Source organism: Solea solea, chromosome 10, assembly GCF_958295425.1.
Source record: "Solea solea chromosome 10, fSolSol10.1, whole genome shotgun sequence".
NCBI lineage: Eukaryota > Metazoa > Chordata > Actinopteri > Pleuronectiformes > Soleidae > Solea > Solea solea.
Window position 1 is genome coordinate 4830225 of NC_081143.1, and position 113354 is coordinate 4943578.

At 42.8% G+C, this 113354-nt stretch overlaps 2 protein-coding genes and 1 long non-coding RNA gene across 7 annotated transcripts; 2 read left to right on the forward strand and 1 right to left on the reverse strand.

The window, feature by feature from the left end:
* Positions 1-218: 218 nt before the first annotated feature.
* npnta (nephronectin a) lies at positions 219-55416 on the forward strand. 4 transcript variants are annotated; one of them, XM_058640452.1, is made up of 14 exons: positions 219-760; positions 12308-12408; positions 18931-18981; positions 21967-22059; positions 29970-30065; positions 36428-36547; positions 38080-38199; positions 40436-40570; positions 41784-41906; positions 43164-43583; positions 49706-49795; positions 50628-50726; positions 52940-53199; positions 53768-55416. In XM_058640452.1, exons 1-14 carry the CDS (start codon positions 690-692, stop codon positions 53876-53878), a joined length of 1890 nt encoding a protein of 629 aa, XP_058496435.1. In that variant the 5' UTR covers positions 219-689; the 3' UTR covers positions 53879-55416. The 4 variants fall into 4 exon arrangements, with proteins under 4 accessions (XP_058496435.1, XP_058496436.1, XP_058496438.1 ...); XM_058640453.1 differs by lacking the exon at positions 18931-18981 and having other exon boundaries at positions 231-760; XM_058640455.1 differs by lacking the exon at positions 29970-30065 and having other exon boundaries at positions 237-760.
* A 12634-nt stretch (positions 55417-68050) lies between these two features.
* On the forward strand, positions 68051-69226 carry LOC131467471 (uncharacterized). 2 transcript variants are annotated; one of them, XR_009241502.1, is made up of 4 exons: positions 68051-68120; positions 68208-68279; positions 68356-68445; positions 68539-69226. It is a non-coding gene; the product is annotated as an uncharacterized LOC131467471 (long non-coding RNA). The 2 variants fall into 2 exon arrangements; XR_009241501.1 differs by having other exon boundaries at positions 68356-69226.
* Positions 69227-78093: 8867 nt separating this feature from the next.
* LOC131466339 (polyunsaturated fatty acid lipoxygenase ALOX15B-like) lies at positions 78094-84310 on the reverse strand. The gene is made up of 14 exons (XM_058639511.1): positions 84133-84310; positions 83797-84001; positions 83561-83642; positions 82886-83008; positions 82701-82801; positions 81571-81731; positions 81303-81446; positions 80884-81087; positions 80204-80290; positions 79920-80092; positions 79539-79660; positions 79343-79443; positions 78878-79048; positions 78094-78785 (listed from the first exon to the last, which is right to left on the reverse strand). The coding sequence occupies exons 1-14, from the start codon at positions 84283-84285 to the stop codon at positions 78606-78608; spliced, it is 2007 nt and encodes a 668-aa protein (XP_058495494.1). The 5' UTR covers positions 84286-84310; the 3' UTR covers positions 78094-78605.
* Positions 84311-113354: the final 29044 nt, after the last annotated feature.

Genomic DNA, 113354 nt, shown 5'->3' on the forward strand with positions numbered 1-113354 from the left:
ACCACGACAACTCTCACCAAACCCTTTCCCATGAATGGACTTCCAAGTGTGATGTTTATCTCTTTTGCCCTCTGCAAATTCATCCCCAGTCATTTCCATTGCGTTGTCTTTACTCGCGGAGCAGCAGCATCTACCTGGGTGGCCGGGTGCACCTGCGTACGTGCCTCAGCAGGCTGCGCAATTAATGAAAGCACTTCCAAAGTATTTACGCGTCACGGAAGCTTCCTCGCAGCTGTGGAGGGTTGTGGAGTTTAAACACTAAAAGTTCTCGCAGTACTGATGCTGGCTGGACCGCCGCTGCTCACTGAAGAGACGCGGGATCAACTCTGACTGTAGTGGGTGCTGTTAGTGTGAGAGTCCACAGGCTGAACTTGCGTGGAAAGGAGAGAGAGAGAGAGAGAGAGAGAGAGAGAGAAGCTGTGCGTGCAATCTCTCCCCGGCAGAGAGCGACCCGCTCCACACACACACACACACTCATACTGGGGTCACTCTGCTTCCAGGCTGCGTGGAGTGTTTTGTCCCGCACCCCCGTGCACACCGCACATGAACAGTCTGCGGGACGCGAGCGGACCTTTCCTACCTGTGCGCCTTGAGCGTGCGTCAAAGCAAAACTCTGCCGTGTAATTGTTTCCTCCTCCGCGTGTGTCCGGTGCTGTCGGATTACGGGGAATCGCGTCCCTCTCGCGGTCATGGATTTATGGATAAAGTTGATGCTGTTGTGCAGCTGCTGCTTCGGAGCAAGTGCGGACTTTGATGGCAGGTAAATGGCACATGGTTCACTGGCTGCGAAAGCGATGCCTTTTTTTGTGTGAAACGACACTGGAGTTTATTCATCACGTCCAGTGGTGGATTGTGTCATTTAAATGATGGGTGTTTGTTTAAAGGGCAGCACTTTGCTGAAATGGTTGTAAACTAAATCATAAATATTGCTTTCTGAACCATTTCTGCTCCATTTAGACGCGACATTATTGCCCCGTTATGTGCGTTGTGGGCACTGATTAGTGTCTCCGCTCAATCCTTTTATCTTGTCTTATTTTATCTCGTCTTATCATAACTTTGCGATGACAACTAACCCGTGTGAATCCAAATGTGTCTTTTGCGCCTCAGAGCGCACGACACACGCGGTGTTTATTTGCAGAAAACGCACCATGCGCGCTCCAAATGTCCTCTTCAAACATCAGGCTTCTTATTAAATGATGTGACAGGACTTTTGCTCACTCGCTCTCTGGTTCATGTTCAAACACGAACCCGGGGAAGTATGTGAAGACAGAGGCGTGGAGACGCGCCAGACCCCAAAGAATGCATGTGTCCGAGATTTTCATCTGCCTACAGGCTGTATCTAACTTTAACGTGATGGATGATGGGTGTCTTTTTTTCTTTTTTTCTTTTTTTTGTTAATAACCACACGTAATAAAACCAAGTTGTATTTTAAGTCTCAGTAATTAAAAAGCATAGATTTGAAGTGCTTGTGTTTTGTCAGGATGCTGATTTATATTTTGACCAGGAGTATTTCTGTGGACATTTGCAGCTATAAATCAAAACTACATTCCTCCTCTTATTGTGTTTTACACTGAGATGGATTAGAACTCAGAGTCAAAACTGGACCAAAAATCCATCCAAATATGCGAGTCCTCCAACAGAGAATGCAGCCCAGCATTGTGCTGTATCTTATTCTCCCTCGTGTATCTCTGTCAGACAGACTGAGCCTCACAGCCAAATCTGCTGTCATGTTCAACAGTCTTCAAATAAAACTTTGAAGATTATGGTGGTAATTGTTAGTGAGAAAGTGTGCATGCATTTAAAAAAAGAAAGAAAAGAAAGAAAAGAAAGCCCCCTCAGACTCACTGACGTTCCACTTGCTTGTTGATAGACTTTGACATTTTCCCTCCGCGGCTCTTTCAATTCAGCTTCCTGCTGTGATGTGAAGCATTTAAAAAGATATTATTTTGGAAGCAAAGGTTTCAGCGAGGACTTAACACGTGTCTCTGACTCTGTGTGAGAGAGATTATGTGAAGGAGACAATTACACAGAGCAGAACATTAACGTTAAGCGTTTGCCAGCACACCTTCTGTACTGCAAGTAATTGTTATTTTTCAAACCATGTAACTGATGAGATGTGGAGGCCTTGAACCTTTACTTCACACATTGCCTTTGTGTAATGACCGTTTACTTCACCCGAGCAGCAGCGTATTGTACATTATTAACATCCCCGCTGATGGAGTGGCTTGTCACCGTGGCCATAATTTGCCAATTTTTATGGGTATAAACTTGCCCGGCCCCGAGACCTGGTTTCAATATTAATTCATTGGCAGAATATCCCTCGAGACCAAGCACAACCAAAAAGCTATTTATTACCCAGTCTCCCCCACTTATTGCCTTTTAGAGAGCGTTCCTAACAGGCTTATCCATCTAACTCTGAAGGGTCCTTCACGGGCATCATTGGCAGAATGATTTTGTTCTCCCACAGCTTTAGATGATTTCCTGTGACTAAAAGTGTTGTACTGTTGTTGTTGTTGCCAGTATTTTTTTTTATTTTTATTTCAACCGTTCACTGAAGGACAACTGATGTCCTATCGTGTAGCACCAAAGACTTTTCCAAAACAAAAGGCAAAACACTAACAGTAGAGGATTTGCTTCCCTGGTGATGTCACTGAATTGTTAAGTCCATCGCAGCCAAGCGGCACATACCAGACCTCCTCGGTAATAATCCACAGCCGTGGACGTCTGCCAGCTCATGTTGGCATTGTAATATCAGACCCACATTTGATCCATTGAGAAAAAGCACGAAAACAAAGTGTGGGTAACACACAGGATGAAGAAAATACGATACATGTATACTTATAACGATATGTCTTTTGTAGTAAGGAGTGTTTCGATATCAGATTGAATCTTTTCTGCAAAAGTCAAGTCTAAAAAAAAACCCATTCACCACTTAATAAGACACGTTGACATAAAAAAATTGCCCGGCTCCAACTAAAACTGTGTCGTGTAGCATTTGAATTTCAAACTCAACATACTGTAAGCGCTCCTGTGATGTTGTTGTCATTTCCAATGAACGAGCAGGACACTGAAGGAGTGGAAATCAACAGCGAGACTCTCAGGGTTGTTGCGTTGCCGAGAACAGCCACTGGCTCCGAGCACATAGAGAAGATCTCAGTCATGATAAATGAAGTGTGTACGTGTCACTAATTTATACAGGCGTAGACACGTTACATCTATACAAAGGAAGAGAGAATAACAAGAGTTACGAGAGTCTGATCCGGTTCTAGCGGAGACTGCTGCACGCGTGTGTGATCTGACAATTCAACAATATGCTTAAGCACAATTCAGTATTAATTGTTGATTATGTGCCACAGATACGTCCATGGTAACTTGTATCAAAGCTGTAGCTGGTGGTGTTATTAGAATAAGCCTATGCTTAGAGTCAGAGCAGGAAAAAACTGCACTAATCCATGTTCATCAGAGCAATTAACTATTATATTCATTATTGTTTTTCTTATTGTTAAGATAGTCTTATTTCTCTAAGGCCACATCTTGTGTCCTTTGTTTTAGCAGACTTCAGAGCCTAAAGGTATTCAGTTTAATCCCCTTATAATCTATGTGACGGAGAAAGGAAGTGGGTCCTCAAATCTGCGAAGCTGAAATGACTGAAAACAATTAATCAAATGAGTTTTGTGAATCAACTAACTGGCTATTTGAGGAATTCATGAGCTGCATAGGCAGTCGTTTCTTTTTTTTTTATAGCACTGAACATGCTGTTCGCTGATGGAGCGTGTTGTTTGTGGACAAAAGTGCATTTCATGAATAAAACATAATGTGAATTATATTCATTGCAGAGCATTATGGTGTTATATAGTATTTCAAAGATTTCACTCAAAGACTGTATATAAAAGTGGTCGTAGTCTGAGTAATAGTTGAAAAGTGAAGCCCGGGAAGGACAGAAGTAGCAGTAACCCACCAGGAGGCGACTGAAAGGAACGTCTGAATGAGGAAATTAACCTATTTCTCACTTGATTTACTACATCAATAAACTTTTTTTCCTCACACATTAATGAGCTCAGTCACTCGTTGCAAGTCTCTTTCAATACAAATTTGTAAATAACGTTCCCATTCGAGAAAAATAAACAATAAAACCTGGTGCTGAATGACAGCTATTATCATCCAGTATGTGCCAGGTTGCAAGTGATGAAATTGCCAGTCAAACTGCAAACATTGCAACATCCAATCTGTTTAGTTTAGCAACCACATGCCTGTCAGTCTTTATATACAGTTGTATATGATTTTGTGTAGTGGTCAGCACTCGTGCCTTTGCAGCAAGACTGTTTCCTCCCACAGTCTAAAAACGTGCAGATTTGGGGATTAGGCAAATTAGACACTCTAAATTGACCGTAGGTGTGAGAGTGAGAGTGCATGGTTGGTTTGTCTCTGTGTCCCTGGGATGGACTGGCGACCTGTCCAGGGTGTCAGCTGGGATTGGCACCAGCGCCCCCTCTCGTGTGGAGGATGGACATGTATGTTATTGAGGTGGATATTTAAATGTGATCTAGCATGTCAATGTATATATTAGCAACTAATTAGCAGTGTTGTTTTTCAAAGCTGGAGCGTTGCATTACATTACATCACACAAGTGATATTGTTGTAACTGTCTGCCTGTGTCTCCTCACTGAATAACTTTCATAATGTTTCAAAATGACAGCTACTTTCTCACTTTTGGTCTATAGCGCTGATATATGTCAATATCCCACATGGTGGTGTTTATGTATTTATGTATGCAGTGTTGGAAGGCGGTATGCAGATGTGGCAGTGCGTGCAGCCAAGGTGGTTCATTAAGACAGCAGACACCTCATGACTCCAGAAGCTCATGCCTTCAGCTGAGCTCTGCAGGTCTGAGCTTGTCTCTCACCCAAGATGCGACGGCAATGAAAATCAATGAGTGTCTGTGAGAAACCTCCGTGCAGCAGTCATGCTTTGCATGCCTCGATATGGGTCCATGGATGGATGATAGATTGATAGATTAAATTATCATCGCTGTGAATGAGGACTAAACCATCACAGTTGTGATTATCATGCCAAACCCCACACTGTGAGGAATGAGCCCACTACTCCTCACTGTCAGAGGGGAAAAGATGGGCCAGCTCTGCATCTGTGGTAAAAACAATGGAAGAAAGATGGTGCACGCATTGTGGATACATATCAATCTCTCAGGTTCTCCCGGAAGAACCCGGGCTATGCTCGAGAAGAGCTGTCACACTGCATGCATGAAGGGTAATAATTATCTGCTTGAGTTCCTTCATGCTTATGTGCAATTTTAGATCATTTATCTGAGCTTCCATCCCATATGTCGGATTTCCGTTCACAGGGAAACTCTGGTACTCTGTCACTGTAACTTCCACTGCTGATCCGCTGGTATTAGTTGACATTTTTAAATCCCTGGATGTGTGAAGAGTGGTTTAAATATGTATTTGACATCACTGCACTGTTGATGAGATAAAGGTGTGATCTGAGAAGCTGTATTTAGTTCCCAGCATGTTTTGGCGCACAATTGCTGGAAGCTATATTCAGCATGAAGAGAGGACAGAAATAAGCAGAAAGAACACGAAACGCTCCATATTCACTCAGCATCTCTGTGTTTGTGTAATTATATGAGTTTTGTTTGAGGAAGCATTAAAGCAAAAGGTTTAATTAAACATTCAAGGACCTGTTGCATCTCATGAGGTTCAGACAACCCTCACCTGCCGGTCACAGGAGCTCAAACTCCACAACCTCATTCTCCATAACGTCATGTGCTCAGAGTTTCATGTCACGTCCTTTTGAATCCTGAGAAATATGCATGTGTTTATTTTTTTGTTAAAATCCTCTGGGCAAAAAAAGAAACATCAGCTACCACATTATTGTTTCCTGTTGCTGGAAGACCATCTTAAAATCTTAGCTTGAATTGCCAAGATAGGGCACTGACATTTTGTTGAATGCTTCATGAGGCTGCCTGGTCTGTCTTTTTGCATTTGGATAATAGTTTTACATTTCAATGACTTCCATACCTTTGGGGCATTCAGAGAAATAAGGTTGTCAGTAATAGTTTGTCTCACTCTTGTTCAGAGTTCTTACTCTACTAATACTACAAACTGTCAGAAGTGATGGAGTTTGGTTTTTAATGATTAAGTCCACAAAACCAAAAAGTAATTCACTATCTTAGAGGACCAAGAAAGCAATCAGTCAGAAAAATACTTTACTTTAATAGAGTTTTAGGGACAGCATTTATTATTAGGGAGAAAAATTGAAAGAAAGAAAAAAAAAACTTGTCTCAGAATTCTGACTCATTTACTTTTTTCTCAGTATTCTGAATTTAATCTCAGAATTCATGCTTTTCAAGTTTTATTAGGGCCCAAGCCATGAATGGCAAATGCCAAAACGGTTCCTGGCACAAATTTGTATGAGGAGCCTATTGTTATCCTTCAGATTATGATTATATCCGTGGCTTTCCGGTAACTTTTCAGGGGGTTAACGTGCATGGAGGTCAGATCTGGCGAAAAATGCGATTTTGTCATAGTCCCCGGACCCGTTAGCGCCCCCTAAGGTGAAAACGGAGGCAAAATTCTTGAATTTCCTGAAACTTGGTGGAAAGATGTCATAGACCAAGACGAACAGAAAAGTCAACTGCCACCATGGCCTCAACTCAACAGGAAGGTTTTGACTAGTACAAATGGGCGTGTTTATAGGTAGGGCCCTCTCATGACTGTGTTCAGTCCTAGTTTTTTTTTTACATGTACTTATACTCTTCTGCACTTTAACAATGAATCAGCTGTACTTGAGAAATTATCTACAAATCAAACCCCAGCTGTTTGATTCATTAACAAATGGATGGACAAAATAACTCACTTTAAAATTATAGATTTAATTGTTTCCTAGAACGTAACTCTGCAAAAACAAAACTCTGTCTAATTGTATGACATTTATGCTAATTAGCTTCATACAGTGACACTAAACAACATCTGGCAAACACCACTGTCAGGCGGGATTCTAAAAGCAACTCATGGCTTCAGAAAGACACCAAGATGAGAATAGAAAAGAAGAGGTTGCAGAACAACAAGCCTGTTTATTGTTTCTTCTTTTCTTTTTTTTTGAACGTTGCACAAAGAAAAGAAAAGCAATTTCTAGATGGAGGGATAAAAGGAACGAGATGTACCAAACACTAGATCACTGTCTCAGAAAAAGAGTTTGATTATTGATACATCTACAAGGTGGTGTGAATGGATGTTGAATTATGATTATGTGTTTTGTAATAGCATGGGAAGCTTTTCTCTGGTTATACATACATATATCTATATTTTTTTTGTGTGTGCATATGATTATGAGGCCGTTAGGTTGAATAGGAGCAGATGCACTCACCAGGTTCCAGAGCATGACTCCGTGTTCTAAGATGATAATTACCTTATGCACCGATTGCCCTCAAAAGCGTGTGGAAGTCTGCTTCACCAAACTGACAGATTTGAATGTCACCAAACATGCAGATGTTCTTGAAGGCGTCGCCGCCGCCAAAGGAAGTGGATTTTGTGACAGTAACTTTGAGACTTTCTTTTGGTGTTGTTGGACATAACAAGTGTTTCTGTGCGTATGTATCAAAGGTAGTCTAAACGTGGCTGCCATCCAGGTTTTCCTCTTTTCTTTTCTTTTCTTTTCTTTTCTTTTCTTTTCTTTTCTTTTCTTTTCTTGCCCCGCTGAGCGTTTGTCTGCTGCCTGACTGCCTCCCAGCTTGCCAGGCAGCAGACAAACATTTTCCCTGGATCTGCCACTCTCACTTAGCATCCATCCTCTTTTTTTCCCCAGTGAGGTGATTGGCAGCGGGGGCACCAGCATTAGCATTTCCTCATCTTGGCATAGAGACACTAACTAGGCAGGGGTAGCCAGCATAGTATGTGCCTTGGATACTGAGCGACAGCCGCACACTCACCCTCACGAGGTTTCCAAAGAGACCTTTTTTGTTTTTACGTTTCAGAAGTGGAGTACAGTGTTTCCAGCGCCTGTACAGCTTGAAATCTGTATAAGCCAGTTCATGTCTTTCAATTTTCACACATTGAATGTATTTGATGGTCTCTGTGAAATGCTCATGTCCTCGAGACCCTATTAGTGATAAGAAGTAAAGAGGAGTCTCAGCTCTTAAGGGAGATAGATATTTTTTTTCCCCTTATTGTATGCAGCTTGGATTTTCATCAGTATCCTTATATGGACTCATTCCATCGCCCCTCTCTCGTGTGGTGAGCCTCGGTAGAGATAAAAAGGTAATCCACATGCAGTGTCTGCCAAGAAGCTATTTCTTTCTCTGAGCAGAAGAGAACACGGTGTAAAGAAAAACACCCAGCTGCAGTTTTCCATGTAGGGATCACAATGTTTAGGAAATAACTTATATATGTATGAGAATACTTTCTGCAGCAGGGACAATGTTATCTTCCTCTTTCTTGTAATTGGGTGATGCATGGCAACACATACTTTGCCATATGCTACTGTAATACACACTGTATTCCTAAGGGCAGCAGTCAGTGAGTGACTCCTCATCTGTTCCCTAAGCCTCATAATGAACCACAACAGTAATCTGGGCTTCTCCGGTTTGAGAGCCACACTGTAACAAATTTCTGTAATTTCTACAGTAAAAAATTACAGAAGCTTGTTGTCCTATCCTTTTACAAGGTGTAACTGTAAATTGCAATGTATTATGGGTAAAAAATAATTACAGTAATTTAAAGCTGTAACACATTTTAAAATTACAGCATGGTTATGTTTTCACTTGGTTCTGACTGTAAATGATACATTTACAGTTAAACACTGTTAGACTAATATTGGCAGTTTGCAAGAGACTAGGCATTTGATGGCGGGAGGAGGAGAGCGAACCCAGCATTCATCCACTCAATAAAGAGTAAGTATTATGTTATTAGTCTAAACTATTAAAGAGAAACTAGGCAAGATTGTATGCATGGTTATGTTACATTTTACCCGAATTAAACAGTAATTATTTTAGTTTTTAACAATATGACTTTAGTAACCTTTTTTGAGGCTATGCCTTTCACCTGGCATATCATGGCTGGAAACCAACCTTGCTAGTTTCTCTTCAAAATGTGATTCAAGTAATAACATGAAATATGATTTAATCGTGTGTCAGCCTGGTTTGCACAACTAAAAATAAAGTTAGCTCAAGAATATTTTTCAAACGAGTGTAATCCCAGGCTCTGCAGTTTAATGGAAGGCTAAAATGTTAGGCTAACATGCCGCTAGCTAAGGTAGTTAGGTGCTACTGTATGTTGTCTAAACTCGGTGTGAGAAAGTTACGTGTGTCGCCGACAGGATCGAATCAACCTTGAAGTGAGGTAAGGAGAGAAAGCTGCAAAAACAACATTTTGGTAAGAATAATGTTTCCTTATTTATTTGTGTGACTAACAGCATTTGGCATCATTTTATTCGCCTTAGTTGGAATATACGGGGTGTGGGACTCAAAACTGCACTGTTTTTTGAAGATGTTAACCAGCAAAAACCACAGAACAGCAAGATACACTAGAGTGTTGTAACTGCTGGATTGTATTATGAAGATTTGTGTGGTACAATTTAGTATTATGGGAATTATTATTACGATTCTTTGTCGCGAACTAGTTCTCCTCGTTCAGTTCATTAAAAGGACTTGCGAATCACGAATGAGCCATTCTCTGACTGCTTCGTCTGGTTCACTTCTGTAACTACTTTCAGACCAAGAATACATCAGATGTTTCAGTGCAGTAGGCTTTGGAGCAGTGTGTTATGTGCACAAAACATTTTTTTTTCACAGTAATATCGACCACTATCATCATTTATCTGGTGAAGGTAGTTAGTCAGAAACTTCCTATCGTTCACGAATCGTCCATGAACTCAGGGTGGCCGCAGGTCCTTAAAAAGTCGTAAATCAATTTTCCTAAAAATAAGGCCTTAAAAAGTATTAAATTGTCTTAAATTCAGATGGCATGGGTCTTAAATATTTGTGTGTCATGTCACCGCGAAAATGCAGTCAATCTGTTCTGCTATTTCGATTTTTTTTTTTCCGGTAGCCGCTGCGTTGTCTATGGGCTGGTTCAGAGGCTGTAATGCTACGCACCGTTGGGTGACAAGTGAAAGACGAGACCCAATCACTACCGCTGATAGAGTCTGGGTCTCGTCTTAAACTCGTCACTAGCCTAGCCTGCACAGCTTTTGATGACTTAAGCTAAAGCGGTGGTCGGGGAACGCAGGGGAGATCTATGGGTTTTGTCTTTTGTAAACAATGTATTTCATTAAGTGTCTTTTTCCTGATTTTGTGACTTCAGATGCTTCCTGGGGATCAACCCAACGTCTGGCACAAAGGCCACAAAGTGGATCAGTCCAAGAAGTGGGAAGGTGCAAGAGAAGTGGAACAGCAATGTCAACCTTCATGTCTCTGCACTTCTAAAAAGGTTAATGGACTTTGAATGGCTTTGAGCCCGTTTGCAAAAGAAACAATAATGGCACACTGTTTTGTATAAAAAAAACAAAAAAACAATGGTTCCAAGATGTGGTTATTTTTTACACATTTGACTTTGTTGCTGCAAATTACAGTAGTTAATTTAAAGTTACACTGTGTGGCTGCAAGTCTTGTGCAGTCTGGTGTATGTTTATGTGAGTTTGTTCATGTCTGTGTGAGTTTGAAAATATACACATCGGGTATTGAGTGTTAATAAATGTTTTGTATTGTTGCAGCACTGACTCTTGTTTTATTATTATTGTTAATAGCTGAAAATAATTACAATTACAAAAAATGACAGTGCTTAATTTGCAAAACATGACAAGCAAACCTATATTAGCTGTAAAAACATTCTACAATAAAATAATGAATTATGAACAAGTAACAGCTATTTCGTGGCAAAAAATAGTTGGCAGGTAACTCATGTAATTTGAATGGGATACAAGATAATATTGTAAATTAAAATACAATAAATGGTTGTTTATCATATAAAACAATACGTTGTTGTGTTTTATATACGGCAAAAACCTGTAAAACGTATCCAGTAATATGTTGTAATTAATGTTTACAGTAATTAACAACACTTTTACAGCACTTTATTGGCAACTTTTTTGCCTGTTCTTTACTGTAAATTCTACAGGAAATTTGTTACAGTGCACTGTTGCTCTGATGAACGCTGAAGGCTAGGAATTCAAATGTGGCAGGCTTTCAACACAGGTCTCCAGATCAATGTGACAACACCAACATGGTCTGAGGTATTATCAGTTGTATTCCTGTAATACAGACATAATCCTCCAAAAGTGAAGCAGTGAAAAGTCAGTCTCCAGCACCCTGAGGAAATATAGTGCCAGTTTGATTTTTCATAGTTTGTTTTCATGTTTTTATTTCATAATTCCGCGTCGTTTCAGTTCACTAATAAATAACTGGCTGATTGAGAGAATATAAATAGGCCAACATGTCATTTAAGTCAACAATACCAGCTACAGCTCATTTTCTGCCAAGATGAAATAAATACCTTTGTGCTTTTTGCCTACATGGAAACTTTCTCTGACATTTACAAGCAAGCTGTTTCTGTACAATGCTGTTGTAGCAGTTTTTTCTTGCATGCGTGATGTGGTATTTGCTGTATTTGTGACAGAGTGAGGGCTCTGTTGAAGAACATTACAATCTGTACAACTTACCAGTCACTGGCCACTTTATTAGGTACATGGGTCTGGCCTTTTATTTCTCATCGTACCAATAACAGGGCCAGAAAATGTCCTGTGAGTAATTGCTTTTGCCCATTTTTACAGAGCACTTACAATTTCCCGCATATTTAAAGAGTGTATTAACAGTTTAAAGTCAAGAAAGACAAAACATTTAATTTGATTTTAGAGTTTTATTTAGGAAAAAAAAACACTCATGAAAGGAAAAAGAAATGTGAACAGTATAAAACATATAGATAGCTTTGAGTGTGTGTGTGTGTGTGTGTGGGGGGGGGGGGGCAAAGGCGCTGCAACTTCTTGTTGCTGTTGGAAACTGTTGGAATTTTTCTGATAGCACATTAATAACGGTAATGTAAACATGTCCAAACATGTTGTTGGCGAAAAATATTGACTATTTTAATGAAATGACATATACTAGACAATTCGAGATAAAGTGGCAATTTCTCAACATTTAAAGTGACTTTGTGATTGAAAAAGAAAAAACTGTCTGTTCTCTCTGCAAACGGGAAATTAATTGATTCAAGCGTCTCTTCCGACAACATTGAAAAGGACCCCTGCTTTGCGCTGACATTTTAATTGCCTGTGAACTAATTATGTCATTCCCTCACAGGTGGCCACGGCAGATGGCCTCGTCCAATGGCCTGTGTCGATATGGAGGCCGGGTGGACTGCTGCTGGGGATGGACACGCCGCTCCTGGGGTCACTGCCAGCGTGAGTGCCACCATGCCTGCTACTGCTGCTGTCGGGGGCAAACAGGGCTAACAAGGTTGCCAGGTTTCAAGCTTGGGTCAGCGATGCCATTACAGAGAGGAGACAATGCAACACTGCCATATCCAAACGCTTGAGGCACACACACACACACACACACAAGTAGCCCATACAGTACACGCTAATAGGCCGTCACACCTGGACCGGTCCTTGACTGAAGATTGATGATAATGGTCGGTTTAATGGCAGAGCAGCTTTATATTCACACTGTGTGTGTGTGTGTGTGTGGGGCCATAATGAGGGTGAGAGAGGCTGTAGCTGCAGGTGGACACGTTCAAGGGTAGATATGAGACTGATTATAGATTACAAGAACAAATAGTAACCTTTATCTGCACACAATTCATACTGGATATTCTGCAGTGTCACACTCAGAGGATGTGTCCCGTCACAGCATCACCTGTAACAGATTAACCGTGTGAAACATTAACGTGTGACATTTTCAACATATTTACGTTGCGTAAAAAGACACTCTGCTCTCCTGTAATTGTATTCCGCGAGGTGTGAATATATTAACAGGTTTTTTTCTGGCCCGGTTGCCTCACAAACGCCACGTCCCCTGCATGGCTTGGTGCTTGTGACGGTGTTGCTGCTGCTTTGCTGGGGAGGGGAATGCACAGATATCTGCTGCGCGAGTTTCGCGGCCTGCAACTTGAAGGAATTGACGGACATTTTGGGACATTGTTGTTTCCTTGCCAAGAGCTACACGAGAAAATCAATACCACTCCCATTCGTTTTGTCAAATACGAACCGTACAGATAAAGAACCACAAATTCAACAAACAGGATATTAGTGAGCAAACATTCTGCTTGGCAAATGTTTTGTTTGCCAGATTAGCTGTTCCCCTCTATTTTCTCCAAATGTATGTTAAGCTGAGCTGCTTCATATGCTGTGTCGTACACACAGCAAGACAGCAAACTATCACAATGCAGACCAAACAAACCACTGGTTGTGCTCCTGTTTCCATTGAACGGCGGAGTATTAGGTCCAAATCTTTCAAGATTAAAGTCGTAATTATTATTCACGCAACATCCTGCGTCAAGATGAGAAACGCGGAGCGTTTGTGATTTTTCTTCACAAATAAAGAAACCCTTAATATTTGTTGTCACATCAGCACCACATTATCTTTAGCGTCAGGACTTAGAAAAGAGTGTGCAAGAAACTGAGAATCACACACACTTGGAGAAAATCATCTCTTTCGTGGACTGAAGGAGGAAATGGCTTTTACTGGTCGACTGCATCGCTGCTATCGCTGGTTACAGCTGCGTTCTGTTGCTATTTATTAATAATAACAATAATAATAATAATAATAGTAATAATACATTAGATTGATTCATTCTCGTAATATTACGACTTTATTCTTGTAATATTACGACTTTATTCTCTTAAAATTACGACTTTATTCTTGTAATGTTACGACTTTATTCTCTTAAAATTACGACTTTATTATCATAATATTACAACTTCATTCTCATAAAATGACGACTTATTCTCGTAATATTACAACTTCATTCTCATAAAATTATGACTTTATTCTCAAAGGATTAAATATTTGTTTGGCCCTAATACTCTGACTTATATGTATATACAGTATATATATATATCTATATATATATAGATATATATATATATATTGAGGAGGTGATGCTGAAATCTGAGTTCCCGGCACACAGCTCTCAGTAAAAGTAAATGTTCATAATGTTTAATTAAGCTGATACTGAGTGCAAAGTAAGGCGACAACAAACACAAGATCACGTTGAACACTGTGCTCCCACAGTTTCAATCTTCTTTCTGTGTTTGTCTTTCATTTTTACAAGATTCAGGAAAAAGGTTTAGCTTTTTTATGTCATTCAACCACTGCCCATGGCCGTGTTTTCTCCGGGTTCTGCAGTTTCCTCCCACAGTCTAAAAACATGCAGATTTTGGGGATTAGGCAAATTGGACACTCTAAACTGACCATAGATGTGACTGTAAGAGTGGATGGTTTGTCTCTATATGTGACTCAACCACACCCAACTACCAGGCAGCTTATAGCAGTTCAAAGTGGACAAAATATCCCCTTTTTTAAAAGACACTGGAAACAAATGGCAAAACTCACAAATTCTTAAAAGTTCAGGTTGTTTGAAGCTCCAGGTTTTGTGTTTTTAAAGTTCCTCTCCCGGCCTAACAAGGTTCAAAGGAGTGCATGCTGGTTTCAGCGTCATATTATAACAAAATTCTCATGAATGTTTTCCATCTCCATAATGACACTTTTTGTTGATGTTTGTGTTGAAGCCTATCATTGAACTCATGCTGTAACTCATATTTTGTGTATTTTTCATGTGCAAAAAGATGTCACACGCAGCTTGTTGGGTCCAAAGGTTTGTGCTGCTGCATGTAAAAGATTTGCTGAGTTGAGGAGCTATTTTTCCTCTCCACGTTGGCAGAATGCCATCTTTTCACTTTATATTACCGAGCGCTGCACAATTTCTTATTTTATCACGGAGAATGCAAACAGTATAACTCGAGTTCATGGCCCCAGTGCTTTGTTTCTCTTTAAGCGCAGCCAGATTACCGTCGGCTACATGCGAGGCAAATCTGTGTTTTATCCCCAGTTTGCCTCATGTCTGTTTGACACAGATTATGATAATTTTATTCTAACATAAGCACTTTAGGTCAAAAACTATTTATGCTAATATTTACACGACAGATCCTTGAGGTGGGTTGATTTAATGGCTGGAAATTAGAGCTGCTTGTGTGTGTGTGTGTGGCTTTGACACTTGGGACTACACAATCTGAGGAATAATTTAGAAGAGGGCATCTCTGCTTTCCTCTGACAGCTCAATTGCATCATTTGATACTGTTTGTTTGAACATTGGGCCAGATTCAGCAGTAATCTTTGCAAGAGTCAACCATCTCGAAGCCCATTACCTCCCAGTGAATCTGCACTGGTCTGCCTGCAAAAATACACAAAGACGATTATCACAGAAGCGTATGTGGCAGGATTGTGATTCATGTGCTCATATCTCGCTCTCTTAAAAACCTAAACACTAATAAATAAAAACGTGCTACAAGACTGAACATATACTGTAGCCTAGTTACACAACTAGGACACAACAATGAGTGTTTTGCCTGAAGAAATCGAGAGTGATAACACCTCACAGATGGTGTTTGTTTAATAACAGATTACACACAGTTGCATTAAATAAAAAAAGTCAGCATCAATTACTCGACCACCCAAAAAGCAGTGTGTGAACATGTTTTCTTTACTGTTCTGGAGTCTCACATGTACCACGTTGAATGAAATACAAAAATATGTATATATTTGGTATATTCTGTATATACAGAAAACCACAAGATCAAGCTGCTTCTCTTTTTTTTCCCCCCTAACAAAGGTTTAGTTGCGTCACTTGGCGGGAGTCGGCTGCTTAATGTTTGTAATGCTCCTGACTGCATGTGCAGCTTAAGTCTGTTCACTTGAGACTACCCTCAGTATTTCATCAAGTCAGTGAGGTGCTGATTTAAACCTTAGAGGAAGGAGGTGGATTGTAATCATGGGAAAATGTGTGTGTGCGTGCGTGTGTGTTCCTGGTATTACTCATGTTGTCGGGACCTAAATCAGTCATTATGCGGACAGAAAGCAAGTCCACATATTGTAAATTGTTACATCTTAAGGTGAGGACATGTATTGTTAGGATTAAGCTTAATAAGTATCTAAAAAAAAAATTTAAGGTCCTCTGAAGTCATGGAAACCAGACACTGTGTGTGTGTGTGTGTGTGTGTGTGTGTATTTCAGGCAGGTCATGGTACATTTTTGCGACGAAAGAAGAGATTAGATCGGCACTATATAGCATTGTGACTTTCTCCCCCATGGACCTCAGCGATAAGTTTGTGCTACTCTCAAAGAATGAGAAATGGATCAACCTTGACTTTTTTCTTCTTCTATTTTTTTTAAAGGCTCCCAGAACTGAAAGAGTGAAGGGGGGAAAGGAAGGAAAAAGCTAAACGCTGGAGAAAGTAGGAATCCAGGGGTGTAAGGGAAGTGGTTTAGAGGGAAGATGATTGGAGAAAGGGGGAAAAAAAAGTAGGGCTTTAGATTTATAGTCGACTGAAGCCAGGCTTATAATGTTCAGACAGGCCGTCAGGCAGCAGAACAACACTTGCTGCTACTTATTCTAACCTGCTGCCATCATGAACGTTTTACGCTCTCTGTAGAACTGCGTGGTTTCACTAGGGTCTGTCAAGTGCCAGTCAGGTCATCTTAAAATAAAGGCTGAACATGGATGACTGCCATCCTGTATGCAAGAAGAACATGTGTGAACACCACAACAACAAAAGTTCCAGCTGAGAATGTCCTTAGAAACTCAGACATTCACATGTGTCATGATGGAGGGAGAGAGGGAGAGAGAGAGAGTCCAAATAGAAGTCTCCGGGCAGCTGCCAGCATATTACGGGCACTATCTGTGCAGGGAGTGGTTAGTTTGCCACTTACTTTCCACTCGTTGGCGATGTGGAGGAATTCATCTACGCAGGTCTCAGCAATTAGTCGCGCCTATTTTGACAGTAAGGCAAAGGATCCCAACTTCCAGTCATAGTCAATACATTGTGCCGTGACACCCACGTAGTTGTCATATTGCATATTATCGATGGTTCTTCATTCAGCTTCTTAAAATGAAAGCTTCTCTCACCTCTCTCCATCTTAAGCTACTATCTCGCTGTCTCTGCTCTGACTCACTGCAAACAAGTGACATTCATGTCGGAGGTCAGCGCACACCACAAGTAAACAAACTTACTCAGTTGTTGTCAATCATCCAGGTCAAAGTCATCTTCAGGAGTTAGTTCAATAGGCAACATGACTTGCTTGAGTCAAGTTTATTATCTTGATGAATTGATAACTTGTTCAATCAACAAGTTGCTACCAATGTGATTAATGGGCCACTCTTATATTGGACTAACAATCTGAATACTGACTTCATTTTATTGGCACATTTGCACAAGTTGCTAAAAACAAAGTCCACAGAAGAGGCCATCATAGAAGACAGACAGCATGCATAATGTATTAATCTGATTATTGAGTATCCTGAGAATCAGAGTGTCTTATTATGGTGAAGGTCATCAGGAAATGCTGTTTACATGACAGTGTCTCTTCAGACTTAATTGCTATTGACCTCATTTGGTTTAAACAGGAATATTACTATGCATTTGTCAGTGATAGCGGCAGATTAGATCATTTATTGATGTCAGGTCAAACAACCTTTGAAGATGTGAACAGACTAAATGTACAAACCACATTCCCGGGAAAAACTGGGACACTTTCTAAAAATGGAATAAATGCTAAAAAAAAAAAATCTGTATTGTTCAAAAAAATCCGGATTTTATTATAGATTTTATTGGATTTGGAGAAAACCTTTCTGGAAATGGGGTTTGTAGTTTCACGATTGTTCACTTCCATGTTAATTAATACTTGGAAAGGGAATTATTTTTAGGGTTTTGCCTCAAAAGTCAAGCAGACCAGTGTTAGTGTCTCGAAGGATACGAATCTTGTTTCACTTAAAAAACTTCAAGCTTCTTGAAATACTTAAACAGGTAGAAAGACCCACAGTGATTTATCTTCATTGTTACAGAAGTGGGTTGAATATCAGCTCAATATTAAATAGTATAGACAGTATTATTTCTTTTCATAGGCTCCATTCAGACCAGGGTTTAGTGTGATTGTGTGGAGTCTTTGTTTCCGTGGGCAGGATTAAGACAGGACTTCTGAATTGGTAATGTGAGCTAACAAGTGAGCGATACAAGCAGAAAAGTGATCCCTCAGTTTAAGTTATTCACTTTATCACGATTTTCTCTGCAATTTCCTCGTCTCCTCTACTTTCTTTCATGGTCACTGGGCCGTAAAGTTCCACCTGAAGCGTGCCTTTTGATCTGTCTTGAGATTTTTGCTTATAAAAACACACACATGCGATGTTCGCAGGAATGTTTGGAATAATGATAACACTCTTCTGGCTTAAAGGACTCTGTTGATTTAGATGAAAGCAGTTTCTGTGCAGTCAGCAGCGAGATGCATTTATTTATATGTGTTAGAAACCATGATGTCACTGAAGAATCATTCTCATCTCTCACTGCGGCGATGGCATTTTTACTGTTTCCCAGTGTGTGCATAGGTAATGACTTTTTTAATCCCATTTAGACGTGAGTGATGGGGAATATTAGCATTTTCAAGAATATAAGAGAGCGCCCCCAGAGACAGTGGCTTTATTTTATGTACAGTAAATTATTATGCACAGGCAAAGGGGAACATGTGTGACTCCAGAACTCCAGACTGTGAGAGTGTGTGTGTTTTTTTTTCTTTTTGCAGGAATGTTTGCTTGTCAAAATGACCATAATGCTGTCCTCTAACATCATGTTCATGTTCTTTCTTTTTCTTTTTTTATCCCTTTAAAGACTAAACAGCACCTGCAACCTTTGTTTGTTTGGCTATTTGTTTTGCAGCTCTCTTCGCCTTAACTCACAGAGTAGTCGGGATAAGGTGCCAGCCCCAAGGTTAGCTCCACATGTTTCTTGAAATAATCTTGCCAGACATGTAATGCTGGGGGGCACATCCTCTGAATCCTGGGCTCACTCACTTATTTATAGAGCCAAACCCACTCCACCCCCCCCCCCCCCCCCCCTGCACACCACCCCACCCCAGCCAACACCTCACACCTCCTGGTAGCAACCACCTCCTTGCCTGTGGTCACAGTTCTATATGCAAACAGATTACTCTCTGCAGACCTGATTTCACCTAAAGTCATGTCTAACATGAATTATGCCGAGGTTCTTTAGTGGCTTATTAAGATTCAGCTTCCCCTCTCGACCTCTCGCGGTGCTAATGAAGCCCTTGGAGCCAAATTCCATACTGTTTTTTAGATAATGCATCAATACATAATCGGTCTATCTATGCAATGAATTAAACGCAGTGTGTTTAATGGGGTCAAAGAGAATCTACACGCAATCATGTTGAGAATGCCAATGTTGCCATGATTCACTTAATTAAATAAAATATTCACGCTGACGCCACCCGGTCGATCCATAACATCCAGCACAAACTAATTAAAATGTTTCAGATAGTAGGAGATTTGTTATTTGTGTACTTACAGGGATAAGATTAGTGAAATTAAGTGATTAATCAACGGAAGTCGCAAATAAGTTGAATGCAGTGTCAGATTTGCTCAGTTTTGTGTAGCTGTAAAATTATTAATTTCCCATAGGGACTGTTAATATAATAAATAAGTCATTTTAAGGTCTTACTTTGATCTCTGGGGGTCTTGTTTCGTATTTACATGATGGAAATTTAATTTAAAAAAGCCGCCTTGGGTGATAAATTAGTGTGGTGTAAATAAATGCGAATTGAAATGATTATGTATGTAATCATTTTCCCATTTAACGTTGATGAATCTATGCAGAAACGCAGTATAAAGATTGTGACAAGCCAGTGACTTTAGTATTTAAATCTGCGTCAGTTCCAGGCATCTGATGTAAACCCGGGTAAAAGTGTGTCATCACTCGGCATGTTTTGATGCTGTTCTTGGAGCAGGGGGTCGTACTGTACGTGCTATGTTTGGCCTTCCAGCTGCTACGGCCATTTTTAGTTCTCCCTGTTCTTTGGTGTGGTTAATGAACACTAGCCGCTTTTTCCCCTGCGCCGTCTGCCAGGCCAGAGGCTCAAAAAGACCCCCAGAGACACAGCCTGTTGTTGGATGCCTCTGACCCTGCTAATCAAATCCTCCCCATGTAGGAGGAAAAGACGTGCTCCACTAAACGACCCTCCGTCTCACAACGTCGGCTTACATATTTCCTAAAAAAAAATTTGCTGACCAGAATAAAGTCTGACAATCTTCTACCTCCAGACAAGTAGAACTCTCTTTCAATCTTCCAACAAGTTGGGCCACTTTCAATCTCTTTGTGTTACATATCTGCGACTTCACCCACTAGGCAAAGAGCACTTGTTTCCTATTTGATTACATATCCAAATAAAGTGAAATGAGTCTGGAGATGTAATCTGCTCCAGTTAATGGATTTATCTCATACATGAATTCAGTTTGATCCGTGTTCCAGACTGAAACATGAGGAGGTGATTTTTTTTATTTTTTCCCCGCCTGCACAGCCTTGCTGCCTCACGAGCTCTGTGTGTATGAATGGAAATATCCGAGGATGTAACTTGATTCTTAATGTGTTTATTTCACATTCACGCATAAAAATGTTGGTGTCTTAACAAAACTGAATATACAGTTTGTTAATGTGTCACGGTTTTAAAGCAGCCTTCACCTCAGTATTTATTCGGAACATTAATCCCAAATATGAAGCCTTTACTAGATGAGTGATATCTCCAACAAGGCTGCGCAAATGCAACGTGAGAAGAATATTTGCCACCTATAATTAAGATGAAAAAGCGCGAGTATATCAGTTTACACATTAAGCTTTTATGACAAAAGACAGCTTTTCAGAAAACATCCATGCTAACACAGCCCATTACATTTTATCAGTCATATTTGGTGTCTTATTATTCACTAATCTGTTCTACTTTTGCCCTATGAACCAACTTTAACTTAAATCCATTTAGTGTTCTTTGCCACTGTAAGTCACACTGACAAACGTGAGGCTTCACAATCAACACCTCCTTCTTGGAGGTCATTTACTAATGAACTTTTTGCTTGTTATATATTGTAAGGCATCGCTGACGCAACAGTAAAGTAAACGCTGCTGATTTATCACTCACAAATCAAACTTGCTGATAAAAGTTCACAGAAAAAACCGTGCCGCTGTAATAAGCTCCCGCAACAGAATCACTCTGTTTCCCAAACACGCACACACACACGCACACGCACACACACACACACACACACACACACAGACACTCTTCCACCACAGTGATAATTAAGTCCTCTGATTGCACTATATTATGACAGACTTAATGAAGCCTTTAATGGAAATTAGTAACACTTGGCTGAGGCCTCATGTATCAGGCATGCTTAGCAGAAAACTGCAGTAAGCACAGTCAGATAAGCAGGGCACGCCTCCAGCTCACCGAGTCAGAACACAGAGTCGCACATACTCAAAAACATCCCCATCTATGCTCAGTGTACAAAGTGCACGGTAGCTCTTTACGCTGATTATAATCTCCTATTTTGGTGCTCCAATTGTTTCAGCCTCAGAGGATATTAACTGCCTAGGTAATTGTTGTTGGTGGCATGCCAGTGCAAATATTAGTGCTACAGTTTAAAACTAAAACTTAAAATATTCTCATTTTTAAAAGGTCAAACGTCTCATTCTCAGATGAAAATGACTGGTCAAGGAGGGAGAAACAAACAAACACATTCCATTATTGCTGTAATGTGGGATATTATATTGATCATTTACGGCCAAAGACTTTGTGGAGGTCAAAAAACGTCAGAATTGAGTGTTTTGTCATCCTGCTCTGGCACACGTCTGCCAGGGTTCTGCACTGATCTGTCTCTTCTTCTTCTTCTTTGAATCCTCCCTGAACAGCTGTGTGCCAGCCTGGCTGTAAACACGGAGACTGCGTGGGACCCAATAAGTGCAAATGCCACCCTGGCTTCACTGGCAAGACTTGCAATCAAGGTGAGCTTTTACCCTAAAGTTGGTCAAGTGTTCAAAAGTGAAACAGGGAGAGGACAGAGTGTATGTGGTCCTCTGTGAGCAGCACACACGGTGCCTGCTGACATGTATAATTTTCATGTGATAACTCAGTGAAGGAGAACCCCTGCTCTGTGCAGCGGCGGGGAAATCATTGTTTATTGTGGTCAGCTCTACACCGCAGAACAGCCGTGTATTTAATTTGACAGTTACTCATCGAGCGGAAGCGGGTGCCACCAGCCGAGAGTAGCGAGCTTCTTTAATCATGGGGGGAGGAGGAGGAGGAGGAGGAGGGGGAGGAGGGGGGGTTGGTGGAGGGGTGGGGGGAATGCTGATTCAGCTCAAACTGGAAATGAGTGGTGAGGATGCGTTGAGTGATGCTGGGAGTGCATCCTCTCCTGTGAAGATAACATCTCAGTAACTGACCTGAGTGCAGCCACTCCTATTGAAATAGTGTGTTTGTGTGTGTGTGTGTGTGTTTTCCATTATTGACAGATCGGACATGTTGAAAAGCATTAAAGCCTCCCATTTAGCAGCAAGTTGACGTGCTTCCAAGCGGGTTAAGAATACTTGTGGAATTCACGCCCTAAGACAGGAATAGGATAGTGTGTAATTAACACAGGGGGGGGAGGAGAGGGAGTGCGAGGGGTGTTGAAATCCTTTCCGGAATGTTCCAAATGACTCATCCTGCATTTCTAGGCTATAGGTGGCTCCTGTCTGCCTGGCCAGACAGCTCTACTTTGTCTTAGTCCACAACAAAGGGAAAGAGGAAAAAGGATCCGCGTCTCATATCCAACGACAATAGACTTTGTTGCCAACCATTCAGACAGACCTCTCTGACAAATGTGATTCAAAGACCTTTTTAAGATGAAACTGTACTTTCAAGTGTCCGTCGAATGCCCATCTTGGTCATTAAGCACTTGACATTCGTCAGAGCTTCCCATTTTACTCCTAGACTTGCCCTTTCAGCATATTTAGACTGCAGATAACCTTGGGTTCTGGTTTTGAGCCACTGCATGCTATAGAAGACAATTTAATTATTCAGGAGCCATAGATTAGATTTTCTCATTTAAATGCAGCCTCTATTAAACATTGATTTGAGGTTTACTATTGATGTGCCAGGTGGCCAATGTTTTGAAGCGCTCCAATACCGTGTCCCTCTGGAGCCGCACATTCATCACGACGGTTCTACAGGAAGAATGAAATCTGTTGCCCGGAACGGCTTCTCTGACCTCAGTGTTGCCTAAAGGTCAAGTCGTAGCAATGATACAGTGTGAAAAACATAGCACAGAAAGGTCATTTCAGCTTTGAGGAGGCTGTACTTACAAGTACAAAAATACATTTCCCATTATCGTTACATAATTATCGACTGCAAATGTCATTTCTAAAGAAACATCACATTACCAGACTTTCCCAGCGTGCTCTTTAGGGACCGTCTTTCATGTAGTGTGGGGAAAAAAAGAGGACATAACAGTAAGTTGTGGTGTCTTGAATGTCTGTAAAGTCATAGTTCGATCATGTTAATGAAAACCAAGATGAATGTGCTGTAGATGCACAAAACAGAATGTTTTCAGGGCTGTTGGACTGTCTCTGCCTCAGTCTTTTTTTTCCAGCTTTATACAAACACGACTGACCACATTTTCTTGAGACCAGGTGGGAGGGTGCGGTATGAGCCAAAATCAAACCCATTAGCGTAACAAGTAAGGGGGTGGATAAAGGAATGTCTTCCACTTCCTTTAACAGTGGGAACATTTTTGAATGTCTTGAGAAACAATATGCAGAGATACAGTACAGAGTGTTAATATAATATTTATGAACCGGTTGGTTGCAATGACGCTGTAGTTAATTTAAAGATATGGTATATAATCTGTCGTAGTGTATGTGCTTCAGCCAAAAAAAATTTCCATCACTCTTTAACTCCATGTACTGGAGACTGTTTGATTTGTGTCACGTTTTATTGACGTCGTCCTGCTATCACTCCCTCTGAAACATCCAAGTGTGCAAGAAAATGTTCTGCACTAGTTCTAAGCTCTTCCCTAAAGTGCAAACACACGGGGAGAACCGAACGAGACACAAAGACATGAACCCACGCTCCTTCCCAACATCATCAATCTGCCTCTTTTGTTTGTTTGTTTGTTTTGACCAAGAGACCAAAGCTGTGTTCTTGGGTTGACCCAACTGAAAAAGTGTCACTTTTGATCGTATAAAGTTGTTTTGTTTACGGTGCTGCCTCCTTAGGATGATAATGAATAAGTTAAAGGAGTCATTGAGTCATTAAGTTATCGTAACGTATATACACACAATAATAGTGGACGCACATTCCTTTTCCCTGAGTGGGAGGTGTGGACAGACACGTGACCCTGGAGGCACTGTGGGTGTTAAACACCTGAGGAAACCAGTTGCATGGATTCAAAACAACTCCCAGAGGAAACTTAAGAGTGTGAACCGTCAACAACCACATCAGATACTCTATTGATTTCATGCCATTCAGTAAAAAAATCATGTTTTTTCTCTGTTATATAAAGTGGAACTATAATAGAAATGGTCTGTATTTATATAGCGCTTTTCTAGTCTTGATGACCACTTAAAGCTGCCACTTAAAACTGCTTCGAACTACAGTTTCACCAGTCACCCACACGATCATACAGCATGTCTGAGCCATGTCTGTTATTCTGTCATTCGCCCATTTACCCAGGAGCAACGTGGGGGTGACATCGTCATGAACCCACAACCTTCAAGTTTAAAGACAATTCGCTCTACCACAGAGCTACTGTCGACCATGTGCTGTCTCTTTACACTTGTTTTCATCCTTAACCCTTTAACACCTACAGTAAGCCTTAAAGTGTCTGTCTGGACTTTTGTTTTTTGCTTATTTTAATCATAAAAATGCCAGAAAATGTCCTGTAACTAAGTGCTTTTGCCCATTTTCCCAGAATAACCTTCAGTATTTAGCAGTTATTTACAATTTACTGCATGTTAAAATAATGTTTTGACAATTTAAAATGAAGACAAACAAAAAGTTTTGATTTGAAAAGAAACCCCGCCCCCAAAAAAACACTGTAGTTGTACATGAACCTAACATTTTGCGTGTTCAATTTGAAATTTGAACAGTATAAAAACTTAAAACATCATCTGTTCGAGTTTTTGTCTCAATGTCCAAAAACAGGACAAAAACTGTAAACTATGTACAGGCGTTTTTTCAAACTCTTTCCTCTCTGGTTACTAAGACTCTGATTCACCGGCTTCCTGAAACAGTGCGAGTACAGTTACCATAATAACCATATGTCGGCGTTGATGTGCAACTTCTCAGCTTTTAGAAACCGTTGGAATTTTCCCGATAGCACAAACCGTTGCATAATTACGGTGGTGGCAAAGTGCGCTTGTGCAAATGTGTCGTCTGCGATAAATGAACTCAGCAGTTGGGATTAAAAAAGCACTTTATGTGTATATATATATATATATATATATATATATATAGTAAAAAAAAAGGAGAAAGCGCTTCACCTTGTTACTGACGAGAATCGTATCTGTCGTGTGGCGTGCTGAGGACAGATGAATGCGCTCTGACTGCATAAATAAAGTAATTATAGGGATAATCTGTTTAACAATTTGGCGGCACACTTCCCCCACTGATCCAATCATTTTAATAAGATGATTATTCTGTGCAGGTGGATATAATTAGGTGTAGTTGACCTGCTGTTAAGACATTATTAAAATATTTCGCTGGAGGAATAATGTCAAAGGCATCAGGAGCAATAGAGCTACGGTGCTCCCACATGCTGCTGTCTTCTTCTCACCTTGTTTGTCAGCCAACTTTATAATTAATACCATTTATAATAGTCTTGCACTGCGGTTTGAGTTTGTTACTATATCGTTTAGAGCTTGATTATGTAACTTACATTCACCAATCTTCTCATGAATTGATTTCAGTCTGCTTGTGGACAGATCCTTCAGAGATGTTGGTTTAGAAACTGATCTCGCTCCATGTCTGTTTGCGTTCCTGGCCGTGCTGTTAACAGTCAAGCAGCTGCAAGTGTTTTAAAGCATAACATGCGTGTCATCGCTCTGTGTATTTTCCTTTAATTATCATCTAATTGCTCTAAATTGTGTTTGTTTTATCTATGTTCTGTTGAAGAGCGAGGTCATTACAGCCGTATGAAGTCATATTTGACCTTTACCACCTGTGGTATGTGCAGAAATGGAACAATTGGAATCAATTTGACAGAGAAGATTTCATCCTTACCTTCTCCCTACAGATGTGATATGTAAAGAAATGTCAAAATGTCTCTGTTAGACGTCCAGGACCCTTTAGCAGTCGCATCAGGGGACAACAGTGGCCTTTCCAAGCACGTCCAGTTGTCCATCTTTATTTAGTGAAACTTTAGGTTATAGTCATTGAAGATAGTGAGCCATGTCTTTGACTTTGTATAGTAAGCTTCCACTTCCATTCCTGCTGCTGAAAAAAACAATGTGGTGCAAGATGGTGGACTTCATTTGATGTCACGACTGCTTATAGAAATGGACATGGTCTTATAGTTTGAAAAGTGAAGCTCAGGAGGTAGAGTGGAAGTAGCATTTAGCCACAGGGGGTGAAAAAAAAAAAAAAAAGAACAGTTGATTTATAACCACACTGAGAAGTTAATGGTCTAGTTTCAGAACAGCACATTATGTAAACTTCAATGCCATTTATGTTCCCATTTAGAGGAAAATGGATGATAAATCATGGCACATGAGTGGACACCAGTGTGATTGACCAGTAGGTGCAGGTGATGTCTCTGTACCTCTGGCTGTGGATGGGATGGATGGACTTTATTGACCCCAGACTGCAACATTGTTCTGTTACAGCACCAATAGACAGCATAGAACATATGAATATACTATGCATTAAAAATAAAAATTCAAAAACTATATGTAGTGGCAAATGTAAACTAAATTCCAAAGCCACTCAAAGCAGGTTCCTATGGGCTTGACCCGTAGGCACCAAAGGCAAGGAAGAGTCATGTAAAGGGTTTACACATTTATTTCCACTTGCCGTACATCCAGGTTACACTTCCATCCACATACATCCAAGCCTCTCTGGGATCAAAAACACATAGAAATATTCCCTTGATGTTCCAGGTTGTGAATGACGATCTATTGATTTAACATCAAACCTAGCAGACCACATCCACCTGTCCTATGCTAGACATTTTCTAGTACATATCTACCTATCCCTCTAGCCATCATAGCTGTCAAAGGTATCAAAGGGTCCATGGTACTCTTTATCTAAAATAACATCAAAGAATATTTACTCAAAGGCTTAAAGCCAACGGTTAACTACGTCAACTATTCACAAATCACACTGTAATAAGTAATCCGGCATTAATCATTTAAACTAAGGCTAAACTAAATTAACTCAATACTGGCTTCTACACTTTATATATATAAACATATGACGGTCATGGTGCAGGTCAAATTTCAACTTTTGAAACAGGATTTCATATTACAAATGGACGACTTTGACTTAACTTTGTTACTAAAAGTAAACATTTTACTCTAAGGCGATTATACACTTAATATATTCAATTTCTGCCAATAAACCATCGTAAATGTTACACACTGGACCTTTAAGGCACAACACATGTCTTGGAGTAGGGAAGTGATAAAACACAATAGCAGATGTTGTTGCTTGGACGTTTCCGTAAACCAGGTGAGGTTACCAGGAGGCAGATGCAGCCCAGTGTGCGAACATTAACACATCTTGCACTAAATGGCTAATTGATCATAAAAAAAACATCATCAAACTGCGGCAGGTTCTGTGAAGTTTTTCCTGCCTTATAGTGAGCTCCATTAAATTAACTACTCAACACAAATAACTTCCCCCCCATGTCTCGCTAATTCCACTAACAATAGCTGCACAACAGTCTATTTCAGCAGCCTTATTAATCGAGTCATTTGATGCACTTTGTTTAGTATTTCACTTAATACCCTTGAGTCCCACAGATCTCACATCAGATCACCACATAATCGAGCAGAATTAGTTTCTGGGGAAGTCCCAAAATAGCTGCTCTGTTCTTCTCTTTCATGGGATAATTTGTCCAAACAAGATATAAGCATTTGTGTTGTCCACCAAAAAAACCTTAAATCCTTGAATTAGTAACATTTATGTCCTACATCCTTTGTATGTGCTGCCTCCCTACCTAACAACATCAAAAGTCCATATCTAGCACAACTATTAATCATGTATTATAGTTTGAAAGGAAACCACTATACATTTGTACATTTGATGCTTGAACAACTGGGTTAAAGGCAATTGTGTAATCAACACTGCTGCAGTAGAGTGATGATTCTGCCACTGAATATTTATTCTTAGCTACTGAAACATCTTTATTCCAGCACCAACTGTGATTTTCTACGACACTCCTTTCATTAATGAGTAATAACTTCTCAGTATAAATTCCTGCATACCTCAGTAGCTGCATCATTTTTCTGGCACTTAACAATAGGAGTTGTTACTTTGCTGCTCGAGGAAAAGGTTGCCGAATGGACAGATGGGTAGACAGAGAGAGAGAGAGGAGGAATTGAATGTTTGGAATCGAGCAGTGATTCACCTTTTTAAACCTTTGAACCTTCCAGATACACATTTTCATCCCTGTGACATAAAAAGGAAGACAGAAGAGAAGAAAGGGCACAAGGAGACGAGTCGTTCTCAAAAACACTTTTCACTTTCTCCTTTGTGTCCTCAATTTTTTCCCCCTGATACTCGGCTCGTGTCCACTTCCCACAAGTGTAATCCTCCTTGATGCGTAATGTTCCTCTCTACTTTGACGATGTGTGGTCAGAGGTGTTTCTAATCCATTCTCACTACATCTCCCTCTCTCTGTTTTTGCCTTTTCCTTTTACTATTTATTTCCTACTCAAAGGGGTATGTAAGCGTGGGGTATGTATGTAAGATTATTCTTGCTTTAATCGCTGTTTTTTTACGCCAATGAATAAAGAGATCAATCTTGTAAGAGAAAAACTTTAAATTAGGAACTCATATTCCTTAAAGCACAAACCTAACAAACTCAGGACAAGGCCAGCTGCAACTCTGTGTAACCCTGGCACTCATAATTTGTCTAGTGTGCCTGATTATATCTTTGTTGAACCTGACCTAACTGGGGCAGAGGACTCATCACTGACTCCAGAATCTATGTCCTTGGTCGTCTCACCTGATCATCAATTCTCCACAACAACTCTTCCAATGGAGTTTCTTAATATTTTTTATTTAATCTTTCTTTTACCAGGATAATCCCATTGACATTGTGATTCTCTTTAGACAATAACAGACATTACAGAGACTAATGACAGAAATCTAAACACACACAGTAACACCCGACTGATTTAGATTCTAAGTCCTTCAGAATGATTTTAAAATGATCCAGAGAAACCAGATTTTGGAGTCTGAGGGTTTGTTCTGTAGATTGTTCCAGTGTGAAGGAGCACAACACTGGAAGGGCTTTATCCCTCATTCTGTTCACACACTGGGGATGGAGCGTGTGTAAAAGTCCTGGGAGCACAATGAGAGCACAATCACCCAATTTTTGGGTGAAAATACGCACATGGAGAAGCAGACTGATAAGACCCTTATTAACAAAGTGTCGTCTCTCAGCACAACGCCAACAGAAATCCCACAAAAGAATAATAAGCTTATAGAAAGTTTTAACAAGCACACAGTAACTTGGAAATTGACTGATTGACCAACACAAAATTCAGACTAGAGCGTTTAGTTACCTCATCAGCGTGCATCTTGTCACTGTGTAAAATACTTTTCGGGGTTTCACAGTTCAGTGTTGCTATTAAGAGCTGTTTTTAATCTCAAACTTAATACTCCACTTCCAATCTCCTCTTCTAACCCATTTTCCTTTTGCCTAAAGAAGAAGAGTTGGACTATTTAACACCTCCAGTGTGGGACAGTCACTTCCCCCTCTTTCTTCCCGTGGACCATCAGCCAGCGACAGTAGTGATGGAGGGTGAGACTCGTCGCAGCTTCTCTTCCTACCCATCGTGGCAACATGCATGTTGCTGCACTGTGCAAACCAGAGAGTGAACGTCACTCTTAAGCTGTTTTCTCACATGCTTTCTGACGTCTGATGGCAGAGGAGACACCACCAAGAACACCTTTCCAGTAGGCAATGCCAGCATGAACGCCAAGCATGAACCACTCTACCTCCACCCCGCTCTTTTTTTTACTCTCTACCTTCACGGTCCCAGACAGCCGTCACAGATTTATTTTACTGTTCTGCTCTCTTTCTTTTCCCTGACTTTTTTTCTTCAATAGAACAAGGCCTTGAGTTCGTTTTCGAGACAATCGTGTCCCAAAGACACCAGACACCGCTGCTAATCTCTCTGTCAGTGATAGAGGCGTGTCAGGAATGTGGCACAGCATACCTCGGTGGAGCTGACCCAATAAATCACTCCACTTTGCATCACTTCAGATGTGTCTTAGCTGTTCATTTATCATACAGTGAAACGCACGGAGGGGCTCTCACCTCTGCTCTCACACAGGCTTCTGCAGTCCTGAGGCCATGTCCAACCATCAGCTGGTTGTCATATCTGTCCATTGTCTCTCACTTTTTCAATTCCCCTGTGCTCTATCCCTTCTGTCCTGTGTGTCGTTGTTTTTTCTACATAGACGAGTCCCTGGCTGATCCTTGCTGGCTGGCATGTGCTGATGCTCATGGAGATGCCTCTGTCTGAGAATGTGACCATTTCAATAATCCCTAATTTACATTTTTAGGCTGTTTTTCAGAGCAACGGGCAAGTGGAGACTTGTGTCTCTGCCGCAATGACAATGGACTGTGTTGTGTTGGTTTTCTGTAATCACAGTAAATGAGAATGCCAGTTGTTTACTTTGAACTTCAAGGATGAAAACATAGGTTATACCTCTAATTAAAGAGCAGTGTGTGTGTGTGTGTGTGCGTGTGCGTGCTCTGGTGTTAGTGTTTTGGACATTCTGGGAGAAGAAAACAATTATAAGTCTTGTGAAAATGTACTTGTCAGACAAGGACAAATCATTTTGTTTTTTTGTTGATTAAATAAAGATAAAGCATCACTTTTACCCCAGGAATAGATCATCCTCATTTGAACAGCTCTTACATTTAATAGCTCTGACATTATGAAAAAAGGTAACAGTTACCACACAGTACATTCAAATGAGAATTTGCATTAGGAAAAAAACTAATTTTTGTGTTATTCTGACTAAAAATTGGGCATTGAACTACTACTGAATGTAGACAATGAAGATATGAAGACATAGGAAAATCCAGGCTGGTCATTTTTTGGACCGGAGGAGACAGATTTTATGCTCTGTCAGCTTAAAGAATTTAATATTTCTAAGTTCACGAGTGGTACGAAGACTCAGAATGATGTAAATATACTCAGATATACCATAAACTGCTAAACACTAACAAGCTGAAAGGGGGCATATCGCCTCTTAGTGAAGTGGAGGCGGACACATTTGATTCAGTAAATTGATTCCCCACGAGTGCTTTTATGCTCGGGCAAGGGCAGCAGTCCAACTGAAGGGCGACTTAACTCTGCATGGAAATGCACCGACAGTTAGTGATGTGTGTGTGTGTGTGTGTGTGTGTGTGTGTGTGCGGATCGTGCAATTTCAGTGTTCATTTTGTCACGACTTTGCACCTGAGGTGCCTTGAAAAGACAAACACACACACATCCTAAAGCTCTAACACATGTTTTAATTCACTTATTGTACATCGTGATATCAAACTTGTCTGACCAACATACTTGTCTTTGTCCAATAGCAATAGAATAGAAATGTTTGTATAACACTCTGCTGCTTACAGAAGAGGATCAGGGCGACATATGAATTTAAAAAAATAAAAGGCAGTTTTTCTATTTTTTCCCTCCTCCGTAGTTCCTTATTATCCTTCCTTTTTTTTTTCCTTTGGATGCTTCGTAAAGCTTTATAGGTGCGGTGGGTAAAGTAGATGATCCTGCTGGCTGCATTCACCATATGCTGCAGGGTCTTCCTGTTGTGTGCAGAGCAGCTTTCACACCATACAGTGATGCAGCCAGTCAGGATACTCTCAATTCCTTTTCAGTTCAACTAAAGCTATGCAGTGCTTTGTGATCATGGCACCTCATGTAGCAGTAGCACTCATAAACTCACCTCTTGTTATCCAGGAGAATTTATAGTTGTGGAACGTGACTTTAAGCCTGATGGTGCTTTGTGGGACTTGACAAGCAGATGGTCAGACAAAATCAAATTCCAGCTAAAATCCACTCTCCCAGCCAACATGGCTTTATTATAGGCCAGAAGCGACCATTAATAGAAGGTGGGGTCCAGTGACATACAAACTGGGCAACTGCTCCGTCATTCATCCATATTAAAACGTGGGTATTCGATAAATGTAGGTATGTGGCACTCAAAGAATGCACCCTGCATATGTCCATGGTGCTAAACATGGCACCATTTACAATGCAGCCTGCCAAGATGAAAATGACCCCACAAGTGCTGTACAGTGAGAAGCAGTCTATTTATGTTGTTTCTACAGCATCCCAGAACCACCGGGTGGTGTTCACAGATTATTTTTATTTCACGGAAAGTCTTTCATCTTTCCACCGACTTGGATTCCCGTGCACTTTTTTCAAGTGAGAGTTTTTTGCCTTTTTAGCCTCGTACTCCTAACAGACCCCGCATTTAATTAAGGATCAGAAGAAATATGTTCTTCAGACGTTCACTTTTCACATAAACCATTGTCTCCATCAACATCCATAAATTATTATTCCCTACCCTCTCACTCATGCTACAATATGCATGAAAAGACATGAACTCTCTGTATGAAAGGCATTGGAATTGAGCCAGAAGCAGTTGGCTGGGTTAAATCATTTCCCTGAAAGTGAACCTTGATTTAAAGTTTTTGTGTTGGTGACTTTCATGTCACTGGAATTACAAAATAGCATTACGTACGCCTGATTGTTTCACGGCATCTGTTGTTTTAATCACGAATCATTACAATACCATTTGGCTTGTTTTTTTTTCCCCTCAGTGCCACTAAATGTTGTTCCATAACTATTACCAAGCACTGTGTTTGGACATGTTGCAAGAATTTCCAACAAAACATGAAGTACTGTTAAGATAAGATGTACTTTAATTGATCCCCCATTGGGGAAATTCAACTTACAGGATGTTACAGTACAGTAAATGTAAAAAAAAAAATACATTTTTGGAAACTTCTCAAGAGATGTTCTCCTTTAAATCGCTGTGAGCAGAGCTGGGGTCATGAAAATAATTATAACCATTTCAGTATGAACATGCCCAATTCCCCTTCAATTCAGGAACGCTCTGCAAGAGACGTACTGCCACTCGTGAGAAAACTTCGTCTTGAAATTGCCTCAGAAGGAAAAAAATAGGACCCTGGGAGCAAAGTGTAATGAAAAATCTTCTCGAGTTAAATTAATCAAGAATGTTAAATAAATTATTGACTTCTGGGTCAATTATATAAACGCACAACAAAGATCCACAATTACAATAATGAGAGTAATTATTTTGATTATTCATTATCTGTGCCACAACTAATGCCGACACGATCATTATTCTTTAAGGAGGAATGTTCATCTGGAAAACATTCTTTCTTTTCAGCAGATATTTGTAGCAGGGCGGCCGTGGTGCTGGCCTTCACCGGTGCAATTCATCCGTTTATTATATTATCAGTTACATGACAAAAACAAACTGTTACTGTTATATTAGAGTAAATAAAACTGTCGTGAATTAAAAACGTATCACTATAATTCAGGAGGACATGTGTAAAAATAAGCACATATGACGCGTGTATTCCGTAGTGCTTTGTTCTAGGGAGTTAACAAGAGGAGTGGCTGCTCCTCAGGCTGAAGCACCAGAATGGAACATAGACACACGTCATGTCGTCAGTTACACTTGTCACTTTCAGACCTGTCACAATGTCTGTCATGAAAAGACGGACCTTTCAGACTATAAGCAAGCCCTGAGTTTCCTATTTAAGCTACAGTTTAGGCCAGATGAATAGAAAAAGGGCTCAATGTTTTTTCAATGTTGTTTCAACCCTAGAGTGTTAATGGAGGATATAACAAGACTTTTTTTTTCCTTTTGTTACATTTTTCAAGTGTTTTTTTTAAAAAAAAAAAAAATAGAATATACAAGAAAAACACAAATAATGTGAAAGGAACATTATTTCAAAACATTTTAGAAAAGTGTTTCTCAATCCTGGTCCTCGGGGACATGTTTTAGATGTTTCCCTGATTGTTGTCATCAACTTACCAATATTAATTTCTGAGATATTACCGTAGAGCGTCGCAGGCCTCTGCTAATTGGTCAGATTTCACGATGACACTTAGTTTGACGTAGCTGCATCTCTGCCGATTCACTGGCTGAAATCCATGTGTTTCCAAGATCTCGTGGTAATGCACGGGAACGTGGTTTCAGATCCCTTTAGGAAGTTACCAAATATAGTTATTTGCCCGGTAAAGGGTTAAGCGGTGTGGATAAACAAGAAGTCAATGAGAAAACATTCACTGCCGATGTAAAAATACGATGAAATACATACTGTGAATCCGGCTTTTTCTTCCAAATTGTAACTCTCTCCCATTTGAACATTGCGCTCTGTTTTCACACCTCACACAACTTAACTGAGCTACACTGAAGTAATAAAAGACGAGACAGATGTGAGACGTCTGTGTGTCTCTTTGCTTGTAAAGTACTCCATATAAGCTCCTCTCTGAGACTCCATAACCATGTGATCGTCTCTGTGGTCTGTAGAGCAGCTTATAAACACAAATCTGCTACATCTGTGTGTTTTCCCACAGATGCATCCATTGCAACCATTGTTGTCGTAAAATGTCGAGGTGTGCTGCGGCAACTTTTGAACCCCACACACTGCATCTCAATTGCATTTGATATGAGTCTGTACTTTCAAGAGGCCTGAGGTAGGATTGAAATGTCTCTGTGCCCAATTAGAGCTACAACTAATCCGAATCATCTGGATATGACGTATGCAGAGCGACGTCAACAACAATCAAAATGCCAAAAGAAAAACAGATATTTATAGCCACTTATTAAAGCCTTACCTACAAAACAGTATCTACAGTATCTTAAGAATAGGTTTGCCATTTTATCTCACTGTGAGAAAACCTATTCAGCTGTCAAAGGCAAGAAGAAGAAGCAAACACATTCTTAATCTACAGTATCATTAACTTAAGCCAGGTCAGGTTTGATAATGTGTTTAATAATCTATCCCTTTAACATGAAACATGGATGTTGTGAATGCTTCTTCAGTGATATGCTTTTGAACAAAAAAACATTTGGCTGGAGTCCTCAGCGAGAATTAAACCCATTTATTTATACATCAGTACATTTTTCATGAAGGACAGTTTGACTCGTTGGAAGGACAAGTGTGGCTAATAACATTAATGGCTCCTCTGTTCCATTTGGGAGTGTCATTAAGTCGCTGGAGTGCGGCGACATGCTCGACACCAGGGGCTCAGGACTGAAATACCTGAGTGGAATGCAGACATTATTAATGCCATCAGTTTCACCTGCACTTTTCTTCTCGCTACACGTCAAAATGTCTGACATTATAATCAACTGCAGAGTGGTTGCTGAGCACGAGCGCCGATGCTGTGAATGTCACCTTGATTTATCTACTTACAGTAAGAACTGAGTGAAATCACAGTTAGCGCTGACAAACCCCTCACATGAACGTACACAAGCGTCATTGATTAAGTCATTAATTGCAGCTCAGTTGGGACTGAACAATGGGAATGAAGTACGTCAATGGGTTGCAGTGATCAGTAATGGTGGTTAGTTTTTGACAATCAGTGTGCTGTGAGAAAGGTAGAACAGTTTGGATTTGCATAAACATGTGACAGGTGTTGAGCTCAGAGCGTGTTCCCTGCTCCCTGGAACCGTCCATGCTGAGAACTGACACAGCATCACTTTCTGATGCAATTTCCACGGGTGCCTGTGCTTGAGATTTCTCTCCACTTTTATACCTGTATAAAAAAAAACAACCTGGAATTATACGAGCGCTGCACAGTGCTGACACAACCTCAGGAAGTCGTGGCGCATCCTTTATTGGTGGGTTGACGGTTAACGCAGGCGTCCTGTTAAATCATCAAAGAAGGGAGTTGTGGGGCCTGTCAGAACATGGCGACACTGGAGTTGTTTCACTCGCCACTCCTTCCAAAAACACACGCACACGCCTCACACCCACACTAAATGGATGGGTGAGGTTTGACAAGATTGACCTTTGCCCTCAGACTAATTTCACCTGTGTCAGACTGTCTCTCTCTTTGTGTCCTTCACTGTGCTCATACTGTCTCTCTGTGTCCGCAGACCTGAATGAGTGTGGGCTGAAGCCGAGGCCTTGTAAACACAGGTGCATGAACACATATGGGAGCTACAAGTGCTACTGCCTAAACGGCTACATGCTGATGCCTGATGGGACATGTGGAAGTAAGTGTGTCTCTCTCACACACACACATGCACACACACACACACAGTCTGGTTTCCGTGACTTCAGAGGACAATACGTTGACTTAGGTCCCCACAACATGAGTAATACCTGGAATACACACAGGTTTGTACAGTTATTCTCCTTAGGACAACACATTGACCTCAAGTGTTATTAACTTAACCAAAGTCTTAGCCCTAAACTTAACCAGCGGCTGCTCATAAATTAGGTTTCTGTCTCCATAAGGACTACTGGTCCCAACAATTACAATTACATACACACACAGACGTGCCTCTGTTGTTGTACACACAGTTTGTATTGTTGTCTGAAATGTGTGTTTCTTTTCATTCCTAATCTCTTGCTTGTGCTTTGTCACCTGGATGTGATTCTGTCAAGTCTTTATTTACGTCTCTACAAATGTATTCCTCTGAGGCACGTGCAGACGACAGGCTCTCCATTATACAGTAAAATGTGTTTTCCCGCTTGTGTGAATACCTCTGCCAGCAGCCTCAGAACCATTTGATAGACCGTTTTTGATTAATGTCCCGTGAGAACTCCGGCGAAGAACCCTAAAATGAAAAATTTAGAAGAAGAAAAAAGAGAAAAGAAACCCTCTTCAGAGCCTTGTGTAAATGTGCTGTTTTTATTGCCCTGAAGTGCTACACTGAATGGGAGAAGAAGCCGGCACATGTCTCCTTGTAAATTCTGTTTCCAACCTGATAACGATTTTCTCCTCATGATTCCACTCTTCCACGAAGGCATGACTCCCTGTTCATCATTTTAATTATCTCTCTTATTATCAGAAGAAGATTTAATTTCTCCCTTTCATCATCTGAAATGCTCAACACGAGCGGCAGCCTCAATTTATTCCGAGGTGTTGGTGTGTGATGATAGCATGATGGTGTTAAACACCGTGCTGCTCCTCTTCTCTCCCCTGCTACTACTGTGATCAATAGATCTCTGTAGCTTTTAATCAGCCTGCCTTGCCTCAGTCATTATATTGTACTACAGGGTACCATGACAACTGAAGTACTGGTGGCTGCATTGACGTCACATTTAATTTCCTTTTAGGGTTATCAAAAAGAAGCTGAGCAAATTCTGCTCCATTATATCATAAATCTTATTAGTATAATTCTTTTTTTTGATCTTCCCAGCATGGCTGAACACTCCGGCACTTTGATGGAGCCATGATGGATTATGAGTTTTCAGGTGTCAGAAAGCATAAAAGTCAGCAAAGGTGGATCGCGTGGGGGGCCAGCTGTGAGCGCGAGCGAGTGGTTTAGCAGCACAGGAATCTAATATTGGCAGGGCGTCTGTTCTCTGCACCCTAGGGTCAACCTGGCTCATATAAGAAAGGCCAGGCAGGTGGCTCATATGCACTGGCTGGAGGATGAGGACAAAGTGTGAATATATGTGTTAAAAAGTGAAGAGTGTGTGTGGTGGGACTGAGAGCAGAATAAACCGTCTGCTCCCCCTGTGACATCAACATGTGTTCATATGTGAACGTGTGGTGTTCTTGCCTTGTGTGCACCAGATGCTCGCACCTGTGGCATGGCCAACTGCCAGTATGGCTGCGAGGTGCTTAAAGGAGAGGTCCGGTGTCAGTGTCCGTCACCGGGGCTCCAGCTGGCTCCAGATGGAAGAACCTGTGTCGGTAAGTCCCAGTCTCTACCACAAGCCTGAACACCCAATCACCTCCTTATATAATTATTCCTCTTACACCACTTTATCCTCCACATGAGGGTCAAGGGGGGGGGGACTTACCCAATTTAGAGTGTCCAATTATACCTAATCCAGTACTCTGCATGTTTTTGGACTTTGGAAACCGGAGAGCCAGCAGAAACCCCCCCCCACACACACGAAAGTCCCTTGTTCCGACCGGGTCGTGAACCCGGGTCTTCTTGCTGCAAAAGCAAGAGTGCTAACCACTACACCAACTACTTATATGCAGCATCTTTTTGTTCATTGTCACAGCTTTTAAATTTGCTGAGTGATAACCATGCTGCAGTTTTGGCAGAGCACAAAAGAAAACTTGGCAGTCAGTATGCAATCCGTGGGCAGACACACAACCTCGTAGTAAGCAAATTTAAAATGTGTCCAAAAATATTCAGTTCAGTTCATTTATTTTGCTTTGATCATGGACCCTAGTAGTTTAGCAGTCCACTTTTTTAATTCCCGCACCACTATTACACGACATCTATCACCCATTAGTTTCATTAGTTTTGCATAACAAAGCTCCTCAGATGAGTTTTTAACAGATGAAGGTGGGGCAGGTGAGGCGATTGACCTGTGACAGGTTTAAATACAGGCCGTTCACAAACTGGGCTGTTCCACTTACTCGGCCATATAGTCCCACTTAACTGCAGACAGGCTAATGGGGAGGGTGGATCACTTAAAGAGGTCGGACATAAATCATGAAGAATGGTGCAGGCGAGGACAGAACGTTTCCCTGCAACAGGTGTTAAATGTTTCTGTATCTCTCCAGAAGAAAGACTGCACGTCTATGGAGAATGTCTTATTTATGGATGTGTATTTGCTGTCATAACCAGGACCTTAGTCTGGATTTTACCCTGTTATAATACTGATGTGTCAGAACATTCAGTTCTAGACTTTGGACCTATACAGTATATTTATCAGAGCTTTAAGAAGTATATTTGAAAATGCTCGTAAGACCCAACTTATATACTTATTGTCAACAGTATGAGAAATAAGTATGTACCTTGTGACCTGCTTCAAATTTGCTCAACCTTGTCCAGGAGGATAAAGCCGGTCAACCATATCGAACCCTGCAGCCCAGTGTTTAGAAATAATGTTCTAATCTCTACATTTTGTGCGCGACCACATGGCAAGACTATAAAGTGATCACAGGGATCAATATTTAGTTATTTTTCCGCTATAGAGCCGCATCTGTGATGCCGAGGGTGGAGTAATGTCAGTGAGCAAAAACAAAAGAAAAAAAAAAAAATTCTATCTATTGGTTTTATTAATGAATATTTGTGAGGGATAGATAGAGGGTGTGAGAGATAGATAGATAGATGGATAGATAGATAGATAGATAGATAGATAGATAGATAGATAGATAGATAGATAGATAGATAGATAGATAGATAGATAGATAGATAGATAGATAGATAGATAGATAACAGGAATGTGTTAAGATCCACTAGAAAGAAATGTCGTAAACTCGGGGTATAAGTATTCATATATTCATAAATCCGGGGCTTTTATGGCAGCAGTGTTTTGCATAAAGACACATTGCATATTAGCAGGATTGAGGTTTGCTATGTAAATGGAATTCGCCATTGTTATCACTGTAGTTGAATAACGCAGCCGCAGCCTTTAACTGTTGTCCATTAAGCAGCTCCACTGGAGAAGAGTGCCTTGCTGATGAGAACCTCAACAATAGGGAGGGGATTCACGACCCGGCCCGCTTCCTTCAATTATTTGTGTTCCAGGCTGCTCCAGGTGTCTCGGAATTTTAAGGGTCCTTTTAAACAAAAGTACCCGCAGCCTCATAGTGCTTCAGCAGCATAATGCAGCAAATACATTAAAGATTTGAAGGCAAATGCTTTGAGCCCCCCAGTGTCTAAATATTAATGGCCACATGCCTGCAAAGGTGATAAACAAAGACACATAGAATAGATCATTAAATAATGAAACAAAGGAATATACACTGTGCTTACTGAGCAGAATACTTTATGCGCTTTGTTCATAAATGAATAACAACCGGAGCAGGTATTTGGAATAAAATAGCTCTTTTTAGTTTGAGGTATTCCCTTGCATTGGGATGACTTTAAATGACTTGTCTGTCGACGACTGTGTGTGACCAGTTTAAAAAGGCAACTTCAGTGGGAAAAGGAAATCACACGTATGCTTGTCTCCTCTTGTAGATGTGGACGAGTGCGCCACAGGAATCGCCGTGTGTCCCAGGTTCAGGAAGTGCATCAACACCTTTGGTAGCTACATCTGCAAGTGCCACGAAGGCTTTGACCTGCAATACGTCCGAGGGAAGTACCAGTGCACAGGTACTTTCATCAGGGACCGCTGCAGGGAGCCTTTCACTTAGAAAACGCTTTGACTCATGACCAAGTTATTTTTAGTGGCAGGTGTTTTGACACAGGCCAAAGAAGCAATTTATAATATCAGCATTCAAGTACTTTTTTCAATTACACCGAGCCAATGAAAAAGAAAAAGCACTTTAATGTTTCGGCAGAATATGAAATGTTTGATTATTTCACATTAACTCTAACTTAAGTTAGTTTGTTTGTCTCCTACTTTCATTTCTGCAAATCGAAATGTCCACTGAATTAATGATTAATGATATGATTTTGCTGTCATATAGTGTTATACATTGAAATGCCAGTAAAGTAGCTACATTTGCTCTGCATTATCCATCCATCCATCCATCTGCTACCGCTTTATCCTCCACATGATATGACAGTAAATTGCTGCTTGCATGTAAATGTATGAGTTATAATAATCCAGTCATTTATTATGATAATATAACCCTTTGTCTAATGTATTGCATACAGTACTTAATTTTAAATGCTTCTTTTTAGGCTGTTTCACATAAACAACAGGGTTAATGCATTAGCTAAATATAACCACTGACAGCAATCCATTATCCACCAGGGGATCTTCGATGACAATATTTAGAATATAAGGCGTGTTGATAAATGCTGAGAATTGACTGTAAATATAATGTACACACTAGAGTATGTGACTCAATTTTCTAGCCTGCATGTTTTACATGTCCATAGCGGAACCTGGAATCAGAGAAAAACATAATAAGGAACTGAAAATACTTACCCCCATACATACATATGAATACCTGCTATCTATACCTGCTATCTGTAGTCTGCACCAATCTGCAGAACCTTGAATCTCAGCAGCATATAGAGAGAACACCTTCTGCATTTCTTAATTCATTTCGTTACTCAGGACAACATTTAGAGGAAGTACTTGAGCTGTGAAAGGTAAAAGAGCTGCGATGCCCTTGCACATGCATTTCACAGGAAGGATTCTTTTTGTTTTTGCTCTCCTAAGGACTTTGCACTGGCATTCACCGAAGAGTGACTGTCATTCAATGAAATGCTTTTACTAACTGTGCAAATAACTTTTCAGCCCTTTTTGAAGTGGATGTGATGCAATTAGCCTTTGATATTCTCCTGTTATGTCTGAAGCATTTTACACCTGCACACGGTGGGTGAATGTGGTTATGTCCCCATTATCTTTCAGATGTGGATGAGTGCTCTTTAGGTCAAAGCCACTGCAGCAGATTTGCCACCTGCTACAACACGCCAGGCTCCTACAAGTGCAAATGCAAAGAAGGCTACAGGGGGATGGGCCACGACTGCAAACGTAAGAACCGAGAACAAAACCGTGGCCCCATGTTCACTTTTGCAGAGAATCGGGGCCTCACATTTTTTTGTTTTCTTTGCCTGTGTTGAGAAAGCAAAAAAACAGAGCTGGCACTGAAATTCCTTTCATTGTAACGGGTGTCAGTCATTACCTAAAACTGCCTGCTCCCTTATCACGTGTGCCCAGAGAGAGCTATGACTCAGGTTTTGACATCTAGCTACTTATTAAGCCAAAAAAAGACAAGTCGTCCTCAAATTTAAAATACCCCCTTCCCCTTTTCTGTTTGCTTGCATGCAGTTCATTAGTCTGTGCATCTGCAGTTCCAATTCAGCGGACGACAAGTCATTTATTCTCCATGGTTATTTAATCATCGAACAGACACAAGTGGTGTAACAGTTGGATGAACAGAGAGGATGCCTCCTGGCATAGTGGACTGCAAATATCTCACCCTGTCACCTGCCTAAAGGCTGTGAGCCTCAACTGCCCGAGGACTCCAGTTGCAATATCCTATTTGTGTATCACATATCAAAGTCGCCTGCAACCTGAGAAGGCAATAACAGAGTTCAAACCTCTTGCCTTTGTCCACTCTCATTCCTCACTCATGAAACCCTTATGAAAGCCCACCAGTACCACCACCCCCCCCCCCCCCCCCCCCCCACCCCCATCTCTGTGTCTGCTCCTGACGTGAAGAATGTGAGGATGAACAAAGGAAAGGGAGGTGTAGCTCCAGCTACGTCTGCCAAGCGAGGGTGATCTCCAGGGCAGAGCTGCCTGTTTCAGAGCAGAGATCATTTCACACACACACAGAGCAGATTTAGCCTGATGCTGTGAAGTCTCTGAGCACACAAAGTATTACTAATCAGGATGGGCACAAATAAAAAGCCATGGTCAGGAAGCTATATGGATCTCATTAAAGTAGAAATGATTTTGAACCCAGTTTTGCCCTGTGGTTTAGCTTGTGACAACACACATCATGCACCCGTTAACCCTCTTCAGATTGTCTTATGAAAGGGCAAAAATAATGAGTTAATATGAAGTTGCAGCATGCAGACATATATTGGCTGCTTCTGCAAATACTGAACGAGCTTTTCTTTTAGTAGATGCCTAGTTTCATTCTAACATTTAGTTAATAGATGAAAGGAAACTGTTCTCTGCAAAAGTCAGGATAATCGTTGTGCTTAGTCTGTAATTCAGTGCCTCATTTACTCTTAAGTGCTCTTATATCAGTGCTCCATCTGCATTCTGTTATTATTTCAGCCATTCCTAAGGTAGTTATTGAACCTCCGAGACCAGGCAAACTGCCTTCAAATCATCACAACAACATCCCCGACGTGGATCAGAGAAGGACCACCACCACCACCCTCCGCCCAACAGTGCCTCCAAAGAGGATCTTCCCGATGATCCCCAAATCAACAACTACAACCACAACCACAACAGCAACCACGACCAAGGCACCGCCACCTCCACAGAGACTCACCCCACCTCCACGCAAGACACCACCTCCCACCAGGAGGCCATTCATCCCCACCAGGAAGCCTCCAGTTCCCACAAGCAAGCCATACATCCCACCAAAGCCAGTCGCTCCCACCAGGCCCCCAGCAACAACACCACCACCTGTGACTCCTGTGGACAACACCATCCAGAAGGAAGTCACCAAGCAGAGAGGAGACGTCCACAGTAAGAGCTATAAGATTTTTTTTTTTTCCATGACCAAATAACATCCTTACAAGTTTGAGACATAAATGGTGGTTTGTGTGTTGTGTGTTGGCCCTGACCTGTCCAGGGTGTGACCCCGCCTTTAACCGTAAATCAGCTGGGATTGGCTCCAATGAATCCCTGCAACACTCATGTGGAAGATAAAGTGCGAGACAAGTCTGAATGAAGAGAGACAATTCTATCTAAATCTAAATCACACACACATAATTGCATTTTTTTTCTTTTTATTTCATTATTGATAGAAAAATCATGCCAGCTGATTGCAAATACAAATTATAGACCTCTTAACAACAAGCACATGTATTTTTTGGCACTGTAAAGACAACAGCCACATATTACGATGACCTTTGAACTTTGAACAACAACATTCATTTGGCATCATGTCCAACACTGATTTTCTCTTTTTGCCCAGTTTTGGTTTTAATCTACTCCTCAGGGAAATAACTTTCTTTTCAGCAACTCAAATGCTTGTTTAATAACAACAGATGTTGTGTGTGGATAGATTTCTGATGACCTCACTGAACTTGAAAAACAGTAATGTTGTGGATCATAAAATAAAATAAAAAAAAAGGTCTAAGAGAAGCTAAACACACACACAAAGGCCAATGGACTGAGTCATTTTTGTCAGTGGATTTGATCACGAACAGTGCAGTATACACGTTCAGTGTGGTTTTCTAACTGATATCGCGTGCACTTTTTTTTTATCAAAATAACATCAAAGTCTGCAACGTTCAGCAGGTATTTGGGGGCTTAGTGCTTTGTGAGAGGGAGTGGAAGCGGCTCCTTATATATTGGTTGCATTTCTACTGATATCTCTTGGATTTCTTATCCAAACAATGTCAAAAGAAAGTCCACACTGCCATGTTTGAAGCGACCCGTTGGATTAAAAGACAGACAGGTGTTCTTTGCATTTGTAGACAGATGAGATGATGTTTAATGTTGCAAATCAAGGATGGCAATACATCTATACAAAGTTACTGCTTGGGAGCAGCTGTGAAAAACAAATAATATTGCATTAACAGGCTGTAATCCAGGCGTTCTGATGTTTGAAGCTGCAGGGAAGCTGCTTTTGTTTACACAGACTTTGACTTTCAAAGGCACTTCTTTGGCTCACTCGTCGTCTTCATCAACTCCATGGCAGGTCACGTTTGTTGCACATTCTCACCGATTTCTTCCACAACTGGTATTATCAGTCATTGGTTTAGATTGACATCCTTGATGAAAACCAAATATCCATCCAGGCACTGTAGTTTTTTTAGCAAACTTTCCTCAAAAAAGAGAAATGTTGGCGATTATTTTAACCTACAGGTGAATATCCAGTTGTTGTGCTCATGAGAAGTGTACAACGCCAGTGAATAATTAATAATTCCCTACAACAGTATTTCACATTATAGGGTCAGTTCAACCAAGCCACATAATAACTCATCATACCAGGGTTTTCAGACTCAGGGGTTCTCGTGATGCTGAGGCTTGTGGTGCAGATGAATATCAGGTTTTTGACACAAGAGGACCATTGCTGTTTTTCAGCGGATGTCTCAACAGTTAGATATATATTCATTCTTTAAACACAGTAATGAAAAAGTGTTTACCAAACAAATCACTATTAAGATCCAACAGATAAAACTGAAATGACTGTACCTGTGCTGAATGTTTCAGGCTCAAAAAGTCATCACGTCCACAGGGATTTAAAAAAAATAACCTGCACCATCATTGAATGGATTTGCCAAAAAGAAAATGGATTAACCTGAAAGGGCTAACAGCAACAGACGAAACAGGGAAGTGGAAAAGTATCAAGAATCAGAAATATTGATTCACAGGGAAAATTGGATGTTGCCGTTGCCCTAGTCAATGTGCTTTTATGAACCAAAAACAAACTGCAAAAAGAATCTACGGATTAATAAAATGTGTAAAACAAGTTATAGTTGCAGCCCTAATATGCAGATCAATTGATTTATAATGAGTTTAAATACAAAATGTACGTACATGTATCTACGTATCTTTTTAAATAAGAATTAAAATAATACACTAATAAAGCACAGGCTTAAAAGCATTATAAAAAGTGGGTGTAAATATGTTTATTGTTATATTTGTCCGATATTGCATGTTTTAGTTGTATTTATTTATTTTTGTATAATAATGTTTACAACAAACAAACAAAGATAACAGCCACAAATGAGTACCAAAAATCCAACATGAAGCTCAAACACAAGAATGTTTGTTGAGGTTTAAAACCATGTGGTTCCGACTCACCTTGGCAGATGGCAGCACATAATTAGGAAAAGGAAAAGGAAATAGGAGAGAAGATTGCATTAACACCTGTCCGCACTGCTTGAAGGAGACATCAATCTAATAGTTTGCACCATGGTAGAGCAGTAATAGAAATCAGCGCTTCCTGAAGACAATTTAAATAGGATGAGAGAGGGAAGGGCTAGAGACACTGCTGAGTAATTATTCAAATAATTAGACTGAAGTAGAAGCTATTTGAATAAGGGCTTCTGGGTAAGAAGAACACCTCAACTGTGCCTCAGGTTTAAGTTTGTGCTGTAGACGGATTCAATCCTCAGAGCTTTGTAGTTTCTTTTATTTCCGGATCTGCACGGCGTCATCATCACCCAATTTGCAACCTGATATCTCAAACCTCAAAGCTATAGGGACAGTTTAGTGTATATACTATTAGTAGTAGAAGTAGTAGTAGTAGTTGTTGTATTAGTTCAGTATACAATGTCTACTGTAAATTGTGACCAGAGCAAATTTGTGCAAAGGTTTTTTTGTGTGCCATTTTTGGGACCCCATTATTATTTTGATAGGCATTCATTTCTAAGGTATAAGAATCACAATTTGACGTTATATACTGTATGTTATGTATTGATTTATACTCTACACAAAAGTCCTAGGCGGATGGAGACTTTGGTCTGTACTTTGCCTTTATTTTGTCCGTCACTGACACACAGAGCTATGTAGGGTAGTGACGGAGATAACTTGTGCGACAGATGGAAGTAAAATGGACAAAATGGAGCGTAAATGGGTCTTAATTTCTCCTCAAACGCTCAACAATTCACCAGTTCACTCATGAGTGACTGCATCTGCTCCTACACCTCCTGCCTTTGGTTTGCTTTGTCTTTGTCCTGAAAAATGTGTCAGAAAAACACTTTTTAAAATTCCTAACAATGAGGAAATGAAGTAGAGGAGAGAACAGAAAGAAGAACAGACTCCTGCTGTGAAGCTGCAGGTACCGCTGATATAGAGAAGAGGGAGACAGCGGGGTATTCTGTACAGACACTGACAAACAGGGATGTTTGCGGAGAGGAGAGGACATATGTCCACCAGGAGACACAGACTCACATACATGTTTTAGGTGGGAACAAAGCAGGTGAACGTAGCTTCAATATTTTCTGTACAAAAACGGACAAACGGCGACTTGTGTGTGGATATTGGTTCCCACTAAAGTGAGTTTTCATGATAAAGAAACCAAATTTTTTATTTCATATCCTAAGTTTCTGTGGGGTGTCAAAGTCAGAAGTGAGAATCTTCAATCCTCCACATGAGGGGTGCGCTGGTGCCAATCCCTGCTGACATAGGGCGAAAGGCAGGGAACACCCTGCACCAGGTCGTCAGTCCATCACAGGGCCACATAGAGACGAACAATCATCCACTCTCACTCTCACACCTATACGGTGTCCAATTTGCCTAATCCTCAAATCTGCATGTTTTTGGAGTGTGGGAGGAAACTAGAGAACCCGGAGTAAACCCATGCACACCCGTGTCTTCTTGCTGCAAAGGCAAAGCACTACACCAACCGTGTGGCCCTCCCTATTATTCAGTCTCTGCTAAAGTCATATTTAACATTAGCTCGAACCCAGTGATAAAACTACAAGGGTCAAGATTAGCTGCTTGTGTTTTACTAGACTAAGTTCTTGTCTTTCCACTCATCACGTCAGTTCCGTGTCTCCAATAATTACCAGGTCTTTAAGTTTCTTCTTGTCTCTACATCTTCTCACTTCCTGTCGAACTAAAATTGTCTTTACATTTGTGTTTGTGTTTGATTGATTGAGTTTAAAGCGGAGTCCGATTGCTAAGTAATGGTAATTTCTTCTGGCTGTAGTCAAGGTCTCTGAGACGACAGGCTCCTCTGTAAGGAGAGAAAATCATAAACACTCCATTAAATAAACCTTTCAACGCCCTCTGTATTCAGACAAAATTATATTATGCTGGTTGCTTTTCATAAAATGAAAGTGTGTCGGTAAAAACCTGACACTTTTTAGATAGTAGGTTTTAAACCAGTGACTATGATAATTGAACGACATTTTTAAAAAATCCATAACTATGCTTTTCCAAATGTAAAAAGAGGAAAAAAGGAAATGATTAGTTTCACTGAAGCTGTTTTGGCAGAACAAATCCATCCCTTGGATTAAAAAGCAGCTTTTTACTCACACCCTCCCCCCGAATTGTTTTTGATGGAACAACCCATAAAGACCACGAGGTGAAATAATTAGATTTGGTGAACTTTAATACTTCCCTTGAATTCCCTGAAGTTGCAAACTTACACTAGTCTTTTCTTACCATGCAGCAACTTAATGCTTGATGTGCTGGGATTATTATTATTTGAGAGTTTCTGTCCACATCTCAGTTCGACAAATAGGGATGTCGTTTTCTCTTTGGTTGTATTTTCACTGATTTGTCCGTGTCCCAGTTATTTAGTGTGAAGTTTTTATTTGAACTACTTTCTGCTAAAGAAAAAGTCACATGGAAAGTGTTGACACTGAGACCTGCGGGTCACGCAAAGTCACTCGGACACTGTTTCTGAAAAGACACTCACTTTACAGTCTGTACAAAACCATCAGGAGTAATTCATTTCTATTGATCTATCTCAGCTGCATTGAGGTTTGGGTATTATTATTATTATTATTATTATTATTATTATTATTATTATTATTATTAATAATAATAATAATAATAGTTTAGACTAAAGTGACAAAAATTATCAGCTACCAATATTTTTTTTATGATGTGGGTAATACAAAATGGCACAAAAGTCAGAAGTTTAGTTAACTGCACAACATCCATATCTCATCTCAGTGACAGTCAAAGCTATTTATAAGTTACACCATCACAGTTGTTATTAGCTCCCTACTCCTAAATGAGCACAGCCCTTTGATATACTCTTTATATATCCACTCCTCAACCGGACACAGGCCTCCAGGGGATATTCCCTTAAAAGCACAAACACACACACACACACACATGAGTCCTGCATGCCTGGTATTACTGGAGAGCCTGGTGTGTGTGTGTGTGTGTGTGTGACCTCTCTGTTCTCAGATTCCTTCGACTGGCAGACTGCGATGAAGTCCTTTAGTCAAAGGAATCTGAGAGCAGGGTTGGTGTGACCCAGCATGGGGATGGGTCCTTTTAGTGGTCTGGCTGACCTGGGGGGGCATGTCGGGGACTCCGGAGATTGCAGGTCAAGTGCAAGTTAAGGTACATTTGTAGCATACCAACGGGCATCCGTCTGGGATGTTGGGAATAGTTTTGGCAGATGGTTTGTCGCTTTGTCACGTTCTGTCATGTCAAGTGTCTGCAAATGAACTGAAAATGCATTACTCGTCTTACATGTATTTACTTTTATTGGTGAAAACACTCAAGTCTGAGAATCTTCTAGTTTCTATTTATTTAGGACAGAAAAAGTTGATTCACATGTCAGTTGACCTTTCAAAAGACAGCTTGGCTTGTAGTATTTTCAGCTGTGTGACCCCAGTGGAAAAGGAAAGAGGCTATTTCAAGATTGTAGTGTGTGTGCGTGTGTGTGTGTGTGTGTGTGTGTGTGTGTGTGTGCGTGAGACTCCTGCTTATGCTGATGAAGATGCATGAGATGAGCTGTTGCTTCTCAGGTCTTTCCCTCCTCAGTGCGGTCAAAAGATAAACCACCACTAAACCATGACAGTGACTCATCCTTGCAGAGTAAAGAAACAAATCCATACAATAGCCACAAGCAGGGACACCAAGAAGAAGAAGAAGAAGAAGAGGACGAGCATGATTACCTTTGCTAATCCCTTTCCTAAACCTGCATCTCTCACTTCTCTCCTCAGTCCCTCGGAACCACGACCCCAACACTGTCCTCGGCATCGACTTTGACATCGAGCTGGGCAACACAGCGGACGAAGCCAAAGACGACCCAGGTAAATGCAGCTCGAACAACAGCCCGGCTCATATCCGGCTCAAATGATGACAGATGAGCCGCGTTTGTTACAAGCACAATGAAAGTGACTGATCAGATGTGTTTCGATAAGCCTTTCACCACAAGCTGACGCATGATGTCTGTTCATGTACATTTAAATAATAATGACTCATGGCCCGGGAAACACACTGCCAGAATTTTCTCTTTTCCCATGATGCCAGCTTGAGTGCCTGCATGATGAAGTGATCTGCGGAGGCGCGTCAGTGCTCTGCTCATTGTGCTTGATGTAGAATTCATACATTAAGATAAAAAAAAAAGACAGCGTTTTGTCTGTCTTGGCTGTTTTTATGTGATTTATTAGATGCCAGTGGTATGCAGATAAAATGCTGATCATTTAGTTGTGTGTTTATTTTGGTGAGCAGTGCATCATTTGTTATGTGGTGTCAAGAGAGGAGGCGTTTGTATTGGCTCAGTAAATGAACTGTTGAGTGGTTCTTTGGAAACAAAACCATGGAGGTTTTTTTTTTTTTTTTAAATAACAGCAATTTATAATTTATTACTATTTCCCTGAATGCAGAGGTTACAACATTAAAACATACACTTGTATGTATGTATTGTGTTTCTTTTTTTTTTTTTATCAGAAGGACCTTCAACATTCTTCTCGCTCCATGTGACGTTAGAATCACACAACTAGACTCTTGTCAAGCATTTCAGACTGAAGACTACAGCCTTTTTGCCCGTGATTGTGTGTGTGTGTGTGTCTGTGTGTGTGTGTGTGTGTGTGTGTGTGTGTGTCCTCTACTTCACTGAAAAGTGTGTTTTATTCTTTTCAGAGTCAGGGTATCTGAGCTGCTCCTTTGATGATGGTCTTTGTGGCTGGATCAGGGACAAAGATGGAGACCTGCACTGGGAGACGACACCTGATCCATCAGGTAACTGCGGGGGCCAATTTTCCATTTCATATTCAGTAAATCGAATATGTATATATACAGTATATATAGAATCAAATCACTAGAATCAGTTCATTTGTTAATATTTGTTCAGTACTTCCTCCATGACCGGAGCACAGACTCCGTCTGACACAATCACTGGACTGAAACAGCAGCAGCAGGGTTTATGCCACTCACAATCAGCAGTGCTGTCCCTAAATACACCAGACTCCTCAGTAGATATTTCGGTTTTCGGAGTTTAACCCACGTTTTTTGGATTGTTAAGTAGTTTTAACTGATCTACAGTTCGGCTTGATTTCTGTGTCGGACGTCTCTTCCTGTGACGGCACTCTGACCAGTCCGTGGCCAGCAGTCTGACCAAGCATCGCGTAGTACCTACTCAGCACGCTTTTGGAACCTCGCGGGAGCAGGTACTATAAATAGTACCTGGTACCAGGTACTATGCTAGTGGAAATGCTACTTAAACTGTGCCGTGGTGAGGCGAGTAGAGCCGGTGGAAAAACGCCATAAATTACGTCTTTTTTGGGGAAAAGGAAAGATGGATATATCAGTTATCGACAAAAAGTCCAAAATCGTGCATCCCTTATACCTGCATGACATTAATGATGTGCACATACATGCAAACTAAGCAATTAATGTTGTTCTGCTCAATTACAAAAAGGAAATGTTCTTGCGTGTAGTACTTTCTTCAGATTGTTGCTTTGTACGACAAAGTCGTGCAAGCGAGCGCTGGATTGACTTGACCTGTTTGATACGTTTGGCTTGTTTTCCTGGTGCTCAGACAAGGAGCATAGTTGTGGTGAATCACATGGAGATGAAGACTAAACACTTTGGTGTACTGGCACTGTTTAAGGAACACAAGCTACATATGGTGTCAACAGCCAATTGGCTTACAGTCAGTCATGTGTCTCCAGACGTTCACACTTAATCTCATTACAGTTTGTGTTCACTTATTAGTGTAAATCATGTTTATTTTTGCCAATACTTGGAATTCCATTTACAGTAAATAATAACAGGCAATATTTCAATCTGCTTCAGCCTGCGGTGAACATGTTGAATCAGAACATTCCAATAATGTCCTGATACGTGCGCGTCCATCTATACACAGCTTCTCTTCAGTCTTGATTGTGTAACATGTAGCTATTTACTGTTCAGCGTTTTAAGTTCTTATGATAAACAGCCTCTGGCAAATGCTCGTGGCTCTTAAAGTTTTGGCACAGCTTTGCTCATAAATTATGCAGACAGCCTCGCTGGCCTACACATACAGTTTTTATTGGACCCCTGTGGTTAACACAGCCATAAACTGATCCGCTAGATAAGCAAAATACATAAACATTAATCACCCATATCCCAGATGCACCTTGACTTTTTTTTTATTAATTTTTTTTTTAAATAAACTATAACCTACAGCATTTTATGGTTATATACCGATGTATTCAATAATTGAAAAAAAAAGGTTGACATCAGCCGAGGTAAAGACATTAAAGTGGGTCAATCCTTTTTCACCACCCACAGTTTTTACAGTATAGAAATATGTTGACTTATTTGGTAACAGAGAATAAATGTCATTCATTGTCTATTTTACTAAAAAATATTCACACTAATTGCAAGGGTTAACACATTTTGAAGCCGTGTCTCTGCAAATGTCACAGTCTGAACTAGCCTGGAACAAAGTGTGAGTGGTATGAAAGTGAGATCATTTCTGAAACTAAAAAGAGCTCAGAGACGACCTACTGTAAAACTAAAAAAAGATGCACCACTATCTGGATGCCCTTTGAATTCCACCTGTTCTTAGATATTACCACTCTTCTTATGCTTGCATTCTTTCATAATGGTCTCAATATTTAAATCTTGTATCTATACCCCCTTAATCTGATCCACTCTGAAACGTGATGTTTCAAGAGAATGGGTTCTGTTGCTTTTGTGTGACGCTGCTCAAAAGACAAAGACAAAGGCAGACAAAGACAAAGGCAGACAAAGACAAAGACAGACAAAGACAAAGACAGACAAATGACAAAGACTTGGCAGAGGTAAACAGGCAACAGTGTGCCAGCAAGGCGCAAACTGAATGAGCCCCAGGTGTTTATGAACAGAGGACGTATGGAACATGACTGAAATAACTGTGTCCAAGGGTCAACTGCCTGCTTCCCCTAGTTTTATTCCATTAATAAACTTGAATTCTTTCGCCTACACAGGTGGACGGTACCTCACTATACCTGAGGTAGGAAACAAAAGGACCGGACGAGGAGCCCGACTGGTCCTTCCACTCACCCCACCCTGGAACGATGGCAACCTGTGCCTGTCTTTCCGACACAAGCTGGCAGGTCACCATGTGGGCATGCTGCAAGTGTTTGTGAAGAAGGGAAAGCAGTACAGTCCGGCAGTCTGGGGCCGGACAGGTGGAAATGGCTGGAGACACACCCAAATCACATTATGGGGCACGGGCTTAGAAAGTGTAAGTATAACAACAAATGTGTCAAAGAAGTCCAATAATGCAGCAAGTGCTCTTTGAATGCACCAGTCCTCAAATCAAATCAAATACATTTTTATTCTGCCAATTTCCCTCCCACAGTCCAAAAACATGCCGATTTGGGGATTAGGTAAATTAGATACTCAAGAATTGACTGTAGGTGTGAGAGTGTATGGTTTACCCCGCCTTTGGCACCAGCTACCCTGTGACCCTCATGTGGAGGATGAAGTGGTAGAAGATGAGCCAAATCACACCATACAATATCTCAAAACCTTACAATATTATAGCTTACTTTCATGTGGCCAGTTTATTTAAAAAAAGGTCCTTTCACAATTTGTTGTGTCTCATTAGTAGTATTCCTGAAACTAAGCAACTGCAGACGAGAGAATAAACTACATGCTCAGTTATTACAGATACTGAGCTAGAACGCTCAATGTTTTGTTTATCTAGAAGCGCAGTTGTTGTTGTATTCCCCTGGATGTAGCCTGTGTCTTCTTTCATCATTGCTCCTCTGTGTTAGTACCTCAGTGTGACCTGTATTGTCATTCACCAGGTGATCCTGAAGGGGGAGCGTGGGCGAGGCAGGAGCGGCGAGATGGCAGTGGATGACATCACCCTGAGGAAAGGCTCCTGCACAGAGGAGCACAATCTGAGGAGACTCTAACTGACACAACAGAAAATCATGAGGGAAAATCATCTCAAAGAGAAGTGACTCTGTTCTGACAACACTCTGCCTGGGCTCTCACTGATCCCTGTCCAACCCCCCACCCTCTCCCCCCCCCAGCCGTCCTTTAACGATGTCCAAAAAAAATTGTGCTTCTGCAGAACAGTGGCTTTTCTCTTTCTCTGAATAAAGGGATTGCTCCAAATCTCGAGGGCCGACCCCAGCAGCAAACACCTCTCTTATCAGCCTCTCTCCCGCTCCTTCATCACGTGTTAGTCTGAAACCTGGTCATACCTATTTACTCTGGAAGTGTCGTCTCCCTCACACAGCTCTGGCCGGCCTCCAGCCACAGCGGTGAGAAGCCCCGCTCACTTCTTTTCATCCCGGGGACAGTATTGTTCCCTCTGCTCTTTCTTTGCTTTGATCCTTTACACCTCAAGCCAATACTTTTTTCTTTATGCAGCCAGAGGTGTAATTTCAAGATGTTTTGATCCGCAGAAAATGAGAGGTAGTACACCCACCATTGAAAGGGTAGATATATTATAGTCAAGGTATTAAATATTTGAGAGGGACCTATCAATTGAAATTGAATACAATGTTTAAAATGATAATTTCTTTAATTTATTATCACTGGAAAATTGAGAACTTGTGATTTTGTTCCTTTACATTACACCAGAGTGGAACCTCTTCCATGGAGTCAATCAAGGTGGACCACCATGTTAGTTTTCCAAAGGTATTTGCAATATGCAACCTCACCCCTAGATGCCACTAAATCCTAATTACCGGTCCTCCAAAAAGATGCTTCAAAGTCCTGCGGGTTAGGCCTGCTTCGTTAGTTCTGCTTTTCACTTTTCTGCTTCTTTTCAATGGCACAGTTTTGACTGAAAGATGTTTTTTTTTTTTCTTTTGTCCCAGTATTTTAAAGATCAGTCTGAAAACAAGCATTATTTTCACCACTGATCTGTTCTCGAAGCCTCAAAAAGTTGAACCAACACTTCACTGTCACGTTTTTCAGATACTTGAAATGTGTCAAACAGCCTCAGTGTATGATTTGTGACACTTGCAAATCAACCAGTGCTCTCAGTCACACAGTATGTGCTTTGATTTATTCAGTGCAGTCCGTCTTTAACCACCAACCACCAACTTTCTAGGCTTTCACAATTTGTATTATTGTAAATGTAGTTGCGTGTGTACATACTCTCAAATGCCATTTGTTGTGCGGTTTATACGTTATGTTATTTCACTTATGAATAGTAATTGGATTTCCAAATGGTTCAGTATTTAAACCTATAATTAAAGAACATGTATACGGATGAAACCCTGTGTCGTGCAAGGCAGTGTTAAGTGCACAAAATGTGTCTGTCGTGATATGGTTCTGTGCTCCGTGTGTAACTTGCAAAGCACGTAGTTGCATATTGTACGCTGTGGACATTGAAGGGCATCGGCTAGACTTTAGAGGTTTTTCTGTATGCATTGGTGCATTAACCCGGTTCCAATTTATTTAGACCAGTATGTAAATAAAATACATTTGACTGATACATTCTGAAACAAAGCATGCTGTTTTTTTTTCCTTAAGGGACACATGAATAGTCACCGCAAGCCTATCCAAAGCATTTCATTTCATGAAAGACACGAGGAGAAGAAGAGAACAGCGATCTGATGTTTATTATGCCTTATTCACCCAGCACTTCATTAGTTATGCCTGCTTATTCATACAATTATCCAGTCAGCAGATCACGCAACAGCACTGCAATGCATAAAATCCTGCAGCTCCGAAATTTCATTTAATGTTCCCATCAATCTCAGATACTTTGACCATGACTGTTTCTGCTTCGAAGATAACTGCTTATCTTCTGGGTTCCGGTTTAAAAAACAATATGTGAGCAGCAGTTTGCGGAAGTGTGTTGAGGAGAGAGGTGAGAGCAGACTCTCTAACCTGGCAGGAGAGCTGACAGAAAGGCTTTGTTAACACAGGTAACCACTCTTTACAACTGTGGTAAACAGAGAGAAAACGTCTCAGAATGCGCCACATGTCAAACTGTGAAGTACAAACAGCAGAGGACCTCGTCTTGTTTCACTCCTGCCAAGAACAGACATTTGAGGCAGCAGCAGCAGCAGCAGCAGCAGCAGCAGCAGCGGGCACAGGCAGATGAAGACTGGTCTGATACTCCAGGCTCCTTTATACCAATCTGAGTATTATTACTGACCATGTTCATCCTTTCACACAAGTGTGAAAGAGAACTGCCTTAGCCCAACCTGAGCAGAGTTTCCAGACACATGCAGTGTAAAGCCATTACCCACACACACACACACTGGTTTCCATGACTTCAGAGGACATTGCATTGATTTACATTAATTTCCTGGAGACTTACTCTAACCTTAACCATAGTTACTACTGGCCTAATCCTGACTCTGACCTCAGCCTAACTTTAAACTTTAAAACATGTCTTCAGCTTAACCCTTAGTGCTCATACGGCACAAATCTGTGCTGCAGGTGTATCCTTGGTGAATTGCCCGTGGGAATAATACACAACTCTTTATATGGAGGGTGTGTGTATATAAGTCACATATTCAGTTTTTTGTTTTTTTTTAAATATTTTTTCTCACGTGTTGTTGAATCAATGATATAATAAAATTTATGATAAATCAAATTTTTAGTAGTGATATAAAGTAGCAATATTTGTGCAGAAGTCCCAAAATAGACCGTTTTTCTTTTCTTTTTGTTCATAAAAAAATGAATTTTGAACTGTGACGTATTTCAAAAATTCACAAATTCAATCCCATTTTAAACATTTGGGTACTTTTTGCTCACATGTGTTTATATAGTTGGTGAAAATTCAAAAAAATTAATCAGATTGCCTAGGTTGTGCTGAAAAAAGGATATAAGACTATATTGCACATCCTTATAGCCTCTGTATATACTGTACACTTTGACATAGCAATGGAAAAAATTCAGCTGAAATGTTCTGTATTTTAAGGGTTAAAATTGAATAATTTATGTTATGGGGACTTGATTTCTATCTTCAGTTTTCATTATAACAAAGGAGGCAAAAATAAAGCAAAAAAACAGGCCATTTATGAAGATAAACTACCATATAAGCATCTGAACAATATATAATAATCAGGTCATATGGAATAATGCCTGAAGTCAGTGTGTGAACAAAGGCATTACAACCTTGGACACTGTTACATTTGTACCATAGAAATGTGAAATCTCTCACTGAGAGATAATGGAGCAGTGATGAATGAGACCGAATGATGACATAAGATAAGATAAGATAAGATAGCTTTATTTATCTCACAGTGGAGAGAAAACGGCATTACAGCAGCTCAACAATAGATAAAAGACAAACAAACCATATACAAGTAAGTAATACAGGAAATGATTTACATATATATATATATATATATATATATAAGTATAAATATAAATATACATATGTAATAAGGTGCAGTTTCTCTTGGTGGTAAAAAATTTACAATGATTGTAAACATGGCGTTATGGCAGACCAAAAATGAAATGTGGTAACAACAGGGACATAAACATCGTAATAATATATATACACTGTTGTTGTAAAGTCGTACTGCAGTTGGAATGAATGACATGCGGAGGCGCTCTGTCCTGCACTTAGGGTGTATCAGTCTCTGACTGAAGGAGCTGCATAAGGACCCAACAGTCTTGTGTAGAGGGTGTGAGGTGTTGTCCATGATGGCCGATAGTTTGGCCAGGGCCCTCCTCTCATGGATGACCTGAATGGAGTCCAAAGGACAGCCACAGACCGAGCCGGCTTTCTTTATGATTCGGTTCAGTCTGTTTTTGTCCCGCACAGAACACCCCCCCCCCCCAACACACCACAGCAAACAGGGCTACTGACGCGACCACAGTGTCATAGAATGTCCTCAGTAGTTTCCTGCACACCCCAAAGGAACGCAGTCTCCGCAGGAGATACAGACGGCACTGACCCCTCTTGTAGAGTGAGTCAGTGTTGTCAGACCAGTCCAGTTTGTTGTTTAGGTGAACACCCAGGTACTTGTATGTCCTCACCCTCTCGATATCCAGTCCCTAGATGTTCACCAGTGCAGGGATTTTGGGTTTCCTGCTGAAGTCGACCACCATTTCCTTCGTCTTGCTGGCGTTCACTTGAAGGTGATTTAGCTCGCACCAGCTGACAAAGTCCATGATGGTCTGCCTATACTCCAGATCGCCCCCCCCCCGACACACGCCCCACGATAGGCAACTGTCTGTGGAGTACCTGAAGTCCGAGGTGTACAGGGTGAAGAGGAAGGGGGAGAGCACTGTGCCTTGGGGGGCTCCCGTACTGCAGACCACCATGTCGGACACACAGTCCTGCAGCCTCACAAATTGGGGTCGATCTGTGAGGTAATTGATGATCCATGCAACCAGCCGGTCGCTGACACCTGCTCTCTCCATCTTCAGTAGTGATGGTTGTATGGTATTAAAGGCACTGGAAAAGTCGAAGAAAGTAATCCTCACGCTGTTTCCAGTGCCCTCCAGGTGGGACAGCGATCTCTGCAGCAGGTAGATGATGGCATCATCCACTCCGGTGCCAGGCTGGTAAGCAAACTGCAGAGGGTCCATGCTTGGGCTCACCAGAGGGCGGAGGTGATTGAGGATTAACCTCTCCAGTGCCTTCATCAGGTGTGATGTCAGGGCCACAGGTCTGAAGTGGTTGAGCTCCTTGGGGTGCGATATCTTGGGGATGGGGACCACACAAGAAGTCTTCCACGTGGGGACATTCTCCAGACTCAGACTCAGGGTCTGGAGTCAGACTGAATAGGTAGCAGACGACGAAGTTATGAGAGAATGTTAAAAAATAGCACTGTCGTGTCTAACGCTCAAGAGTGAAGACTATACAGTTATTATTTGGACTACAAATATTTGAAAACCAAGACATTCTTGTTGAGGGAAAGTGAATAAGTCTGTTTTAGTACAGCTAATTCCTGACAAAGGTGGAAGATTCAGTGTGTACCAACGCTCAGGGTGACAAAAGTGAAACATCTAAATAATATAAACAGTGACAAACAAAACTAATGACATCAAACAAGGAGAGCAATCAATGTCTTCCTTACCCTGGATACACCACAGCTTTCAATTGAAAAATCAAAAGTGTGTCTCTTTCCGGGGCGATACCAGCGGCTAGTATTGTTGCCTCACAGCGAAAGGTCACTGGTTCAAATCCTGGTTTGACCAAGGGCCTTTCTGTGTTCTCCCTGTGTGCACACTCTAAAATGACCGTGAATGGTTGTTTGTCCACACATACAGAGAGTATGTGTGGACCGGCAACCTGTCCAGCGTGGACCCCGCCTTTCACTCTGTGTCCACTGTGGATCACATTTGGCCCTAATACTCTTCCATCAATGTCAAATTATATTCCCTTACCCTCAATTTAACCTTTTATTACTGGAGCATGCAGAGTTCTGAGATTAAAGTCAGAATTCTGAGATTAAAGAAAAAGTCAGAATAATGACCTTTTTCTCAGAATTCGTGCTGTTTTCCTTTTTTTTTATTTCTTTCAAATTTTATTTTTTTACATTTGGCCGTAATATTCTTCCATACACATCACATATTATTGTTGAAATGAATTAAGTTTACAATAAAACAAACTAAAATTGAATTGCCACATCACAACATACAAGCCATTTTAGGGGGTTGGTACCAATATCAATATCATCAAGAGAAACACAACTCTTCCCATTGTGAGCAAACACTTGGTGACGCTTGGAGACGCAACAATGTTTGAGGTGAGAGGAGGAACATGGTGAAGAGAGGTGGGTGGAAAAGAAGGGACGGAGCAGGAAGACAGACTATAATAGTAGTGTAACAGTTTGATTTAAGAAAAGTCAGACTGGGTGTGATTATGGAAACAATAATATATTTAACCATCTGAATAATTTCAGCCACTCCTGTTAATAATAATAGTAGTAAAAATATGCTGATCATAGTCATGTCACTCCGGCAGTTTGCCCCGCCCCCTCCTCCGCCGGCCTGCCGGTCCTGATTACACACACCTGCTGACAATTAAGCCATGTGAACCTTTAAAAACTCTCTGTTTCCTTGTTCCAGTGTGTTTTCGTCCATGCCTGATCACCAGAGCTCCTCGTCACAGCCACAGATTCCACAAGTTTTCAAACCTCTTAGTGAGCGACGCTTTCTTTTGTAAGTTTTCTTATCATAGCCTTTCAGCTGATACCTTAGTTAAGATTTCTAGCCCTTTTTGTTTTCCTCCTTGGGAGAGATTTCTGTTTTCTGTATTTTCACAGCCTTTTTAGGAACTCCAATCACTAGGATTGTGACTTACTTTTTATTAGTTAGATTGATTAGATCCAATCATTTAGATTGCGTTTTGTTTTTGACCTCCTTCTTGGTTAGTTAAAGATCGCCAATCAATAGGATTGTGCTTTTGAGTTAGTTTTCGTTTTGAAGTGTTTAGAGCTTTGTTTTCCTCCGTTTGGAGAGTTTTCTGATTTTGAGTTTTAGGTGATAACCATAGTCTGAGTTTGTTTCCTCTTCGGAGTGAATTTTTGTTCCTCGTCCATAGTTCTGCAACGTTTCTTTTGAAGAGCGTTGCGTTCTCCATTTGTTAGTTTTTCATAGCCTCGCTTTTGTTTTCCCTCAGTAAAGAGGATCTGTCTTGTGTTTTGTTAACGAGTGCCAATAAAGACCATTAAAAGGCCTCTGCTTCTGAGTCCTCTCTGAACCATCTTGTCAAGTCATGTGAGGGACGTTTAAGTTCCTCCCCAAAAAAGGAAACTGCTCCTCCTTTTTGACCCCGTGTTTGTCTTTGACTGCAGTTTTTGACGATCACTTTAAAGCAGCTCCCTAAATTAAATGATAAACTTGGTGAATGGTCAACAAATCCATTGGGAAAAATACTTTTTTTATAGTGAGAATAGACAAGAGATGTGCACATCACTGTATTGTATGTGCATTTCTTTTAATAAGCAATATTTTTACTCCAGCATAGAGTCTCACCAGGGATTGTTTTTACAGCTTTTTTTGTATGTATGCCTTTCACAAGCACAGGAAGTGAAAGAGACAATTCCAAAGAATTTACTATAGCTATAGGAGTCATGTGCTGAAGTCTGAAGAATGCTCATGTGAGGGATTTTTCCCTTTTTTTTTTTTTTTTTTTAAAGTCTGAAGTCTGAAAGCTCATTTGGCCAAGTGCTGTAGGTGAATGAGATCATTTGACAAGCCTACTTTAATATTACAGTCTTCCTATTGCTGTGGATGTCTCTGCTCCACACGCACGCACACACACACAGGAATCCTCTGCACAAGGTTTTTCCTTTAGTTGTAAAGCCATCAGGTCACTGCCGCATACATTACCCAAGGTTTTCAGTCCAGCAGTCATTGTTTTGAAAGTAAGCTTCCATGCAAAGCTGTGAATGCCCTCCAATACTTTTCTTTCTTCTTATTTTTGTTTCATCTTTCTTTCTTGTTTTATTGTGGAAATTTATCTCACCGTCTTTGCAGCAAGAAGACCCAGTCCGAACAAGGGTCTTTCTGCATGGAGTTTGCATGTTCTCCCCGTGTATGCGTGGGTTGTCTCCGGGTTTTCTGGAATTTTTCTCACCTAAAAAGTCACTGGCATCTGGATTTGGCCTTTAACAACAGTGCAGATAAGAGCTTGTTCATTCAAAACCCGATTTTTCCTTGACAACAGTTCTTATTCATGATTATGCTGACGGAAAGCACAGCATTATTTATTTATTAATTTACTGTTATATTATTTGGGCAAAGATTTAAACTGCTGAGGATTTCCGGAACTATTTTCAGATAAGGTTTACGTGGCTGCACTCAGTGGCTGCAATTGAGAGACATTCTCTTATTGAAAAAGAGGCCGACTTCACAATGCTAAGAAAATGGGTTTTCCTGCCTTTCTGCAGTGAGGTAGTCCCCCCTTTATAAACCTCCCCCCTGGGAAAAACTCAAGTGGGGAAAAACAGCAATTTTCTACATTCACCTAAACGCTAAAATAAAAAATAATAAAGTAAAATAGTAATAATATGAAATCTGTATAAACAGCTCAGTGTTCTGTACAGTTGTGCAAAAAGGTCACCTCGCCAAACTGCAGCGATCCAGTGATAGATGGGAAACAAAGAGTCCCCCCCATGGAGACATCACCTTAACCTCTAAAGAAAACTAACAGTCCTCTGTGAACTGTGGACCTCAATCAGCAGCAGCACCAGCAAGAAACAGGCCACCTGAATGTAGACTCTTGCACACAGAGGGAGAAAAGGAGAAATTCTGTGCAGATAAATGTGCAGCCTGTGGTAAAAAACAAAAACAAAACTGGGTACAGTTACACATTTGTGCAGATCAGGACAGTGAAGGACAGTTCTTTTTCTAACTTCGTTTGGTGTTTCACTATGGGATATCGCCTTGGCATGACCAACCAGGGAAGCTCCAATGGCACCACGTCTGTCAGTGACAGACAGGTCGAGCTGTGCTGGGGCACCGCCCCCTAAATACTATCACAGCCAACCCGCCCCTCAAAATCATTCTCGCTTTCTTCCCGTGAAGAAACTGTCGTGGAAGCTCCCTCAGCTATTCGGACTAGCTTGGATTTGCTAAACTGTTCACAGATGCGCCGTTAAGGTCCTCGTCGCCAAACGCAGTCCCTGGCTTACATCTGGATTTGCTGAGTAAGTACTTCACAAGAAGTTTTCCACTTGATCTTGGTATAGTGTCCGCGTCAAGGCGAGCTGCTCCACCGGCCACCCTGTATAACCTACCGGGGGTCGGCTAATTATAGATCAGTTACCCACAGACTAACGCGTTGCGGCGAGTCAGCGTGGATACGGTTGACATTTGTTTGTTAACTGTGTGTTTACCGGGAGCGGAGCTAACGTGTAGCTAGGACCTTAAACTCATGGTGATAACGCTTATTACCGAGCAGGACTTCACAGGCGTCACAGCTAATCTGCCGGGTGCACGGTGTCTTAGCCGACAAGCTACATCAGTCACCGAGAGTAAAGCTAACGTGTTACGGCGAGCTGACTTTACGGTGCTTGTTGAGCGATCTCCGTGCGCGACTAAAATGTCTCTCTCTTCGCCCACTGCCATTGTGAAAGAAATTCTTGAGTCATCAGTGTTGAGTAAATCATATCTTTACTGCATGCATGGATTTTTTTGCATGGAGGAGAGACACTGGACGGTCTACAATGGTCTCTCCCCTTCCTCCAAAAAGCTTCACCACTTATACACAAACATCAAAGTTACAAACAGAACAAACACCATACCTAATGTTTATGACCCCAGTAAATGTTATCTGATGTTTTACCAGATGCCATCATGTGCAACCCTCACGTTGACCTTTTCTGGTGACCTTTCCCTATCATATAATCACCCCAGCATTCATTCACAGCTTGACTGTTAATTGTTGTCTTAGAACATCCCTGGCGTAGAGCCAGAGGAGGATGCTGAGGGCTATGCCAACTCAGAAATCCTCAACTTGGATGATATGGAGGACGAGGACGATGCCACTTTTCCAGTGCCATCTCGCCCCTCCAGTGCATCTGATGTCGCTCCTCCAGCTGACAGCAGCCTTTACGAGGTCTGTAAACGAGCTGCTTCTAAACTGGGAATACAGTGACCTGCAGTACAGGACGCAGGTGGCACTGAGAGGGACCTTTATGATGGTAAGAGACTTCCACCAGCTCAACCACCAGCCAAACAGCTTCTTCCAGCCGTGTCCGCGTGCATGAGGGAAATGAGCCGTTTTTGGTCCTGTCCCTTTAAGAACAAGCTCCCCACCAAGGGATGTTCTAAACTGGAGATCCATGGGATGAAGGAACTGGGGCTGTCCGAACCCCCAGTGGTGGAGTCTTCAGTGGCTCACCACCTTCACCCTGATCGCCGCTCTCGGCTTCCTCTAACATCGCTCTGCCCAGTAAGATGGAAAAAAACTAAATATATATATGCATGAAATAAGTGTAAACGTATGCATATATATAAACCTTACCAGGGAGGCTGAGAAGTGTGATGCCCCGGTAATTGGCACACACTCTCAGGTCCCCCTTTTTTTAAAGGGGGGCCACCACCCCAGTTTGCCACTCCTTCGGCACTGACCCCGACCTCCACGCAATGTTGAAGAGACGTGTCATCCAAGACAGCCCCTCCACACCCAGAGCCTTCAGCATTTCTGGGCGGATCTCATCAACCCCTGGGGCCTTGCCACTGCGGAGTAGTTTAACCACCTCAGTGGCCTCCCTCAGGGAGATTGACGATGATCCCCCATCAGCCTCCCTCTCTGCCTCCACCACAGAGGGTGCAGATGTCGGATTCAGGAGCTCCTCAAAGTGTTCCTTCCACCGTTCGGTTACCTCCTCAGTCGAGGTCAACAGTGTCCCATCCTTACTGTACACAGCTTGGATGGTCCCCCGCTTTCCCCTCCTGAGGCCCCGAATGGTTTTCCAGAAACGCCTTGGTGCCGACCGATAGTCCTTCTCCATGTCCTCTCCGAACTTCTCCCATTACCGCTGCTTTGCGTCTGCCACAGCAGAGGCTGCCGCCCTTCGGGCCTGTCGATACCTTGCACCTGCCTCAGGAGTCCTCCGGGATAACATATCCCGGAAACACTCCTTCTTCAGTCGGACAGCTTCCCTGACCACCGGTGTCCACCACGATGTTCGAGGGTTACCGCCCCTTGAGGCACCTAAAGCCCTGGAGCCACAGCTCTCCACTACAGCTTTCACAATAGAGTCTTTGAACACTGCCCATTCAGGTTCAATGTCCCCAGCCTCCACAGGGATACAGGAAAAGCTCCGCCGGAGGTGAGAGTTGAAGGCCTCTCGGACAGGGGCATCCTCCAGACGTTCCCAGTTCATCCGCACTACACGTTTGGGTTTACCAGGTCTATCCAGAGTCCTCCCCCATCCTCTGACCCAACTCACCACCAGAGGGTGCTCAGTTGACAGCTCTGCCCCTCTCTTCACCCGAGTGTCCAGAACATGCGGCCTTAGATCAGATGAAACGATCACAAAATCGATCATCGACCTTCGGCCAAGGACACTCTGGTACCAAGTACACTTATGAGCGTCCTTATGCTCGAACATGGTGTTTGTTATGGATAGTCCATGACTTGCACAGAAATCCAATAACAAACGACCACTCTGATTTAGATCAGGTAGGCCGTTCTTCCCAATCAAGCCTCTCCAGGTTTCCCCATCGCTGCCCACGTGCGCGTTGAAATCTCCCAGCAGAACTATGGAGTCCCCCGACGGAGCCCCTTGCAGGACTCCATCTAGGGCCTCCAAGAAGGCCGGGTACTCTGAGCTGCTGTTCGGTGCATAAGCACAAACAGCAGTCAGGGCTTTCCCCCCCGCAACCCTAAGGCGCAGGGAGGCGACCCTCTCGTCCACCGGGGTAAACTCCAACACAGCGGCGCTCAGCCGGGGGCTTGTGAGTATCCCCACACCCGCCCGGCGCCTTACACCCTGGGCAACTCCAGAGAAGAATAACTTCCAACCCCTATCCAGGAGTGTGGTTCCAGAGCCAAGGCTGTGCGTGGAGGTAAGCCCCACCAGATCTAATTGGTAGCGCTCCATCTCCCGCACAAGCTCCGGCTCTTTCCCCCACAGCGAGGTGACGTTCCATGTCCCCAGAACCAGCTTCTGCCGCCCAGGTCCAGTACGTCGAGATCCCCGACCTTCACTGCCACCCATGTGGCAGCGCACCCGACCCCAGTCGATCTCCCTGCAGGTGGTGGGTCCACAGGAGGACAATGAAGAGGCCACGGGACTTGTTCGGGCTGTGCCCGGCCGGGCCCCGTGGTAGACCCGGCCACCAGGCGTTCGCTCACGGGCCCTCCGTCTGGGCCTGGCTCCAGGCGGGGGCCCCGGGCTTCCTCCGGGCAGGGTCACTCTCTTCCTCTGTTGTTTTTTCATGAGGTCTTTGAACCATTCTTCGTCAGGCCCCTCCCCTGAGACCAATTTGCCTTGGGAGACCCTACCAGGAGCACAAGGCTCCAGACAACACAGCTCTCAGAATCACAGGGGCACTCAAACCTCTCCACCACGGTAAGGTGATGGTTCCCGGAGATGTTTGGCGTGGCCGTGACAGATAGATCGGTGATCCATACTCCCCAATTGTGCGGTAGGTTACGCTGGTAGGATCATTAAATTCTGTGATGAAGTTACGGCGAATGGCTCCTGGGGTCCAGAAATGGCCCAGATGGGCAGTGTTTCTAGCTCTGAAACATTTCCTGCAATTTCTCCGAGGCCGTCATGTTCTGGTGAAAACAGACAACTCCACTGTGGTAGCCTATGTCAACCGTCAGGGAGGCACTCGCTCACTACGGTTACACAAGTTGGCTTGGGAGATGATACTGTGGAGCAGCACCAGGCTCCTATCACTCAGGGCAACACATGTGCCGGGAGTTCTGAACAGAGGGGCGGACTTGATGTCTCGTGGGAATCCTCTGTACAGAGAATGGGCTCTGCACCCGCAGGTTGTGGACCAGATTTGGAAGAGATACGGCCGAGCCGCCGTAGATCTCTTCGCCTTGCGGGAAAACGCCCGCTGTCCGCTGTTTTTCTCCCTGTCGGACATCACTGCACCTCTCGGTGTGGATGCTCTGGCTCACCCATGGCCAAACGTGCTGCTCTACACATTCCCTCCACTCAGTCTGATTTCCCCCACCCTAGCCAGGGTGAGGGAGCAGAATCTGTCTCTCATACTGGTGGCGCCAAGATGGCTGTCCAAACACTGGGTGGCAGAAATAGTTCAGATGTTGGCAGGCGACCCCTGGCCTCTGCCCATACGCAGAGACCTCCTGTCCCAGGCACATGGGGAGATTTACCACCCTCACCCAGACCGCGTGGCGCTCTGGGCCTTGCCCGTGAGAGGTTTAATTTGGACGCATCAGGACTGCCTCCACAGGTTATAGACACCATTCAGAGTGCAAGGGCTTCCTCCACCTGTGCTTTGTACGGCTGTAAATGGTGGGTTTTTGAGGAATGGTGTGAGTCTAGACTCACGGTCCCTTTTTAGTGTTCAGTTGTGGACCTATTGTGCTTTCTGCAGGAGCTGGTGGATAAAGGAAGAGCTTTTTCCACAGTTAAAGTGTACCTAGCTGCCATCTCAGCATGTCACGTGGGTTTTGTCATGATCTGTCACTTTTAAGTAGCTTGTTTTGTTTCTCCCTTCATGTTCCATGTCCTGTCTAACTGTTTTATTTTGAAATCACTCACCCTTGTCTCTGTTTCAGGTTCCTGTCTTCCCCGCCCCCTTCCTCGTCTGCGTGCACCTAATCCCTGATTGTGTCTTCCACACCTGCATCCTATCACTTTCTAATCAAGCACTGCTTATATTCCCCTCTGTGTCTTGTCTCGTCGCCAGTTCGCTGTAGTTCATAGCTCACGTTCCAGCACTCTTGTTTCACAGCCATAGTTTAGTCTTCTCGTGTTTTTGAACCTTGTCGGCCTTTTTTGACCTTGCCTTTTTTGCCTGACGTTTTTGTACCTCTGCCTGATCTCTTTGACCTTCTGTGTACCGAACCTCTGCCTGGAATACAACTCTGTTACTGACTGATTCGTGTTCTGAATCTTGCATTTGAGTCCCTTGTTCTGCTCAGCCGTAGTTCATGACAGAACGAACTGGCCAGACATGGACTCAGCAGATTTGGACTCGTTTCGCCAAGCCCTTTGCCCACAGGGGCAAAAGCTGGCTCAACAGCAGGAGCAGCTCACGTCCTTGTGCGCCACGCTGAGAGAACTGGCGTCTCGTCAGGACTCGATAATGACATCTTTGGGCTCACAGTTTCAAGAACTACTCTCTCACCTACCAATATCATGATTCCCTCATCGTGCTGGCGGTAAAAATCGACAAGCGTCTCACCGAGCGGGACCAGGAGTGGGGACGTCTTCAGGCTCGTTCATCGCCCCACCGGGGATGGAGGAGCAGCCCCGAGGATCGGCCAAGCTACGTCCGCCCACCAACAACCAGCCCGCTTTCCTCTCCTCTTCCTCCTCAGGAGCCTATGTGTGGCAAGTTGAAGTGACCCGCATTCTTCACGGGTGCACTCAATCACCGACAGAATCAGTCATTGCGTCATTGCGTAATTGCGGGGCAGTGCCGCCCACTGTTATATATATGGGCAGGTGACTGCGCCTTTGATGTGCGTCATACTTTCCTCCCGGATGCAGTGATCAGTCAGATCGATGTTTGGCGTGGCCGTGACAGATAGATCGGTGATCCATACTCCCCAATTGTGCGGTAGGTTACGCTGGTAGGATCATTAAATTCTGTGATGAAGTTACGGCGAGTGGTAGTGGTGTCACGCTTCCACTCTGTTGTTTGCAGAGTCTGCTGCATTGTCTGTGCGGAGCTGAAGTGTGCTCCCTCCACTGTGGGTGAACACATCAGTGTCGGAAGGTAAGCTGGCTACATTATGCTCTGGCCGCTGGAAGCTCTTGTTGGGCCGCTGACTGAATGGCTTTTTGGTCTTTAGTTGCTGTGGACGGCAAGTGAGCCGTGCGCTCCCTCTCTCTCTCGCTCTCCCTCTCCTCACGAGTCGGAAGCGCTGCGCTGCTATTCTCTGGTAGGTACTGTATATGCAGGCTGATCCTGGTGTGTTTTTAAATTGTTACACCACATTAAGATTGAGTATTTTTGCTCTTTGCTCGCTTGGCAGGTAATTGGGCCAGCCTGTGAATCGCGGTGCTGCGGCCCTGTAGAAACCTCAGCCTCCAAGCCGTGGCCGACTGCTGTTCTGTCTCCCTCTCTTTGATTGTTTTAGTTCATGCTGCCGCTACAACTACTACTACTACTACTACTACTACTACTACTACCACTACTTTCGTGATGAGTACAATTTTGTGATGGTTTAAATTATAGTTATGAATATTGTTTCAGTTTGTTAGTTGCTTTATTTTTGTTTGGTTGTTTGTGTGTTTATTTTTGACTAAGTTGTTTGATTTGAATTACTGCATGTTTTCTCTATTCGATTAATTTGATTTGATTATTTTGGTTTGTTCTTTAAAGTGCCTTGTGAATTATTTAGATTGTGTTTGTGCATGTTATTGTTTTATTTCTTTGTATTCTGTTTTATGTGCATGTTCATTTTTGATTTATTCTATTCCATTTTGTATTAGTTGGGTTTGTGTGTGTGTGTGTGTGTGTGTGTGTGTGTGTGCTGCTGGCGTTCACTCTGCTGATAATTTTTGTGTTTTGTGCAGGGCAGGAGCTGTAGGGGCAGATAGCGGCTGGTCCCCTGGTGGTGGTGTCCGTCATTGGTCCTTCGACTGTACAGCACTTGGGTGTCATCCGGATGGTGTACGGTAATCACTGTGGTGTATATTAAGACCCCTTTTCCTTCTCAGATTTCCCTCTCAGCCCCCAGCCCTGGCCCAGCCTTGTGTTTTTTATTAAGCTGAGCGGTGTGGGCAGGTAGTATACCTCGTTCCCAACTAAGACTAAGATAGTGTCCTTTTATGAATGGTATTTTTAAAGATTGTTAATAAAATATTTACTTATTGTTGGAATCACGTCTGATCTCAGTGCTTTTTGAACCTGTGCCCTTAGTCTAGGTGGAGACTTAACGTGGGCCATATTAGTAATTTTATTTAGTTATTTCCTCGGGGTGAAATTCCCTGAGGTGGCGTTGTCGGTTTGTCCTCACCTCCCACCATTTTGCCACATCTTGGCGTTGTCGGCAGGACGCACTTTTGAAGATAGAGACATGAATTCCATTTTTTTTTGTTTTCTTTAATTCTGTTTTTATTAATATTACGTTGTGGGATTGATTATTTCACTGTGAATTTGTGTGTTGTAGGGGGGACAGAACAGCAGTATTTGCCACAGAGTGTTTTATATTAAGTGAATTTTGTGCAGTTTGTGTGCACCTTACCTATAATTATTATTATGGAGGAGGAAATGCAGCAGCTTAGAGACCTGTTTATGCATCTCCGGACCGATAACGAGCGGCTATTGCGGGAAAGGGCTTTGTCTCCAGCGGGTCCTAGTACAGCTAACCTAGCTTCCCCGGCATCTGGTCGTGAGGCCCCAGTTTTAGGCCCCAGCGCTTCTGTTACCGAGCGGTTGGTGGTAGTGCCTAGAGACCGGCGGTGTCCTATGTTTAATGGTAGAACAGGCATAGGGATAGCCGAGTGGACCGAGGAGATACAGGCATGCATGCGTGTCCGCCATCTGTCTGTCATTGACCAGGCCTTCTTTATTTTCGATCATTTGGAAGGAGAGGCACGGGAGGAGATTAAGTATCGCACTAGTGTGGAGCGTGGCGACCCCATTAAGGTTTTAGCCATTTTAAAGGAGTTGTATGGTTGTGCTCAGTCATATGTCACTTTACAGCAAGCTTTTTTTGCTAGGAAGCAGCAAGAGGGCGAAACACTCCAGGAGTTTTCCCTGGCCCTAATGGCTCTTATGGAAAAGGTGGAACAATGTGCTCCTGATGGTTTGCTTAATGCAAGGGTGTTACTTCGTGACCAATTTGTAGAGCATGTCCTTGACAGTGCTCTTCGTCGGGAATTAAAACAGTTTGTCCGTGGTCAACCTGATGCTACTCTTTTGGAGGTGCGTGCAGAAGCCATTAGGTGGGAGAGGGAAGGGTTTCCAGGGGGCACTAGAGAACGCAGTTACTCCCTCCCTTCAACGTATGGCCTTCAGTGTGGGGTGCAGAGTGGTCCCGGCCCGGCCCCCCTTGCTGCCTCATATGGGTCAGAGCTAGGAGAATTTAAGGAGCTTTTGAAGCGTCAGCAGGAACAGCTCAATCAGCTCACCCAGACAGTAGCTTCTTTGCAGAACCGTCCCATACAGACTCACCCTCCTCGCAGTGGCCCGCTGATCTGTCGAAGGTGCCATCAGCCGGGGCATTTCGCGAGAGAATGTGTTGGGGAACGGGTTCCTGCTCGTGCTAATTCTGCCACTGGATTTCCCTCTAACAGGGCCAGGCCATTTCCCCACTCTCACCAGTCGGAAAACTGACGCCCTCTGAGTTGTTGAGCCACAGCTCAGATGGGGAGCCGATGGGCTCACAGGTTGGTCCTACAGCCAGATTGATGTCATCTTGTCCCACCATTGAGGTTTCAATGGGGGGGGGGTTTCCATTTCCTGTTTGGTGGACACAGGGTCAATGGTGTCCACCATTACTGAGAGTTTCTTTTTAGAGCAGTTTGCACCGTGGAGTCATGATCGTCTTCAGTCGTGTCACTGGTTGCAGCTCCGGGCAGCTAATGGCCTGGAGATCCCTTACATTGGTTATCTAGAGTTGAATGTGACTCTGTGTGGTAAGGTGATTCCGAATTGTGGCATCCTGGTAGTCAAAAACCCACTTGGTGCAGTGTCTTCTGTCCCTGGTATCCTGGGGATGAATGTTATTCGTGGATGTTACAGAGAGCTCTTTGGCGCACATGGATCTGAGCTGTTTGGCACCTCTTCTGTGGTGCATGCCCCTGTCCCCATTGTTGAAGCTCTGCAGCAGTTCCATCAGTCCACCACTCAGTGCCCGAGACGTTCCTCTGGTATAGCCAGGGTTCGAGGTACACAAGCTGTCCGTATTCCTGGCGGATTTATGAAAATGGTGGCTAGTACTTGTTCCGAAAGGTTCTCTGGCCGGGCTATACTTTTTGAGCCTACTGAGTCTGGCCTGCCAGCGGGGCTTTTGGCATCTCCTTGCATTGTGCAGGTCTCCCGTGGTACGGTTTACGTCCCTGTGGTCAATGTGGGGTTAACAGAGGTGCTGCTCTATCCACGTACCACTCTTGGTGTCTTGGGCGATGCCCATATTGTCAGTCTTCCCGCAGGACTCACTGAGGTGAGGTCTACCACAGCCACAGTGTCATCTCAAGTGGCTAGTCACCCCGTGTACAGTGGGGTAGAGGCAGTGGACCTGTCTGTCTTGATGGAGCCAGAGCAGAGGGAGGTGAGGTCCTTGTTGCAGAAATATAGCTCAGTCTTTTCTGCCCACGATGGTGATCTGGGCTGCACCAACCTTATCTCCCATGACATTCCGCTGCTTGATGATGTGCCAATTCGACAGAGGTACAGGCGCATTCCACCATCTGAGTATGAGGAGGTCAAAGCTCATATTAACCAGCTTCTTGAGGCCCAGGTCATCAGGGAGAGCAGTAGCCCCTATGCTTCACCAATTGTTTTGGTTCGAAAAAAAGATGGGAGTCTGCGCATGTGTGTGGACTACCGGTTGCTTAACAGCAAGACGAGGAAGGATGCTTTTCCCTTACCTCGTATAGAAGAAAGTCTTGATGCCCTTTCAGGGGCCCGCTGGTTCTCTACTTTAGATCTGGCCAGTGGATACAATCAGGTACCGGTTTCAGAGCAGGACAAAACCAAAACGGCCTTTTGTACGCCGTTTGGACTTTTCGAGTGGAACCGGATGCCATTCGGCTTGTGCAATGCCCCAAGCACCTTTCAGCGGTTAATGCAGAGGATGTTTGGGGACCAGCAGTGCCAGTCTTTGCTCCTTTATTTTGATGACATCGTTGTGTTCTCATCCTTTGTTTCTCAGCATGTGCAGTGACTTGAGGTTGTTCTGAGTCGGCTCCTAAGAGAGGGGCTTAAGGTAAAAATTGACAAGTGTGCCTTTTTCCAGCAAGAGGTCAGATACTTAGGTCACGTCATCTCTAGTGGGGGAGTTTCCACGGATCCTGCCAAAATTGAGGCAGTGGCTAAATGGCAGCGCCCACACCATGTGTCGGAGCTGCGTTCCTTTTTAGGGTTTGCCAGTTATTACCGGCGCTTTGTTGAGGGGTTTGCAAAGATGGCCGGTCCCCTCCATAAGTTGGTAGCTGAACTGGTAGATACCAAGTCCAAGAAAAAGCAAGGACAGGCACTGGGTCCTGCATGGACAGCTGAGTGTGAGCAGAGTTTTGAGGCCTTTAAAGGCCAAGTTGGTTTCTGCTCCTGTGCTTGCTTATGCAGACTTTGGACGCCCTTTCGTTTTGGAGGTCGATGCTAGCCATAGCAGTCTCGGGGCTGTCCTTTCCCAGGAGACAGAGAGCGGCCTACGACCAATAGCTTATGCTAGTCGAGGCCTTCGGCCCACTGAGCGTAACATGACTAACTACAGTTCCATGAAACTGGAATTTCTTGCACTCAAGTGGGCCATGGCAGAAAAGTTTCGAGAGTACCTCCTTGGCAACAGGTGTGTGGTTTTTACTGACAATAATCCGCTAAGTTATCTCCATTCAGCTAAACTTGGGGCCACGGAGCACCGATGGGCTGCTCAACTCGCTGCTTTTGATTTCGAAATTAAGTATCGGTCAGGTCGCAGCAACAAGAATGCTGATGCGCTTTCCCGGCAGTGTTTGTCTGGTTCTAGCCTGGTTGAACAGGCTGTTCCTGGCACTCTAGTCCCAGAGGCCCTCCAGTCCCAGAGGCCCTCCAACAAGCCTCGCACTTGGACTCTGGGGTACCTGCGAAGCAGTCTCTAATATCAGTCTGGCCAAGCCATTCCTCTTCAGATATCCGCTCCATGCAGGAGGTGGATCCCATCCTGAAAAATGTTTTGCTTTTTTGGCGGAGGCAGGTCCAGCCTACTCCAGAGGAGAGGCGACAGGTCCCAAGACCAGCGTTAGCATTGTTGCATAAATGGGATCGTCTGGTTGAACACGACGGTGTTTTATACTGTCGGATCTTCCGCTCAGATGGCGGGGAGGAAAAGTTTCAGCTTGTTTTACCAGCAGTCCTTAGATCAGAGACCTTGAGACAGCTGCACCAGGAACATGGCCATCAAGGTATTGACCGGACCAGTGAGCTGGTGCGACAGCGCTGTTACTGGCCGGGGATGTCTGCAGACATTAAGCAGTGGGTCCAAGAGTGTGAACGCTGTCAGGTTGCAAAGGATTCTGGGTCAGTGCCACATAGCTTCATGGGTCACTTATTGGCCTCTAGGCCAAACGAAATTGTGGCTATAGATTTCACATTGTTAGAGCCCTCTCGGGGTGGACTAGAAAATGTCCTTGTGATGACAGACGTGTTTAGCAAGTACACTGTGGCTGTCCCAACACGGGATCAGCGAGCCTCCACTGTGGCACAGGTCTTGTCTACGGAATGGTTTTTCAGGTTTGGTGTTCCCAGCCGTATCCATTCAGACCAGGGGAGGAGCTTTGAGAGTTCCTTGATCCATCAACTTTGTGATATGTACGAAGTAGCGAAGTCTCGTACTACACCCTATCACCCGGCTGGCAACGGACAGTGCGAGAGGTTCAATCGAACACTCCACAACCTTCTGCGCACACTGCCATCTTCCAGGAAACAGGACTGGGCTTCTTGCCTACCACAGGTACTGTTCTGTTATAATACCACTCCTCACCAGGATACTGGTGAGTCTCCCTTTCTATTGATGTTTGGTCGGGAGCCAAGGCTACCTGTAGATTTTCTTTTGGGCCGTGTTCGTGCGAGTGCAGGATTGGCTTGTGGAGCATCAAGCCAGATTGGGTATCGCCTTAGAAGGCGCTCGAGAGAGGCTGTTGGCTGCAGCAGGTCGTCGGAAGGAGCGGCATGACCAGAGGGTCCATGACGCACCTTTTCAGGTGGGCCAGTTGGTCTACCTTCAGGACCGTAGTATCCGGGGTCGCCATAAAATCCAGGACAAGTGGAGTCCCGTGGTCTTTCAGGTGCTGCGTGTACCTGTAGGTGAAGGAGCGGTTTACACTTTTGCTCCTGTGAATGACTTGTGTAAGGTACGTAATGTACATCGCAACATGTTGAAAGCCCAAATTCGGTCAGAGCCTTTGGCTCCACCTGCAAAGGCTTCACAACCACTCCAACACATGTTGCCTGGTAGCTCACCCAGCGGGTCTGAGGATGTTGACCTATGTTTGCTGGTCCCTGACACCCCTTTGCTGCCTTCAGAAGTGTTTTCTATCTCTTCAGAGGCCAGAGGGTCTTCTGTAGTCATCCCTGTGGAAGCTCAGCCAATCCCAGATACACCTTTGGTACCAGAAAGTTTTTGGCCCACCAATCGACTCCTCCTTTTCAGCAGGCCAACCCAGTTCCAGTCAGATGGTCTTGCGACGAACTGAACGCTCTACAGCTGGTCAACATTCAAATGTCCACTGCCTTCCTCGGGCAGCCAGTGTGGCGGACAATGGAGCAGTTGAAACTCCAGTGCCGGCCTCTAATGCTCAATTTGCCATTTTTAGACCTTGGTACTAACCCTCCATGTCTCTTGTGTCATCGTCGGGGCGACGACGCAAAAAGGGGGGGTAGAATGTGGCAAGTTGAAGTGACCCGCATTCTTCACGGGTGCACTCAATCACCGACAGAATCAGTCATTGCGTCATTGTGTAATTGCGGGGCAGTGCCGCCCACTGTTATATATATGGGCAGGTGACTGCGCCTTTGATGTGCGTCATACTTTCCTCCCGGATGCAGTGATCAGTCAGATCGATGTTTGGCGTGGCCGTGACAGATAGATCGGTGATCCATACTCCCCAATTGTGCGGTAGGTTACGCTGGTAGGATCATTAAATTCTGTGATGAAGTTACGGCGAGTGGTAGTGGTGTCACGCTTCCACTCTGTTGTTTGCAGAGTCTGCTGCATTGTCTGTGCGGAGCTGAAGTGTGCTCCCTCCACTGTGGGTGAACACATCAGTGTCGGAAGGTAAGCTGGCTACATTATGCTCTGGCCGCTGGAAGCTCTTGTTGGGCCGCTGACTGAATGGCTTTTTGGTCTTTAGTTGCTGTGGACGGCAAGTGAGCCGTGCGCTCCCTCTCTCTCTCGCTCTCCCTCTCCTCACGAGTCGGAAGCGCTGCGCTGCTATTCTCTGGTAGGTACTGTATATGCAGGCTGATCCTGGTGTGTTTTTAAATTGTTACACCACATTAAGATTGAGTATTTTTGCTCTTTGCTCGCTTGGCAGGTAATTGGGCCAGCCTGTGAATCGCGGTGCTGCGGCCCTGTAGAAACCTCAGCCTCCAAGCCGTGGCCGACTGCTGTTCTGTCTCCCTCTCTTTGATTGTTTTAGTTCATGCTGCCGCTACAACTACTACTACTACTACTACTACTACTACTACTACCACTACTTTCGTGACGAGTACAATTTTGTGATGGTTTAAATTATAGTTATGAATATTGTTTCAGTTTGTTAGTTGCTTTATTTTTTTGTTAGTTGTTTGGTTGTTTGTGTGTTTATTTTTGACTAAGTTGTTTGATTTGAATTACTGCATGTTTTCTCTATTCTCTAGGAAACTCGGACTGAGAGTGTTCGCCGTCCCACACCCCCTTGAAGTGAGAGTCGTAGATGGCAGCCATAATCCAAATTTTGACTGGGCTAGTGGAAAGATAACCTGCTGGGGGCCAAAATGTGCCAACACCTGCCTGCCCAAACCCCACAGCTCACTTCCTATTTCCCACTCCTCTTATTCTGACCTCACCAACGTACCACCTTGCTATCACGACCTCGCCGAGGTTTTCTGCAAGGCCAAAGCCACCTCCTTGCCTCCTCATCGTCCTTACGATTGTGCCATAGACTTGCTACCGGGCAGCACCCCCCCTAGGGGCAAGTTATATTCCCTTTCGGCCCCAGAGCGTAGAGCCATGGAGGACTATGTTAGGGATTCCCTGGCCGCTGGTCTCATCCGTCCCTCTTTCTCCCCTGCTGGAGCTGGATTTTTCTTTGTGGAGAAGAAGGATAAGACCCTCCGGCCCTGCATAGACTATCGTGGTCTCAATGCTATAACTATCAAGAACAGGTACCCCCTCCCCCTCATCTCCACGGCCTTTGAACTGTTGAAGGGGGCTAAGGTGTTCACTAAACTAGACCTACGTAATGCCTACCATCTTGTCAGGATCAAAGACATCTTACAAAACCAAAATACCTAAATGGTGTAATGCATTACACAGAGCAGCATATCTTCATGGAGAGGACAGTCAGAAGTCAAGTGTACTGTAGGTTGTATATTTGGATGTTCCAGGCCTTTGAATTTGGGAATATTAATATAAAAAAACTGCATAAATAAACTGGCACAAAAATGACCAGGAATCGTTTATTTTTTTGTTTTTTGTAAAATGCAGATCCACATTATTTTAATATTTTTGTAAAAAAAAAAAAAGACATAAAGTAGCAATAATCGTGCAGAATTCACAAAATAGAACATTTTTCTTTTCTTTTTGTTCATAAAACGAGCCAAGTGAACTTTGAACTGTGACATATTTCCAAATTTCCCAAATTCAAATATTAATTTTTAGTACTTTTTGCTCAGGTGTGTCTATACAGTTTTTTTTTCCATTAGATTGCCTAGTTTGTGCAGGAAAAAAAGGATATAATATTGCAAATTCTTATACCCTCTGTATATACTGTATGTTTAAACATAGTAATGGAAAAAAGGGTTCACACAAATATTGTATCAGCCAATCACATGGCAGCAACTCAACTGAAGTTCAAACCAAGGATCAGAATGGGGAATAAAGGGGATTTAAAATGTGGTTTGGTTGTTCGAAATGATAGAAAAGCTACAGCAACTCAAATAACCACTTCAATAACCAACCAAGGTATGAAGAAGACCATTACTGAAAGTACAACACCTTGAAATTAACGGGCTTCAGAAGATGGGTTCCACTCCTGCGACTTTTTTATGCGTCTTGTAAAGAGGGCAGTGAGTGTATGATGATAACAGTCATCTCCCCCCGCACTTGTGATTTTGTAGACATATCCAGTCGCTCTAAAGCAGGGGTGTCAAACTCAAATGACCTGGGGGCCAATGAGCGTCAAGTCAACTATTCACTCAGAATTGCAAAGTAAAAGTGCTTGTTTTGATATGGAAAGATGCCTACTTCACAATGAAATAAATCTAGTGATAGTAAAATCAGAGGAATAAATCTAAAACACGTAATAAAACACCAAAACACATGTGTGTAATTTAATGTTAATAATGTGAGTTATTATACAAATATTGCTGGCATAGATATCTAGTATTATACTCTCTCGCAGACCTTGTGGACCATGTTTTCATCATGATATGATATTAAGTGGTGGGCGGCATGTAATCGATTGGGGGGCCGCCAGTTTGACACCTCTGCTCTATAGAGAGGAAAACTAATGACAGTTTACACTGGTGTGGTGACAGTGAACAGAAATGAGGTCAATCTAGAATTAAATACCACGTAGAGAATGCATTGATTGTTCCATCACACATCACAGCACACGACACTACATGTTATGTAAAATAAAAAACAATGTTGTTTAGGAAGAACATACCACATCAAACATGCTTTGCATTTTCTTTATTAAGGCTTTTGTTGTGATTAACAAAACAAAAACAGAAGATCAACCATGTTTACATCCCTAAAGCATTAAAACCACCCACACAGGATACAACTGTGCATAACTCCTTTGTTACATACAATTCACACATGCTGCAATAGTTGTTTCAATAACACATTTGTTTTGATCCAGAAAAAATATTGTCAATATATCAATTTTCCTAAGTCAGAATAGTGACACTGAGGATCAATAGGATCTGTGTTAAAGTGTTTTAAACTATTATTATGAACGGTTAGAGCCTCTTAGAGTACAGCTTGCCGGAATAATAATGAAGCAGCATCAAAGCTTAATATTAATATTGTTTTCATAAAATGCCCACTCATTTGTCACCATATTATTCAACGAATGTAGTAGTTTCGTTGTACTCTATTGTTACTTAAAAATAGCACATGCACTCTTTACCCACTCCCCTGTTTTAATCATGACGGTGAATTTGAGCAAATGCTGAGCAAGTCACTCAAATGGCAACACTATTTGCTAACGTAGCTGGGTCCAAGTATGTGTACTTGACATCCAGACTCTGGTTTCTGACCTCAATGGCTGCACTTAATATCTTGAGTTCTCCCTGGAATTCCATTATCAGTTTGCAGGGAGTCTCTTCAAAGAAAAGTTGTTGTGGGTACTGACCCAGTGGGACCTGAAAAAAACAAACAAATATTATGTTTAATTCCACAAACAGTTATGTAATGTCATGAGTTACTTTGGTTAATACACAGTCTGGATACTAACAAAGTCACTAGACTGCTGACTGAGTAGCCACATGACCGCCATGCCATGAACTGTGGTGTTGACATCAGGCAATGTATCCAGCAGAGTGGCCTCATTGGTTGTACCCTTTGTGGTTGGTGGAGGAAGTTGCAGGGAGGTAGGATTGTTGGGCATCCAGGCCCCATAGTCGTACTACAAAAAAAACACTAATTCAGTCAGGAACACGCTCATCACAATTAAACTATATATTGCAATGACTGAATACAGTTAGATTTGGCACTGGTGGCTGTGCTCGTCAGATGCTTCCTGGATTGACCAAGCTTACTACATTTTCCTTGTGACCATGATAGAATTTGTGTGTTTAAGTTCAACGTCAAGAACTGCTACTGTTGAGTGTGGCTGTGGTTATCGATTGTGTGGCTCTGTTTATGTTAAAGAATCAATAAAGTGCAACACTGATCATTCAGGTATAATAAAGGGAATCACCTGTCCAGTGTTCACAGCCCCATGCTGGCATGAGCAAGTAAACATCACCATGGTGATAAACTTGACGAGGTCGTCCACTGCATCAAATTGATGTGGGATTCCTGGGAATTACAAAACAGATTCAAGTCTGATATATGGTTGATGTACAAGAATACAAATATGTAAATCTGCACATATCAATGTATTTAAACCTCACCTGAGCTTGCCTGAGAAAGGAACCCATATTTAAAAATGTCTCCAATCCACTTCTGCAGCTCAGAGTCTTTCTGGACCGCAGCATCATCCTTGTAGTAGAAGCTGAGAACTCCTTTCACAAACCTTTAACAAGCATGTCAAAGAACTGTAAAACACATTTTATAGACATTGTAGTTGTGAGTGATTTCCTGATGAGGTTATCAAATCATTTTTCCCTTCGCATAAGAAAACAAATGCTACAGTTTGGTAAAGTGTTTTTACCTATAGATTGTGGACAGAACACCTAAAACAAGCATGTGAGCTCCTCAGAAATGTCTTAAATCTGGACACAGGAATTGCTGAAAAGAACAAAGGCAGTTGTGTTGAAAGCTGTGTATAATACCTGAAGATGATATCCCAGAGCTGGAGTCCGTCATCCCTGTAGTAGAAGTTTGGAATGTCTCCCAGTCCACGCTCAGCAATGTCATCTGGTATACAGAGGGAGCTGTAGGTCACTGAGGTCAGTGATCTACTCAGGATCGTCTTCTTAGTCTCCTTGCAACCAGAGGCTGCGTACTGAGTGAGCATATGAAAGGAATATAAAGAAAGACAAACAGTATTGATTATAATGAAAAATAAAAACATTTTGTTGGTAATAGTCGACAGAGAGTGGTCATCTATTCATACCTTTGTGAAAACTCCCTCCTTAGAAATGAGAAGTTTCCGAGCTAGCAGGTTTATTTGCATGGTGTAGCGAGTGGAAGGCACGAGGAGCTGAGTGAAACCAGGAACTCAGTTAGTAACATTGTTATTTGTTCTCCCTCAGAACACAGAACATTTAGGCTGCTTTTTACCATTACTATATTAAAACCTATATACAGAGGCTATACGAACATATGTGCAATACAGAGTGTGTCTTATCTGAGGAAATTATATGTTGTTTCCTTTTGTACCAACTCTATAAACTATAAACACACCTGAGAAAAAAATTACTCAAACTTCTTGGAACCTGATTGAATTTGGGACATTTGGAATTATGTCACAGTTCAAAGTTTGCTTGGCTTGAACAAAAAATAAAATAAAAACGGTCTTCTGCACAATTAACGCTACTACTAAAACTATAAACACCCAGGATGTCCATATAAGGAGTTTTGTATTATTCCCATGGCAATTTATCAAGCGTGCACCTGTGGTACAGATCCGTGCAGTGAGCGCAGTAAGGGTATATACAGTCAGAAATCTCAGTGTATATATATATATATATATATATATATATATACATATACATATATATATATAACATTGTGCTGTGTGAAAAACTTCCCATTAAAACAGTTTGGGTCATTAGCTTCAGTATGTTATGTCACCTTGTACAGTGGATGCACCATTGGCAAGTTGCGCAGAAGTGACACTGCAAAAACCTCAGCCAGCAGGTGAGTGCGCAGCAGGTGAGTGTTGAGTTGATGCTCAGTGAACTCGGCACTTCTCACAAAAGTCTTGGCCAGTAACCAGTCGTACTCAGAATCAGAAGGATAAAAGATTGGATTGTCCTCTCCTGGCGTCTGCTTCAGCTACAGGACAAGATAATGAGATACATATTAATCCAATCAATACAATACCAAGAAGAAGAACTAGGTGAACCAGACACGTCTTGAACACACACCATACACACGTTATTTGCAAATGTTTCCTGTTTAAGCAGCTCATTTGAAAGATAGCTATGCATATCAATACTCCAACATCCATCTTCATTATCAATGATACTGTATACAAGTGCCAGTCTCACCTGAATAGCGATGGGCACCAACGTGTCATTCTGTTTTTTGAAGAGGAGGACGAGGGGAGCCATCAAGTACTGCTGTTTCCCATTGATCATTCTTGCTTTCACGCCGTCCAAAAGCTTGTAGTCACACAGGTATATATTGCCTTTCTGTTTGTCATTTTATCAAGAATAAAGAAAATATAAATGACAGTGCGTATATGAAACATCAAAATGTCCCATGCAATTGTGGGACAAAAAGGAAATGTTCATTTGTATGTATTGATATTTTCACCTTCATTTGTTCTGCCAAGCTACCCTCGCCAAAGTCCAAGCCTTCAGGGACAGGAAAGTTATCAGGCAGGACTCTGCAGCGTCTGATCAACATGGGGTTGACACCATTTAGATACTGGTAGCCAAAGAACGTGTCCTCCTTCCAGTGTTTCTGCACATATTCTGGAAAAAGTAGAAGTGAACTTCACTGACTTCCAGGATAACACAGGGCACAGTACAGCAGGCAGTACTTAAGGTGTGCGACACAGGGATTAAGTGTAGGATAACACTGCTTGTTTTAAAGGTTTTAAATGGACTGGCACCACATCATTTATCTGAGTGAACACTCCATCCAGAGAATTGTCAACCAACATGAAGCAGAGGTGACCAGGCCTTTGTGATGGTTGTTTCATAACCCATAAGAATCTGAACTCCTGATTTAAAGCCTCCTGAATCGTGGCTCCTATTGGACAGTGCCAGCTGTTAGTCACTGGTGTCCACTCATTACGTGCTGCGCTGTATCTGTTTTCTTCTCAATTTGAACATAATTTACAAAACTGACATAATGCTCTATTGAAGAAAAATGTAGAGATTGATATGCTGTACTCCTCAGGAGGAATGTGAGTGAATAACTATCATTTGACATCTCAGTCAATCTTTTTTTGTCTTCATTTCTTTGTAAAACAGTAAATTTGAAAATTCAACAACAGTATTAAAATATAATTTTGGTTAAGAAGCTTCTGCATACTGGTGTATTAACCTTTACAGAAACATTAGGTTTAAGCACTGTATATTCTCAGTCAAAATCTGTCTGTCATTGGCATTTGGATTGGAATGATGAAAGTTGTTCTTATATATTATCAAACTGACAATTCATTTAACTCAACTCAAGCATGTCTTGAATTAACCTGCTTAAAATGCTTTTCAGAGAGCCTGGATTGTGCTTTTGTGTACTGTAGGTCACACTAAATGAACCTTGAACATGAAGAAGCTGTTTCTTTTCTGAGAAATGTGATTTCAATATTTCCCATATGTTCTGGATATGTTGCAATGAAGTGACTGACAGTTTTGCTAAAACCATAAATCTAATGGTGGCCTTATACATTTGCATAACGAGTACTCCATCAAGCTAGTGCCAGGATAATGCAGTACCTGATATTTCACTTGCATTGCTGATTAACCGATGGATGTCATCAAAACTAGTCCACTTTCCACTGCAATAGAGCAGTTTGCTCAAGTTCAGCTGAACCTGTCTATGAAAGCAGAGTACCTTTATTAAGATATCTTAAATTAATTTGATGAGCAGATAAATGGATAGTTGAATCAATATATATTACCCATAGACTGCAGTCAATTTAAACTCTTCGTCCTTGGTGAAGGAGAACTGAACTTCAGGTGGCAAGGAATCAGTGGAATCTGCCTTCATGCAGTAAGGAAGTCCATCTTCAAAACTGTCCCAGCTGGTGAAAATAGAGAGGAACAGAGTCATGAGAAACGTTGTAGACAGCAGGGTGCTTTGTTTAGAGCAGAGGTTTCCCCACCAGAGGGCACAGACCCTGCTGGGGGGCCCAAAGCTCCACATACGTTTGCAAAGACGCTGCATTTACTTCCTTTTTGTGACTGTTAACAGCTAAAGTTAAAGGTTGCCTGGTGAATTACTGGGTCTTGTAACAGAGGTGCAAAGATAAAATTAAAAAACTGATGTAGGAATATTACAATTTTACAACAAATTCAATCATACAGCATACTCAATACAATATAAAAATAATAAAATATACAAAGTGCATTTAGGCAAATCATCTACAGTCACATGTCTCTGCCTCCAAATCATTCAACAATACTAAAGAGTTCAATGAGAGCATTTCCTTCAGTTTCAAACAATTTTGTAGTTTGCTCCATGTTGAGGGAGCTGCATATTTAAATGCCTTTTTTATCTAATTCAGTACGGACCCTCGGAATAGTTCCAAGGGTAAGTTTAAAGGTTAAAACTGGTACAAATGTTGGTCCCTCACCAATATTCTTCTGCTCGGATCTTGAGCTCCTGCTGCCTGTCGTACTTGCCAAGAGAATGGGTCTCTTCATAGCACAACAGAGCTTAAAAAACAAAAACAAGAACCACATACATTTTTTTATGTTGGCATGACTTTGTTCAGGCCTCCTTTCAGTCTAGCCTGCAATAACCATCGTTCTGTTGTCTTCCTTGGAAAGTTTAAAGCAAAGAAAATGCAGGAGAAGCAAATGTCCATACCTTTTCCCGCTCTGAAGCGGTGCACCTCACTGTCATCAATCCAGTGGTAGATGGGAAAGAAGTAGGTGTTTCCCTCAGGGCAGTTCACTTCTGCCTTAGCAGGGAACCAATCGTCTTCTGGGAAGATTCCTTGAGGCTTTTTGTCTATTTCTATCAGAATCAAATCTCCAAGGGATTTAGTGCAGTGGACATCTAGAGTGTTCACCTGGAGTAATGACAGAAATAGTTTGAAAACATTTATCAATGAGCTTGAGATTGAGTGGTATTCATAACCAAGTTACTGAGCATGAAAAAAATACGTTGTTGTTTATTAAAGGTGCTTTATCCCAAACTTACCTTGCTTCCCATGACGTTTAGAGAAGAAAATAGGCCTTTGAGCCAAGAGCGTTCGCTCTCTCCTTGTGTGCCCACCAGCTTAATGTAGACATCGTTAAAGGTGGAAGCATATACACAACTCCCAGTGAACACTTTCACTTCATATTTTGCCATTTTCACTAAGGCAAAATGAAGAAACCTGAAAAAGGAAAGAATACAAAATAATCATTCAGCAATAATTACATTCACTGTGACTAGCTGAACCCAGATGCACAAAATTGTAAAAATATAGTAAAAGTAATCCATTCTTTTTTTTACTGTCCAGTTACAGCTAACTTAATTATTTCATAGATAAACTTTCTTACCTTTGGTATGAAGATGAAGTAGTTTTCTGCTGAGAAGATCAAGGTGCTTGATGAAAATCCCTGATGACTCCTTCTTTTTATACCGTCTGTTCTGTGGGTGCGACTTGTTTTTGTACTTTTGTACAGTTAGTTACTTGTAACTGTATCTGACTCTTGAAATCTTGAAGCAGCAGATAACATTTAAAGCTGTTTTGGTGGATTGAATTCTAAAAATATGATGCAACAAGTTTACCCACTTCAAACACCATCATGCCATGAGGAGGCACATTTTCACTGTGCCTTGGGCCAGGAGGCTGAAACTTGGACTGTGTTATCCTAACACTCCACGGATCCATTTGTGTTAGAAAAAGCAAAGATGAGCAAAATGTTGTACTTAAGACACAATAATATGTTTTCAAGCATGTGTAAAGTCATTGTGAGATTTCACATAATTTAACTGAGCTTTTATTTTTTTGCAGTTTGATTCGTTTGCCACATGTATATGTACATCAGAATGTCTCGTTGATGATTTGACATTAAAACAGGTTCAAATAAGCACACAGATGAGCAAAGCTGTAACTGTTTACAAACAGGACCTTCTACGAATCTTCATACTAAATGAAGAAGTTTAAGCTCCTAAACCAAGCAAGACTTGTGTTAACACATAACACACTAAATGAGATAACATAATGAGTTGAGTTGCCAGGAAAATACACCGCTTCTACAGAACAGCCCAAAGATTTTCACTGCAAACTCTTGCAAACCATTCCTGGTCTTTTGTTTACATCAGTGCAATGCTATTACAATACATGACATGATAATCCAGTAACAACATAACACATTAAAAATGAAACATTATTCATTCATATTATTTCATTCCAGTTAGCCATTTTTCACATTTAATTATTAAGTGTATAAAAATCTAATACAAAGACCATGTTTACTAGCCTAAGCCAAGTAAACATGGTGTGCTTAAAATGTTCCTTGTAAGACTTGTATGTGCATATGTCATGGAAATTATGTACCTCTTGTAATACATAAAGAGAAATGTTCAATGCAACCGTTTGATGTGACCTGCGACCAGTGACCCTTTGTATTGTTAATGTAACTGTTCGATGTGACTTGTGACCAGTGACCCTTTGTATTGTTTTAGGAAGTGTTTGATGTGACTTGTGAATAGAGACAATGGGTCTGCGACTTAGGGCAAGGTGATAACAGACCCACAGAGGCGGAGGGTCTGCACCTTATGGCAGGGTGATAGCAGACCCATTAAGACAGATAAATACTATGTGTTTCCTCCAAGACAGGGAGTCTTCACTTTGTAACTGGCCTGTGTTTTGCTCTGTGAATGCTCCTCTTGTACAAGATTAAACCCTTGTTTGGATTTTGAGCTGACTCCGATCTCCTTCTTCCAGATCTCAATTATTTTAACAGCATAGACTTTCTGCGTGTACAGGCTGGGTTTATCTAGAAGGTAAGAGTGAATAGCTGGCCACTGGATATCTGGCCACTTGCTAATATAATCTTCCCAGGCAGGCTATTGCCGTCAGCTAGTACTAATTTATTTAGGTATTGTTCGCAGTCCTTAATTGACAACGAAAGATCATATTCAGAATTATTCGGTGGAGACCGTGGACTATTCGCTTACCTGTTGTGACGTTTTCTGACCCCTTGGAATGTTCATATACAATGAAAGGGTCTATAGAGCTTCATTCACAACCTGTAACATCAAGGGACTATGTATATGTGTTGTTGATCCGAGAGAGGCTTGGATATATGTGGATGGAAGTGTAACCTGGATGTACGGCAAGTGGAAATAAATGTCCAAACCCTTTACATGACTCTTGCTTGCCTTGTAGAGATGCGATGTCACGACCTGTTAACTAACCTAAGGTAATCTAACCTATTTTTTGTGCTCTTGCGGTTGATTAAATAATTCCCAAACAAAAAATAAACATCAGACAGCATAACTTACATCTGTGCTTAGATGCTGTGGTTGCACCAGTTACTGGAAATCTACTTAAGCAAATGTAGAGAGTATGCTGTGGCCAAGAGTTTGGATTTAATCTTAAAAACTAATTAATTCAGTGAAATATGGTAATATAAATTGTTAAATTGTAATTTTAGCCACGCAGTCACAAAACACTCTCTAAATATTAGGTCTTTTACTGTATCATCATTATTATTATTGGAAGATGAGGGGGTGTAAGAGTTATATCATCTACTACATGACTTAATGACCAGCCATGGAAAAGTAACTTTTATTGATGAATTAAGTATTTTCATTCTAAAATGTTGAAACAGTCAAATGATTAATTTAATCTAATCTTCACAGTTGAAATGATTTGCTAAGTAAAACAATGGTAGAAAATCAATATCTGAAGTGCAAAGCTGAAGCGTGTGCCGCGCTCAAACCCGTTCATTCACCGCACGCGGTACTAGTTATTTTCAGCAGCGTCCCCGCGCATGTCGTTCCAAATTTCGGGGGGATCGGGCAATGTATGGCAAAGTAATAGGGCACTTCCTGATTAAAATGGTCGACATCCTGGTCGGTCAAATGTCTGTAAACGTGTTCAGGGAAGTTCCCTTGTCTTACATATCAAGTTTTGTGCAGATTAGACAATCTTAGAGTTTACTTCCTGTTTCTGAAAAATCGCGATTATCAACAACTTTGGCACCCCGTATCTCATACGCCATGCGACATTTAAAAAAAAACTTTTGATAGCTTTAGATTCTCAACTTGTTTACAGTGACCTCACCAAGTTTGAAGTTGATCGCACAAAAGCTCTAGGACGAGTTAATTGAAATACCAGCCGTCATATTGTCCGCTGTCACCAGGGGGCGCTGTTTTCTAAATTGAATATTTTCATATAGACGTCTTTAGGGCCGAACTATCATCAATCCTAGCAAGTTTGATTCAGATCGGACCAGGACTGGCAAAGTTTGTAGCAGTTTGTTTTTTTGTCGCAAAAACCCGACTTTGCATTGTTGCCATGGCAACACCGTTAAACTATTTGTCGTCATATTCAGCACGCAACATCTACCATCTACCACGTTTTGAGTCTTTTCACCAAATTTGAGTTTGATACGATGATCTGTGTAAAAGTTATTCCCGAAATCGTAAATAAACTGAATTTTGTTGTATTGTCTTTCACCACAAGGAGGCACTGTTTTCAAAAATTGACCGTTTTTGCATAGACGTCATCAGCCATGGCCAATCATCTCCAGAGTTTTGTTTGTCTGATGCGAAACATCAGAATTTTCGCGAACTTTGCCGCCCCCTATCTCGTGCGCCATGCGACATTTTAAAACACTTTCCAAATCCTTAAGTTCCTCAACTGGTCCACAGTGACCTCACCAAGTTTGAAGATGATCGCACGAAAACTCTAGGACAAGTTTGTTCAAATACCATTGGTGTGAATTCGCCAAAATCGGCCAAAAATGGCCGTTCAACGACTTACGGCAAAGTCGTCATTGACTTTTTGGACCGCCCTGACATGATTAACATGTGTACCAAGTTTCCTTCATGTCCGTCAAACACGACAGAAAGTCACCCGATGAAAGCTGATTTGTGTTTTTGTAAGCCCCTCCCACATCCAATTTTCAACGTTTGTTCGCCAAACGAGTTTCACACGTACATTTCCACCAGGATTGATGCGGTCGCAAAATTCTGTGAGTTTTGGGGTATGGGAAAGGCCTCAAAAACGCGATTCATTTGAGAGAAAAATAATAATAAGAATATTTTGCATTTCAATAGGGTTTTTGCAACAACAATTCAAAACCAGTTGCTTTGGAGAAAAAATTAAAAACCAATTCTGACTCAAATGGCTAAAATGTCCACATAAATCTAGAGCCCGAGGGATCAGTGTTGCTTCTGAATGTCAATAGGGCTCACTTGCAGTGAGAATAATAGAGTTGTTTGCTCTTTTTTTGCAAGAGTAATGCGATCATAGGATTGATTTTTAGCTCCATGTTGAAGGCCTATTTAGATTTGCACTTTGCACTACTTCAATAATAAATGAATTTAGAAAATGCAAAGTTTCTCTGGCACAGATTTAGTATGATATTATAATAAAGGGTATTTAAAGGGGGCAGATATATGGTAACCAGGGGATAACTAAATATAAGATAGATTATGGGTCTTTATGATTTATAATATTTGTTGAACTCTGGATATTGTTGCTGTTTTGTTCTTGTTTTGTCTTTTTAACATTCTGTTGTTTGTTTAAGTTGAAGTTTAAAGGGAGATTCATTTGGGTTTGCCGCTGTTTATCAAACTGCATCTAAATCTGTTGCAGAGGTGGAGATGACGACACATCTCCAACCACTGACTATACTGTAAATACGACTGTGTGCATGTCAGTTCTGAAAAGTGACAGTTTACTTCTTTGGAGGGAATATTGAGTGTTGTTTGCATATGGGAAGGGTGGGATTTGATTGGAGATGAGCCTGAAAATAGTGGGTGTCCTTGTCTGAGAATCAAGGGGGTGAAGTGTTCTCTGTGTGTGGCACTGAGGGATGAAGAGAGGAGGGAGGCACTGCAGTGTTGTGACAGTGTTGTGACATCTGTACAACACACATGGTGGCAGTTGAGCAAGCAAGGACATTGGGCAAGTCAGCACAGCTCTCATGTAACCTCATATGCCAACAAATGATGGAGCGCAGTTAATAATGACACACAGTAGATATTGTTTGTTTTGCTTAAGTTTCTGAGAAAGTGATACGCTTTGTCTGGACATGTTGAGCAGAGAATGACTGGTTGCCGTTACTCACAACACAGTACAACGGCTTAGTCAGACGGTAAGATGGCGAGCAAGGTTGAGGTGGTAGCCAACTGGCAGCCTCCCACCACCATCTTGGCGCTGCTGTCCTTTCTCAGGTTCGCATGGTACTATTGTCGCTTTGTGGAAGGCTTTGCTAAGTTGGCTGCCCCTCTACATCGCCTTGTAACTAAACTTGTGGGGTCCAAGTCCAGACATTCTGAACCAGTTGTGGAAAAATGGACAGGGGAACATCAGCGGAGCCTTGAGGCCCTAAAATATAAGCTCACCGCAAGAGCAAGAAGGAAAAGTGCGGCCCATAGCCTTTGCCAGTCGTAGGCCGACGGAACGCAATCCTGTCAGTTATAGCTCCATGAAGCTGGAGTTTCTGGCACTAAAATGGGCTATGACTGATAAATTTTGTGAATACTTGCTTGGGCACAAATGTCTTGTTTTCACAGACAATAACCCGCTTAGCCATCTATCATCAGCTAAGCTTGGAGCCCTGGAGCAGCGTTGGGCAGCCCAACTCCTGTAATTTAACTTTGAGATTCGTTACGGTTCTGGCAAGAGGAACACAAACGCGGATGCTCTGTCTCGCTTGCATCGTCCCAGAACCACGGACCTTGAGATCCTTGAATCCGGTACATCACTTCCTCAGCCCTTGCAACAGGCTCTCCAGGCCAGTGGGCCTACAGCCTGTCAGGCTGCTGTTCAGGCCTTGCCTCAGCATCTGCCTGCAGACATTGGAGAACTTCAGCGAGCTGATCCTGTGACCCAGGAAGTCCAGCAGAAACGATACCCGAATCATGACGATTGTAAGCGGTTATCTCCACCAGCCTTGGTGCTTCTCAAGCAATGGGAGCGATTGAACGGGCTGGAGTGGTGTACCGGCAAGTCTCTGGCTCTGACGGGGGAGAACTGGTTCTCCAGGTGCTTTTGCCAGCTGCTCTGAGGGACAAAGTCCTCATGGAGGTCCACCAAAATCACGGGACTTTGGAATTGCTCAGGCAGCGGTGCTATTGGCCGGCGATGTCGTCTGATGTGAAGCGCTGGTGTCAAACTTGCGAGCGGTGCCAAGTGGCTAAAGACTCCGGGCCACCCGTTCGTAGCCTCATGGGACATCTGCTTGCTTCAGAGCCTAACGAAATCATGGTAATGGATTTCACCATGCTTGAACCAACCCATAACGGGCTGGAGAACGTCCTTGTGCTGACGGATGTTTTCAGCAAATATACACTTGCCATTCCCACTCGTGATCAGCGCGCCTCTACAGTGGCACAAGTTCTTGTCATGGAGTGGTTTTCGAAGTTTGGTGTTCCAGCACGCATTCAATCCGATCAGGGTCGCAATTTCGAAAGTGCACTCATTCGACAGCTGTGCGGTCTTTACAACATCGAAAAATCTCGCACTACACCATACCATCGGGCAGGTAATGGTCAGTGTGAGCGTTTTAATCGCACTCTTCATGACTTGCTGCGCACTTTGCCTCCCTCTAGAAAGTGTGACTGGCACTCCTGTCTACCTCAGATACTGTACGCCTATAACACCACATCGCATCAATCTACTGGGGAATCTCCATTTTTTCTCATGTTTGGTCGTGAGGCAAGGCTCCCTGTTGACTTCTTGCTGGGAAGAGTGCAGGATCCTGTTGATGGGACGGTGAATGACTGGGTCCGAGAGCATCAGACCCGGTTACATGGGGCTTTTGACAGCGTCCGAGACCGGATGAGGGAGGCAGCCCAACGCCGGAAGGAAAACCATGACTAGTTTGTCCAGTCAGAACCACTGGTGGTGGGCCAGTCAGTGATTCTAAAGGAGTTTGGTTGGAAGGGTCGTCATAAGATCCAGGACAGGTGGAATCCGGTGGTGCATCGAGTGATTAGAGCTCCCCCCGGCAATCGTGCGGTGTATACAGTTGCACCAGAGGACGACCCTGCCAAAGTCAAACGGGTACACCGAACACTGCTTAAAGCCATAGTTGGGATGGTTGCTTCAGGCGACAACCCCGCTCCTCTTCCTACCCCACTTGGCTGTCCGGCAGCATCTGAGAGCTCATCTGACGACGAGGACTTGATGGCTGTGGTAAGGGATCCCCTTCTCCCACCAGCTGATCACTCTGCTGGAGAAGCCCAACCGGCTCCTGCACCAGCGACACCCGTAACTTCAACAGTCCCATTACACCGTGTTCTTTTGACTTCTTCAGTCTCTCCCTCTTCTGGGAGCAGCGACACTGCTGCGATACATGCAGTACCCTTACTCTCAGCACTTCCTGTCCACTCGACGGCACGGCCCCCTTTCCTAAGCGCCGCTCCCTTGGCAGTCCCTCACTCAGGGAATGATGAAGTTTTTCAGGCGACGGACAAACCGATCTACCGCTGGACACCATTCAAACCTTCATCATTTACCAAGGCCTGCCAATGAGGTTGCTCAGGCGCCCCTTCAACCGTTCAGTCAAGTGCTGTGTCTGCTTTCTTTAGACCATGGTGTTAGAGTTGAGATCTTTAAGTGCATCGTCGGGTCGACGATGAAAATGGGGGGGGGGGGGGTGTAGGTAGGTATGAGGCTCCACTGACTTAGTTTGTTTGACTTCCCCCCCGGCCCCTCTGGCTTATTAGCCAATCACGGTGCTTACTGAGGGGAGAAAAGTGAGCTGTGTCCCTCCTCCTGATCTCTCGCTCCCGGGTCGTTGTAAGTGCCGCTGGCATCCGAGCACAGGTAAGCACACATTGCCGTGCTGTTTTGTGTATATTTGTCCGTCTTTAATTAAAACCGTCGTTCACTAATAGATCCGCCGTCTTCACCGTGGTTCAGCCAATCGGTCGGGGCTGTTTATTGCTGCAACCCAAGCATTGGTGAGTGATGACATGCTTCTGCTGTTTGCTGCTGTAGCCAGGGGGTGCCAATGCACCCGCACTCACAACCGGAACTGTAAAGCTAAGGCTAACGCCAACGCCAAGTGTAAACACAGCTGATTAATCACGGCTGTTCTGCCGCTGTCCTGCTGCTGTCCTGCTGCTCTGCGGCTGTTGCTCCGACGGCCTGGTTCCGATCCGGTCGGCCGCCTGTGGTCAGCTTGTTTCCTGCTGCTACGTGTGTTGCTTTGTGTGTGTGTGTGTGTGGCTGTCACTCGTACTGGATGCGACAAGTCTGCCCGAACTCCCAGCCACTCGCTAAGACTGCGAATTAGATGTGTGTGTTTGTGTGTGTTTTAAGTGCAATCTGGCAAGGTTTACTCTGGCAATTTACTCTCTGTTCAATGGTTGAATTTATGTTGTTAATTTGATCAATTTGAGTTAAAACTGTTAAAACTGGTTAATTGTTGAGTTGATATCTCTGGCCAGAGATTCTTTTGTTTTTTGTGTTTGGTTGATTTATTAATCTAATTTAACATTTTCCAGTTTATCAATTGATCATTTACATTTGGTTCCTTAAAGTTGAGCCTGTTTAATTGTGTTTTCCTCTCCCCTTAGTGCTGAAGGCCGACGGTGGTGGTGGTGGTTCTCCTGGGTGGTGGTGGTCCTCTGTGTGCTGTATGATACCTTTTCAAGATTTTCTTTGTTTACATGTCACTTTTTGCTGTGTGTGTGGGGTGTCCTCCTTTTCCTTTTGGGTGTCACTTCCCCTACCAAACCCCTCCTCCAGCCGGTAAGCCTCAGACCACATCCCCCTTTTTAGTTGGGCTCCTTTCTTTTTCTTTTTCTTTTTACAGTGTCAACCTCATGATTGTTTTTAATAATAAAATGTTAGACATGATCATTGAACTCTGTCTCCCTGAGTAAACAAACCTGAGTGTCCTTTTGTTTTGAAGGTAATAGTCGACCTTTAGTACTGGTCCTTGGGCCCTAACCCAAGGTGGCATTGGCGGTATTTGGTTTATAACAGAGTAATAACCCTCGTGCCGCCACATATATTATCAAGTGTGAGATACACATTGGTTGTAGATTAAAAATGTCTTTGAGCTTTGTCTATTTCACCAATCAACTCCTCTGACTGTAATCTCCAGTACTTGCAGTGAGAATAATAGAGTTGTTCGCTCTTTTTTTTGCAAGAGTAATGCGATCATAGGATTGATTTTTAGCTCCATTTTAATATTTGTTGAACTCTGGATATTGTTGCTGTTTTGTTCTTGTTTTGTCTTTTTAACATTCTGTTGTTTGTTTAAGTTGAAGTTTAAAGGGAGATTCATTTGGGTTTGCCACTGTTTATCAAACTGCATCTAAATCTGTTGCAGAGCTGGAGATGACGACACATAACCACTGACTATACTGTAAATACGACTGTGTGCATGTCAGTTCTGAAAAGTGACAGTTTACTTGTTTTGTTCTCACAGTGGCACTGAGGGATGAAGAGAGGAGGGAGGCACTGCAGTGTTGTGACATCTTCACAACACACATGGTGGCAGTTGAGCAAGCAAGGACATCGGGCAAGTCAGCACAGCTCTCATGTAACCTCATATGCCAACAAATGATGGAGGCAAGTTAATAATGACACACAATAGATATTGATGGTTTCGCTCAAGTTTCTGAGAGAGTGATACGTGTCTGGACATGTTGAGCAGAGAATGACTGGTTGCCGTTCAGTTACTCACAACACAGTACAACGGCTTAGTCAGACGGTTTGTGACCCCGGCATCAAAGGTGTCGCCATCTATCGGCAAGATGGCGGCGCGCACAGACGCAGTGGCTTGCAGCTCTGTGTTTTTTATCTTTCTTTTGTGTGTTTCGTATGTCTTTTCGTTCCGTAAACACGTCTACAGTCGCCAGTGTTATGGGAATTACGTACCTCATGTAATACATGAAGACAAATGTTCAATGCAACCTATGTGACCTGAGACCATTGACACTTTGTATTGCTAATGTAACTGTTTGATGCGACTTGTGACAAGTGACCATTTGTATTGTTTTAGGAACTGTTTGATGTAAACTTGTGAATAAGAGACAAAAGGGCCAGCGAGATAACAAACCCTGCAGAGGCGGGGGTCTGCACTTTATGGCAGGGTGGTAGCTGACCCATTGAGACAGATAAATACCTTGCGATTCCTACAAGACAGGGAGTCTTCACGTAGTAACTGATCGTGTGTGTTGCTTTGTGAATGCTCCTCTTGTACAAGATTAAAACCCTTGTTTGGACACTGAGCTGACTTCCGATCTCCTTCCTATGGATCTCAATTCTTTTGACAACTTGGCGCCCAACGTGGGGCCCCAATACCTGTCGCTCTCTTCACATCAACGGACCTGAAGACCTTGCAAGGCGGAGGTATGAAAAAAGAAATCCTCCTAGAAGTCCTCCACCACAGGGCTCTTAAAGCTCTGTTTTGGTCAGGGAGGCCAGGTTCTGTGAAGAGTGGGACAGTGACGGGGCCAACCAAGGAGGGGAGACGGATCAGCCAGACAAACATTGAGTCAGGGACTCAAATCATCAAAAGGGTAAGAAACAACCATTTATAAATTTAAAAACAAATTCAGCTCAAAAGTAACAACAGTTAGTTGAATATGCGGTGCCAGTAACGAAAGAAACTGTAAGTCATGGTATTCTTCTACTGAAGTGAAAAAACCGGTACAGAAATTGATCGATCCTAGCTTATTAGAATAGATATAAATTAATTTAAAAGCAAGTCAGGGACTTGGGGGAGCAGGACTCTCTTAGATTTAGGGCAGGGACCTAAAAATGATTACTGTCTTTGGAAGGACAAGGTTTAAACTAATCCCTCAGGGCTGAGAAAACAACAGGCGTCGGGGTCTGGGATCCAAAGCAAGTCAGGGACTTGGGGGAGCAGAACTCTCTTAGACAAACCGGTAAAATAAATAGATTAAATTTCAGCTAATAAGTAACAAAAGCAAGTTGAATATGCGGTGCCAGATTTCGAAAGAAACTGTAAGTCATGGTATTCTTCTACTTAGTGAAAATTTAGCATAGAATTGGCAAACTTAGGATACAAACTCTTTTAAAGTCGACATATATATTGTGTGTTAAATGTTGTTTTGTGTTTTGTGATGTTTTAATGTGTGCGCCATGGCTTTGTGTTGTTTTATGTGCCTGGTGACATAGGCTCAGGCTGCAGAGTGTTTGTGGGGAAAAGCTGTTTTGACAAGAGGTCATTGCAGGCTGTGAAGCCACAAGGGCTGCTGATGGAGAGATGGTCCTTTTTCAGTGAAAAGCAAAATACCAAATTTTATTTGGGATTTGTTCCTGATAGTGGATGCATTGTTAAAAACAAGAATAGATAAATAAATAATAATGATAATGGTAATACTGATAATAATAAAATAAAATTGAATAAAATAGAGTTGAAGGAGATTTAATTATCTAATTCAGGGTATAGTTAATAATATAATAGGATTAAATTGGTTCTAAGGGCTGACTCCTTGTGGTGAATGAGACCAGCTGTGTTGGTGGGGGGAGACTCACACACAGTGACAGAGAGAAGGGGAGTTAAAGATACAAAAGTCAATTTCATAGGAAAAACTAGAAATGAGCAAGAACCAAAATAATAGATTGGAGGTTTGATTAAAATATATAAAATAAAATAATAATAATAATAATAAAAAAAAAAAAAAAGGAACCTTAAAATAAAAGTACGAATAAAATTGAAGGTAATTTTTATATCAAAATGGGAAATGGTAATAGTTGTTATAAATGTTGTGTTGAACCTGACGAGGTTCAATATGAAGGTGATGCAAAACGAATGGGCCAAAAGGCACTAGATAATGTAAAGTATATAAAAAGATGGGAAAATAAATATGGATTTAGAGGAAAATTACAGGTAGAAGAATGTAAAAAACTGGTAGAAAAGATAGAGGTAAAGTCAAAGGGAAGTAAGAAGAGGCAGAAGAAAGAAGGGTACACACAGGCAAAGGCATGGTTAGATGAGGCAGAAGCAAGAAAGAGAGGAATGCAGAAGCAGAAAGAAAAGGAAGTGAGACGTAAAAAAGAAATTGATAAAAGAGAGGATGAAGAAAGGAAAAGACAGGAGAAAGAGGAAAAAGAAAATGATTAAAAAAAAAAAGTAATAAACTTTATCCTGTTTTGTACTCCAACCGAGATAAACAGGAGGATGATGATTATGTGCCTCTGGGTCCTCATCTCAACCCTCCCCCGTACGTCAACCCTCAACTACCGCCGCCTCCTGCACAGGACTCCGCTCCAGCCCTTCACCCTCCTCTCTCTGCTCCTACCCTCTACGCTCCAACACAGACAGAAAAAACCATAGAAAATCCAAAAACAACATGATCTGGTAAGTGGTATAATTCTTATAACCCTCCTAACATGCCAATACTCTCTCCTCCAAAGAAGTCAGTGATTTTAAATGTAGAAGGAGAAGAAATGTATCCAATGATAGAAATGCCCAACCCGAGAGCTGGGGATGGACAGGATGCAACAATTAGAGTATATAGAGCATGGACAGAGGGTGACGTAAAAGACGCAGCATGTGGCATTCCGCACCCTAAGGAAAATACAGGAGATTTTAAAGAACAAATTCTGAGGTTATGTAACAGTTTCCAACTGAACACCTTAGAGGCAGAAAGAGTACTCAGATGCAGTACATGCGGAAAACGTACTGAGAGAAAAGAAAGCCAAGAGAGGTGGAACAAGGAACGTAAGTGAAGTATTTGTCATAAACAGTGATGATGATGAAACCTATGCTAATACATTTACTGATGTACATTTCCGAGGCAATGTTAACCATGGAGGCTGGAGGGGGAGAGGCAGAGGAGCAGGACGGGGAGGACGGAGATTTGGAGATGAGAGCTGCTACAACTGTGGCAAATTTGGACATTGGGCTAAAAGGTGTCCCGCTCTAAAGGGCAGGACACACAGAGGCTGGTGGGAAAGAGGAAGAGGAGGAGGAGGAGGAGGGGGACCCAGACGAGTTGATGATTCATCAGCGCTACTAGTCCATAAACCAGGTCATGCACTCACACACACACACATACATACCAGAACACAGAAGATGAGGAGGAAGAAGAAGTATGTACACTAGAAAACACTGAAGTATTTTTGAGTATAAACCAAAAGCCATAGTCACCCTGTTGGTTAATAATCATAAAACTTGTTTTCTATGCGATACTGAAGCATGCAAAATAATAATTGGAGAAGATGAATGCGGTAGCAAATTACCACTTCAACACTGTAAATGTATGAAGGTGAGATCTGTAACAGGACACATAGTCACAAAGCCACTTAGTCGACCTGTGTCGATTACTGATCTGAGAACATAATAATTTGTTTAAATTTGTTATAATATTGAGTCATGGGATTACCCATGTCTCAACAGGAGGGATGGTATCTACAATAGATAAACATATTTACTAAAAATGTGTGCCTAATGTATTCTAAGCACAATGCTCAAGGCAGACTAGTCAATAAAACCAGATCCAGCACCCACAGGAGGGCCAATTAATCCAGGAGATTGGGGGTTGGTGAAGTGGTCAGCTTCACACTGGGAAGGGCCCTATCAACTACTACTGTCGACACCTACAGCAGTACACATAGCTGAAAGACAGACAATGGATCACACACTTCAAAAGAGAACAACCCTATCTGTAGAGTAAGAAAAAAAATTCAGGTTTCAAAGAACCTCTGATTGGATGGCTTTGGAAAATGGGCAGGTTCTATACGTTATCTGTAGCTGTGATGATTGATATTCTAATCACTTGTGGATTTTGTATTCCTGTTTGAGAGGACTGTTACAGAGACTCAGGACACCGCTTTAAAAAAAAACAACAACAAAAAACTATGCTGCATGAAAGAGTCCCCACCACCGATGACCACCGAGAGGACTACAAGAATGCAGCACCAGAAAATGTTACATCTGATTTGACTAATGATGATCTATATGGTACAATGTGTGATGAAGATAAGAACAACACGGTTTAAGAAAATTTTGTTTATGTGTTTATTCTACTGATTATGATGGTACTACAGGAAATCTAGAAGTTGTAGTGTTCTGAATTGGTCCCCATTGAATTCGTTTTGGGATGGCAATATAATCAAAATGTTTTTGAATGTATGCTTTTATGCCTTGTCAAATGGAGTACCTGCGTGTGGTTGCCGGGGCAGCGGGACCGTGAGAGAGTTTCCCTATCTAGAAAGAAAATGGTTAATTGGAATGTTTTGAACTGCTCGATAGGGTTTTCGCTCTCACACTCTACAACATTTGTTATAATTATGCTTAAGCATAAACAGGAGGGATATGTTATGGGAATTACGTACCTCATGTAATACATGAAGACAAATGTTCAATGCAACCTATGTGACCTGAGACCATTGACACTTTGTATTGCTAATGTAACTGTTTGATGCGACTTGTGACAAGTGACCATTTGTATTGTTTTAGGAACTGTTTGATGTGACTTGTGAATAAGAGACAAAAGGGCCAGCGAGATAACAAACCCTGCAGAGGCGGGGGTCTGCACTTTATGGCAGGGTGGTAGCTGACCCATTGAGACAGATAAATACCTTGCGATTCCTACAAGACAGGGAGTCTTCACGTTGTAACTGATCGTGTGTGTTGCTTTGTGAATGCTCCTCTTGTACAAGATTAAAACCCTTGTTTGGACTCTGAGCTGACTTCCGATCTCCTTCTTATGGATCTCAATTCTTTTGACAGCCAGGAGCTACTGGACATTGGAAACAGCCACAGATCGACTATAATAGCAGAATCGAGTCATTCTCACGTCATCCCACACGCCATAGCAAGGACACCGGGAGCTCCGTGGACTGTTGTCGGCAAAGGCGGCGGAAAGAGAGGAAGCAGAAGCGAGGCTGCCGGTCTGGACTGCTTGCCAGACTGAGGAGGAACCCACACAAGCCTCCCCTCCCGACTATGTTTCTCACCAACGCAAGATCCTTGATGCACAAAATGGACGAGCTGGAACTACTCACCGAGAGCAATCGATATGTTCGAGACTGCTGTGTTTCCATCATATCTGAAACCTGGCTTCACCCGCTGATCCCCGATGCCGCCGTGCAGCTAGCAGGCCGCTCCATGCACCGATGGGACCGCAACAAAGACTCCGGTAAGAGCAGAAGTGGTGGCCTGTGTATTTACGTAAACAACGACTGGTCTTAAAACAACATAGTCACGCATACACATTGTTCACCTGAAATAGAGTTCATTTGTATTAAAGCCCGTCCTTTTTTCCTGCCCAGAGAGCTAACAGTCGCGCTAATCACAACTGTTTACATCCCACCCGATGCTAACCCTAGCCTAGCTCTCTCGCTATTTTCAGACACTATTAACAAACAACAGCAGTCTCATCCTAACGGTGTACACATTGTTGCAGGTGACTTTAACAAGGCAAACCTTAAGTCTGTCCTGGCTAAATTCTACCAACATGTAAGTTGTACTAAGAAAGGAGGCAACACTTAAGATCATGTTTATACAAACATTAAACATGCATACAGAGCCATACAACTCCCACACTTAGGTCAGTCAGACCACCTCTCTCTGCCCCTCACCCCTGCATACACGCCTCTAAGAAGAAGCAAAACTCCAGTAACCAAGACTTTCACAACCTGGCCTGAAGATGCGCTTCCTCAACTACAGCACTGTTTCCAGCACACTGACTGGAGTGTCTTCAAACATCAGTACCTGACCGTACACACAGAGGCTGTACTTTCCTACATCAAGTTCTGTATGGGGAATGTAACCGTATTACATGTAAACGTATCCGAGTGTTCCCCAATCAGAAGCCCTGGATGAACAGCCAAGTCAAGACACTCCTCAAAGACAGAAACACTGCCTTCAGGTCTGGAAACAGAGAACACTACAACGCTGCAAGAGCTGACCTGAAGAGAGGAATCAGGAAAGCAAAAGCAGAGCACAGACAGAGGATTGAAAACCACCTCTCTAACAACAACCCCCGACAGGTGTGGCAGGGAATCCAGCAGATCACCAACTTCAGAGGACAGACAAACACAGGAGCGGACTCGAGCATCGCACTAGCGGAGGAGCTAAACTCCTTCTTCGCACGCTTCGAGACCCCTGCCCAACAGTCTGCAGCCACACCACCCCAGCCGAACCCAGCTCCCAGCCCGCAACCACTGACTGTGCAGGCACATGAAGTGGAACGGATGCTAGGCAGTGTAGAACTTTCTAGCAGGCAAAGCTATTTATCTTTCATTCTATTTATCTGTTCATTGTTGTAATTGGTATCAAAGCACTGTTGCCTTTAATGTGCCTTTAAGGTGCATCGTCAAAGCCATGTTTTGTTATATATCGCCTTCGTATGCGCCTTTGTAAATCTATCTATCATCAGAACATGTACGACTTGTCGGTTTTACAACCTAACTTCAAACTAACAAACTGTCTAACTGCTAACTGACTGCTGCTTAACCGTGTATGTGGAATAAACCTTCAGAAAGACAGTCGAGTTGTGCCCACCGTACTTGTTCTGGTTACCCTTTCCAGAAGGGAGTATTGAGCTGGAAAGACCTAGCCAGCAGAAATCTGGACAGTTGTAAAACCGTTGTCGGCGCCGTATCAGTGGAGTACGGACTGCCGAGCAGAGGACGACAATCGTGAAGCACCAGGACGCTGGTGAAGCGAATCAGTCGTGAATTACTAAAACAGAGAAGCCGGAACAAAGAGCCAAAGCAGCCGTGAATAAGGTTGTGAGGATTGCACAAGGAACACAGAGCTCTTCTGGGCGAAGAGCCTCACAGACTGTGACATTGTACCGTCGACAGTTGGGGGCGTTGACATTCGTGTGCCATTCATGGACGTGTCGTTTGCAAAGAACTGAATCCTTTGAACAAGTCACTGGCAACGAACCAGAGAGTCAAATCCTTTGAACAATTCCAATTCCGGAGTTCAAAGAACAAAAATGGCAGACAACAAGCCAGACCTGGAAGACCTACAACGGAAGTGATCAAATGCACAGCGGAGCCTAACGACGCGTATAAACCGCCTTAATTTCAAAGCTGGTCGTCTAGGCACAGGAAAATTGTCGCAAGAGTTGGCAGGGTTGGAAAACGACTATGATATTTTCGTCGACGCCTGCAGTGAATATATCGAAGAACTGGAACAGATAGACTCAACGGACGACAACTGTGAGTTAAGAGACACTCTGACAAAGAGGGACGCCATTGGGCAAAGGTACCATGAAACAATGGAAATGTTGTGGTTTAAGGATGCTGAGCCGGAAATAAGCACCCTTGTGGCATGGTTCAATTTAGCTTTCGACCAGGCCGAGGTACTCGGCAGGAAAAGTGCACTACAGCGGTGTCAGCAAGAGGCCAGAAGGAAGGGACTGGATCAGGAACTCCACGAACTCAGAGACACTGTGTATGTTTGGAAAGACTATCGGCCATACGGGAAAGAAAAGTGGAGACTCCTTTTAACATTGGAAATTAAAAAGGAGGAACTGATGGATGAGTGGTCATGCTGCCGGGATAACAAACGGGGAGATGGGCTTACCCGACCAGTAGCTCGTGCTAGTACCACCCCACCTGTTCACACCCACTCAGCTATCAGGCAGGGCACCATAGCTGGCACCAGTCACCCTCATCAACCTCCTCAACAGCCTCAACAACCTAATTATGGACCCACTGTCAGCTTTACTCAGCCTCCAACCCTCACCAGTACACCACGACCACCGAGGTTTCACACTGCTCCCACCAACACCAGCATGGGACAAAGGGGAACTGTGCCCACCAGCAACTTTGGTACAGTCACAGGGGGAGAAGACAGCTCTCAGTGGGCCCGACCCAAAGCAAAGATCACACCGATAAGCTTGCCTAAGATTTCCGGGAGCAGGAAGGATTGGGAGAGTATCCAGCCGCAAGCGGGTCCCACAGAGTCCTTCGAAGAGGAGCAGAAGAAACTGAAGGGTCAAGTGCCAGAGTTACAGAAAGTAACGGAAGTCAATGTCAAGAAGGTAGAGGAGCAGAGTAAACTGAGGGCCGAGATGTCTGAGCTCAGCAGGGAGTTGAGCTCTGAAAAGACCCAAACTGATGAGCTGCAGGAGACCTTGGCGCAAAGTCAGGAGAATCTCACTGAGCTTCAGTCTGACTTCTACCAGAAAGAGTCAGAAGAAGAAGAGTCTACTCTGCATCAAGACCTCAAGGCACCAGAAGAGACCCAAACCGCAGAGCTGCAGGAGACCTTGGTGCAAAATCAGGAGAATCTCACTGAGCTTCAGTCTGACTTCTATCAGAAAGAGTCAGAAGAGTCTACTCTGCATCAAGACCTCAAGGCACCAGAAGAAAGACTGAGGACTTGGCTACCAACACCAGCCAACTCCTGCTAACCACACCACTGCTAACTCCAAACCAGACAGGTTTGGAGGCTCAGACAAAGGAACTGAAGAGAAGCCACAGCTCATTGGAGCCAGAGCTCACTAAACAAGAGCAGAAGCACCTGGTGATACTGTCTTTAGAGAGCAGACTTTCTGAGAAAATGCTAACACAGTGGCTTGCGCATGTGAGCAGCCCCAAAAACTATGCCTTCCAGGGAAACCATTTCGAGAAGCTCTTATTGTTCCTGGCGCCTTTCCTGAAAGGCCAAAAGTCATTACTCACAGGAGTAGAGCTTTTGAAGTTCAGCGAGCCAATCCCCATTTACACTTCTGAGAGACCCAGCTACCATGAGAAGCCGGTCAACTGGAGGAGGATCCTAGAGGGAGTGGAGAAGATCCTGAAGGCAAGGGGCTTCTACCTCAGGCCCTGGGTCCGGTCTGGTCAAAGTGGGAGGAAGGACGAGGCAAACCCTGACCAAATGACTCTCCTTACTGAAGGAGAAGTGGATGTAAAAGCACCAAACCCATCAACTCGTCGCGTCCTACTGAGCCAGATCACTGGATTGTACGACCCCATCGATCTAACAACACCTGTGAAGCAAAAAGGTGTGATTCTCGTGAGGAAGGCCTCCCAGGAGGCTGGCAAGTTCACTAAGGACACTTGGGATGAGTCCCTCTCTGACGAACTCCGGGGGAAAGCAATCGAGCTGTTCAAGGAGTACACTCGCTTGAGAAGCATCAAGTTCCACAGAAGCCTCACACCCTCCGGCTGGAGGGGCAAGCCCTGGGGAATCACATTCTCTGACGGAAGCTGTGGATCTTACGGCGCTGTACTGCATCTGCGATGGGAACCGTCAGATGGTGTAGTTAACCGGTTGGTGGACTCAAAAGCGAACTTAACCCCATTAAACCAAAAAGACGACGCAGTCAAAGCCGAAATCTGTGGGGCTGTCTTCGCCGCACGCCTGAAGGAATACATGCTGAAGCATGGGAGATTGATTGTGGAAAAGTGGTATCACTTCATAGACAACCAAATGGTGCTGGGAGCCATCCAGCGAGACAGTTACAGATTTCAAACATTCTTTGCAGATAGAGTCGGAGAGATCCAGAAGGCTGGGCCCGTAACTGATTGGTGGTGGATCCCAGGTGAAGTCAACGTCGCTGATCTCGTCACGAGAGGGTGTTCACCCGAGCGACTAGACGAAAACTCCGCGTGGCAAAAGGGTCCCGAGTTCCTGTCTAGACCAGTCGAAGATTTGCCAATGAAGTCTTCCACAAAAGTGGCAGCTGATGCTACAGAGACAATGAGTAAACTCCAGAAGAAAGACTTTACAGCAGTTCTCACCAGAACCCAAGCACAGAAGTTGTTAAACTCCAGTAGTGAAGGCCGGAATTTCACAGATGGAGTAAGCAGGTCTCTAGCAGGGCTCCAGTCGGCAGGATATGAGACAAAATCGATCCCTGTTGAGACCAAGAAAGATGAGACACTGTGGGGAGCCGCTCTCATAGTCCAAGTGGGTCTGAAAAGGTACAACCCTCTAGCTAAGCTCTGTGGAGGGGTCAGTTATGCCCGAAAGGCTGTAAAGAAGTGGGTTGCTCGTATAGGGAGAGCCCCTATTCCAGCAAAGTGGGAGGTAGTACTGACAGTGACTGAACTTGAAACTGTATTCCAAGATCCCCCTACGTCATCCCGCTACGTCATCAGAGACACTGTGAAGCGGGGAATAAAGATGAAAGTCCAGGGTGTGGTATTCAGTTGCATGGCTTCGAGAGCAAAGCATGCTGTCATTGTGGAAGACCTGTCTACGGATGGATTCCTAAAGGCGTACCAGCGCTTCACGGCTCTCAGGAGCCGCCCAAGAAAACTTTGGTCAGATCAAGGGACCAACTTTGTGGGCGCCAAGCCAGTTTTAAAGGAACTCTACGAATTCCTGAACAACATCAACAAGGAACAAGTCCAGAAGAAAGCAACCGCCGCTGGGACCGACTGGTCGTGGGTGTTTCACCTAGCAGACTCTCCCCATCGAAACAGAGCAGCTGAAGCAGCAGTCCGTACACTCAAGAGAGCGTTGAGCAACATCGGGTGGAAAGTCACCTGACAGCACTGGAGTTCCAGACTCTCCTCTACCTGGCAGCTAATCTGTCAAAAGAAAGACCAATCGGCGCAAGAGTCCAGGTACTAGACGAGACTGTAGGAGTCATCACTCCCAACTCACTTCTGCTTGGCCGTGCTGGGCCTAGCGGGGACTCTCCAGGGTTCGAATACCGGACTTACCCCGTTGCGCGCCTGAGAGCGGTCCAGATCGAGGTCGACAAGTTCTGGAAGCGGTGGAGCCAGCTGGCGGGCCCGGGCCTCTTTGTTCGACAGAAGTGGCACACGCCCGCAAGGAACATCACGGTGGGAGACTTAGTGTGGTTGGCTGACCAGAATGCACTGAGAGGCCAGTTAAGGCTCGGTCGAGTTGTGGAGGCCCTTCCTGATGTGAAAGGCGTAGTACGAGATGTGAAAGTGAGGACGTGCCAAAGTTGTCCGGTTTCCAGTGGACAAAGTGGGAAAGGCAAAGAGAAGGAGAACCGTCCCTCCACCATCCTTCACAGAGATGTCAGGAGGCAGGTGGTTCTGTTACCAGTGGAGGAACAGAAATAGATTCCCCACCACATGATGGTGTGTTTCGGAAAAAGGATCAAGCCCCCCCTCCACCATCCTCCACGAGAGGCTGGTGGTGTGTTTCAGAAAAAGAAAAAAGGGATCAAGACCCCCCCCTCCACCATCCTCCACGAGAGGCTGGTGGTGTGTTTCGGTAAAGGGTGCCACTGTGTCATCAAGGACAATGTGTTCATGGACAGTGAAACCTTTATTTGTCATTTGTATCCGTTATTCATATCACCAGTAACACGTTCGTACCCAGCGATGTAGCTTTATGTACCCATTTAAAAGGTAAAATTGTGTGTAATACGTTCGTGCCCAGCGATGTAGCTTTATGTACCTATTTCGAAAGGTAAAATTTGTAGTTGTTGTGGTCTACTTATATTCAGGAATCAGTTGGCCAAGTGGGAGGTGTAGAACTTTCTAGCAGGCAAAGCTATTTATCTTTCATTCTATTTATCTGTTCATTGTTGTAATTGGTATCAAAGCACTGTTGCCTTTAATGTGCCTTTAAGGTGCATCGTCAAAGCCATGTTTTGTTATATATCGCCTTCGTATGCGCCTTTGTAAATCTATCTATCATCAGAACCTGTGCGACTTGTCGGTTTTACAACCTAACTTCAAACTAACAACTGCTAACTGACTGCTGCTTAACCGTGTATGTGGAATAAACCTTCAGAAAGACAGTCGAGTTGTGCCCGCCGTACTTGTTCTGGTTACCCTTTCCAGAAGGGAGTATTGAGCTGGAAAGACCCAGCCAGCAGAAATCTGGACAAGCAGGGTGAACCCAAGGAAAGCTTCTGGACCGGACAGTGTTCCAGGGAAGGTGCTCAAGGCCTGCGCCGCACAACTGTTGCAGGTCTTCACCACAATCTTCAACATCTCCCTGACACAATCCATCATCCCATCTTACCTGAAATCATCCACCATCATCCCAATCAACCGCCACCACCCACAAGGACTACCGCCCAGTCGCACTCACACCCATCATCACCAAGTGTCTGGAATGGCTGCTCCTAACCCACATCAAGACCTGCCTCCCTCCCTCCCTCAAGCCTCACCAGTTCGCCTACAGAGCAAACAGGTCAACAGAGGATGCAATAGCCATCACACTCCACACTGTGCTGAGCCACATGGAACACCGGGAGAGCAACGTCAGGATGCTCTTCATCGACTTCAGCTCAGCCTTTAACACAATCATCACAGACAAATCACAGACAAAAGAAATCATCCTGGACTTCAGGAAACACAGGTCAGATCCACCTCACCTCTACATACAAGAGGACTGCGTAGAGAGGACCCAATCCAAAAACGTTTATTCAGTCCAAGTCAGTTCACGGGAGATCAGTCCAAACAGGCAGAGGTAACAGAATCACAAGGCAAGAGACGAGGTCGTGATAATCAGGCAGGCAAGGGTCGAAACACGGGAAGACAAGAACTGAGACTAGGTACGTGGGACAAGAGTGCTGAAACGCGAGACAAGGCTACAAACGAACTGGTGACGAGACAAGACACAGAGAGGGTTAAAGAGCAGTGCTGATTAGGGGGTAAGTGCATGCAGGTGCGCAGGAGCAATCAGGGAGCAGGTGGACGCAGACGAGAAGGGGGCAGGGCAAACAGGAACCTGAAACAGAGACAGGGGTGAGTGCTCACAAAATAAAACAGGAAGACAACACATGAAACATGAAGGAGAAATCAAGACACAGAACAAAACATGACAGACAAACCAAACCATGACAGTACCCCCCCCCCCCCCCCCCCCCCCCCTCAAGGGCCAGCTCCTGAAGGCCCAGGTGCGTCAGGGTGAGCCGCATGAAAGTCCCTAATAAGAGAGGGGTCCAGAATAAACCTGGACGGAATCCAGGTGCAGGACACTCACCGCATGTCCCAACTGCCTGCAGTAGAAGCACCTCCCCTCATGCCGTCGGCGGAGACGCTCCTCCGCGGAGAGGGGGGCTCGTCCCAGCTGCATGGGTTCCGACGGAGGAGGAGAGGGAGGTAACCCGACGAAGTCCGCGCTCCTGGTCGTGTTCCCTGAGGCGCTTGTCGGTACGCACTGCCAGACCGACAAGGGAGTCGAGATCTTCCGGGAGGTCGGCAGAGATGAGTTGGAGTTTGACAGAGCCTGACAGCCCCTGAAAAAAAGCGTCCGACAGAGCAGCGGTGTTCCACTCGCTCTCTGCCGCGAGGGTACGAAAGTCTATGGCGTAATCCGATACACTGGCACTTCTCTGCCTGGCGAGGTGTGCTGGAAAATGTTCTCCAAAGCCCGAGAGAAGCGGGCAAGCGAGGAGCAGGTTGGTGAGCGACAGCTCCACTCAGCTGTAGCCCATGACTCAGCGCGCCCCGTGAGGTGGGAGATGACGTAGGCTACCTTGGACCGGTCAGTGGGGAAGGTTGAAGCTCAAAGTGAAGTTCACACTGGGTCAGGAACGGCTTCACATCCCCAGACTCCCCAGAAAAGCGCTCAGGACGTGAGAGCGGCAAGCAGGATGAAGCAGCGCTGGCAGGTGGTTCAGCGTCGGCGTGTGGTGCTGGGTCCGAAGGCGCCGTGCACAAGGAGGTGAGCCGCTCCTGCTGGAGAGCTAGCTTCTGACCCTGTGCACGAAGGGCTGAGCGAACCGTGTCAGCCTCCGCTGCGTCCATTTCTGGCCAGTTCGTTCTGTCAGGAACGAGGTCGTGGAAGCCAGGGGAAGGACACAAATGCAGAGACTTGAGGTTCAAAAAAGATTATTCAAAAAAAAAAATGATTGCCTAGGTTGTGCTGAAAAAAGGATATAAGACTATATAGCACATTCTTATAGCCTCTGTATAAACTGTACATTTTGACATAGAAATTGAAAAAAATCAGCTGAAATGTTCTGTATTTTAAGGGTTACAATTGAATAATTTAGGTTATGTGGACTTGATTTTGTGTGACTGTGACTGTGTAAACAGATGTAGGTCCCCACAACATAAGGAATACAAGACACACACACACATACACACACACACACACACACACACACAAACATGCTGGTCTTGTATTCTTTGGGTGGACCTTCATAGACATAATACATTCTCTAGCCCCTTACCTACACCTAATTCTAACCCTAAAACCAGTCTTAACCCTCAAAAAGTCTGTTAAAAACACAGACAGACACACATCATTTGTTGTTTATAAATGTTACATATTTATGGTACTTCAACATTTCAAACATTTGATTCTGTATTTTTCTTTTATCTTAAATATTCTATATTCTTAAATATCTCTGTGCATTTGCTTCCTCTTACAAACAAAAACAAATGAATTTGTTGAAAGTGAATCAAATTTTAACTCAGCACAAATCAAGATCTGCAGTGTGGATATTATACCAGTTCCTAAACAAATGATTTTCCAAAGTCCTGTGTGTAAATACCTGAATGCAAAAATCTGTATCTTCAGTTTTCATCATAACAAAGGAGGCAAAAATAAAGCAAAAAACAGGCCATTTATGAAGATAAACTACCATATAAGCATCTGAACAATATATAATAATCAGGTCATATGGAATAAAGCCTGAAGTCAGTGTGTGAACAAAGGCATTAAGACTCTGCGACACTGTTACATTTGTACCATAGAAATGTGAAATCTCTCACTGAGAGATAATGGAGCAGTGATGAATGAGACCGAATGATGACATAAGTTATGAGAGAATGTTAAACAATAGCACTGTCGTGTCTTACGCTCAAAAGTGAAGACTATACAGTTATTATTTGGACTACAAATATTTGAAAACCAAGACATTCTTGTTGAGGGAAAGTTAATAAGTCTGTTTTAGTACAGCTAATTCCTGACAAAGATTCAGTGTGTACCAACGCTCAGGGTGACAAAAGTGAAACATCTAAATAATATAAACAGTGACAAACAAAACTAATGACATCAAACAAGGAGAGCAATCAATGTCTTCCTTACCCTGGATACACCACAGCTTTCAATTGAAAAATCAAAAGTGTGTCTCTTTCCGGGGCGATACCAGCGGCTAGTATTGTTGCCTCACAGCGAAAGGTCACTGGTTCAAATCCTGGTTTGACCAAGGGCCTTTCTGTGTTCTCCCTGTGTGCACACTCTAAAATGACCGTGAATGGTTGTTTGTCCACACATACAGAGAGTATGTGTGGACCGGCAACCTGTCCAGCGTGGACCCCGCCTTTCACTCTGTGTCCACTGTGGATCACATTTGGCCCTAATACTCTTCCATCAATGTCAAATTATATTCCCTTACCCTCAATTTAACCTTTTATTACTGGAGCATGCAGAGTTCTGAGATTAAAGTCAGAATTCTGAGATTAAAGAAAAAGTCAGAATAATGACCTTTTTCTCAGAATTCGTGCTGTTTTCCTTTTTTTTTATTTCTTTCAAATTTTATTTTTTTACATTTGGCCGTAATATTCTTCCATACACATCACATATTATTGTTGAAATGAATTAAGTTTACAATAAAACAAACTAAAATTGAATTGCCACATCACAACATACAAGCCATTTTAGGGGGTTGGTACCAATATCAATATCATCAAGAGAAACACAACTCTTCCCATTGTGAGCAAACACTTGGTGACGCTTGGAGACGCAACAATGTTTGAGGTGAGAGGAGGAACATGGTGAAGAGAGGTGGGTGGAAAAGAAGGGACGGAGCAGGAAGACAGACTATAATAGTAGTGTAACAGTTTGATTTAAGAAAAGTCAGACTGGGTGTGATTATGGAAACAATAATATATTTAACCATCTGAATAATTTCAGCCACTCTTGTTATTATTATTATTATTATTATTATTATTATTATTATTATTAATAATAATAATAATAATAATAATAATAGTAGTAAAAATATGCTGATCATAGTCATGTGAGGGACGTTTAAGTTCCTCCCCAAAAAAGGAAACAGCTCCTCTCTTTTTTGACCCTGTGTTTGTCTTTGACTGCAGTTTTTGACGATCACTTTAAAGCAGCTCCCTAAATTAAATGATAAACTTGGTGAATGGTCAACAAATCCATTGGGAAAAATACTGTTTTTATAGTGAGAATAGACAAGAGATGTGCACATCACTGTATTGTATGTGCATTTCTTTTAATAAGCAATATTTTTACTCCAGCATAGAGTCTCACCAGGGATTGTTTTTACAGCTTTTTTTGTATGTATGCCTTTCACAAGCACAGGAAGTGAAAGAGACACTTCCAAAGAATTTACTATAGCTATAGGAGTCATGTGCTGAAGTCCATAATGCTCATGGGAGGGATTTTTCCCTTTTTTTTTTAAAGTCTGAAGTCTGAAAGCTCCTCATTTGGCCAAGTGCTGTAGGTGAATGAGATCATTTGACAAGCCTACTTTAATATTACAGTCTTCCTGTTGCTGTGGATGTCTCTGCTCCACACGCACACACACACACACGCACACGCACACACACACACCCTTTAGTTGTTGTAAAGCCATCAGGTCACTGCCGTATACATTACCAAAGGTTTTCATTACTGACTTTGACTGCAGTAGTTTACAATCCAAGAATCCAATCCGGTTCACAATCAAAACAGTCCAGCAGTCATTGTTTTGAAAGTAAGCTTCCATGCAAAGCTGTGAATGCCCTTCAATACTTTTCTTTCTTCTTTTTTTTGTTTCATGTTTCTTTCTTCTTTTATTGTGGAAATTTATCTCACCGTCTTTGCAGCAAGAAGACCCAGTCAGAACAAGGGTCTTTCTGCATGGAGTTTGCATGTTCTCCTCGTGTATGCGTGGGTTGTCTCCGGGTTTTCTGGAATTTTTCTCACCTAAAAAGTCACTGGCATCCGGATTTGGCCTTTAACAACGGTGCAGATAAGAGCTTGTTCATTCAAAACCCAATTTTTCCTTGACAATAGTTCTTATTCATGATTATGCTGACGGAAAGCACAGCATTATTTATTTATTTACTGTTATATTATTTGGGCTGGTTGGGCAAACTGCTGAGGATTTCCGGAACTATTTTCAGATAAGGTTTACGTGGCTGCACTCAGTGGCTGCAATTGAGAGACATTCTCTTATTGAAGAAGAGGCCGACTTCACAATGCTAAGAAAATGGGTTTTCCTGCCTTTATGCAGTGAGGTAGTCCCCCCCTTTATAAACCTCCCCCCTGGGAAAAACTGAAGTGGGGAAAAACAGCAATTTTCTACATTCACCTAAACACTAAAATAAAAATAAGAATACAGTAATGATATGAAATCTGTATAAACAGCTCAGTGTTCTGTACAGTTGTGCAAAAAGGTCACCTCGCCAAACCGCAGCGATCCAGTGATAGATGGGAAACTAAGAGTCCCCCCCCCCCATGGAGACATCACCTTAACCTCTAAAGGAAACTAACAGTCCTCTGGGAACTGTGGTTAGACTTTTTGTCGACCTCAATCAGCAGCAGCACCAGCAAGAAACAGGCCACCTGAAACGTAGACTCTTGCACACAGATGGAGAAAAGGAGAAATTCTGTGCAGATAAATGTGCAGCCTGTGGTAAACAAAACAAAACAAAACTGGGTACAGTTACACATTTGTGCAGATCAGGACAGTGAAGGACAGTTCTGGTCTATTTTGATGTGCTTCTCACACACATAAGAACACAAAGCAGTTATAAAACATCCTTTCCACACATGGAGAGGCAAATCACTAATCTAATCAAATTAGATTTGGGGTATGAGGCTTTACTTTGATATTTATTCTCCATTAAGTACACATTGTGTATGCTAACTATGAGCGTGCACAAATCTAACTGTGGTTGAAAACAGCTAGTATCATATTTAGACAATAACATCTTACAAACACAAAAGACCTAAATGGTGTAATGCATTACACAGAGCAGCAGATCTTCGTGGAGAGGACAGTCAGAAGTCAAGTGTACTGTAGGTTGTATATTTGGATGTATTTGGAAATATTAATATAAAAAACTGCATGAATAAACTGGCACAAAAATGACCAGGAATCGTCTCTTTTTTTGTTTTTTGTAAAATGCAGATACACATTAAAAAAAAATAATGACATAAAGTAGCAATAATCGTGCAGAATTCTCAAAATAGAACATTATTCTTTTCTTTTTGTTCATAAAACGAGCCAAGTGAACTTTGAACTGTGACATATTTCCAAATTTCCCAAATTCGAATATTCACTTTTAGTTATTTTACTTTTTGCTCAGGTGTGTCTATACAGTTTTTTTTTTTCATTAGATTGCCTAGTTTGTGCAGGAAAAAAAGGATATAATATTGCAAATTCTTATACCCTCTGTATATACTGTATGTTTAAACATAGTAATGGAAAAAAGGGTTCACACAAATATCATATCAGCCAATCACATGGCAGCAACTCAACTGAGAGGGGTCTAGCTGCAGACCTGCACTGTCAGGACCCTTCGTTGCAGACCTGCACTGTGAGGTCTCCTGCACTGTCAGGACCGGAAGTTGATTCGAAGCCTTTCAAAATAAAAGCGAGCATACCGGAAGCATATATTCAAAATAAAAGCGAGCATACTTGAAGCACGTATTTTTCGTTCCCCGTGTGAAGACGACGAGGTGAGTAACAGTCAAGTGACAACAACTTTGCTTCATACGAAGAAACAGAAACAGTCTTTATTCACTAGAACGTTATGTTGCACACTATATATTGTCCTGTAAAGTTATATTAATTTGAAAGAATCGGGTTTTGGACTTTTGGGTAGTTTTCAGCGTTGTTATCGTATGATAGTGCTCACTTAAATGTGCCATTTTCCTACTCAAAGACCAAGAAAACTGAGTTATATCATATCATTTTTATATAATTTTGTTTTACTTATTACGACATCAACACTTGTTTGCAGCCAGAGTGGAGATGCCTCAGATTTTCTCAACTGAAGTTCAAACCAAGGATCAGAATGGGGAATAAAGGTGATTTAAAATGTGGTTTGGTTGTTGTCTGCTAATCTGGGAATACTGGAATTTTCACACAGAAAAAGAGATGGATTCAAAAAGTAAAAAATATCTAGTGAAAATGTTTGGTTGATGCCAGAGGTGAAAGGGGAATGGCCTGTCTGGTTCGAAATGATAGAAAGCTACAGCAACTCAAATAACCACTTCAATAACCAACCATGGTATGAAGAAGACCATTACTGAAAGTACAACACCTTGAAATTAACGGGCTTCAGAAGATGGGTTCCACTCCTGCGACTTTTTTAGGCGTCTTGTAAAGAGGGCAGTGAGTGTATGATGATTACAGTCATCTCCCCCCGCACTTGTGAT

Coding starts and splice junctions, on each gene's coding strand:
- npnta (XM_058640452.1), top strand. CDS start 690: ATGGATTTATGGATAAAGTTGATGCTGTTGTGCAGCTGCTGCTTCGGA. Junction 761..12,307: donor AGTGCGGACTTTGATGGCAG/GTAAATGGCACA, acceptor ATTCCCTCACAG/GTGGCCACGGCAGATGGCCT. Junction 40,571..41,783: donor AGGGAAGTACCAGTGCACAG/GTACTTTCATCA, acceptor ATTATCTTTCAG/ATGTGGATGAGTGCTCTTTA.
- LOC131466339 (XM_058639511.1), bottom strand. CDS start 84,285: ATGGCAAAATATGAAGTGAAAGTGTTCACTGGGAGTTGTGTATATGCT. Junction 84,002..84,132: donor TAAACGTCATGGGAAGCAAG/GTAAGTTTGGGA, acceptor TCATTACTCCAG/GTGAACACTCTAGATGTCCA. Junction 79,661..79,919: donor CTCTGGGATATCATCTTCAG/GTATTATACACA, acceptor TGCTTGTTAAAG/GTTTGTGAAAGGAGTTCTCA.